Source organism: Taurulus bubalis (assembly GCF_910589615.1).
Source record: "Taurulus bubalis genome assembly, chromosome: 17".
Taxonomy (NCBI): Eukaryota; Metazoa; Chordata; class Actinopteri; order Perciformes; family Cottidae; genus Taurulus; species Taurulus bubalis.
Genome location: NC_136605.1, coordinates 17,803,767 through 17,939,184, shown reverse-complemented (window position 1 = coordinate 17,939,184; position 135,418 = coordinate 17,803,767). Strand labels below are relative to the sequence as shown.

At 41.0% G+C, this 135,418-nt stretch overlaps 29 protein-coding genes across 30 annotated transcripts; 14 read left to right on the top strand and 15 right to left on the bottom strand.

Moving 5' to 3' along the window:
- Positions 1 to 4,351: 4,351 nt before the first annotated feature.
- On the top strand, positions 4,352 to 5,155 carry LOC306749408 (hemoglobin subunit beta-2-like). Its single transcript, XM_079232701.1, has 3 exons — positions 4,352 to 4,509; positions 4,625 to 4,847; positions 4,953 to 5,155. Exons 1-3 carry the CDS (start codon positions 4,418 to 4,420, stop codon positions 5,079 to 5,081), a joined length of 444 nt encoding a protein of 147 aa, XP_079088827.1. The 5' UTR covers positions 4,352 to 4,417; the 3' UTR covers positions 5,082 to 5,155.
- A 912-nt stretch (positions 5,156 to 6,067) lies between these two features.
- Positions 6,068 to 6,944, bottom strand: LOC306750400 (hemoglobin subunit alpha-1-like). Its single transcript, XM_079233815.1, has 3 exons — positions 6,822 to 6,944; positions 6,503 to 6,710; positions 6,068 to 6,291 (listed from the first exon to the last, which is right to left on the bottom strand). The coding sequence occupies exons 1-3, from the start codon at positions 6,914 to 6,916 to the stop codon at positions 6,163 to 6,165; spliced, it is 432 nt and encodes a 143-aa protein (XP_079089941.1). The 5' UTR covers positions 6,917 to 6,944; the 3' UTR covers positions 6,068 to 6,162.
- An 804-nt stretch (positions 6,945 to 7,748) lies between these two features.
- Positions 7,749 to 8,533, top strand: LOC306750252 (hemoglobin subunit beta-2-like). The gene is made up of 3 exons (XM_079233652.1): positions 7,749 to 7,883; positions 7,999 to 8,221; positions 8,327 to 8,533. The coding sequence occupies exons 1-3, from the start codon at positions 7,792 to 7,794 to the stop codon at positions 8,453 to 8,455; spliced, it is 444 nt and encodes a 147-aa protein (XP_079089778.1). The 5' UTR covers positions 7,749 to 7,791; the 3' UTR covers positions 8,456 to 8,533.
- An 891-nt stretch (positions 8,534 to 9,424) lies between these two features.
- On the bottom strand, positions 9,425 to 10,280 carry LOC306750338 (hemoglobin subunit alpha-1-like). Its single transcript, XM_079233749.1, has 3 exons — positions 10,171 to 10,280; positions 9,852 to 10,059; positions 9,425 to 9,640 (listed from the first exon to the last, which is right to left on the bottom strand). Exons 1-3 carry the CDS (start codon positions 10,263 to 10,265, stop codon positions 9,512 to 9,514), a joined length of 432 nt encoding a protein of 143 aa, XP_079089875.1. The 5' UTR covers positions 10,266 to 10,280; the 3' UTR covers positions 9,425 to 9,511.
- An 843-nt stretch (positions 10,281 to 11,123) lies between these two features.
- On the top strand, positions 11,124 to 11,869 carry LOC306749858 (hemoglobin subunit beta-2-like). The gene is made up of 3 exons (XM_079233196.1): positions 11,124 to 11,232; positions 11,348 to 11,570; positions 11,676 to 11,869. The coding sequence occupies exons 1-3, from the start codon at positions 11,141 to 11,143 to the stop codon at positions 11,802 to 11,804; spliced, it is 444 nt and encodes a 147-aa protein (XP_079089322.1). The 5' UTR covers positions 11,124 to 11,140; the 3' UTR covers positions 11,805 to 11,869.
- Positions 11,870 to 20,250: 8,381 nt separating this feature from the next.
- Positions 20,251 to 20,981, bottom strand: LOC306749869 (hemoglobin subunit alpha-1-like; the record flags this gene model as incomplete). The annotated part of the gene is made up of 3 exons (XM_079233208.1): positions 20,251 to 20,379; positions 20,560 to 20,767; positions 20,887 to 20,981. The coding sequence occupies 3 exons, from the start codon at positions 20,979 to 20,981 to the stop codon at positions 20,251 to 20,253; spliced, it is 432 nt and encodes a 143-aa protein (XP_079089334.1).
- Positions 20,982 to 22,122: 1,141 nt separating this feature from the next.
- On the top strand, positions 22,123 to 22,802 carry LOC306749860 (hemoglobin subunit beta-2-like). The gene is made up of 3 exons (XM_079233198.1): positions 22,123 to 22,223; positions 22,332 to 22,554; positions 22,660 to 22,802. Exons 1-3 carry the CDS (start codon positions 22,132 to 22,134, stop codon positions 22,786 to 22,788), a joined length of 444 nt encoding a protein of 147 aa, XP_079089324.1. The 5' UTR covers positions 22,123 to 22,131; the 3' UTR covers positions 22,789 to 22,802.
- A 1,708-nt stretch (positions 22,803 to 24,510) lies between these two features.
- LOC306749865 (hemoglobin subunit alpha-1-like) lies at positions 24,511 to 25,367 on the bottom strand. Its single transcript, XM_079233204.1, has 3 exons — positions 25,272 to 25,367; positions 24,945 to 25,152; positions 24,511 to 24,721 (listed from the first exon to the last, which is right to left on the bottom strand). Exons 1-3 carry the CDS (start codon positions 25,364 to 25,366, stop codon positions 24,593 to 24,595), a joined length of 432 nt encoding a protein of 143 aa, XP_079089330.1. The 5' UTR covers position 25,367; the 3' UTR covers positions 24,511 to 24,592.
- Positions 25,368 to 26,502: 1,135 nt separating this feature from the next.
- LOC306749870 (hemoglobin subunit beta-2-like) lies at positions 26,503 to 27,166 on the top strand (the record flags this gene model as incomplete). Its single annotated transcript, XM_079233209.1, has 3 exons — positions 26,503 to 26,594; positions 26,710 to 26,932; positions 27,038 to 27,166. The coding sequence occupies 3 exons, from the start codon at positions 26,503 to 26,505 to the stop codon at positions 27,164 to 27,166; spliced, it is 444 nt and encodes a 147-aa protein (XP_079089335.1).
- Positions 27,167 to 28,713: 1,547 nt separating this feature from the next.
- LOC306749866 (hemoglobin subunit alpha-1-like) lies at positions 28,714 to 29,496 on the bottom strand (the record flags this gene model as incomplete). The annotated part of the gene is made up of 3 exons (XM_079233205.1): positions 29,393 to 29,496; positions 29,066 to 29,273; positions 28,714 to 28,842 (listed from the first exon to the last, which is right to left on the bottom strand). Exons 1-3 carry the CDS (start codon positions 29,485 to 29,487, stop codon positions 28,714 to 28,716), a joined length of 432 nt encoding a protein of 143 aa, XP_079089331.1. The 5' UTR covers positions 29,488 to 29,496.
- Positions 29,497 to 30,621: 1,125 nt separating this feature from the next.
- On the top strand, positions 30,622 to 31,301 carry LOC306749868 (hemoglobin subunit beta-2-like; the record flags this gene model as incomplete). The annotated part of the gene is made up of 3 exons (XM_079233207.1): positions 30,622 to 30,713; positions 30,829 to 31,051; positions 31,157 to 31,301. The coding sequence occupies 3 exons, from the start codon at positions 30,622 to 30,624 to the stop codon at positions 31,283 to 31,285; spliced, it is 444 nt and encodes a 147-aa protein (XP_079089333.1). The 3' UTR covers positions 31,286 to 31,301.
- Positions 31,302 to 32,866: 1,565 nt separating this feature from the next.
- Positions 32,867 to 33,640, bottom strand: LOC306749864 (hemoglobin subunit alpha-1-like; the record flags this gene model as incomplete). Its single annotated transcript, XM_079233203.1, has 3 exons — positions 32,867 to 32,995; positions 33,219 to 33,426; positions 33,546 to 33,640. The coding sequence occupies 3 exons, from the start codon at positions 33,638 to 33,640 to the stop codon at positions 32,867 to 32,869; spliced, it is 432 nt and encodes a 143-aa protein (XP_079089329.1).
- Positions 33,641 to 34,944: 1,304 nt separating this feature from the next.
- LOC306749867 (hemoglobin subunit beta-2-like) lies at positions 34,945 to 35,624 on the top strand (the record flags this gene model as incomplete). Its single annotated transcript, XM_079233206.1, has 3 exons — positions 34,945 to 35,036; positions 35,152 to 35,374; positions 35,480 to 35,624. 3 exons carry the CDS (start codon positions 34,945 to 34,947, stop codon positions 35,606 to 35,608), a joined length of 444 nt encoding a protein of 147 aa, XP_079089332.1. The 3' UTR covers positions 35,609 to 35,624.
- Positions 35,625 to 37,142: 1,518 nt separating this feature from the next.
- On the bottom strand, positions 37,143 to 46,568 carry LOC306749863 (hemoglobin subunit alpha-1; the record flags this gene model as incomplete). 2 transcript variants are annotated; one of them, XM_079233202.1, is made up of 3 exons in its annotated part: positions 46,458 to 46,568; positions 46,142 to 46,349; positions 37,143 to 37,271 (listed from the first exon to the last, which is right to left on the bottom strand). In XM_079233202.1, exons 1-3 carry the CDS (start codon positions 46,550 to 46,552, stop codon positions 37,143 to 37,145), a joined length of 432 nt encoding a protein of 143 aa, XP_079089328.1. In that variant the 5' UTR covers positions 46,553 to 46,568. The 2 variants fall into 2 exon arrangements, with proteins under 2 accessions (XP_079089328.1, XP_079089327.1); XM_079233201.1 differs by lacking the exon at positions 37,143 to 37,271 and adding an exon at positions 45,707 to 45,930.
- Positions 44,065 to 44,837, top strand: LOC306749857 (hemoglobin subunit beta-2-like). Its single transcript, XM_079233195.1, has 3 exons — positions 44,065 to 44,174; positions 44,286 to 44,508; positions 44,614 to 44,837. Exons 1-3 carry the CDS (start codon positions 44,083 to 44,085, stop codon positions 44,740 to 44,742), a joined length of 444 nt encoding a protein of 147 aa, XP_079089321.1. The 5' UTR covers positions 44,065 to 44,082; the 3' UTR covers positions 44,743 to 44,837.
- A 910-nt stretch (positions 46,569 to 47,478) lies between the features above and the next one.
- Positions 47,479 to 48,261, top strand: LOC306749856 (hemoglobin subunit beta-2-like). Its single transcript, XM_079233194.1, has 3 exons — positions 47,479 to 47,591; positions 47,703 to 47,925; positions 48,031 to 48,261. The coding sequence occupies exons 1-3, from the start codon at positions 47,500 to 47,502 to the stop codon at positions 48,157 to 48,159; spliced, it is 444 nt and encodes a 147-aa protein (XP_079089320.1). The 5' UTR covers positions 47,479 to 47,499; the 3' UTR covers positions 48,160 to 48,261.
- An 859-nt stretch (positions 48,262 to 49,120) lies between these two features.
- LOC306749862 (hemoglobin subunit alpha-1-like) lies at positions 49,121 to 49,989 on the bottom strand. The gene is made up of 3 exons (XM_079233200.1): positions 49,872 to 49,989; positions 49,556 to 49,763; positions 49,121 to 49,344 (listed from the first exon to the last, which is right to left on the bottom strand). Exons 1-3 carry the CDS (start codon positions 49,964 to 49,966, stop codon positions 49,216 to 49,218), a joined length of 432 nt encoding a protein of 143 aa, XP_079089326.1. The 5' UTR covers positions 49,967 to 49,989; the 3' UTR covers positions 49,121 to 49,215.
- An 886-nt stretch (positions 49,990 to 50,875) lies between these two features.
- Positions 50,876 to 51,685, top strand: LOC306749855 (hemoglobin subunit beta-2). Its single transcript, XM_079233193.1, has 3 exons — positions 50,876 to 51,013; positions 51,125 to 51,347; positions 51,453 to 51,685. Exons 1-3 carry the CDS (start codon positions 50,922 to 50,924, stop codon positions 51,579 to 51,581), a joined length of 444 nt encoding a protein of 147 aa, XP_079089319.1. The 5' UTR covers positions 50,876 to 50,921; the 3' UTR covers positions 51,582 to 51,685.
- A 9,117-nt stretch (positions 51,686 to 60,802) lies between these two features.
- LOC306749859 (hemoglobin subunit beta-2-like) lies at positions 60,803 to 61,613 on the top strand. Its single transcript, XM_079233197.1, has 3 exons — positions 60,803 to 60,914; positions 61,079 to 61,301; positions 61,407 to 61,613. The coding sequence occupies exons 1-3, from the start codon at positions 60,823 to 60,825 to the stop codon at positions 61,533 to 61,535; spliced, it is 444 nt and encodes a 147-aa protein (XP_079089323.1). The 5' UTR covers positions 60,803 to 60,822; the 3' UTR covers positions 61,536 to 61,613.
- A 1,063-nt stretch (positions 61,614 to 62,676) lies between these two features.
- On the bottom strand, positions 62,677 to 63,426 carry LOC306749861 (hemoglobin embryonic subunit alpha-like). The gene is made up of 3 exons (XM_079233199.1): positions 63,312 to 63,426; positions 63,014 to 63,221; positions 62,677 to 62,821 (listed from the first exon to the last, which is right to left on the bottom strand). Exons 1-3 carry the CDS (start codon positions 63,407 to 63,409, stop codon positions 62,693 to 62,695), a joined length of 435 nt encoding a protein of 144 aa, XP_079089325.1. The 5' UTR covers positions 63,410 to 63,426; the 3' UTR covers positions 62,677 to 62,692.
- Positions 63,427 to 64,756: 1,330 nt separating this feature from the next.
- On the top strand, positions 64,757 to 65,608 carry hbbe1.2 (hemoglobin beta embryonic-1.2). The gene is made up of 3 exons (XM_079232992.1): positions 64,757 to 64,868; positions 65,035 to 65,257; positions 65,363 to 65,608. Exons 1-3 carry the CDS (start codon positions 64,777 to 64,779, stop codon positions 65,489 to 65,491), a joined length of 444 nt encoding a protein of 147 aa, XP_079089118.1. The 5' UTR covers positions 64,757 to 64,776; the 3' UTR covers positions 65,492 to 65,608.
- Positions 65,609 to 67,606: 1,998 nt separating this feature from the next.
- LOC306749570 (serum amyloid P-component-like) lies at positions 67,607 to 68,231 on the bottom strand (the record flags this gene model as incomplete). Its single annotated transcript, XM_079232882.1, has 2 exons — positions 67,607 to 67,834; positions 67,980 to 68,231. The coding sequence occupies 2 exons, from the start codon at positions 68,229 to 68,231 to the stop codon at positions 67,607 to 67,609; spliced, it is 480 nt and encodes a 159-aa protein (XP_079089008.1).
- Positions 68,232 to 70,199: 1,968 nt separating this feature from the next.
- On the bottom strand, positions 70,200 to 70,923 carry LOC306749268 (hemoglobin subunit beta-2-like; the record flags this gene model as incomplete). The annotated part of the gene is made up of 3 exons (XM_079232534.1): positions 70,200 to 70,340; positions 70,446 to 70,668; positions 70,832 to 70,923. 3 exons carry the CDS (start codon positions 70,921 to 70,923, stop codon positions 70,212 to 70,214), a joined length of 444 nt encoding a protein of 147 aa, XP_079088660.1. The 3' UTR covers positions 70,200 to 70,211.
- Positions 70,924 to 72,286: 1,363 nt separating this feature from the next.
- Positions 72,287 to 73,038, top strand: LOC306749246 (hemoglobin embryonic subunit alpha-like; the record flags this gene model as incomplete). Its single annotated transcript, XM_079232510.1, has 3 exons — positions 72,287 to 72,384; positions 72,475 to 72,682; positions 72,875 to 73,038. The coding sequence occupies 3 exons, from the start codon at positions 72,287 to 72,289 to the stop codon at positions 73,001 to 73,003; spliced, it is 435 nt and encodes a 144-aa protein (XP_079088636.1). The 3' UTR covers positions 73,004 to 73,038.
- Positions 73,039 to 74,591: 1,553 nt separating this feature from the next.
- LOC306749263 (hemoglobin embryonic subunit alpha-like) lies at positions 74,592 to 75,684 on the bottom strand. The gene is made up of 3 exons (XM_079232528.1): positions 75,570 to 75,684; positions 74,948 to 75,155; positions 74,592 to 74,755 (listed from the first exon to the last, which is right to left on the bottom strand). Exons 1-3 carry the CDS (start codon positions 75,665 to 75,667, stop codon positions 74,627 to 74,629), a joined length of 435 nt encoding a protein of 144 aa, XP_079088654.1. The 5' UTR covers positions 75,668 to 75,684; the 3' UTR covers positions 74,592 to 74,626.
- A 1,605-nt stretch (positions 75,685 to 77,289) lies between these two features.
- On the top strand, positions 77,290 to 78,062 carry LOC306749889 (hemoglobin subunit beta-2-like). Its single transcript, XM_079233238.1, has 3 exons — positions 77,290 to 77,408; positions 77,575 to 77,797; positions 77,903 to 78,062. The coding sequence occupies exons 1-3, from the start codon at positions 77,317 to 77,319 to the stop codon at positions 78,029 to 78,031; spliced, it is 444 nt and encodes a 147-aa protein (XP_079089364.1). The 5' UTR covers positions 77,290 to 77,316; the 3' UTR covers positions 78,032 to 78,062.
- Positions 78,063 to 79,535: 1,473 nt separating this feature from the next.
- LOC306749670 (hemoglobin embryonic subunit alpha-like) lies at positions 79,536 to 80,274 on the bottom strand. The gene is made up of 3 exons (XM_079232987.1): positions 80,169 to 80,274; positions 79,871 to 80,078; positions 79,536 to 79,678 (listed from the first exon to the last, which is right to left on the bottom strand). The coding sequence occupies exons 1-3, from the start codon at positions 80,264 to 80,266 to the stop codon at positions 79,550 to 79,552; spliced, it is 435 nt and encodes a 144-aa protein (XP_079089113.1). The 5' UTR covers positions 80,267 to 80,274; the 3' UTR covers positions 79,536 to 79,549.
- Positions 80,275 to 84,678: 4,404 nt separating this feature from the next.
- Positions 84,679 to 89,799, bottom strand: kank2 (KN motif and ankyrin repeat domains 2; the record flags this gene model as incomplete). Its single annotated transcript, XM_079233258.1, has 11 exons — positions 84,679 to 84,763; positions 85,208 to 85,306; positions 85,400 to 85,600; positions 85,791 to 85,933; positions 86,206 to 86,425; positions 86,708 to 86,795; positions 86,883 to 87,479; positions 87,591 to 87,699; positions 87,779 to 87,988; positions 88,147 to 89,493; positions 89,763 to 89,799. The coding sequence occupies 11 exons, from the start codon at positions 89,797 to 89,799 to the stop codon at positions 84,707 to 84,709; spliced, it is 3,108 nt and encodes a 1,035-aa protein (XP_079089384.1). The 3' UTR covers positions 84,679 to 84,706.
- Positions 89,800 to 100,980: 11,181 nt separating this feature from the next.
- Positions 100,981 to 129,413, bottom strand: dock6 (dedicator of cytokinesis 6; the record flags this gene model as incomplete). The annotated part of the gene is made up of 50 exons (XM_079233740.1): positions 100,981 to 102,215; positions 103,336 to 103,509; positions 103,596 to 103,702; positions 103,872 to 104,015; positions 104,100 to 104,336; positions 105,022 to 105,111; positions 105,202 to 105,327; positions 105,946 to 105,960; positions 106,074 to 106,205; positions 106,353 to 106,496; positions 106,658 to 106,850; positions 106,935 to 107,035; positions 107,117 to 107,275; positions 107,386 to 107,538; positions 108,177 to 108,311; positions 108,395 to 108,491; positions 108,626 to 108,710; positions 108,803 to 108,929; positions 109,469 to 109,651; positions 109,952 to 110,103; positions 110,241 to 110,410; positions 110,580 to 110,719; positions 110,820 to 110,990; positions 111,111 to 111,224; positions 111,496 to 111,636; positions 112,431 to 112,526; positions 113,083 to 113,169; positions 113,555 to 113,656; positions 114,595 to 114,767; positions 114,919 to 115,080; positions 115,681 to 115,912; positions 116,562 to 116,648; positions 116,743 to 116,844; positions 116,973 to 117,111; positions 117,204 to 117,274; positions 118,047 to 118,164; positions 120,852 to 121,014; positions 121,111 to 121,204; positions 122,359 to 122,489; positions 122,620 to 122,776; positions 123,003 to 123,083; positions 123,283 to 123,432; positions 123,692 to 123,758; positions 123,877 to 123,962; positions 124,955 to 125,167; positions 125,601 to 125,727; positions 125,872 to 125,940; positions 126,157 to 126,335; positions 127,273 to 127,360; positions 129,364 to 129,413. The coding sequence occupies 50 exons, from the start codon at positions 129,411 to 129,413 to the stop codon at positions 102,173 to 102,175; spliced, it is 6,357 nt and encodes a 2,118-aa protein (XP_079089866.1). The 3' UTR covers positions 100,981 to 102,172.
- Between the last annotated feature and the right edge of the window lie 6,005 nt (positions 129,414 to 135,418).

Genomic DNA, 135,418 nt, shown 5'->3' with positions numbered 1-135,418 from the left:
AAGAAAAACCGTATGAGCGTAAGTGGATCATGGGGATCTTAGAAGGGTCTTTGTCTATTTCCCTACTATGAATTTATATTATATATTACGTAAAGACCTAAAAAATACCTTGAATCACCATCCTGATCTTCAAGACCATCTCCGGTTGTGTTCTGAGCATATGGACTTCGTTGTTTTGCTTGTGGACAGAAATAATAGCTTTAGTTAGTTCACATGTTTATGTATGCTCTTGTTTTGAGCCACAAAAAGATGTTCAAATAACAACCTTAATGTCAAATGTGTCAGATAACTTGTGTTGGGTGTTATGTAAACTTTGTTTTATGTGTGTGAAGTTGTTGCTCTTTGGCAAAGCAGTTTTCCGGTCAATATTTAGCCTATTTTGTTTTTGTTTTAACATAACAGGAGTCCAAGTTTCTCTATGTTGCTAAGAAAACTAACCTGTATGTCAGATATATTTAAGGCAGAATGTTTGTAGTTTATATTCAGCAAATTGAACATTCCTTTTAAGGATGTGGACAAAATAACAAGCACACAAAATAAGGACGCAACATGAAGCAACGAGCCAAATCACAGTTAACAGTAAGCTCAAACAACCACAACAACATAATGCAAAACAGGAAACCTGTTTTCTCAGAAAGGGGAACCGTGCAAACAAGTGGGCCTCGTCAACACATACTGAAAGAAACATAATGTTTGCTTTTAACCTAAAACTGTAGCCTTTCCAATTACAGTCACAATCTGATTATTGCAAACCTTATAGAAATGACAGATACGGCTTGTGTTTTCTTGTGTTATATTGGGGCAATTCGGGGAGTGTTTGAAACTGTTGCACTGTCTCTGTAAATGAGCAATTATGTTAAAAAGTGATATCTTGAAGGCACATTGTTTATTCCCTGATTAAACAGTCACTACATTTAGCGTTTAGGGGTTGAACTGTGATTTTCTGCCTAGTTCTTAGTGAGTCAACAGTTGTGACTACTCCTACCTGTAAGAGATGACGGACATTCAGCCACTCTTTGGAAAGGGTATCGAAAGAGTAGTTTGTTTCCTCGGCTGCCAGAGCTAACCAGTATGACGCTAATAGGACTGGTTTTGTCGCCAGTTTTGTACACGCTGTTTTGTGACTGGCTGTACATGGATCTTCGGTCATCCGGTTGCCCGGCTAATGGGTTGAACATCTTGTTAGCATTCTAGCTAACTGTACGTTAGCTGCGACGCAATGAAGTCGGTCGCCAGCTGCCCTTCGACCAAACAGTGACCGTTAGCGTGGAGCCGGCGTGTTAATGTGTGTCCGTCATGAACGCCGACTGTGAATAAATTACAGTCTTACTGGAAATAGCTTGGAGGCCTGACTGAAGTCCTACCGCACATCCACATCTCACTGCTGCGGTTGTTTTGTGTCACTTTGAAAAGTGTTCGGCTGAAACAGAGACGGCTTGAGGATCCCCCTCATTCAACAATGGCCAATAGCTTCCTCCATTCATCTTGTGGTCTTAATAACGTTGTATTTAATGATGGTCTGTCATATACAACACTACTAAAATTGTAAAAACAAAACAAGTGTTGCCTACTTAAAGGAAATACGGTCCCATAAATCGCCATGTAGTCTACCAATAGGCCTAAAGCAATATATCCAGGGTCGAAACATGCTGTAATATGATTTTAAGATATCATTATATCTGACAATAGATCCCAGAGAGTTTTTCTTATATAGTTTTCCACTTGTGTATTCGGCAGTTTGGGCATAAAAAAGACCCTTCATTATTTAAGGTTTCTGATCAATATTTTCCATGTTGCATCACATCCGCTAGATGGCACTTTTGGCTGAGACTATGCTGCGTCTATAACGATAGAAATATCTGTCTTTCTGTCCTTCGCTTATCTTGACAACCGTTCATCCGATTATCTTCACGCTCGGCCACTGTATTGCTGCAACCCAAGTTAGTGTTTGAATGAGCGGTGCACAAGAAATCTGTTAGCAGCAACACTAAGGCCAAGCATTCGGGATCAACATCAACCAGATCAAGTTCTTAAATTTGTAATAACACGTGTTAACCCTATCTTCAAGAAACCTTTTTGGAACACTTGCTATACATTATTATACATGTGAACTGCCACTCTAGACCAGAGGTATGGGGTTAGTTCAGTCTCATTAATGACAAATGCACACAGACCAATTCACAAATATATTCGATCTACAAATGCACACAGAAGGGTATACAAATACATTCCAATGATTTATATAATGTAAATATGTATATTTCTGCATTTATGTGTACTTGTGCATTGATTTTTCTATTTCTTTGTGGATTTGTATGGATTTCTTTGTGAATTGCTTCACATTTACGAGTGGCTTTTTTGAGACTTGTGCTTTGGATTTGCAAATGATTTTTTTAAATATGGACCATCCGTAGCCAATTAGATGTTGCCCTCATTTTCAATCAGCTGCACTCATGTGATTGGTTGAAAATGTCTGTGGTGAGGTCTTTCTGTGAGACAGTGGCCCCCAAGTAAGCTTTATTTTATCTTATTATCCTTTGACATTGTCTGTACATGCTCTCTATTGTTTTGTTATTATGGCCATGTAGCCTTCTCAGAGGTCAAAATCTCCGTTGACAAGTTCCTGGTTTTGGCTCTTGGCCTAACTTCCCCTTTTCTTCATCGTCCCCAACCTATAACCTTTTTTTCTTCTTCTTAGTGAAGTAGTGGTAGTAGTAGTAGTAGTAGTAGTAGTAGTAGTAGTAGTAGTAGTAGTAGTAGTAGTACCAGTATAATTGTATCAACTCAACACATCAGTCTAACGTTTATGTCTTTGTTTTCTTTCTGATTTTTTTCTAACATTTTTCATTATTTACACCTGAGGGCAGCTGTGTTACTAAATCCGATTCGTTCAGATTACTTAAGATACTAATTAAATTGTTGCTTTCACGTTGTGGAGATATTAGCAACATATTAATAAATAAATACAAAATAAAGGAAGTGTGTTAAGTTTAATTTAGTAAGATGATAGGTTCATAAATATGCCGGTTGGACATCAAACTGCGGCGCTGGTAGTGTGGCTTCCGAGGGGAGGGAGCTGTCCGAGGTGCTGGTTGACCGGGATGAGTTGGCGTGAGGCGAAGGCACTGTACAAAGGACGCCCAATAAACACACCAGTTTCTGTTGTCCTTCATGCTTTGTATTATGTCAGTTCAGAAAGTAACATGTACAAAAGTATAAAAGTCACCTACTCATTCTGCAATTGCATTAATGTAATTTAAATGTAGAAGCAGGCCAATCAGTAAGTAACTAAAAGTATGGAATACATTATGTCGTTTAAAAAGTATAATATTTGTCTCTGAAATGTAGTGGAATGGAAGTATAATGTCAGGCCTACCTCAAACGTGCACTGAAGTAGTACTTGATGAAATGCACTTTGTTACTTTCCACCACTGTTCATAATGCGGATCACTTCATTTACCCTGACGTTATTGTGGCAAATCTATCACGAAGATCAACATCGAAAGTGAGCTATAAGGGAAGAAATGCATTTATAGGATTACGCTATAGCAAAATAGAACCATAATGATAGTAGAGATGCATTTTATGTATCCATTCTATTAATACAAGCAGAAAGGGTAGCTGGAAGAAGGGCATATATCACTTGTGATTTTCCAGACATGATTTTACAATGACTTATAATGTTCAATGAAAGACAGATACACTGTCCTCATCATCATCACATTATTACATCAAGTCCAATCATGCAGCAGTCAAAGTTTCCTAACAGACAGCACCCTCCATTGGATGAGTTACTTACTCATGTGAACATGGTGGTATGCATATAATAAGTAAACCACATGACTTTTTTATATATATTTTGCATTGGAAACAGATTAATTTAACACAATAACCATAAACACCTCATGTTAGGCTTGAATTTACTGTATAACATATACAGTGATGGAAATATTGTCAAAACGCTAATGTAATAAAACTAAATCAGAATAATACAGCTATATAGCTATATATAATATATATGATTTATTATAATATAGATTAAAAGAGTAGTATACGTAAGTATTTAGTTAAATTGGTTGTTTTCAGCCTAATTGTTTTTTAGTGCCTTCTTCTTTTGACAGCCTGCCACATTGACTTGCCGAAATGTCTTATCATGGCAGACACGTTGCTTGGTGTAATTACAGAGTACAGCCAGTGATATGTATTTCCTCCGCTTCGGACACAATCTAACCATTGCAGGTTAGCCCTTTCTTTATCAATTTTGCAAAACCGTAATACTCGGCCAACCCACATAACCAACCCATCCTATGATTGGATAGGAATCCAATCGCATATTATTGGGAGGAGTGAAAAGGTCTTTAATAAGTTGCATCTGGTACTGGGCCACACAAGACGGAACAAATCTACAGCCGACAAAATGGTCCATTGGACAGACTTCGAGCGCGCCACCATCAAGGACATCTTCTCCAAGTTAGACTATGAGTCCGCGGGCCCTGCAACTCTTTCCAGGTGAGGCATTGATTCTTTCTTTGTATGTTTTCCTTCACATGAATGTATAAAAAGAAGTGCATTAACAAATACATTTTTAATTGCGAGTTATGCATGTATTTCCGTGTTTCCTCAGGTGTCTGATCGTCTACCCCTGGACTCAGAGGTATTTCGGTAACTTTGGAAACCTCAACAACGCCGCTGCAATCATTGGGAATGAAAATGTTGCAAAACACGGAGTAATTATCCTCCACGGTCTGGACCGGGGTGTGAAGAACATGGACAACCTGAGGGAAACCTACGCCGAGCTGAGCGTGCTGCACTCTGAGAAGTTGCATGTGGACCCCGACAATTTCAGGGTAAAGTTGTGGAGCTAATAAAAGATGATAATCATGTTCAACAATTACTCAAAAGACGACCAACCTTTCATGTTGCTGATGTTTCTGATGCTTGTTGTGTTGCAGCTCATTTCCGACTGCCTGACCATTGTGGTTGCTGCTCGGATGGGCAAAGCCTTCACTGGTGAAGTCCAGGCCGCTTTCCAGAAGTTCCTGGCCGTGGTGGTGTCCGCCCTGGGAAAACAGTACCATTAGAGAGCTGGAACAGAAGACTTCACATGCTGATCATGAAACGCTCTGTGTTTTTTTTTTACACGTCTCAAAGGCGTAAATAAATAAAACAATCAGCATTTGAACAAGTGTTATGTCTTTTTTCTTTCTGCTTTTATTGTCAAATCAAGACAATGTGAGAATGATATTATGAAAGCCTTTTTCACAAAATATAATTATGCTCAGGGGTGGAAAAAGGTATACTAAAGGTTAGTCATCATGTAGGATGACCACTTTCAAAGTTTTACATTAGGATTTCATCCCTGTTGCTTCTTTATATATTTGATCTTTTATCTTGTGTGTTTGTATCTTCAAATTGTAAGGCGCTACGGATGACGACAAAAAATTAATAAATACATTTAATAAATAAATAAATTTAGTATATAAGTATATATTCATTCATTCATGTATGATATGAATCCCAATGTATGTTTCGTATTATTATTATTATTATTATTATTATGCACTTGATAATAATAATATGCTGTAGTATATGTATTATTAGTAGATTATTAAAAGAGTTATCTTTGAAATATAATAGGGGAGAAGAGGATACATTGAAAACAAAAAAGGAAGCTGTGGGGCAACTAGTATAAAGATGTATTTGCACACATTTATAAGAGCTAAATCTATATGACATATGACTCATAGTGCTCTCTCTCTCTCTCTCTCTCTCTCTCTCTCTCTCTTTGTGTGTTTTGTTATAGATATCGTGCTTCTGTTTTATGTTAAATAAAAATCGTGTAAAATTGAAATATGTTTTTTTTGTTTGTTTCATAAACAGCTATTCTGTCTCTTCAGAGGTGGGAAAAGGCCTCTGCTATTTGTGTTTTTTTGTACAACTTTGTAGGTCTTAATATTGTTTTTCCAATATAAATTCCACTGAACTGACGCTTTGCATGCTGTTGACTTGAATTGAACCCGTTTTAATCTGTAGGTCTGTTCGAAAGAAATGAACACCACACAAACAGTTTCATTGCATTTGATCTTTTATTCATATTCTGACTGACAGAGAGTTTCTATACTAAGACCATGCTGCTGTCCGTCAGCGGCTCCTGTTTACAGTTTATCTGTATTTCTCAGAGAGGGCACGAGCCACAGCAGCCAGGAACTTGTCCATGGCCACGTGGACCTCAGCGGTGAAGTCGCCGGGGAACATGATGGCCATGACCACGAGGATGTTGTGATTGAGAATCTGTGAAATTAGAATAATGCAATTTAAAACATAACCAAGCATTATTAAACCTACTGAGTGTAATATATTAAAAGGCTCCAAGATCCACAAGATGCTTTTCAATTAGATCTCGACACGAAAGCCAAAGAACAACAAACTCTTCCCGTTCCTCCTCTTCCTCCACCGCTCTATGCTCTACACTGATGTGTAAATCATCATCTTTCACATCTACCTTGAAGTTAGCAGGGTCCACTCGCAGAGTGAAGGCATGCAGCTCACTGAGGTTCAGGAGACCCGCATTCAGGTCGTCAATTTTGGCCACAGCTTCTGCAACTCCACCCATCACGCTCTTTCCGTGCTTCTTCACCGGCTCAGATCCAGGGCTCAAGTCCTTCCAGTGGGAAAAGTAGGTCTTGGTCTGCGGGTAGACCACCAGCATCCTGAGAAACACATGAGAGTGGGTGAATGAGCGATTAGCAGTATGCTGAATAGATTTTGGTTAACAAACAGGTATTTTAGGAGCATCTCGTGCAGTTTGTGGTAATATTTACCTGGACAGAGCATCACTGCCGATTTCCCCAGCCTTGCTAGACACCTTAGCCCAGAAGGCTTTGACTGCTGCCTTGTCCTTAGCGCTGAGACTCATCTTCCTTGATGCTTGTTAGGTTGAATGCCTATCAGCTAAAACTTTGGTTATTTTATACAGCGCATGGGCGCACCCGGCCCACCTCCAAGATAGGCTGATATGGACAGCTTCCAAGGGATATGATGCAGCTAGCATGAGATAAACTTCTCATGAAAAATAGTTTGAAAGAAAACATGGCCACTTTATGCTGATCATATGAAGCGTTTTGCATGCAGTATGAATACGTTATTTTTGCCTATTTTAAAATGGTGTATTCTGCATACTGGTCCTTAAATATGTGGTATTTCTGATCATTTAATAAATTCTCGAGTGGTGAAAACATGTTAAATCTTTTTTACAAAAATATGTGTAACAAATGCTATCAACCCAAAAATATCTGAAAGTTATGAGACATAAGAATGAGAATGGATGAATACCCATTATATTATAATGTTCTAAACCCTTTGACAAATCTATTTACATACTTAAATACATTGTTTTTTAATAATGATTTAGGATTTGGACAGGTTCATCTCCAGGCTCAGCTTTCATCTGATGTATGACATGTGTTGGTTGACCTGCTGTCACCCCTGTCCCCCAAACTTACACTCTTAAGAAAGGCGGTATAAGTGTTAAACTGTTATCTTAATGTTTCTTAATCCAACACACCCAGCAATATTTCCTCTGCTTCGGACACAATCTAAGCGTTGCAGATTATCCCTTTCTTTATCAATTTTCCAAAACCATAATCCTCGGCCAAACCACTTCCCCACTACTTCTCCATCCTATGATTGGACGAGGTTTCATGAATATATTTGTGGGAGGAGTTAAATGGTCCTTTTATAAGTGACATCAGGCACTGACCCACACAGTGAATCCAATCTACAGCCGACAAAATGGTCCATTGGACAGACTTCGAGCGCGCCACCATCAAGGACATCTTCTCCAAGTTGGACTATGAGTCCGCGGGCCCTGCAACTCTTTCCAGGTGAGGCATTGATTTTTTTTTTTTATGTTTTCCTTCACATGAATGTATAAAAAGAAGTGCATTAACAAATTCATTTTTAATTGAGAGTTATGCATGTATTTCCGTGTTTCCTCAGGTGTCTGATCGTCTACCCCTGGACTCAGAGGTATTTCGGTAACTTTGGAAACCTCAACAACGCCGCTGCAATCATTGGGAATGAAAATGTTGCAAAACACGGAGTAATTATCCTCCACGGTCTGGACCGGGGTGTGAAGAACATGGACAGCCTGAGGGAAACCTACGCCGAGCTGAGCGTGCTGCACTCTGAGAAGTTGCATGTGGACCCCGACAATTTCAGGGTAAAGTTGTGGAGCTAATAAAAGATGATAATCATGTTCAACAATTACTCAAAAGACGACCAACCTTTCATGTTGCTGATGTTTCTGATGCTTGTTGTGTTGCAGCTCATTTCCGACTGCCTGACCATTGTGGTTGCTGCTCGGATGGGCAAAGCCTTCACTGGTGAAGTCCAGGCCGCTTTCCAGAAGTTCCTGGCCGTGGTGGTGTCCGCCCTGGGAAAACAGTACCATTAGAGAGCTGGAATAGAAGACCTCACATGCTGATCATGAAACGCTCTGTGTTTTTTTTTTACACGTCTCAAAGGCGTAAATAAATAAAACAATCAGCATTTGAACAAGTGTTATGTCTTTTTTCTTTCTGCTTTTATTGTCAAAACAAGACAATGCGAGAATGATATTATGAAAGCCTTTTTCACAAAATATAATTATGCTCAGGGGTGGAAAAAGGTATACTAAAGGTTAGTCATCATGTAGGATGACCACTTTCAAAGTTTTACATTAGGATTTCATCCCTGTTGCTTCTTTATATATTTGATCTTTTATCTTGTGTGTTTGTATCTTCAAATTGTAAGGCGCTACGGATGACGACAAAAAATTAATAAATACATTTAATAAATAAATAAATGTAGTATATAAGTATATATTCATGCATTCATGTATGATATGAATCCCAATGTATGTTTCGTATTATTATTATTATTATGCACTTGATAATAATAATATGCTGTAGTATATGTATTATTAGTAGATTATTAAAAGAGTTATCTTTGAAATATAATAGGGGAGAAGAGGATACATTGAAAACAAAAAAGGAAGCTGTGGGGCAACTAGTATAAAGATGTATTTGCACACATTTATAAGAGCTAAATCTATATGACATATGACTCATAGTGCTCTCTCTCTCTCTCTCTCTCTTTGTGTGTTTTGTTATAGATATCGTGCTTCTGTTTTATGTTAAATAAAAATCGTGTAAAATTGAAATATGTTTTTTTTGTTTGTTTCATAAACAGCTATTCTGTCTCTTCAGAGGTGGGAAAAGCCCTCTGCTATTTGTGTTTTTTTTTACAACTTTGTAGGTCTTAATATTGTTTTTCCAATATAAATTCCACTGAACTGACGCTTTGCATGCTGTTGACTTGAATTGAACCCGTTTTAATCTGTAGGTCTGCTCGAAAGAAATGAACACCACACAATCAGTTTCATTGCATTTGATCTTTTATTCATATTCTGACTGACAGAGTTTCTATACTAAGACCATGCTGCTGTCCGTCAGCGGCTCCTGTTTACAGTTTATCTGTATTTCTCAGAGAGGGCACGAGCCACAGCAGCCAGGAACTTGTCCATGGCCACGTGGACCTCAGCGGTGAAGTCGCAGGGGAACATGATGGCCATGACCACGAGGATGTTGTGATTGAGAATCTGTGAAATTAGAATAATGCAATTTAAAACATAATCAAGCATTATTAAACCTACTGAGTGTAACATATTAAAAGGCTCCAAGATCCACAAGATGCTTTTCAATTATATCTCGACACGAAAGCCAAAGAACAACAAACTCTTCCCGTTCCTCCTCTTCCTCCACCGCTCTATGCTCTACACTGATGTGTAAATCATCATCTTTCACATCTACCTTGAAGTTAGCAGGGTCCACTCGCAGAGTGAAGGCATGCAGCTCACTGAGGTTCAGGAGACCCGCATTCAGGTCGTCAATTTTGGCCACAGCTTCTGCAACTCCACCCATCACGCTCTTTCCGTGCTTCTTCACCGGCTCAGATCCAGGGCTCAAGTCCTTCCAGTGGGAAAAGTAGGTCTTGGTCTGCGGGTAGACCACCAGCATCCTGAGTAACACATGAGAGTGGGTGAATGAGCGAGTAGCAGTAGGCTGAATAGATTTTGGTTAACAAACAGGTATTTTAGGAGCATCTCGTGCAGTTTGTGGTAATATTTACCTGGACAGAGCATCACTGCCGATTTCCCCAGCCTTGCCAGACACCTTAGCCCAGAAGGCTTTGACTGCTGCCTTGTCCTTAGCGCTGAGACTCATCTTCCTTGATGCTTGTTAAGTTGAATGCCGATCAGCTAAAACTTTGGTTATTTTATACAGCGCATGGGCGCACCCGGCCCACCTCCAAGATAGGCTGATATGGACAGCTTCCAAGGGATATGATGCAGCTAGCATGAGATAAACTTCTCATGAAAAATAGTTTGAAAGAAAACATGGCCACTTTATGCTGATCATATGAAGCGTTTTGCATGCAGTATGAATACGTTATTTTTGCCTATTTTAAAATGGTGTATTCTGCATACTGGTCCTTAAATATGTGGTATTTCTGATCATTTAATAAATTCTCGAGTGGTGAAAACATGTTAAATCTTTTTTACAAAAATATGTGTAACAAATGCTATCAACCCAAAAATATCTGAAAGTTATGAGACATAAGAATGAGAATGGATGAATACCCATTATATTATAATGTTCTAAACCCTTTGACAAATCTATTTCCATAATTAAATACATTGTTTTTTAATAATGATTTAGGATTTGGACAGGTTCATCTCCAGGCTCAGCTTTCATCTGATGTATGACATGTGTTGGTTGACCTGCTGTCACCCCTGTCCCCCAAACTTACACTCTTAAGAAAGGCGGTATAAGTGTTAAACTGTTATCTTAATGTTTCTTAATCCAACACACCCAGCAATATTTCCTCTGCTCCGGACACAATCTAAGCGTTGCAGATTATCCCTTTCTTTATCAATTTTCCAAAACCATAATCCTCGGCCAAACCACTTCCCCACCACTTCTCCATCCTATGATTGGACGAGGTTTCATGAATATATTTGTGGGAGGAGTTAAATGGTCCTTTTATAAGTGACATCAGGCACTGACCCACACAGTGAATCCAATCTACAGCCGACAAAATGGTCAATTGGACAGACTTCGAGCGCGCCACCATCAAGGACATCTTCTCCAAGTTGGACTATGAGTCCGCGGGCCCTGCAGCTCTTTCCAGGTGAGGCATTGATTATTTTTTCGTATGTTTTCCTTCATATGAATGTATAAAAAGAAGTGCATTAACAAATTCATTTTTAATTGGGAGTTATGCATGTATTTCCGTGTTTCCTCAGGTGTCTGATCGTCTACCCCTGGACTCAGAGGTATTTCGGTAACTTTGGAAACCTCTACAACGCCGCTGCAATCATTGGAAATGCAAATGTTGCAAAACACGGAGTAATTATCCTCCACGATCTGGAACGGGGTGTGAAGAACATGGACCATCTGATGGAAACCTACGCCGAGCTGAGCAAGCTGCACTCTGAGAAGCTGCACGTGGACCCCGACAATTTCAGGGTAAAGTTGTGGAACTAATAAAAGCTGATAATCGTGTTCAACAATTACTCAAAAGACGACCAACCTTTTATGTTGCTGATATTTCTGATGCTTGTTGTGTTGCAGCTCATTTCCGACTGCCTGACCATTGTGGTTGCTGCTCAGATGGGCAAAGCCTTCACTGGTGAAGTCCAGGCAGCTTTCCAGAAGTTCCTGGCCGTGGTGGTGTCCGCCCTGGGAAAACAGTACCATTAGTGAGCTGTAACAGAAGACCTCACATGCTGATCATTGAAAACTCTGTGTTTTTTTTTTTATGTCTCTAAGGCGTAAATAAATAAAACAATAAGCATTTCAACAAGTTGTATGTCTTTTTTCTTCCTGCTTTTATGGTCAAATCAAGACATTGTGAAAATTATATTATGAACGCGTCTTTCACAAAATATAGGTGCTCAGGAGTGAAAAAATGTATACTTAAAAGTATCTAATAGTCATCATGATAACCACTTTCAAAGTTTTACATTAGGATGTATTACAGTAATCACAATCTATGTTTTGTATTATTATAATGCACTTCATAATAATAATAATAATGTTATGGTGTAGTATATGTATTATTATTAGATCATTAAAATATTTATCTTTGAAATATAATGGGGGAGAAGGGATATGTTGAAAATATTCTAGTAAAGCAAAAAGATGTATTTGCACAAATGTATAAAAGCTAATGTGGCATATATTACACTCTCTCTCTCTCTCTCTCTTTTCTTCCTGTTTTTATCAAGACGATATGAAAATTATAATATGTAAGTTGTTTTCACAATATAGTTACATATGCTCACTTGTGGAAAAGGTATACTTAAATGTACATGTCTCCTCTGATCCTGGTAAACTTCTACCGCTGCACCATTGAGATCATCCTTACAAACTGCATTACATTCTGATATGGCAACTGCTCTGTCTCAGACCGGAAAGCACTGCAGAGGGTGGTAAAAACCGCCCAACGCATTAGCGGTACTCCACTCCCTGCCATCGAGACTATCCACCTCAAGCGCTGTCTGCGGAGGGCGTACAGCATCGTCAGGGACACCACACGCCTCAGCCATGACTGTTTGCCCTCTTCCCCTCTGGGAGGCGCTATAGGAATCTCCGTTCCAGCACCAGCAGGCTCAGGAACAGTTTCTTCCACTCAGCTGTCAAAGTCTGCATTTCATATCCACTGTGTATACTATACTGTTTATACTATCTACATCAGGGGTCTCAAACTCAATTTGGCTTGGGGCCACCGCTGGTATTGTGATCTCACCGGAGGGCCACACAGAAAGCGCTTCTTTTTTTTACATTCATAACATATTTTCGTCATTAAAAAAAGGCAACCAGCAGTTTCTATACATTTTTATAATAGTTTTTAACAGTGCAAATATATTAAATTTTTTTAAATAACTTGAAATAATTGAAACTGCACCGAACCAACAAATGCAAAACCTGAATACATTTGTACTTTATTCTATTTCTTGCCAGACACCTGGCAGCGCTTCTGCTCACACAGCTGAGCCACATAGACACTGATCCAGGTCACATAACCAAACTAACCAAACACATAACTAAACCAGGTCACAGTATAGAAACCCTGATCCAGGTCACAGTGAAACCCTCATCCAGGTCACAGTGAAACCCTGATCCAGGTCACAGTGAAACCCTGATCTAGGTCACAGTGAAGCCCTGATCCAGGTCACAGTGAAACCCTGATCCAGGTCACAGTGAAACCCTAAGTACAGCTCCAAGATGGGCATCACTAAGCCTGGACCTGTACTTGCATTTATTAAAGTTCATAGTGGAGAAAGGTTTCCAAAAAGGTACATGACCCGACTGATCACTTTTGTCAGCTCAGGGAAGGATGGAGGCAATTCTCTCAGAAATGGTCCATCATGTCTGGTTTTCCTTGTGCCTCTGAATTTAGCTTTTAGATCACTGTTGCACTGCAAGTCAATAAGATCCATTTGCAACAGACTCGGGACTGAGAAATGACTTCATACTACAGATCAAGCTTCATGGGGTGTGTGCACATGAAACATTAATATTACAACAGTTTTTGTTTTCAAACAAAATATTTACTATATATTTGAGTCAAAATATGTTCTATAGAAAAACAAACTATTTACAATGTTTACACAATATGCATGTTTCAGTTTCGTTTTTTCAGTTTTCAGAACAAGAACAACATATGTAATCTGTAGGTATGTGTGTACTATGTACTCTGTATGTGTGTATGTGTGTATGTGTGTACTGTGTACTCTTAACCAGCGCATGGTCGTGTGTCTAGCATACACAAAGTAAAACTGAACAGCTGAGCGGAGCAGAGCTGCCGTCTCTCTGGACAGTGTTGATCTTTTAGTACACTGCAAGTTTTTTTTTCTCAAGTGGTAGTGTGTTGTCTGTCTGAATACAAACCAGTGTATCTTTGCAGCGTATGTGGGTGGGTAGGTCCTTAGGGATTTCCTGAGTGTTCATTGGGTAGTTTCACACAAAATGTCGACTGACACCTGAATCAACAAATCAGATGAAAGGTGGAGCTCGACACAGACGCCTTTGGCTGTGTGCTCCTATGAGAGGCACGTATGATCACACAGAGAAGTGGGGCGGAACCTCCAGACTTTGGCGCATCCAGCAGCATCTGAATCTTTTTTCTACTCCGTTTTTTCGGAGTTATTAATAGAAACGTCCAGTAAAAGTTATCTTACGGGGCAGCGCGCGCGGACCTCAGAAAAACGCGCGGGCCGCACTAACACTAAACTTTGATGTCAAGTAGGGGGCCACAAAATATCGGCTCGTGGGCCGCAATTGGCCCGCGGGCCGCGAGTTTGAGACGCCTGGTCCACATTGTATTCATCCAGCAGACTGCACTGCACTTTTACTGCTTTCTTTTGCACTCTGGTCTGATGCTAAACTGCATTTCTTTAGTCATCATGTAAGATGATCACTTTCAAAGTTTTACATGAGGATTTATTATACTAATCACAATGTGATTTATATAATTATAATACACCTTATGACAATATGGTTCAATATATGTATTATTAGTAGATTATTAAAAAAGTTCTCTTTGAAATATAATACTAATATTATTAGTATGCAATTCATAAATATAGTTATAAATGTTTCATTCTTGATTAATAAACTTGACTATTATCAGAATCAGCTTTATTGGCCATGTAATTTGCCTCCGGTTACATGTTGCTCTTACATACACAATATACAATAAACAAGATAAATATAAAAAAGACAATAAATATAACAGTAGTCAAAAATAGTGCTAAGTAGTACAGATGTAGGTGTCTGATTAATTGTTCATCAGAGTGACGGCCAGTGGAAAGAAGCTGTTCCTGTGTCTGGTGGTTTTGGCATACAGTGCTCTCTAGCGCCTACCAGAGGGGAGGAGTTGAAACAGCTTGTGTCCAGGGTGTGAGGGGTCTGCAGTGATCTTTCCAGCCCGCTTCTTGACTCTGGAGGTGTACAAGTCCAGGATGGAGGGCAGGCTGGAACCAATAGTTCTCTCTGCAGACCTGACGATCCGCTGTAGTCTGTCTCTGTCCTGTCTGGTGGCCGATCCAAAACACACACTGATGGAAGAGCAGAGAACAGACTGGCTGATGGTGGAGTAGAGCAGGATCAGCAGCTCCTGAGGCAGGTTGAACTTCCTGAGCTGGCGCAGAAGGTACAGCCTCTGCTGGGCCTTTTTGCGGATGGTGTTGATGTTGGAGGACCACTTCAGGTCCAGGGAGATTGTGGATCCCAGAAACCTGAAGGTCTCCACCGCAGACACAGGGCTGTTGTGTATGGTGGTGTTGTGGGGGGGGGGAGACAGACGGGTCCTCTGAGGTGCAGACGTTGGTGTATGTATATATCATGTTGCATACCCAACCGAAAGATAGTCCTGCACTTGACTGATGATTTCAAATGTATTGATAAATTCCCCAAAAAACGCAAGAGCTGTGTACAGAGGCACACAAACAATAAGTATGTTTGCTTCCTCCTCGTTTGCATTAATAACACACATACACACACACACACACACACACACACACACACACACACACACACACACACACACACACGCCAATTTCTTGAAAAATAAACACAGTTATTACAACTTTAACTGACCTTGTGCCTCTTCCGCAGAGTGCTAATACTGTTACTATTTCTAATTTGTATACAAACATGACCATATTTTCTGTAGCTTTTGACATACAATGAGACTTCCTTTTTAACGTCGTGAGTCACCTTAAAAATAAAAGCATCTCATTTTAACGCAGGTAAAACAAATGCAACGAATACAACAACATTGATTGACAAACAGTTTCTAAAGCCAGAACACAAATTGGGTTACTTACATATCATATAATAACCGACAGCATGCCTCCCAACAGCTCGTTTTGTGCCGTGTTTGACCTGCCTCTTCACCGCAGTTCGGCGTCCGTGTGTATAGCGAGGTTGACTTAACTGTTAGCTTGATATGTTTTCTTAATTTTTCCGACAAGTGCTTTATGTCCCTTACTCCCCTAGCTGTCCATGCTGGATCGGTCAACGTTGATTTAAAAAGCAAGCATGGAAAGTAAAATATGGTGTTAGCATGCCTGCATTCAGCAGCTAGCTTAGCCAAACCGTCCTGTTGTAGCTTAGCCAAGCTGCTCCCTTTCACGTCAGTCTGTTGTCTTATGGTGAGGTCCGGTTGATCTGGGACTAGGTGTTTTACCTGTAGTTTCTTAGCCAAAGTTCCTCTTTGGTCTCCTTTGAAGAGCAGTGCTCGCACTCGCCATTGTCATGTTGGTAAAATGGGTGGCGCCTCGAGAGACTAGTCCTGACGAGCACGAAACACGTAGACGTGCACCTGTAGGCCAAATTAGAGTGTCCCCTCCGTGGGTTGTTTTTTAGGCCGCAGATTGGATACTTTGTATGTCACTCATTTATATTAGTGATTGGCTAAACTTCTTCTTAGACCCGTCTTTCTTGGGCTGAATCGATTCGGCTTAGTTTGCTGGTACAAATGATTGATCACCTGGATTGGTCTACTTTTAACTGAGGTGACGGGGTGGCGCGTGCCTATCTCAGGACCTCCTGTTTGTAACTGCCAGTATGCTAGCTAGCCAGCTAGCAAGCTGGTATACTAGATCAATAACGTGTACATCCAAACTATTAAACATACTCACCACTCGTGCCATTGACAGGCATCGCCCCCCATCACTATCATATTCATGTTCTTTATCACTTTGTGTTGTGTCTATTTCCTTTTTCTGTTGAGAAGATAACTGAGACTTGTGTTAGCTTACAAAGCAAAGATTAGTCCTCACTTTAGAAGAGGTCACAGAACATACTTAACTACAGAGCTACCAACTCTCACGGTTTCGCCGTGTGACATACGCTTTTGCATGTTTTCACACGCACTCACGCCACACAACCAATTTCTCACGGCAAAAAAGAAAATTCAGATTTTGGGCAGAGGCGCGTTCTTTCCTTTTCAAACTCCCCGACGATAGATGGCGCTAAGGAGCGCATCTGTAAACCTATTCGCTGCATAGACATCCTATTTACCCCAAAGAGTCCCGAAGATCGCAACAGAAGAAGATTTTCAAACAGACACAACCGCGGGAGAAACTCAGGAGGAGCAGAGACTAAGGCAGACCTGGGCATCTTACGGCCCGCGGCTCTCCCAGTCTGGCCCGCGTGAGGTCAATCAAAAATGAAAAATAAATAAAATAAATAAGGTGCACGCCATGAATGCAATACAAAGGCATTGCTTTTACTTTGAAGGCGATTTATTTATGTGTGGGCACACGCACGCGCGCGCTTATGCAGCCGCACTACAGGCAGTGTTGCCGACTTGGAGACTGAAGTGAAAGCGTATTGTTCTGCAGTTTCTGTCGCGAGACCCCCGCCTCCCAAGGAGCCTCGTGCTGCAGTCTCCGCCTCCTGCGGTCTGATCCACTATGGCAGAGCACTTTAAGTCAGGATCTTCACTCTTCTCTCAAAGAGGAGAACGTTCCTCACATGAGGAAAGATGCCAGAAGATGTTGGTTCTCTTTGGATCTACCTACATGAGAACAAACATTCTAGTGATGAAGTTCAACAGATCAGATCCAGATCAGAAGTTAATAAATTGCTGGTCTTTAACATACATATTTAATGTACGGTTTACATTTTTGTTAACTTATTTTCATAGCCTTATTGTAACATGTATTCTTACCAGCAGCAGCTCAAAACAATATAATTTACAGTTTTTTAATAAAGTAATAACATTCATATTGAGTTAATTGAATTAAATTCAGACTATTGGTTCGGCCCTCCACAACAGTCCAAATTTCTCATGTGGCCCCTTGGGAAAATTAATTGCCCACCCCTGGACTAAGGTATGTTAATGACATGTGGTTCCCAAGCGCTCTTTGGTGACGTGGTTGATTACGTCACTGTCATCTGTCCATCATCGTATAAAGACCGCCCTGACAATTTGATTGGTCCGAACAATTTTTGATTTTGGATCATTTCTCCCCAACAGAGCAGTGCCAGACCGAACTTCCAGACCTCAAATATTGTGGGCGGGGCTAAGTTTAGCTGGTACCAGGCTACATCTTTAACATACCACCCAAAAATCCACTAGAATGCATGAAATAACATCTACTTCAACCAAAATGTCCTGGGGTGGACCATCAGCTACGTCTTTGCTTCACAGAATGTAACCAATGTTGTCCATCTCCAGTAGGCCGCCCCTATCAACGACTTTAGGCCCCACAAACCACCAAAATGCAGGGTACAACATGGGTACAACGCCAAATTAATTCAAATTTCCTGATATTTGAGCCACCAACGTGTGTGGCTGCGTGCGCGGCTAAATTTTGGTCACCCCCGACAAAATCTCAATCCAAGGTTTTTTGAAAAGTTGACAGCTCTGTAACTAATACTTAACTAACGAGTAGTAACTACCTGAATTAATCATGAATTGCATTATTAAAACACGTTTATAAAGTGCATATACAAATCATTATACAGTATGTATAAATAAATGCATGAATAAATTACATTTAAATCTTTTTTTATAATTTACTAACACTTTAAAAATTATCTTATTAATCATCTATAAGTCCTTAATACTTCATTTTCAAATGGGGAATCCATTTATGAAAACCCAATCATGACACGTATAATAGTCAAGCTTATTATACAAGAATGAAACATTTATGTTTATGAATTGCATACAAATGAGTTACCAATGAGTGTTCATGTTGGAACAATGCTTTATAAATTATGAATTAAGTGTTTATTCATGCTTTACTAATGCTAAATAGTGTGTAGTTATTATAAAGTGCTTTGGTTTTTTTCTACAGAATTGTAGGTCTTAATGTAATTATTCCAAAATAGATTCAACTTATCTGACGCTTTGCATGCTGTTGAGCTGAATTGAACCTGTTTTAGCTGATACTTTTATCCAAAGCGACTTACAATAAGTGCATTCAACCATTAGTACAAACTCAGAACAACAAGATTCAAGGAAGTACAATTTCTTCAAGAAAGCCAAACTACAAAGTGCTATAAGTAAGTGCGATTTAAGTGCCACTAAAGTGCTACTTTCTTTATTCAAGGTATAGTCAGAAAAGATGTGTTTTTAGTTTGTAGATGTAGTGACTTTCTTGAGTATTTAGCTCGCAGTGACAGAGCTACAAGCCGATTGGCAGAAGCCAAGTAGAGTGAACGGGCTGGAGTGCATGGTTTTGCCATGTTCTGGATGCAGACACGGTACGCAAATTCCAGTGTTTTGAAGCGTATGCGGGCAGCCACTGGTAACCAGTGAAGGGCGTGGAGGAGCGGAGAATTTAGGGTGGTTAAATACCAGTCAAACTGCTGCATTCTGGGTGAGCTGTAGAGGTTGGATGGCACTAGCAGGTAGACCTGCCAGGAGGGAGTTACATTAGTCAAAGCGTGAGATGATCAGAGCCTGGACGAGAACGTGTACCACCTTCTGAGTGATTGTAGTATTCTACTGATGTTGTGCAGCATGTTCCTACGGGAGGAAATAAGGATCTGGTGGTTCACTGTGTCAAATGCAGCAGAAAGGTCTAGAAGGATAAGGACAGAGGAGAGAGGCTGCTCTAGCAGTGTGAAGTTTCTCAGAGACATTATGAAAGCCATTTTAGCAATATTATGCTTAGTGGTGGAAAAGGTATACTTAGCATAGTCATCATGGGTGAACACTTTCAAAGTTTCACATTAGGATTATAATAATCACAATGTATGATTTGTGTTATCATAATGCACTTGATAGTAATAATATGGTGTATATGTATTATTACAAGATTATTAAAAGAGTTGTCTTTAAAATATAATGGGGGAGAAGGGGATAAATTAAAAATATTCTAGTAAAACAAAAAACGAGAGCTGTGGGGCAACTATATAATATAAATATGAATTAGCACAAATGTATAAGAGCTAAACATACATGGAATATGACTCATATTACTCTTTAGATGTGGGAAAAAATTATGCTTTGAATGCTGTTGACCTGCATTTAATCTGTTTTAATCTGTAGGTCTGCTCGAAAGACATTAAACCATACAAACAGTTTCATTGCATTTAATCTTTTATTAATATTCTGACTAACAGAGCGTTTCTATATCTAAGACCATGCTGCTGTCCGTCAGCGGCTCCTGTTTACAGTTTATCTGTATTTCTCAGAGAGGGCACGAGACAGAGCAGCCAGGAACTTGTCCATGGCCACGTGGACCTCAGCGGTGAAGTCGTCGGGGAACATGATGGCCATGACCACGAGGATGTTGTGATTGATAATCTGTGAAAATAGAATAATGCAATTTAATTAAAACATAATAAGTGTTATTAAACCTACTGAGTGTAGAATATTAAAAGGCTTGAAGATCGACAAGATGCGGTCTTTTCAATTACATCTCGACAATAAAGACAAAGAACAACAAACTACACTGATGTGTAAATCATCATCTATGACATCTACCTTGAAGTTGGCAGGGTCCACTCGCAGAGTGAAGGCATGCAGCTCACTGAGGTTCAGGAGACCCGCATTCAGGTCGTCCATTTTGCCTACAGCTTCTGCAACTCCACTCATCACGCTCATTCCGTGCTTCTTCACCGGCTCAGATCCAGGGCTCAAGTCCTTCCAGTGGGAAAAGTAGCTCCTGGTCTGCGGGTAGACCACCAGCATCCTGAGTAACACACGAGAGTGGGAAAATAAGCGAGGAGAAAAAGGCTGAATAGATAGATAGATTATTTTAAACAAACAGGTATTTTATGAGCATCTTGTGCAGTTTGTGGTTATATTTACCTGGACACAGCATCAGAGCCGATTTCCCCAGCCTTGCCAGACACCTTAGCCCAGAAGGCTTTGACTGCTGCCTTGTCCTTAGCGCTGAGACTCATTTTCTTTGAAGCTTGTTAGGTTGAATGCCGGTCAGCTAAAACTTTGGTTATTTTATACAGGAAGCAGCGCATGGGCGCACCCGGCCCACCTCCAAGATAGGCTGATGTGGACAGCTTCAAAGTGATATGATGCAGCTTGCATGAGATAAACTTCTCATAAAGACCATAGTTGGAAAGAAAACATGGCCACTTTATGCTGATCACATGAAGGTTTTTGCATGCAGTATAAATACGTTATTTTCCCCTATTTTTGCATACTGGTCCTTAAATAGTCCTTTAATTGCAAACATTGTTTATGTAACTGGAAAGCTGAGACGCTTGTGGTTTCAATAAACCCACAAAAAGTGGTTTCATGTACGATGATGTCAGTCCCCATAAATAATAACAATTTCACATAGTGAGGCATGTTTCGGCATTTGCCTTAAATTACCTTGTGACCCAACACAGTTTTATGTCACTTCGTGAAATAGTCAAGAAATCTATTGGTTTCGTATACAGAGACACAAACTGTCTGTTTTTTTCGTTTCCATGATGTCTTAATGTGGTATTTTTTATAAATTTTTAAAATCCTCGAGTGGTGAAAACATGTTGCATTTTCGTACAAAAATATAAATGCTATCAATCCAAAAATATCTGAAAGTTATGAAACATAAGTGAGAAGGAGACTGTATGTATATCGATTAAAATGTTGTAAACCCTTTGATAATCTATTTCCATGAAAAAAAAAAAATATATATATATATATATATATTTTTTTTTAAATAATGATGTATGACTTGGACAGGTTAATCTTCAAGTCCCAGCTTTCAGATGATGTAGGACATCTATTGGTTGACCTGCTGTCCACCACCCTTACACTCTTAAGAAAGGCGGTATAGGTGTTAAACTGTTATCTTCATGTTTCTTAATGTAACTACACAACACACCCAGCTATAACTATTTCCTCTGCTTCGGACACAATCTAAGCATTGCAGATTAGACCTTTCTTTATCAATTTTCCCAAACCGTAATACTTTGCCAACCCATTTCCCCACTCCATCCTATGATTGGACAGAATTCTATAAGCATATTTGGGGGAGGAGTTAAATGGTCCTTTTAAAAGAGGCATCAGGTACTGACCACACAGTGAATCCAATCTACAGCCGACAAAATGGTCAAATGGACAGACTTCGAGCGCGACACCATCCAGGACATCTTCTTCAAGATGGACTATGAGTCCGTGGGCCCTGCAGCTCTTTCCAGGTGAGGCATAGTTTCTCTTTTTTTTATGTTTTCCTTCACATGAATGTATGAAAAGAAGGGCATTAACACATTCATTTTTAAAGTTATGCATGTATGTTTGTGTTTCAGGTGTCTGATCGTCTACCCCTGGACTCAGAGGTATTTTGGTAACTTTGGAAACCTCTTCAACGCCGCTGCAATCATTGGAAATCCACTGGTTGCAAAACACGGAATAATCATCCTTCGCGATCTGGAGCGGGGTGTGAAGAACATGGACAACCTGAAGGAAACCTACGCCGAGCTGAGCGTGCTGCACTCTGAGAAGCTGCGAGTGGACCCCGACAATTTCAGGGTAAAGTTGTAGAACTAATAAAAGATGATAATCATGTTCAACAATTACTCAAAAGACGACCAACCTCTCATGTTGCTGATGTTTCTGATGCTTGTTGTGTTGCAGCTCATTTCCGACTGCCTGACCATTGTGGTTGCTGCTCGGATGGGCAAAGCCTTCACTGGTGAAGTCCAGGCAGCTTTCCAGAAGTTCCTGGCCGTGGTGATGTCCTCTCTGGGAAAACAGTACCATTAGAGAGCTGCAACAGAAGACCTTATGCTGCATTTTAACATGTCTCAAAGGCGTAAATAAATAAAACAATTAGCATTTGAACAAGTTTGATGTCTTTTTTCTTTCTGCTTTTATTGTCAAAGCAAGATGATGTGAACATTATAATATGGAAGCCTTTTTTCATAGCATATAATTATGCTCAGGGGTGGAAAAAGGTCTACTTAAAAGAAGCATAATATTCATCATGTAGAAAGACCACTTTCAAGGTTTTACTTTAAGATGTATTATAATAAAAAGGTCTTCTCCTCAACTGTCAACATCTTTAACTCTGAACCACGGTGATAGCCCCCATCACTGCCAACCCCTCCACTCCTACACACACACACACACACACACACACACACACACACACACACACACACACACACACACACACACACACCAGACACCTTCCTCCAATGACTATAAACACATGCACTTTGCTGTTTATATTACATATATGATATATGATATATATATATATATATATAAATATATATATATATATTACATAAATATATATATATACAAATATATATAGACTGAAATTATCGGCATTCAAAATCCACAGTTTTTACTGTCCAAAACTGTTTGTACTGTCGACATTGTATGCAGCACACTGCACTTTTACTGCTTTCTTTTGCACTCTGGACAGATGCTAAACTGCATTTCGTTGTCTTGTACTCTGCAATGACAATAAAGTTTAATCTGAATCATCACAATGTATGTTTTGTATTATTATAATGCACTTTATATAATAATAATAATAATATGGTGTAGTATATGTATTATTATTAGATTATTAAAAGATTTCTCTTTGAGATACAATGGGGGATGAATTTCAAATATTCTAGTAAAACAAAAAAACGGAAGCTGTGAGGTAACTATACTATAAAGATGTATTTACACAAATGTATAAGAGCTAACCATATTGAATATTACTAATATTACTCTCTCTCTCTCTCTCTTCATGCTTTTATGGTCAAATCAAGACGATGTGAAAATTGTATTATAAAAGCCTTTTTCACAATATATAGTTATATGCTCATTTGTGGAAAAGGTATTTCAAAGTAGCTCATCATGTTGGATGACCACTTTCAAAGTTTTACATCATGTATTATAATCACAATGTATGATTTGTATTATTTAATGCACTTCATAATAATATGGTGTAGTATATGTATTATTATTAGACTATTAAAAGAGTTATCTTTGAAATATAATGGGGAGAAGAGGATACATTGAAAATATTCTAGTAAAACAAAAAACGAAAGCTGTGGGGCAACTATATAATATAAAGATGTATTTGCATAAATGTATAAGAGCTAAACTGGTATATGGCCTATTACTCATATTACTCTCTCTCTCTCTCTCTCTCTCTCTGTATGTTTGTGTGTGTGCGTGTGTGTGTGTGTGTGTGTGTGTTTATCTTGTGCTTCTGTTTTATGTTAAATACCTTTCTATAAATCCTGTCAAATTTAAATTATTTTTTGTTTGTGTTTCATGAACAGCTATACTGCCTCTTTATATGTAGGAAAAACCCTCTGCTATTTGTTGTTTTCTACAGCATTTTTGGTCTTAATATCGTTATTCCAATATAAATTCCACTGAACTGACGCTTTGCATGCTGTTGAACTGACTTTAACCCGTTTTAATCTGTAGGTCTGCTTGAAAGAAATGAACACCACACAAACAGTTTCATTGCATTTGATCTTTTATTCATATTCTGACTGACAGAGTTTCTATACTAAGACCATGCTGCTGTCCGTCAGCGGCTCCTGTTTACAGTTTATCTGTATTTCTCAGAGAGGGCACGAGACAGAGCAGCCAGGAACTTGTCCATGGCCACGTGGACCTCAGCGGTGAAGTCTTCGGGGAACATGATGGCCATGACCACGAGGATGTTGTGATTGATAATCTGTGAAAATAGAATAATGCAATTTAATTAAAACATAATAAGTGTTATTAAACCTACTGAGTGTAAAATATCAAAAGGCTCCAAGATCCACAAGATGCGGTCTTTACAATTAGAACTCAACACGAAAGCCAAAGAGCAACAAACTAACATCTTCCTGTTCCTCCTCTTCCTTCACCGCTCTATGCTCTACACTGATGTGTAAATCATCATCTTTGACATCTACCTTGAAGTTAGCAGGGTCCACTCGCAGAGTGAAGGCATGCAGCTCACTGAGGTTCAGGAGACCCGCATTCAGGTCGTCCATTTTGCCTACAGCTTCTGCAACTCCACTCATCACGCTCATTCCGTGCTTCTTCACCGGCTCAGATCCAGGGCTCAAGTCCTTCCAGTGGGAAAAGTAGCTCCTGGTCTGCGGGTAGACCACCAGCATCCTGAGTAACACACGAGAGTGGGAAAATAAGCGAGGAGCAAAGGGCTGAATAGATAGATTGGTTATTTTAAACAAACAGGTATTTTAGGAGCCTCTCGTGCAGTTTGTGGTTATATTTACCTGGACACAGCATCAGAGCCGATTTCCCCAGCCTTGCCAGACACCTTAGCCCAGAAGGCTTTGACTGCTGCCTTGTCCTTAGCGCTGAGACTCATCTTCCTTGATGCTTGTTAGGTTGAATGCCGGTCAGCTAAAACTTTGGTTATTTTATACAGGAAGCAGCGCATGGGCGCACCCGGCCCACCTCCAAGATAGGCTGATGTGGACAGCTTCAAAGTGATATGATGCAGCTTGCATGAGATAAACTTCTCATAAAGACCATAGTTGGAAAGAAAACATGGCCACTTAATGCTGATCACATGAAGGTTTTTGCATGCAGTATAAATACGTTATTTTCCCCTATTTTTGCATACTGGTCCTTAAATAGTCCTTTAATTGCAAACATTGTTTATGTAACTGGAAAGCTGAGACGCTTGTGGTTTCAATAAACCCACAAAAAGTGGTTTCATGTACGATGATGTCAGTCCCCATAAATAACAACAATTTCACATAGTGAGGCATGTTTCGGCATTTGCCTTAAATTACCTTGTGACCCAACACAGTTTTATGCCACTTCGTGAAATAGTCAAGAAATCTATTGGTTTTGTATATAGAGACACAAACTGTCTGTTTTTTTCGTTTCCATGATGTCTTAATGTGGTATTTTTTATGAATTTTAAAAATCATCGAGTGGTGAAAACATGTTACATTTTCGTACAAAAATATAAATGCTATAAATCCAAAAATATCTGAAAGTTATGAAACATAAGTGAGAAGGAGACTGTATGTATATCGATTAAAATGTTGTAAACCCTTTGATTATCTATTTCCATAAATATATATATATATATATATATTTTTAAATAATGATGTATGACTTGGACAGGTTAATCTTCAAGTCCCAGCTTTCAGATGATGTAAGACATCTATTGGTTGACCTGCTGTCCACCACCCTTACACTCTTAAGAAAGGCGGTATAGGTGTTAAACTGTTATCTTCATATTTCTTAATGTAACTACACAACACACCCAGCTATATCTATTTCCTCTGCTTCGGACACAATCTAAGCATTGCAGATTAGACCTTTCTTTATCAATTTTCCCAAACCGTAATACTTTGCCAACCCATTTCCCCACTCCATCCTATGATTGGACAGAATTTTATAAGCATATTTGGGGGAGGAGTTAAATGGTCCTTTTAAAAGAGGCATCAGGTACTGACCACACAGTGAATCCAATCTACAGCCGACAAAATGGTCAAATGGACAGACTTCGAGCGCGACACCATCCAGGACATCTTCTCCAAGATGGACTATGAGTCTGTGGGCCCTGCAGTTCTTTCCAGGTGAGGCATTGTTTCTGTTTTTATATGTTTTCCTTTACATGGATGTATAAAAAGAACTGCATTAACAAATTCATTTTTAATTATGAGTTATGCATGTATTTTCTTGTCTCCTCAGGTGTCTGATCGTCTACCCCTGGACTCAGAGGTATTTCGGTAACTTTGGAAACCTCTTCAACGCCGCTGCAATCATTGGAAATCCACTGGTTGCAAAACACGGAATAATTATCCTTCGCGATCTGGAGCGGGGTGTGAAGAACATGGACAACCTGAAGGAAACCTACGCCGAGCTGAGCGTGCTGCACTCTGAGAAGCTGCGAGTGGACCCCGACAATTTCAGGGTAAAGTTGTAGAACTAATAAAAGATGATAATCGTGTTCAACAATTACTCAAAAGACGACCAACCTTTCATGTTTCTGATGTTTCTGATGCTTGTTGTGTTGCAGCTCATTTCCGACTGCCTGACCATTGTGGTTGCTGCTCGGATGGGCAAAGCCTTCACTGGTGAAGTCCAGGCAGCTTTCCAGAAGTTCCTGGCCGTGGTGGTGTCCTCTCTGGGAAAACAGTACCATTAGAGAGCTGCAACAGAAGACCTCATGCTGCATTTTAACATGTCTCAAAGGCGTAAATAAATAAAACAATTAGAATTTGAACAAGTTTTATGTCTTTTTTCTTTCTGCTTTTATTGTCAAAGCAAGGCGATGTGAACATTATAATATGGAAGCCCTTTTCATAGCATATAATTATGCTCAGGGGTGGAAAAAGGTATACTTAAAAAAAGCATAATATTCATCATGTAGGAAAACCACTTTCAAGGTTTTACTTTAAGATGTATTATAATAAAAAGGTCTTCTCCTCAACTGTCAACATCCTTAACTCTGAACCACGGTGATAGCCCCCATCACTGCCAACCCCTCCACTCCTACACACACACACACACACAAACACACACACACACACACACACACACACACACACACACACACACACACACACACACACGCACACACACCAGACACCTTCCTCCAATGACTAAACACACATGCAATTTGCTGTTTATATTCCATATGTAATATATATATATATATATATATATATATATATATATATATATATATATATATATATATATTGCATAAATATATATTTATATATTACATACATGTATATATATATTGAAACTGAAATGATCTGCATTTAAAATCCACAGTTTTTACTGTCCAATACTGTTCATACTGTCAACATTTTATGCAGCACACTGCACTTTTACTGCTTTCTTTTCCACTCTGGACAGATGCTAATCTGCATTTCGTTGTCCCAGTAGTTATACTCTTCAATGACAATAAAGTTGAATCTGAATTAATCACAATGTATGTTTTGTATTATTATAATACACTTTATAATAGTAATAATATGGTGTAGTATATGTATTATTATTATTAGGTTATTAAATGATTTCTCTCTTTCAAATATAATCGGGGGGAAGAGGATGAATTTAAAATATTCTAGTAAAACAAAAAAACGGAAGCTGCGGGGGAACTATAAAATAAAGATGTTACACAAATGTATAAGAGATAACCATATGGCATATTACTCATATCTCTCTCTCTTTTCTTCCTGCTTTCATGGTCAAATCAAGACGATGTGAAAATGTAATTATAAAAGCCTTTTTCACAATATATGGTTACATTCTCCGTGGTGGAAAATGTATTTAAAAGTAGCTCATCATGTTGGGTGACCACTTTCGAAGTTTTACATGTTGTATTATAATAATCCCAATGTATTATTTATATTATTATAATGCACTTGATGAAAATAATATGGTGTAGTATATGTATTATGAATAGATTATTAAAAGAGTTATCTTTGAAATATAATGGGGGAGAAGAGGGTACATTGAAAATATTCTAGTAAAACAAAAAAACGAAAGCTGTGGGGCAACTATATAATATAAAGACTCATTTGCATAAATGTATAAGAGGTATTTTTGGTTGTCTGCTTGAAACAAAAATGAACACCACACAAACAGTTTCATTGCATTTGATCTTTTATTCATATTCTGACTGACAGAGTTTCTATACTAAGACCATGCTGCTGTCCGTCAGCGGCTCCTGTTTACAGTTTATCTGTATTTCTCAGAGAGGGCACGAGACAGAGCAGCCAGGAACTTGTCCATGGCCACATGGACCTCAGCGGTGAAGTCGTCGGGGAACATGATGGCCATGACCACGAGGATGTTGTGATTGATAATCTGTGAAAATAGAATAATGCAATTTAATTAAAACATAATAAGTGTTATTAAACCTACTGAGTGTAAAATATCAAAAGGCTCCAAGATCCACAAGATGCGGTCTTTACAATTAGAACTCAACACGAAAGCCAAAGAGCAACAAACTAACATCTTCCCGTTCCTCCTCTTCCTTCACCGCTCTATGCTCTACACTGATGTGTAAATCATCATCTTTGACATCTACCTTGAAGTTAGCAGGGTCCACTCGCAGAGTGAAGGCATGCAGCTCACTGAGGTTCAGGAGACCCGCATTCAGGTCGTCCATTTTGGCCACAGCTTCTGCAACTCCACCCATCACGCTCATTCCGTGCTTCTTCACCGGCTCAGATCCAGGGCTCAAGTCCTTCCAGTGGGAAAAGTAGCTCCTGGTCTGCGGGTAGACCACCAGCATCCTGAGTAACACACGAGAGTGGGAAAATAAGTGAGGAGCAAAAGGCTGAATAGATAGATAGATTGTTTTAAACAAACAGGTATTTTAGGAGCCTCTCGTGCAGTTTGTGGTTATATTTACCTGGACACAGCATCAGAGCCGATTTCCCCAGCCTTGCCAGACACCTTAGCCCAGAAGGCTTTGACTGCTGCCTTGTCCTTAGCGCTGAGACTCATCTTCCTTGATGCTTGTTAGGTTGAATGCCGGTCAGCTAAAACTTTGGTTATTTTATACAGGAAGCAGCGCATGGGCGCACCCGGCCCACCTCCAAGATAGGCTGATGTGGACAGCTTCAAAGTGATATGATGCAGCTTGCATGAGATAAACTTCTCATAAAGACCATAGTTGGAAAGAAAACATGGCCACTTTATGCTGATCACATGAAGGTTTTTGCATGCAGTATAAATACGTTATTTTCCCCTATTTTTGCATACTGGTCCTTAAATAGTCCTTTAATTGCAAACATTGTTTATGTAACTGGAAAGCTGAGACACTTGTGGTTTCAATAAACCCACAAAAAGTGGTTTCATGTACGATGATGTCAGTCCCCATAAATAACAACAATTTTACATAGTGAGGCATGTTTCGGCATTTGCCTTAAATTACCTTGTGACCCAACACAGTTTTATGCCACTTCGTGAAATAGTCAAGAAATCTATTGGTTTTGTATATAGAGACACAAACTGTCTGTTTTTTTCGTTTCCATGATGTCTTAATGTGGTATTTTTTATGAATTTTAAAAATCATCGAGTGGTGAGAACATGTTACATTTTCGTACAAAAATATAAATGCTATCAATCCAAAAATATCTGAAAGTTATGAAACATAAGTGAGAAGGAGACTGTATGTATATCGATTAAAATGTTGTAAACCCTTTGATTATCTATTTCCATAAATATATATATATATATATATTTTTAAATAATGATGTATGACTTGGACAGGTTAATCTTCAAGTCCCAGCTTTCAGATGATGTAAGACATCTGTTGGTTGACCTGCTGTCCACCACCCTTACACTCTTAAGAAAGGCGGTATAGGTGTTAAACTGTTATCTTCATGTTTCTTAATGTAACTACACAACACACCCAGCTATATCTATTTCCTCTGCTTCGGACACAATCTAAGCATTGCAGATTAGACCTTTCTTTATCAATTTTCCCAAACCGTAATACTCTGCCAACCCATTTCCCCACTCCATCCTATGATTGGACAGAATTTTATAAGCATATTTGGGGGAGGAGTTAAATGGTCCTTTTAAAAGAGGCATCAGGTACTGACCACACAGTGAATCCAATCTACAGCCGACAAAATGGTCAAATGGACAGACTTCGAGCGCGACACCATCCAGGACATCTTCTCCAAGATGGACTATGAGTCTGTGGGCCCTGCAGTTCTTTCCAGGTGAGGCATTGTTTCTGTTTTTATATGTTTTCCTTTACATGGATATATAAAAAGAACTGCATTAACAAATTCATTTTTAATTATGAGTTATGCATGTATTTTCTTGTCTCCTCAGGTGTCTGATCGTCTACCCCTGGACTCAGAGGTATTTCGGTAACTTTGGAAACCTCTTCAACGCCGCTGCAATCATTGGAAATCCACTGGTTGCAAAACACGGAATAATTATCCTTCGCGATCTGGAGCGGGGTGTGAAGAACATGGACAACCTGAAGGAAACCTACGCCGAGCTGAGCGTGCTGCACTCTGAGAAGCTGCGAGTGGACCCCGACAATTTCAGGGTAAAGTTGTAGAACTAATAAAAGATAATAATCGTGTTCAACAATTACTCAAAAGACGACCAACCTCTCATGTTTCTGATGTTTCTGATGCTTGTTGTGTTGCAGCTCATTTCCGACTGCCTGACCATTGTGGTTGCTGCTCGGATGGGCAAAGCCTTCACTGGTGAAGTCCAGGCAGCTTTCCAGAAGTTCCTGGCCGTGGTGGTGTCCTCCCTGGGAAAACAGTACCATTAGAGAGCTGCAACAGAAGACCTCATGCTGCATTTTAACATGTCTCAAAGGCGTAAATAAATAAAACAATTAGAATTTGAACAAGTTTTATGTCTTTTTTCTTTCTGCTTTTATTGTCAAAGCAAGGCGATGTGAACATTATAATCTGGAAGCCCTTTTCATAGCATATAATTATGCTCAGGGGTGGAAAAAGGTATACTTAAAAGAAGCATAATATTCATCATGTAGGAAGACCACTTTCAAGGTTTTACTTTAAGATGTATTATAATAAAAAGGTCTTCTCCTCTACTATCAACATCCTTAACTCTGAACCACGGTGATAGCCCCCATCACTGCCAACCCCTCCACTCCTACACACACACACACACACACACACACACACACACACACACACACACACACACACGCACACACACACACACACCAGACACCTTCCTCCAATGACTAAACACACATGCAATTTGCTGTTTATATTCCATATGTAAATATATATATATATATATATATATATATATATATATATATATATATATATATATATTACATAAATATATATTTATATATTACATACATGTATATATATATATATATATATATATATATATATATATATATATATATATATATATATATATATTGAAACTGAAATGATCTGCATTTAAAATCCACAGTTTTTACTGTCCAATACTGTTCATACTGTCAACATTTTATGCAGCACACTGCACTTTTACTGCTTTCTTTTCCACTCTGGACAGATGCTAATCTGCATTTCGTTGTCCCAGTAGTTATACTCTTCAATGACAATAAAGTTGAATCTGAATTAATCACAATGTATGTTTTGTATTATTATAATACACTTTATAATAGTAATAATATGGTGTAGTATATGTATTATTATTATTAGGTTATTAAATGATTTCTCTCTTTCAAATATAATCGGGGAGAAGAGGATGAATTTAAAATATTCTAGTAAAACAAAAAAACGGAAGCTGTGGGGGAACTATAAAATAAAGATGTTACACAAATGTATAAGAGATAACCATATGGCATATTACTCATATTATTCTCTCTCTTTTCTCCCTGCTTTTATGGTCAAATCAAGACGATGTGAAAATGTAATTATAAAAGCCTTTTTCACAATATATGGTTACATTCTCCGTGGTGGAAAATGTATTTAAAAGTAGCTCATCATGTTGGGTGACCACTTTCGAAGTTTTACATGTTGTATTATAATAATCCCAATGTATTATGTATATTATTATAATGCACTTGATGAAAATAATATGGTGTAGTATATGTATTATGAATAGATTATTAAAAGAGTTATCTTTGAAATATAATGGGGGAGAAGAGGGTACATTGAAAATATTCTAGTAAAACAAAAAACGAAAGCTGTGGGGCAACTATATAATATAAAGACTCATTTGCATACATGTATAAGAGGTATTTTTGGTTGTCTGCTCGAAACAAAAATGAACACCACACAAACAGTTTCATTGCATTTGATCTTTTATTCATATTCTGACTGACAGAGTTTCTATACTAAGACCATGCTGCTGTCCGTCAGCGGCTCCTGTTTACAGTTTATCTGTATTTCTCAGAGAGGGCACGAGACAGAGCAGCCAGGAACTTGTCCATGGCCACGTGGACCTCAGCGGTGAAGTCTTCGGGGAACATGATGGCCATGACCACGAGGATGTTGTGATTGATAATCTGTGAAAATAGAATAATGCAATTTAATTAAAACATAATAAGTGTTATTAAACCTACTGAGTGTAAAATATCAAAAGGCTCCAAGATCCACAAGATGCGGTCTTTACAATTAGAACTCAACACGAAAGCCAAAGAGCAACAAACTAACATCTTCCTGTTCCTCCTCTTCCTTCACCGCTCTATGCTCTACACTGATGTGTAAATCATCATCTATGACATCTACCTTGAAGTTAGCAGGGTCCACTCGCAGAGTGAAGGCATGCAGCTCACTGAGGTTCAGGAGACCCGCATTCAGGTCGTCCATTTTGGCCACAGCTTCTGCAACTCCACTCATCACGCTCATTCCGTGCTTCTTCACCGGCTCAGATCCAGGGCTCAAGTCCTTCCAGTGGGAAAAGTAGCTCCTGGTCTGCGGGTAGACCACCAGCATCCTGAGTAACACACGAGAGTGGGAAAATAAGCGAGGAGGAAAGGGCTGAATAGATAGATAGATTGTTTTAAACAAACAGGTATTTTAGGAGCCTCTCGTGCAGTTTGTGGTTATATTTACCTGGACACAGCATCAGAGCCGATTTCCCCAGCCTTGCCAGACACCTTAGCCCAGAAGGCTTTGACTGCTGCCTTGTCCTTAGCGCTGAGACTCATCTTCCTTGATGCTTGTTAGGTTGAATGCCGGTCAGCTAAAACTTTGGTTATTTTATACAGGAAGCAGCGCATGGGCGCACCCGGCCCACCTCCAAGATAGGCTGATGTGGACAGCTTCAAAGTGATATGATGCAGCTTGCATGAGATAAACTTCTCATAAAGACCATAGTTAGAAAGAAAACATGGCCACTTTATGCTGATCACATGAAGGTTTTTGCATCAGATACGTTATTTTCGACTATTCTGAAATGGTGTATTCTGCATACTGGTCCTTTAGTCCTTTACTTGCAAACATTGTTCATGACTGGAAAGCTGAGCCTCTTGTGGTTTCAATAAACCCACAAAAAGTGTATTTATGTGTGATGATGTCAGTCCCCATAATAGTAATAACCATTTGACATAGTGAGACATGTTTTGGCACTTGCCTTAAATTACCTGTTGTGACTCAACACAGTTTTATGGCCGATTGTGAAATAGCCATCTATTGGTTTCATATACAGGGACACAAACTGCCCGTTTTTTTCGTTTCCTTGATATCTTAATATTGTATTTTGGTGGGATTTTTGATCATTTTATCAATCCTCGAATGTTGAAAACGTATTACATTCGTATACAAAAATATGTGTCATAAATGCTATCAACACAACAATATCTGAAAGTTATGAGACATACGTGGGAATGAGAATGGATGTAAATCGATTATAGTGTTCTAAACCCTTTGACAATCTATTTCATTAAATAAATGAAACATTTTTAAATAATGATGTATGACTTGGACAGGTTTATCTTCAGGTACCAGCTTTCAGATGATGTAAGACGTCTGTTGGTTGACCTGCTGTCCACCACCCTTACACTATTAAGAAAGGCGGTATAGGTGTTAAACTGCTATCTTCATGTATCTTAATGTAACTGCAACCCACCCAGCTATATCTATTTCCTCTGCTTCGGACACAATCTAAGCATCTGGTGTGTGTGTGTGTGTGTGTGTGTGTGTGTGTGTGTGTGTGTGTGTGTGTGTGTGTGTGTGTGTGTGTGTGTGTGTGTGTGTGTGTGGGAGTGGTGGTGATGGGGGCTATCACCATGGTGCAGAGTTAAGGAGGTTGACAGCTGAAGGGAAGAAATTATTATTAGCCTTTTTTCTTTATCAATTTTCCCAAACCGTAATAGTCCGCCAACCCACTTCCCCACTCCATCCTATGATTGGACAGGATTCGAAAAGCATATTTGGGGGAGGAGTTAAATGGTCCTTTTAAAAGAGGCACCAGGTACTGACCACACAGTGAATCCAATCTACAGCCGACAAAATGGTCAAATGGACAGACTTCGAGCGCGCCACCATCCAGGACATCTTCTCCAAGATGGACTATGAGTCTGTGGGCCCTGCAGTTCTTTCCAGGTGAGGCATTGTTTCTGTTTTTATATGTTTTCCTTTACATGGATATATAAAAAGAACTGCATTAACAAATTCATTTTTAATTATGAGTTATGCATGTATTTTCTTGTCTCCTCAGGTGTCTGATCGTCTACCCCTGGACTCAGAGGTATTTCGGTAACTTTGGAAACCTCTTCAACGCCGCTGCAATCATTGGAAATCCACTGGTTGCAAAACACGGAATAATTATCCTTCGCGATCTGGAGCGGGGTGTGAAGAACATGGACAACCTGAAGGAAACCTACGCCGAGCTGAGCGTGCTGCACTCTGAGAAGCTGCGAGTGGACCCCGACAATTTCAGGGTAAAGTTGTAGAACTAATAAAAGATAATAATCGTGTTCAACAATTACTCAAAAGACGACCAACCTCTCATGTTTCTGATGTTTCTGATGCTTGTTGTGTTGCAGCTCATTTCCGACTGCCTGACCATTGTGGTTGCTGCTCGGATGGGCAAAGCCTTCACTGGTGAAGTCCAGGCAGCTTTCCAGAAGTTCCTGGCCGTGGTGGTGTCCTCCCTGGGAAAACAGTACCATTAGAGAGCTGCAACAGAAGACCTCATGCTGCATTTTAACATGTCTCAAAGGCGTAAATAAATAAAACAATTAGAATTTGAACAAGTTTTATGTCTTTTTTCTTTCTGCTTTTATTGTCAAAGCAAGGCGATGTGAACATTATAATATGGAAGCCCTTTTCATAGCATATAATTATGCTCAGGGGTGGAAAAAGGTATACTTAAAAGAAGCATAATATTCATCATGTAGGAAGACCACTTTCAAGGTTTTACTTTAAGATGTATTATAATAAAAAGGTCTTCTCCTCTACTATCAACATCCTTAACTCTGAACCACGGTGATAGCCCCCATCACTGCCAACCCCTCCACTCCTACACACACACACACACACAAACACACACACACACACACACACACACACACACGCACACACACACACACACCAGACACCTTCCTCCAATGACTAAACACACATGCAATTTGCTGTTTATATTCCATATGTAATATATATATATATATATATATATATATATATATATATATATATATATATATTACATAAATATATATTTATATATTACATACATGTATATATATATATATATATATATTGAAACTGAAATGATCTGCATTTAAAATCCACAGTTTTTACTGTCCAATACTGTTCATACTGTCAACATTTTATGCAGCACACTGCACTTTTACTGCTTTCTTTTCCACTCTGGACAGATGCTAATCTGCATTTCGTTGTCCCAGTAGTTATACTCTTCAATGACAATAAAGTTGAATCTGAATTAATCACAATGTATGTTTTGTATTATTATAATACACTTTATAATAGTAATAATATGGTGTAGTATATGTATTATTATTATTAGGTTATTAAATGATTTCTCTCTTTCAAATATAATCGGGGAGAAGAGGATGAATTTAAAATATTCTAGTAAAACAAAAAAACGGAAGCTGTGGGGGAACTATAAAATAAAGATGTTACACAAATGTATAAGAGATAACCATATGGCATATTACTCATATTATTCTCTCTCTTTTCTCCCTGCTTTTATGGTCAAATCAAGACGATGTGAAAATGTAATTATAAAAGCCTTTTTCACAATATATGGTTACATTCTCCGTGGTGGAAAATGTATTTAAAAGTAGCTCATCATGTTGGGTGACCACTTTCGAAGTTTTACATGTTGTATTATAATAATCCCAATGTATTATGTATATTATTATAATGCACTTGATGAAAATAATATGGTGTAGTATATGTATTATGAATAGATTATTAAAAGAGTTATCTTTGAAATATAATGGGGGAGAAGAGGGTACATTGAAAATATTCTAGTAAAACAAAAAACGAAAGCTGTGGGGCAACTATATAATATAAAGACTCATTTGCATACATGTATAAGAGGTATTTTTGGTTGTCTGCTCGAAACAAAAATGAACACCACACAAACAGTTTCATTGCATTTGATCTTTTATTCATATTCTGACTGACAGAGTTTCTATACTAAGACCATGCTGCTGTCCGTCAGCGGCTCCTGTTTACAGTTTATCTGTATTTCTCAGAGAGGGCACGAGACAGAGCAGCCAGGAACTTGTCCATGGCCACGTGGACCTCAGCGGTGAAGTCTTCGGGGAACATGATGGCCATGACCACGAGGATGTTGTGATTGATAATCTGTGAAAATAGAATAATGCAATTTAATTAAAACATAATAAGTGTTATTAAACCTACTGAGTGTAAAATATCAAAAGGCTCCAAGATCCACAAGATGCGGTCTTTACAATTAGAACTCAACACGAAAGCCAAAGAGCAACAAACTAACATCTTCCTGTTCCTCCTCTTCCTTCACCGCTCTATGCTCTACACTGATGTGTAAATCATCATCTATGACATCTACCTTGAAGTTAGCAGGGTCCTGACCATTGTGGTTGCTGCTCGGATGGGCAAAGCCTTCACTGGTGAAGTCCAGGCAGCTCTCCAGAAGTTCCTGGCCGTGGTGGTGTCCTCTCTGGGAAAACAGTACCATTAGAGAGCTGCAACAGAAGACCTCACATGCTGATCATGAAAAGCTCTGTGTTTTTTTTTACATGTCTCAAAGACGTAAATAAATAAAACAATCAGCATTTTAACAACTTTTCTCTGTCTGTCTTTATGGTCAAATCAGACATATTGTGTATATATATATATATATATATATATATATATATATATATATATATATATATATATATATATATATATCTACATTGTGAAATAAGTGTCATGTCTTTTTTCTTTCTGCTTTTATTGTGAAAGCAAGCTGATATTATGAAAGCCTTTTTCATAGCATATAATTATGCTCAGAGGTGGAAAATGGTCTACTTAAAAGTAGCATTATATTCATCATGTGACCACTTTCAAAGTTTTACTTTAGGATGTATTATAAAAGTAGTTTATTCTCCTCAGCTGTCAACATCCTTAACGCTGAACCACGGTGATAGCCCCCATCCCCTCCCGCACATACCAGACACCTTCCTCCAATGACCACACTTGCATGTTGTTTATATTACATAATTAAATATTACATATATATATATATATATATAGACTGTTATTATCTGCATTTTATATCCATTGTCTATACTGTCTGTATTTATTCAGCAAATTTCACTGCACTTTAGCAATGCATGCTAAACTGCATTTTGTTGTCCCAGTACTTGTACTCTGCAATGACAATAAGGTTGAATCTGAATAATCACAATGTATGTGTTGTTTTATTATAATGCACTTTATAATAATGATGATAAAAATATGGTGTAGTATATGTATTATTATTAGATTCTTCACATATTTCAATTTGAAATATAATGGTAGAGAAAAGGACCAATTGAACATATAAAAACAAAAATACGGAAGCTGTGGGGCTTCCGTGTACTATAGACTACTATATACTAAAGATGTTGTAAGAGCCACAAGTGTATTATTGGTAAAATAGAATTTTAGGAATACCTTCTGAATTATGCTCATGAACTAAAATACGTAAAATATATTGAAAGATATTTATGTTAATGACTGACGCTCCCTCTAGGTGATTTAATGACGTCATGACGGTAGCAGGTGCAAAGCAAAGAGCTGCATTAGGCATAGGAATTCATAGTTTTTCTATCGTATGACCGTGATGTAGTTTACTATTTGTGTATTTAGTGGAACATTTTGCTGCATTAAATAAAGACCAAAGGAAAAGAAGTAAACAACTCTATAGAAGCCCGTTTCCACCACACAAAAAAAGAAAGTCATAATTATGAGATAATAAAGTCCAAATTATGAGATAGTATGTGTGAATGCGCTTCAGTGATGCTGGTGTATCTCTGCAACCAGGGCTATTTGAATAATGTTTGTGTTATAATAAAAGAGTATAATAATAATAATAATAATTTTTATTTATAAAGCACATTTCACAGACAAAAGAGGTCACAAAGTGCTGTAAAGTTTAAAAAACATAGTAAAAACACAGTAAAAAAAACATTAAAAGATGGAGGAATAAAAAACACAATAAAACAAAATAAACATAGTGAAAAATAAATAAATACAAAGCAGGTCATATTAGGTATTTAAAACAAAATGCCAGCGTAAATAGGTGAGTCTTGAGTTGTTTTCTAAAAGACATAATCGAATCAGCAAACAGTAGGGGTGCAGGCAGAGCGTTACAAAGTTTAGGAGCTACTGCCTCAAAAGCTCGGTCACAGGTCTTTAGGCGAGTGTGTGGGACGGACAGAAGGTTTAGCTGGTTGGACCTGAGGTTGCAGGCTGTTGAATAAGGGCTAAGTAGTTCAGCTACATATGAAGGAGTCTGACCGTGTAGTGCTCTGTATGTGAGGGTGAGGATTTTAAAATGGATCTTATGCTCTACGGGGAGCCAGTAAAGAGACCCGAGAATGGGGGTGATATGAGACCGTCTATTTGTCCTCGTCAGTAATCTGGCAGCAGCATTTTGAATTACCTGCAACCAGTTAATAGCAGATTTACTGAGTTCGGAAAAAAGTGCGTTTCTGTAATCAATACCAGAAGATTTAAAAGCGTGTATCATCTAATTCAACCGTAGATGAAGCAGATCTCAGTTTGGAAATGTTTCGTAGATGGAAGAAACAGGGTCTGGAATGATGCTCATTGTGTAGGAACTAAAATACGTCAAATATATTGAAAGATATTTATTAGGGCTTGGCACGTTAACGCGCTATAAATACGCTAACGTGGGGGCAGAATTCTTCATCAGGAGCTCTTCCTCATTCTCCAAGTCCTCGTACTCCCATGAATCAAAACCAAAGCCACTGATGTGACATAGCAAAACAAAACTGCAAAGCCTGGCCTTACAAGAGCTTCAGAAGTCCAAGAAGTCCATTTTACACAATTCAACCATACATTTTAACATAAACCTTAAATATGACTCGAAGGACTCGAAAGTGACTCGAGAGAGCTCCCCAAGTTATGAAAATATACATTTTTATATCCATTGATTGATGCCACACATGATTGGCACACCTTTCTGGAAAGCTTACGACCTACGGAATCCGGCAATTGCGCCAAAACCAGATAAAGCCTCAGCAAGATATCAACCACATTGCATTTTTTTTGGGCCAAAAAACTGAAATATGACTTACTTATCGATGAAACGATACTTGATTGGTATGTATTGGTGCATCTGCTTGAGCAGAGCCCCTCTGTTGTGTAGCCACAGGCGTCCAAGTGTCCAGGAAGAAAGTTAGGGCATTTTTGCTTTCAGCTGACCTAAACCTACAGTTCACGAAATCTGCTATATGAACCTCTTAACTGGCCTCACACGTGTTTTCTGTATATTATAGCTTTTTGAAATTCTTCAAATATCCCTTGTGGTTGAGGAGATATTCTGTATTTAGTATGGGTATGCGAACCATTCTGAATTTTTGAGAAAAATGGCTGGGGCTCAACTGGGGCTAAATGAGTTAAAAAGAGGTTTAATACAGCTACTTTGAAAGACTGTGGCACGTGACCTGTTAGTAAAGATCCATTGATAATATCTAGTAGAGAGGTGCTAATTAAAGGCAAAACTTCTTTAAGCAGCCTCGTCGGGATGGGGTCTAGGAGACAGGTAGAAGGTTTAGAAGTAGAAACCGTTGAAGACAATTGGTCAAGGTTGATGGGAGAAAAGCCATCCAAACACACATCAGGGCCCACAGACGCCTCCAAGGCCACTCCACCTGAGGATAGACCGGCAGTGGCCGGGGGCAGGAGATCACCAATCCTGCCTCTAATAGTCAGATTATTATCATTGAAGAAGTTCATGAAGTCATTACTACTGAGGTCTATAGGAATACATGGCTTCACATAGCTGTGACTCTCTGTCAGCCTGGCCACAGTACTAAAGAAAAACCTGGGGTCGTTCTTATTTTTCTCTATTATTGATTAGTAATAGGCTACTCTGGCATTACGGAGGGCCTTCTTATATGTTCTCAGACTATCCCGCCAAACTAACTGAGATTCTTCTGAATGGTTGGAACGCCATATGCTTTCAAACGTCCGTGATGTTTGATTTAATTTGCGGGACTGAGGGTTATACCATGAACAGGTCTCCTTTTGTTTAGTGATCTTCTTTTGTAGAGGGGCTATCGATTCCAGTGTCATTTTCAGTGAGCCAGTAGCACCATTGACAACATGATTAATCTGGGACAGACTAAAGTTAGCATAGGAGTCCTGTGTTATATTGAGACATGGTATTGAATCAAATGCAGAAGGAATCACTGCTTTAAATTTAGCTACAGTACTGTCAGTTAGACATCTGGTGTAGAAACGTTTGCCTAACGGTGTACACTCCGGTAGTATCAACCCAAAAGTTATAAGTCTGATAAAAGAGGGTTCTGTGGAAAGACTATTAAATGTTAATGCCATGTGCAAGAACAAGGTCAAGCTCGATTTGTGAAAAATAAGAAGTATATTTTCAAATAAATCACTTTTATAACATATTTTGATCATAACTATGAATATCCAGCATTATCTAAGCAAGATTTCCCAAAAATATCTTTTGGAGCAGTCACTGACTTGTTCAAACTGTATGGTTCAAGCCCTTACCAACATCCCACGTACTAATAAGACACCTTTTTGGAAAGGTTTGGACCTAAAAAAATCACAATAAAACAAAGCATAGGGGTATTGCCAACGATTTTCAGTCAAGAAACTGTGTCCTTCGGTTCAAAAATGGAAAAACTACTTTTTTTATGGCAAAACATTGTCTCACTGAAGCATGCTGGGACAATTTGCATAAGCCTCCGCCCAGGGGGCTGAGCATAAACGGCTGAGCATTAACGGTTAAAGCAATGAGTGAGTTTCTGCACTCTCTGACAGAAGCCAATCAAATCCAACAATGAGATAAATGTAGCATGAAGGCTATCATTGCTGACATCCACATGAAATGGTGCATTCTACTTAAATAATCCTTCGACCCTCTGGGGTCTGTGGTCATTTTCTTGATTTTACATCATTTTTAAATTCCCCTTTTTAAAGTCACTTGCATATGATACATACTCATGTGTTGTATATCAAAAAATACAGAACAATCTCAGCTATCTATATAATGAGGCACCATTGCCCGAAGCCCCAAGTGTAAAGAGAATATATGACTAAAGCTGAAAAATTGAATCTAGATTTTGGAAATTCTTCATATCTCTTGTGAAAACATAACTTTACTCAGGTGGTATATCGGTTTTGTTGATGGAAATTGGCTTACCAAAGGTCTTAGATTCACAAAAGCAGAGAAATACATGAATAAAATGGAAGATGCATGTAAATAAATGTCTAGAACCAAATATATTATTATATGGTGGGGATGTGCTCTGTGGCTGGCGTTGTGGCCGGCCAGTGGTGGAGAGCTGTTGGCAGCTGTGAATCCTGTCTGTAAAATAAATTCACTATTAGTAAGTATATAGTGACAAAAGTTGATTATGCATCGTTCAGTTGTAGACACGTAAGACGACATCCAACACTGCAGGAGCTAGCCGGGTGCAAACGTTGCTAAGCTATCGTCAACAAACTAACGCTAGTTACGGTCTTACAAACACATAATGGAGGTCCAACACTACTACTCATACTATGTTCACTGAAATAAAGTTAACGGTGATAGTGACAAAAGTTGATTATGCATAGTTCAGTCGTAGACACGTAAGGGGACATCTAACACTGCACTATCTAGTGACATGCTAACACTGCTAAGCCATCGTCAACAAACTAACGCTAGTTACAGTCTTACAAACACATAATGGAGGTCCAACACTACTAGTCATACTATGTTCACTGAAAGAAAGTTAACGGTGATAGTGACAAAAGTTGATTATGCATCATTCAGTTGTAGACATGTAAGAGGACATCCAACACTGCACTATCTAGTGACGTTCTAACGCTGCTAAGCTTTCGGCAACAAACTAACGCTAGATACGGTCTTACAAACACATAATGGAGGTCCAACACTACTAGTCATACTATGTTCACTGAAAGAAAGTTAACCGTGATAGTGACAACAGTTGATAACGCACAGTTCAGTCTCACAGAAACTCTGTAGCCAGCTATCTGTCCCGTTAGCTCCGGCTAGCTCCATGTTAGTGAATCCTTCAGGCACTGAAGCTGACCTGTTGTGAGCCAACACAGTCTTATAGCAGTTCGGGAAATAGTCACAAAATCTATTGGTTTCGTATACAGGGACACACACTGTCCGTTTTTTCTTTTCTTGATGTCTTAATGTGTAATTTTGAGGGATGTTTGATACTTATATCAATTCTCTAGAAAGCATATTAAATTGTTGTACAAAAATATGTGTAATAAATGCTAACCCAAAAATATCTGAAAGTTATGAGATATAAGTGAGAATGAGAATGGACGTAAATCGATTATAATGTTCTAAACCCTTTGACTATCTACTACATTACATAAATACATTGTTTTTAAATAATGATTTATGACTTGGACAGGTTAATCTTCAGGTACTAGCTTTCAGATGATGTAAGACATCTGTTGGTTGACCTGCTCTCCCTCACCATTACACAGTTAAGAAAGGCGGTATGTGTGTTTAACTGTTATCTTAATGTTTCTTATGAATGTAACTCCACAACACACCCAGTAATATTTCCTCTGCTTCGGACTGTAACAAGCTTCTGTCACTTCCCTGAGTTCCCCCCCCCCAGCACCAATGACAAAAGCACACTCGAGGTATCGTTTGTAAATACTTTTATTGTGTCCTGCACACGCTGGCAGACTATGTCGCTTAACCACAACCCTGAGACCACAGGACACAATCTAAGCATTGCAGATTAGTCCTTTCTTTATCAATTTTCCAAAACCTTAATACTCGGCCAACCCACTTCCCCACTCCATTCTATGATTGGACAGGATTCTATAAGCATATTTGGGGGAGGAGTTAAATGGTCCTTTAAAAAGTGGCATCAGGCACTGACCCACACAGTGAATCCAATCTACAGCCGACAAAATGGTTGAATGGACAGACTTCGAGCGCGCCACCATCAATGACATCTTCTCCAAGATGGACTATGAGTCTGTGGGCCCTGCAGCTCTTTCCAGGTGAGGCATTGTTTCTGCTTTTGTACGTTTTCCTTCACATGAATGTATAAAAATTGCATTCACACATTTTCTTTTATTGAGAGTTATGCATGAATTTCCGTGTTTCCTCAGGTGTCTGATCGTCTACCCCTGGACTCAGAGGTATTTCGGTAACTTTGGAAACCTCTTCAACGCCGCTGCAATCATTGGAAATCCAAATGTTGCGAAACACGGAACAATTATCCTCCACGGTCTGGACCGGGGTGTGAAGAACATGGACAACCTGAAGGAAACCTACGCCGAGCTGAGCGTGCTGCACTCTGAGAAGCTGCACGTGGACCCCGACAATTTCAGGGTAAAGTTGTGGAACTAATAAAAGCGGATAATCATGTTCAACAATTACTCAAAAGACGACCAACCTCTCATGTTGCTGATGTTTCTGATGCTTGTTGTGTTGCAGCTCATTTCCGACTGCCTGACCATTGTGGTTGCTGCTCGGATGGGCAAAGCCTTCACTGGTGAAGTCCAGGCAGCTTTCCAGAAGTTCCTGTCCGTGGTGGTGTCCGCCCTGGGAAGACAGTACCATTAGAGAGCTGCAACAGAAGACCTCACATGCTAATCATGAAAAGTGTTTGTTTTTTTGCATGTCTCTAAGGCGTAAATAAATAAAACAATCAACATTTTAACAAGTTTTATTTTGTTTTTCTTGATACTTTCATGGTAAAATCAAGACAATGTGGAAATTATATTATGAAAGCCTTTTTCATAAAATATAATTACACTCAGGGGTGGAAAAATGTATACTTAAAAGTAGCATGTAGGATGACCACTTTCAAAGTTTTACATTAAGATGTATAATAATCACAATGTATGTTTTGTATTATTATAATGCACTTTAATATAATAATAATAATAATAATATGGTGTAGTATGTATTAATATTAGATTATTAAAAGAGTTGTCTTTGAAATATAATGGGGGAGAAGAGGATACATTTAAATATTCTAGTAAAACAAAAAACAGAAGCTGTGGGACAACTATATACTATAAAGATGTATTTGTACAAATGTATAAGAGCTAAACCTATATGGCACATTACTCTCTCTATCTCCTTTATTTCTGCTTTTATGGTCAAATCAATATACATTGTACATATTCTAGTAAAACATAAAAACGGAAGCTGGGGGGCAAATATAATATAAAGATGTATTTGTTCAAATTTATAAGAGCTGATATGGCATTACTTATATTAATATCTGTCTCTCTCTATCTGTGCTTTGTTTGATCATGTTCTTCTGTTTTATGTTAAATACCTTTACATAAATCCTGTAAAATTAAATATGTTTTTGATTGTGTTCCATAAACAGCTATACTGTCTCTTTAGATGTGGAAAAACCCTCTGCTATGTGTTGTTTCCTACAGCATTCTAGGTATTAATATTGTTTTTCCAATATAAATTCCACTGAATTGACGCTTTGCATGCTGTTGACCTGACTTTAACCCGTTTTAATCTGCAGGTCTGTTCTGAAGAAAAATGAACACCACACAAACAGTTTCATTGCATTTGATCTTTTATTCATATTCTGACTGACAGAGAGTTTCTATACTAAGACCATGCTGCTGTCCGTCAGCGGCTCCTGTTTACAGTTTATCTGTATTTCTCAGAGAGGGCACGAGCCACAGCAGCCAGGAACTTGTCCATGGCCACGTGGACCTCAGCGGTGAAGTCGCCGGGGAACATGATGGCCATGACCACGAGGATGTTGTGATTGAGAATCTGTGAAAATAGAATAATGCAATTTAAAACATGATCAAGCATTATTAAACCTACTGAGTGTAACATACTAAAAGGCTCCAAGATCCACAAGATGCTTTTCAATTAGATCTCGACACGAAAGCCAAAGAACAACAAACTCTTCCCGTTCCTCCTCTTCCTCCACCGCTCTATGCTCTACACTGATGTGTAAATCATCATCTTTCACATCTACCTTGAAGTTGGCAGGGTCCACTCGCAGAGTGAAGGCATGCAGCTCACTGAGGTTCAGGAGACCCGCATTCAGGTCGTCAATTTTGGCCACAGCTTCTGCAACTCCACCCATCACACTCTTTCCGTGCTTCTTCACCGACTCAGATCCAGGGCTCAAGTCCTTCCAGTGGGAAAAGTAGGTCTTGGTCTGCGGGTAGACCACCAGCATCCTGAGTAACACATGAGAGTGGGTGAATGAGCGAGTAGCAGTAGGTTGAATCTTTTTTTTTAAACAAACAGATATTTTAGGAGCATCTTGTGCAGTTGGTTATATTTACCTGGACAGAGCATCAGTGCCAATTTCCCCAGCCTTGCCAGACACCTTAGCCCAGAAGGCTTTGACTGCTGCCTTGTCCTTCGCGGTGAGACTCATCTTCCTTGATGCTTGTTCAACTGAATGCCGATCAGCCCAAACTTTGGTTATTTTATACAGCGCATGGGCGCACCCGGCCCACCTCCAAGATAGGCTGATGTGGACAGCTTCCAAGTGATATGATGCAGCTTGCATGAGATAAACTTCTCATGAAGACTATAGTTTGAAAGAGAACATTGCCACTTCATGCTGATCACATGAAGGTTTTTTTCCATGCAGTATAAATACGTTATTTTCGCCTATTTTGAAATGGTGTATTCTACTGTTCATTAAATACTCCTTTAATTGCAAACATTGTTTATTACTGGAAAGCAGAGACTCTTGTGGTTTCAATAAACCCACAATAAATGTATTCATGTGTGATTTTTTGGTTGATTATTTTTTAAATTCTCGGATGATGAAAAACTATGTTATATTTTACACAAAAATATGTGTAAGAAATGCAATCAACTCCAACATATCTGAAAGTTAGAATGAGAATGTATGTATAGCCATTATAATGTTTTAAACCCTTTCACAATGTATTTCCATTAATAACTACATTGTGTATTAATAATGATTAATGACTTGGACAGGTTAATCTTCAGGCTCCCAACTTTCAGATGATGTAAGACATGTGTTGGTTGACCTGCTATCACCCCTGTCCCCCACCCTTGCACTCTTAAGAAAGGCGGTATAGGTGTTAAACTGCTATCTTAATGTTTCTTAATGTAACTACACAACACACCCAGCAATATTTCCTCTGCTTCGGACACAATCTAAGCATTGCAGATTAGTCCTTTCTTTATCAATTTCCAAAACCGTAATACTCAGCCAACCCACTTCCCCACTCCATGCTATGATTGGACAGGATTCTATAAGCATATTTGGGGGAGGAGTTAAATGGTCCTTTAAAAAGTGGCATCAGGCACTGACCCACACAGTAAATCCAATCTACAGCCGACAAAATGGTTGAATGGACAGACTTCGAGCGCGCCACCATCAAGGACATCTTCTCCAAGATGGACTATGAGTCTGTGGGCCCTGCAGCTCTTTCCAGGTGAGGCATTGTTTCTGCTTTTGTACGTTTTCCTTCACATGAATGTATAAAAATTGCATTCACACATTTTCTTTTATTGAGAGTTATGCATGTATTTCTGTGTTTCCTCAGGTGTCTGATCGTCTACCCCTGGACTCAGAGGTATTTCGGTAACTTTGGAAACCTCTTCAACGCCGCTGCAATCATTGGAAATCCAAATGTTGCAAAACACGGAACAATTATCCTCCACGGTCTGGACCGGGGTGTGCAGAACATGGACAACCTGAAGGAAACCTACGCCGAGCTGAGCGTGCTGCACTCTGAGAAGTTGCACGTGGACCCCGACAATTTCAGGGTAAAGTTGTGGAACTAATAAAAGATGATAATCATGTTCAACAATTACTCAAAAGACGACCAACCTTTCATGTTGCTGATGTTTCTGATGCTTGTTGTGTTGCAGCTCATTTCTGACTGCCTGACCATTGTGGTTGCTGCTCGGATGGGCAAAGCCTTCACTGGTGAAGTCCAGGCAGCTTTCCAGAAGTTCCTGTCCGTGGTGGTGTCCGCCCTGGGAAGACAGTACCATTAGAGAGCTGCAACAGAAGACCTCACATGCTGATCATGAAAAGTGTTTGTTTTTTTGCATGTCTCTAAGGCGTAAATAAATAAAACAATCAACATTTTAACAAGTTTTATTTTGTTTTTCTTGATACTTTCATGGTAAAATCAAGACAATGTGGAAATTATATTATGAAAACCTTTTTCATAAAATATAATTACACTCAGGGGTGGAAAAATGTATACTTAAAAGTAGCATGTAGGATGACCACTTTCAAAGTTTTACATTAAGATGTATAATAATCACAATGTATGTTTTGTATTATTATAATGCACTTTAATATAATAATAATAATAATATGGTGTAGTATGTATTAGTATTAGATTATTAAAAGAGTTGTCTTTGAAATATAATGGGGGAGAAGAGGATACATTTAAATATTCTAGTAAAACAAAAAACAGAAGCTGTGGGACAACTATATACTATAAAGATGTATTTGTACAAATGTATAAGAGCTAAACCTATATGGCACATTACTCTCTCTATCTCCTTTATTTCTGCTTTTATGGTCAAATCAATATACATTGTACATATTCTAGTAAAACATAAAAACGGAAGCTGGGGGGCAAATATAATATAAAGATGTATTTGTTCAAATTTATAAGAGCTGATATGGCATTACTTATATTAATATCTGTCTCTCTCTATCTGTGCTTTGTTTGATCATGTTCTTCTGTTTTATGTTAAATACCTTTACATAAATCCTGTAAAATTAAATATGTTTTTGATTGTGTTCCATAAACAGCTATACTGTCTCTTTAGATGTGGAAAAACCCTCTGCTATTTGTTGTTTCCTACAGCATTCTAGGTATTAATATTGTTTTTCCAATATAAATTCCACTGAACTGACGCTTTGCATGCTGTTGACCTGACTTTAACCCGTTTTAATCTGCAGGTCTGTTCTGAAGAAAAATGAACACCACACAAACAGTTTCATTGCATTTGATCTTTTATTCATATTCTGACTGACAGAGAGTTTCTATACTAAGACCATGCTGCTGTCCGTCAGCGGCTCCTGTTTACAGTTTATCTGTATTTCTCAGAGAGGGCACGAGCCACAGCAGCCAGGAACTTGTCCATGGCCACGTGGACCTCAGCGGTGAAGTCGCCGGGGAACATGATGGCCATGACCACGAGGATGTTGTGATTGAGAATCTGTGAAAATAGAATAATGCAATTTAAAACATGATCAAGCATTATTAAACCTACTGAGTGTAACATATTAAAAGGCTACAAGATCCACAAGATGCTTTTCAATTAGATCTCGACACGAAAGCCAAAGAACAACAAACTCTTCCCGTTCCTCCTCTTCCTCCACCGCTCTATGCTCTACACTGATGTGTAAATCATCATCTTTCACATCTACCTTGAAGTTAGCAGGGTCCACTCGCAGAGTGAAGGCATGCAGCTCACTGAGGTTCAGGAGACCCGCATTCAGGTCGTCAATTTTGGCCACAGCTTCTGCAACTCCACCCATCACACTCTTTCCGTGCTTCTTCACCGACTCAGATCCAGGGCTCAAGTCCTTCCAGTGGGAAAAGTAGGTCTTGGTCTGCGGGTAGACCACCAGCATCCTGAGTAACACATGAGAGTGGGTGAATGAGCGAGTAGCAGTAGGCTGAATCTTTTTTTTAAAACAAACAGATATTTTAGGAGCATCTTGTGCAGTTGGTTATATTTACCTGGACAGAGCATCAGAGCCGATTTCCCCAGCCTTGCCAGACACCTTAGCCCAGAAGGCTTTGACTGCTGCCTTGTCCTTCGCGGTGAGACTCATCTTCCTTGATGCTTGTTAGGTTGAATGCCGATCAGCCCAAACTTTGGTTATTTTATACAGTAAAACCGCGCATGGTCACACCCGGCCCACGTCCAAGATAGGCTGATGTGGACAGCTTCCAAGTGATATGATGCAGCTTGCATGAGATAAACTTCTCATGAAGACTATAGTTTGAAAGAGAACATTGCCACTTCATGCTGATTACATGAAGGTTTTTTCCATGCAGTATAAGTATGTTATTTTCGCCTATTTTGAAATGGTGTATTCTACTGTTCATTAAATACTCCTTTAATTGCAAACATTGTTTATTACTGGAAAGCGGAGACTCTTGTGGTTTCAATAAACCCACAATAAATGTATTCATGTGTGATTTTTTGGTTGATTATTTTTTAAATTCTCGGATGATGAAAAACTATGTTATATTTTACACAAAAATATGTGTAAGAAATGCAATCAACTCCAAAATATCTGAAAGTTAGAATGAGAATGTATGTATAGCCATTATAATGTTTTAAACCCTTTCACAATGTATTTCCACTAATAACTACATTGTTTATTAATAATGATTTATGACTTGGACAGGTTAATCTTCAGGCTCCCAACTTTCAGATGATGTAAGACATGTGTTGGTTGACCTGCTATCACCCCTGTCCCCCACCCTTACACTCTTAAGAAAGGCGGTATAGGTGTTAAACTGCTATCTTAATGTTTCTTAATGTAACTACACAACACACCCAGCAATATTTCCTCTGCTTCGGACACAATCTAAGAATTGCAGATTAGTCCTTTTTTTTATCAATTTCCAAAACCGTAATACTCAGCCAACCCACTTCCCCACTCCATGCTATGATTGGACAGGATTCTACAAGCATATTTGGGGGAGGAGTTAAATGGTCCTTTAAAAAGTGGCATCAGGCACTGACCCACACAGTAAATCCAATCAACAGCCGACAAAATGGTTGAATGGACAGACTTCGAGCGCGCCACCATCAAGGACATCTTCTCCAAGATGGACTATGAGTCTGTGGGCCCTGCAGCTCTTTCCAGGTGAGGCATTGATTCTGCTTTTGTACATTTTCCTTCCCATGAATGTATAAAGATTGCATTCACACATTTTCTTTTATTGAGAGTTATGCATGAATTTCCGTGTTTCCTCAGGTGTCTGATCGTCTACCCCTGGACTCAGAGGTATTTCGGTAACTTTGGAAACCTCTACAACGCCGCTGCAATCATTGGAAATCCAAATGTTGCAAAACACGGAACAATTATCCTCCACGGTCTGGACCGGGGTGTGAAGAACATGGACAACCTGAAGGAAACCTACGCCGAGCTGAGCGTGCTGCACTCTGAGAAGCTGCACGTGGACCCCGACAATTTCAGGGTAAAGTTGTGGAACTAATAAAAGATGATAATCATGTTCAACAATTACTCAAAAGACGACCAACCTTTCATGTTGCTGATGTTTCTGATGCTTGTTGTGTTGCAGCTCATTTCCGACTGCCTGACCATTGTGGTTGCTGCTCAGATGGGCAAAGCCTTCACTGGTGAAGTCCAGGCAGCTTTCCAGAAGTTCCTGTCCGTGGTGGTGTCCGCCCTGGGAAGACAGTACCATTAGAGAGCTGCAACAGAAGACCTCACATGCTGATCATGAAAAGTGTTTGTTTTTTTGCATGTCTCTAAGGCGTAAATAAATAAAACAATAAGCATTTCAACAACTTTTCTCTGTCTGTCTTTATGGTCAAATCAGACATATTGTTACTGTTTCACAATATGCTCAGGGGAGGAAGAGATATTTAAATATATTTAAAAACATTTAAAGTTACGATATGTATATAAAAGTAAGTTCTGCAATAATTTTTTTTTAATTTTTTCAGTATTATCATCGTCATGCACTATATGTATCAGAAGTAAAATAACTCATCAAGCAGAATGACCATTTTGTGTTCAATTATTATGCATTATAGTGTATTATATATATTATTATAACACGGATATGGAGTAGTAGGTGTTGTTGGTATTATTATAAATCATGTTAATAATTTCTCCCTGCGGTAAAAAAATGAATTCAAGTAAAGCCGAACAAACCATGAATTATTTTCAAATTATCTTCTGTTAACGGAATTCAAGACAATGTAATGTGCATATACTTTAATTATCCAAAACGACATATTCCAGGGACTGGACAAACCATAAGCAAGTTCTACTATGTATGTATTGGTCTGCATGTATATCACCAGCATCGTTAATTATACACAAGAGTGCGTAGTGAGTGGATACAAATGGATACAATACTTTTATATAAAATATTGTATATAAATAAAATATTGTAAGTATTTTCGAAGTAGCTCGTGCAGTGGGTCATATACGTCCTTGTCTTTAACACGGGCGCGAGCTTGATGTTTGAATGCCAATTCATTCCACTGTTGGATTAGTCTGCAGAAACAGACACACCCGGGCCTCTTAAAGCGCATAGGATTTGGACAGCTTCCAAATGATATGCTGCAGCTTGCGTGAGATAAACTTCTCACCATTGCTCTGAAAACGACTTTGGAATACATCACAAAAGCACAGGTTAATCAAGTTATTTTCAAAATGTCTTCTGTTAACGAAATTCAAGACTTCACAATGTAATGTGGGTATACTTTAATTATCCAAAACGACATATTCCAGGGACTCAGCCTAACAAAGACAGACTTCCGTAAAACTGTGTTGGGTCACAACACGTCATTTAAGGTCAAGTGCCCAAAAAAATTTGCACTATGTGAAATGGCTATTACTATTATGGGGACTGACATCATCACACATGAATACTTATAGTTTATTGAAAAGATAAGAGTCTCAGCTTTCCATCCATACCCGATGTATGTAATTTACGACTGTTTAAGGAGCATAGAATACAGAAATATGAAACAAAATAAAACAAAATTCATAGTGTTCTGTGAGTTTGTGAAACAAGTTCGTAAATAACCCCCAACATCTCTCACAACTGATCTTTCTTCTTTTCTCATGCAAGTGGCTCATGGAAGTTACTCACCTTATTTGTGTGTGCTTACGCCAAAACAATGGCGGACTCCGTAGTTTTCTCTGGCCCGCTCCCAAACACGGTGACTGATGAGATGTATAGCCGCATGTCAACTTTCCACCCCTGGTTGTCACGGTGGTGTCCAGCAAACAATGTGGGCTTCGTAGATAACTGGCGGTCTTTCCGGGGAAACCCAGGTCTGATTAGGGGTGACGGCATCCATCCCACTTCGGATGGAGCGGATCTCCTTTCTGCAAATATGACCAAGTTTATTGGTCGACCTCGTACATGACAGACCAGGAAGCAGAAGCAGAGTTGTAGTCTTACACCCTTCTCTGCATTCCCTGCATTTTCTTTAGGGCAGATGCCCACCTTTAACTCTATAGAGACTGTGTCTGTCCCACGGCCACTTAAATTAATTAAATTAAAAGTAATCAAAAGAGGAGTTATAGAAAATAACCTCATAAAGGTTAACACCACTATTGCAAAAGTGCAACATGATAGGAGAGTTAAGTGTGGACTCCTAAATATTAGATCTTTGTCTTCAAAAGCTGTATTAGTAAATGAATTAATATCAGATAATGATATTGATGTGTTGTGTCTTACTGAAACCTGGCTGAGACATGAGGAATATGTCAGCCTAAATGAATCTACTCCTCCAAGTCATGTTAATATGCACATTCCTCGAGGCACCGGCCGAGGAGGTGGAGTAGCTGCCATCTTTGACTCGGGTCTGTTAATGGGTCCTAAACCTGGATTGAACTGCAACTCATTTGAAAGCCTTGTTCTTAGTCTTTCACATCCAACCTGGAAAACAGTACAGCCCATTCTGTTTGTTGTGGTATATCGAGCACCAGGTACGTACTCAGAATTTATTTCAGAATTTTCTAAATTTTTTTGTCAAGTTTGGTCCTTAAGACTGATAAGGTTATTATTGTAGGGGATTTTAATATTCATGTGGATGTCAGCAATGATAGCCTTAGTGTTGCATTTAGCTCATTGTTGGATTCGAATGGCTTCTGTCAGAGAATACAGGAACCGACTCACTGTTTTAACCACACCCTCGGCCTTGTTCTTACATATGGCATTGACGTGGAGCATTTAGTAGTGTTTCCACAGAATCCTCTTTTATCAGACCATTGCCTTATAACTTTTGAGTTTATACTACCGGATTGTACAGCATTAGGCAAGAGTTTTTACACCAGATGTCTAACTGACGGTGCTGTTGCTAGATTTAAGGAAGCGATTCCTTCTGTATTTGATTCATTACCATGTCTCAATATAACAGAGGACTCCTGTGCTAACTTTACTCCCTCCCAGATTGATCAGCTCGTCGATGCTGCTACTGGCTCATTGAGAGTGACACTGGACTCGATAGCCCCTCTAAAAAAGAGGATCATTAAGCAAAGGAGGCTCGCTCCATGGTATAACCCTAAGACCCGTATATTAAAGCAAGCATCCCGGAAGCTTGAGGGCATATGGCGTTCCAACGGTCTGGAGGAGTCCCGGTTGGTTTGGTGGGATAGTCTGAGAACATATAAGAAGGCCCTCCGTAATGCCAGAGGAGCCTGCTACTCATCACTAATAGAGAAAAACAAGAGCAACCCTAGGTTTCTCTTTAGCACTGTGGCCAGGCTGGCTGAGAGTCATAGCTCGGTGGATCCGTGTATTCCTATAGACCTCAGTAGTAATGACTTCATGAACTTCTTCAATGGTAAGATTCTGGCTATTAGAGACAGGATCGGTAATCTCCTGCCCTCGACTACTGCCGGTCCATCCTCAGGTGGGATGGCCATGGAGGACGCTGTGGGCCCTGCTGTGTGTCTGGATGGATTTTTTACCATCAACCTCGATCAACTGTCATTAATGGTTTCTACTTCTAAATCGTCTACCTGTCTCCTGGACCCTGTTCCGACTAAGCTGTTTAAGGAAGTTTTACCTTTAGTTAGTGCCTCTCTACTAGAAATTATCAATGGATCTTTACTAACTGGTCATGTACCACAGTCTTTTAAAGTAGCTGTAATTAAACCTCTTCTTAAGAAGCCCACTCTGGATCCAGATGTATTGGCTAACTACAGACCTATCTCTAACCTTCCCTTCCTCTCTAAGATACTGGAGAAGGTAGTCGCAAACAAGTTGTGTGACTTTTTACATAACAATAGTTTACTTGAGAAGTTTCAGTCAGGATTTAGAAAACATCATAGCACAGAGACAGCACTGGTGACAATTACTAATGACCTTCTAGTTGCATCAGATAGGGGACTTGTCTCTGTACTGGTCTTGTTAGACCTTAGTGCAGCATTTGACACCATTGACCATGACATCTTATTACAGAGACTAGACCAGTTGATTGGTATTAAAGGTACAGCACTAAGCTGGTTTAAGTCGTATTTATCAGATCGATCTCAGTTTGTATTTGTAAACGATGAGGCCTCGGTTACCACTGCCGTTCGCCATGGAGTTCCACAGGGTTCTGTGCTTGGACCAATTTTATTCACCTTATATATGCTTCCTTTAGGCAATATTATCAGAAAACACGCCATAAACTTTCACTGTTATGCCGATGATACTCAACTATATCTGTCGATCAAGCCAGATGAAATCCACCAGGTCGCCAAACTTCAAGCATGTCTTAAAGCCATCAAAACCTGGATGACCTGCAACTTCCTGCTGCTGAACTCGGACAAGACTGAAGTTATTTTACTCGGACCAGAACACCTCAGAAATCAAGTATCTGATGATATGGTTTCTCTGGATGGCATCGCTCTGGCATCTACCACCACCGTAAGGAATCTCGGAATTATTTTTGACCAGGACCTGTCCTTTGGCTCCCACGTGAAACAGATCTCAAGGACCGCCTTTTTTCACCGGCACATCCTGTCTCATCCTGAGACATCCTGTCTCAACGCGATGCAGAAACATTGATCCACGCATTTGTTACCTCAAGACTGGATTACTGTAACTCCGTCTTATCAGGCTGCCCTGGTAAATCCCTTGGATCTCTCCAACTGATCCAGAATGCTGCAGCTCGTGTACTAACGAGGACGCGGAAGAGAGATCACATTACTCCTGTACTAGCTGCTCTCCACTGGCTTCCTGTAAGATCGAGAATCATATTTAAAATCCTTCTCCTTACCTACAAAGCCTTAATTGGTGATGCACCATCATATCTTAAGGACCTTTTAGCGCCATATTACCCCACGAGAGCATTACGCTCACTGAATCAACCACAGCAGGATTATACCAACGAGTTTAGCTCCCCGTAAACTACACCAAGGCGTTTAGCAAACTGCAAACTATACCAAGGAGTTTAGCTCAAAGTAAACTACACCAAGGAGTTTAGCTCAAAGTAAACTACACCAAGGAGTTTAGCTCACTGTAAACTACACCAAGGAGTTTAGCTCAAAGTAAACTACACCAAGGAGTTTAGCTCAAAGTAAACTACACCAAGGAGTTTAGCTCACTGTAAACTACACCAACGAGTTTAGCTCAAAGTAAACTACACCAACGAGTTTAGCTCAAAGTAAACTACACCAAGGAGTTTAGCTCACTGTAAACTACACCAACGAGTTTAGCTCAAAGTAAACTACACCAAGGAGTTTAGCTCAAAGTAAACTACACCAAGGAGTTTAGCTCACTGTAAACTACACCAACGAGTTTAGCTCAAAGTAAACTACACCAAGGAGTTTAGCTCAAAGTAAACTTCACCAACGAGTTTTGCTCATAGTAAACTACACCAACAAGTTTAGCTCAAAGTAAACTACACCAAGGAGTTTAGCTCAAAGTAAACTACACCAATGAGTTTAGCTCACAGTAAACTACACCAACGAGTTTAGCTCAAAGTAAACTACACCAAGGAGTTTAGCTCATAGTAAACTACACCAACAAGTTTAGCTCAAAGTAAACTACACCAAGGAGTTTAGCTCAAAGTAAACTACACCAACGAGTTTAGCTCACAGTAAACTACACCAACGAGTTTAGCTCAAAGTAAACTATACCAAGGAGTACCATCATACCATATTTATCATTTGATAACTAAGATGTACTTGAAATGTTTTTGTTTTTTTGTTATTCATGTTTTTTTCTTCTATTGAATGGTATATTTGAAACTGAACTAGTTCATCTTTATCTCAGTGATAGTGTCCAAATGAGCACAAAATATCACTGGTTTGTAAAAACTACACAGACAAGAAAATAGATGTAAATGTTGATCAAAATCGTATTCCCTTTTGCTTATAATAAAACAATTAAACAACTCAAACGTTGACACTGTCAAAAGTATTTCTCTCTCATTATTTGAGAAAAGTTCATATTTGTGTTCACTATGACCCTGAAATTCTGTCTCTTCTGTTATCATATACTGAATGAATGCAAGCAAAACTACAGAGCAAAATCACACTCTTTCTGATTGAACCAATCTATAAACTGTCTGAAACAATGGATTTCCGCGGCCCCAAATGGGCCCCAAAAAAAATTGCCACACACATACCCTAGGGGTTAAGCCCCCCCTTTCATTAAATCCTAGAAACACCCCTGAGATAGACCAGCGGTCCCCAACCCCTGGGCCGCGGCCCGGTACTGGTCCATGGGTCCCTTGGTACCGTGCCGCAGAGAAAGAATTTATGAAAAATCTGAAAAATGTTTTATTTTGAAAAATGACCGCATACATCCGTCTGTGCGTAGCCTCAAACGTAACATCTTGACACATGTCAAGAGGTTACGTGATACGTTTCCCCAAAAATGAAACTTAAAAGTCTGTTTCAACTCGGTGTTCTGGATTAAAATCAAGGCAGAGTTACTGAGATCGCAAAAAAGCTCTGAAACCCTGCCTCCATTTCAACATCCTGTCTTTGTAAAGTGGGTTTTAATTAAGTTACAGAGTGCACATAAAGGTTTAAGTTACAGAGTAGAGTCAGTAGACTGGACATAAAGACGCGTCGGGGGTCGACCTTCTTCTCCTGTCACCCCGAGATGGGACCGGCTCCTAGCAGAGAAACAAGCTCAGGGCTCCCACTAATTCGGCGTAATGTTGAGTTGTGTCTTTATGCACTTTATAATTGTCTTTTTGCCGGTCGAATCATTTACGTCATATTTATTACGTCATATTTTTCGCCCACACCGTGAAGGCCGGTCCATGAAAATATTGTCTGACACAAAACCAGTCCGTAGCTCAAAAAGGTTGGTGACCGCTGAGATAGACAAAATTCAGATCCATTAATAATGACGACACCAGGTGCCACCAAAAATGGGGGAAAATCCTGGCCTTACAAGAGCATTTAAGTCCATTTTACATGTTTATAATATAATTCAACCATAAGTACGAACATAAATCATAAATATGACTCCAAGTACTCGAAAGTGACTCGAGAGAGCTCCCCAAGTTATGGAAATATCAATTTGTATATCCTTAGCTTGATGCCACACATGAATGCCGCACCTTTCTGGAAAGCTTACGCCAATTGCGCCAAAACTAGTCAGACAAAGCTTCAGCAAGATATCAACCACATTGCATTTTTTTTTCAGCCAAAAAATTGAAATATGACTTACTTATGGGTGAAACGATACTTACTTGATATGCATTGGTGCATCTGCTTGAGCAGATCCTCTGTGTTGTGGAACCAGAGGCGTCCAATGTCCAGGAAGAAAGTTGGGGCATTTTTGCTTTCAGCGGACTTAAAACTACGGTTCACAAAATCTGCACTAAATTAATTACTAAAAATCTTTAACTTCACTTAATCAAAGTCAAACTTTGGAGAGAAGTTTTTTCTTTACTGTGTTCTATCATCAAACAATGAATGCATTGCCTTGGCTTCAAGGGTGTGAAAATACAATGCTATTGCTATACAATGATTACTTTGTTATAGAACAATAATAGAGTACGGTTACAGTGAAGGACCTTTGCGTCGCACCAAGTCCTCACTGCTGTTCACTGGATCACTGAGCCTGAACTACATCATGATGATCCTGTGAGTCTGTAAATTCTGGCAGTTCTAAAACAAGTATATAAAAAGGGGTCCAGGTGTCAATACAAAATTGAGACACAAAATTGCACACATATAAATTAGAATAAATTAGATTAGACGACAGCAAAATAAATAGTTTGGGAGGGTTTAGGCTCCAGAGCTAATCCAGTGATTGTATTTGATTACAATATTTAATTAAATATTTGATCTTGGCATTAACTTGGTAATTTAAATGTATGTATCATAAGTAGGCTGGACACGAATGTTTGACTGTTTGGCTTTTGCTTAAATGAGTATGAATTTTGGTATTTGGATATTTGTTGTCTCTTTTATTAAACCATCGGGAATACAAAAATGCACAAAGCGTGTCTCCAAAAAAACATTTAACAAAATAACATTTGAACACATCATAATAACGTTATAATTTACTTTATTCAATACATATTTTTACTGAGTAGAGGTGGAGCACATCATAATGTAGCAAATGTAACTCAACCCAACCTCACTGAAGCAAACGTCCTACAGCTGGATAGCAAGCAAATCCACAGCCTTAATTGTGTTGTAGCGCCACCTAGTGGATTGATCATCATTGAACATCATTGTGGCCTATACATTATGCAGATTCGTGTCCATAACTGGTATGAGTATAATGATTACGATATACAAAAAGTGCATACATCTGAACATGAATCCCTGCAGTAAGGTTGCCAAGCATTTCCTTGATACTATTGGTCTGAAATTGGCATAGCTCTTTGTTTAATCTCTCAATTCATCTCAACTTATTTTTGTTCTTTTTCACTGTTTTAAAGCACTGAGCTGTTATTCTAAACAGAGTTTTTAAATGCAGAAAATGTATGCCGAGTTCAAAGATAAAATCAAGTATGTGCTGATATTTAGACAGGAAGTGTCCTAAAGTGTTACGAGGTAAATACGACGTTTGGTTAAACCGATGAGCTACCGAGTAATGCATCCCTTTTCATTTCAGCTTAAGTCGCTATTAAATGTATGAACTCCACACTGTAAAGCCAAAACGCCCCTGAATGTGCTGATAAAGTCATTGGATTGTATAAATTACATTGTGGTTAAATTATTCAGCAGAGTTCAATTGCATTACCTCCTTTCCCAGACCAGGTGAGTAACATTATCACACTGTCCTGTCTAAACAGCTCAGTCCTGTCAAGTGTCTGAAAAGGAACGTAATAGTGCAATATTCGGTGAAACTGATTTCATGTGACGCCTGGCTGTTAGCTCAGTCAGCACTTGTTGCTGTATATTGAACTGTTAGCTCTGTTAGCATCGTTAGCTGAGAGCAGAAAAGAAAAAACTCTCAACTGAATGCTGCATTAGGGCTCATATAAAGAAGAATGTGTTTCAAAGACAGTTGTCTTTATCGCAGCTACAGTACTTTAGGTCCAGATCCTCGACTGAAGCGCCCTCTGCTGGTCATTTACATGAAGGTTGTTTGGAAGTAGAGGGCTCCAGTCCACATTTGAGTTGTATTGCTTGATTCTCGGACAAAGCACTATTGTGTAATGCTGATAAACGCATCTTGCAACATATTCCATATGCGTGCACTTTCATTTTAAACTGCAGAAGAAAAGACAGAAAAATATACAAATTGTATTGTGAAAGTGGACAAACAAAAAATTGTACTGAACCACAACCAATGAACCCGTTTCTATTTATGTCTGCAATATTCAAGTTGTCATTCTACTGTTATCAATGTTAACACAGTAGCCTATACTTGGCCGGCCCACCGGCCATCTAATCACATGCTTTTGGGAGGGGAGCTGGGAGGCTTTAAAAGATGCTTCTGTTGTCTGAGAGCACATGATCTACTGAGCAGCACAGGACAATCTAGAGCCGGCACAATGGTTGAATGGACAGACTTTGAGCGCGCCACCATCCAGGACATCTTCTCCAAGATGGACTATGAGACAGTGGGCCCTGCAGCTCTTTCCAGGTGAGTCTTAACTCTGCATTAACAAGATGTGCTTGAGACGAAATCCTCAACTATATTTCAGGATCAGGATTTCGTTCTGTCATTGTGCAAAATGTGTTTCAGATCATCACAAATGTTCATTTCCTCCCCATCTAACCCTGTAACATGTATTTTTTTCCCCTCAGGTGTCTGGTCGTCTACCCCTGGACTCAGAGGTATTTCGGTAACTTTGGAAACCTCTACAACGCCGCTGCAATCATGGGAAATCCACTGGTTGCAAAACACGGAACGACTATCCTCCGCGGTCTGGACCGGGGTGTGAAGAACATGGACAACCTGAAGGAAACCTACGCCGAGCTGAGCGTGCTGCACTCTGAGAAGCTGCACGTGGACCCCGACAATTTCAAGGTAAAGTTGTGGAACTAATAAAAGCGGACAATCGTGTTCAACAATTACTCAAAAGACGACCAACCTTTCATGTTGCTGATGTTTCTGATGCTTGTTGTGTTGCAGCTCATTTCCGACTGCCTGACCATTGTGGTTGCTGCTCAGATGGGCAAAGCCTTCACTGGTGAAATCCAGGCAGCTTTCCAGAAGTTCCTGGCCGTGGTGGTGTCCTCTCTGGGAAGACAGTACCATTAGAGAGCTGCAACAGAAGACCTCACATGCTGATCACGAAATGTTTTGTTTCTTTTGTCTCAAAAGCAAATAAAACAAAAAGCAAATCCACCAAGTTTTTTGTCAATAATTTGTATCACAAATAGATGTCAAGATGAATAATAGTATTTTGGACAACAAATGACCTTCAGTGAAGATGGTGAACAATGGCACTGAAAAAAAAGATGAATGAAAGAAAATGAAACAAATTAGAAAATGAAACAGTATCTTATGTCATTACAATACATTAACAAAACAATATTTTGATTGTACTACTGTTGCTGTTATTATAATGGAAACAAATGTAGGTTGCCTTAAATTAAATAATTAGCTCCACAGAATATATTGTTCCCATTAAATTCACATGCAAAGTAGAAATCTTCTGCTTTATTAACAACATTGTTAATCAAAAGTTAAATAAAACAACAAAAATATAATAATAACACTAACTACTTTGTCATGTCTCACAGTTCTCACAGATTTTTTAACAACGCCACATAAAGAGTTAATCTATTTAAATATTCGAAAAAACGTTGATTGTACCAACATAATATTGTTGTTTTAAGGATATGAGCTGTTTAAAGTTGTTTACTTGCTCTTGTTTTCTAATGTCTAGGAATTATGAAAATATAGTAAGTTTAACATCATGAATATGGCTGCAACTAACGATTGTTTTCATTGATTACTCTGCCGATTGCTTTGTAAGTTAATAAATTAATCGTTGACATCTTGAAGAAAGAAAAAATCATCACACTGACAGATATTTCATTTCACATATAAATTGAGAAAGATAACACATTCTGGCATTTGACAGAATCTGGAAACAACAAATTTGCGGGTTTACATCGTAACAATATTGATTGATGATCAAAATATGTCTTATTAAATGTTCTCTATATTGATGCACAATGAATCGACTAATGGTTTCGGCTCTAATGTTTGGTTGAGTGTAAAATGTGACTTGCTTGATGATGTAGCTCTGCTTTGTGCTGTAGATGTGACTTTCAATCTCCTCAATGACCCAAACCATCACAAATAAGAAAACAGAAAACAACAATTGCTTTGCTTTTGGCTTGAATGCATTTATTGATCATTATGCACGGTAAGCTCATGCTGCAGTCTCCGTCATCTTCTCCTGCTGCTTATCGGTACTTCTCAGCCAGGGCCAGAGCCAGAGCAGCCAGGAACTTGTCCATGGCCACGTGGATCTCAGGAGTGAATTCGTTGGGGAACATGATGGCCAGGACCACGAGGATGTTGTGAGAGAGAATCTGTGAAAAGAAAGCAATCACACAGATGTTACATATATGGAGCTTTTTGAACTCCCCACACCAATCACACATGGGAGCTTTATGTGCATGAACACAACAGATGGACCTGTTGCAGGTCTGGAACCCCGTCAAAGAGTTTGAGGAACACTTCATATCACAGACTATTATCTTGTAGTGACTGAGGCTCTGCACCTTGAAGTTGGCAGGGTCCACACGCAGAGTAAAGGCATGCAGCTCACTGAGGCCCAGAAGACCTCCTTTCAGGTCGTCGATTTTGCTCACAGCTTCTGCAACTCCAGCCATCACAGTGACTCCGTGCTTCCTCACAGCGGGAGAGGTGGGGCTCTGGTCCTTCCAGTGGGAGAAGTAAGTCTTGGTCTGCGGGTACACCGTCAGCATCCTGGGTCACACAAAATACAAAGTGAGGCGTTTATAAATGAATCAGTAAATGTTGGAGCAGGTTACATCCCTCAGTGTGTGGTATAGTTACCTGGCCACAGCATCAGTGCCGATGTCCTCTGCCTTTCCAGACACTTTACCCCAGAAGGCTCTGACGGCCTCCTTGTCCTTAGCTGTGAGACTGGTCATGTTGGCAGTTGAATGAGTTCTGCTGAATGCTGTGATGAGCCCAAACTCAGAGGGCTTTTATGCTTAAAACAGAGCATGGACACACCCAGATCCTCCTCTACAAGCTGCACAAGGCGTTCCACGTTACGTTGCAGCCCCCATGAGATAAACAAAAACTATCATTGTGGCTCTCGAGCTTCTTTGGAATTGATACAATCTTGTCAAATCATCAGAATTGAAGTGTGTATGCTTTAGATTAGAAGTCCAGTTTAAAAGTTCTTCTGAAACAGTGGTGGAAGAAATATTCAGATATTTTACTGAAATTAAAAAACGTAAGTATTAGCATCGAAATATACTTAAAGTACCAAATGTAAAAGTAGCAGAATAAAAAGCTTTATTTCAGATTCATAATTATTCTATGTTATAATCATTGTGATAAAGTGTTCATCATTGGTAAAGGTGGGCTGAATTGAATTACTTTATAATACTGTGTAGCTAGAACTATTGTATCATAATTGATGAATCTATTTATTTATTTGTCATTATAATCTACATCTCTAGAGTAACTAAACTTGTCGAATGAATGTAGTAAAAATGAGATGACAATACTTCGAGGTAGAAAGTTCCATGAAAGTAGTACCTCAATTAAATACAGTAATTTATGTAGATTATTTAAAGATTTTCTTTTGAAATAAAGTGAACTATAGTGGAGTGGATGTTAAATTAAAATATGAAATAAAGTAAAAAAAACATAAGCACTGTTTAGGCCAACTATATATTCTATTTTGTTATTTGCACAAATATTTAAGAGGAGCTAATCATATATGTCATGTCTCTCTGTGTGTTTGTGCATGTGTGTGTGAGAGTGTGTTTGTGTTCAATTCTAAATGTCCTCTTCAGTTTGTGATCAGCTTCTACTTCATCATTTATTAATAATCTAATGAAGTTAACTTTAAAGATTGCTGTCCAAGGTGCTGATGCTGAGATCAAAAGATACAGACAAAAGAGGAAAACCAGCATCAGTAAAGATGTAAACACTTTTCCAGTAAATGTCTCCAAAAGCACTCTATACACTATCATCTATATATTAATCATTGGGGATCTGAAGTCCTTTGCATATTTGCATTGTTTATGAATCTCCGTGCAGCTGCAGAAATTTTGCTGCCAAACTATTTTGAATTCTTCTGTCTCAGAGATACCTAATCTAGGCAGAGCAGATGCGCCCTTCTCTTATCAATGTTGCAAATCCATAACACAGAACTTGGCCGGCCCACCACCCATCCAGTCACACGCATTTGGGAGGGGAGCTGGGAGGCTTTAAAAGATGCTTCTGTTGTCTGAGAGCGCATGATCTACTGAGCAGCACAGGACAATCTAGAGCCGGCACAATGGTTGAATGGACAGACTTCGAGCGCGCCACCATCCAGGACATCTTCTCCAAGATGGACTATGAGACAGTGGGCCCTGCAGCTCTTTCCAGGTGAGTCTTAACTCTGCATTAACAAGATGTACTTGAGATGAAATCCTCGACTATTTTTCAGGATCAGGATTTCGTTCTGTCATTGTGCAAAATGTGTTTCAGATCATCACAAGTGTTAATTTCCTCCCCATATAACGCTGTTACCTCTATGTTTTTTCCCCCTCAGGTGTCTGGTCGTCTACCCCTGGACTCAGAGGTATTTCGGTAACTTTGGAAACCTCTACAACGCCGCTGCAATCATGGGAAATCCACTGGTTGCAAAACACGGAACGACTATCCTGCGCGGTCTGGACCGGGGTGTGAAGAACATGGACAACCTGAAGGAAACCTACGCCGAGCTGAGCGTGCTGCACTCTGAGAAGCTGCACGTGGACCCCGACAATTTCAAGGTAAAGTTGTGGAACTAATAAAAGCGGACAATCGTGTTCAACAATTACTCAAAAGACGACCAACCTTTCATGTTGCTGATGTTTCTGATGCTTGTTGTGTTGCAGCTCATTTCTGACTGCCTGACCATTGTGGTTGCTGCTCAGATGGGCAAAGCCTTCACTGGTGAAATCCAGGCAGCTTTCCAGAAGTTCCTGGCCGTGGTGGTGTCCTCTCTGGGAAGACAGTACCATTAGAGAGCTGCAACAGAAGACCTCACATGCTGATCATGAAACACGTTGTTTCTTTTGTCTCAAAAGCAAATAAAACAATAAGCAAATCCACCAAGTTGTTTCTCAATAGTTTTTTGAAAAAAAAAAGACTGATCTTCAGTGAAAATGCTGATACAAATGCAATTAGAGTGGATGACTGATCTAAAAAAAGATGAATGAAACAAGATAAAAAACATTGGAAGATGAAACCCCATTGTTTGTAATAAAAATACATTCACAAAACAATGTTTGGTTTGTACTACTGTTGCTGTTATTGTTACAATTATATTGGAAACAAATGCAGGTTGCCTTTAATTAAATGGTTAGCTCCACAGCAATACAAATCAATAAAAACAACAATAACAAAATATTAATAATGACACTAACTCCTTTGTCATGGCTCACAGTTCACATGGATTTTTGAAGAGTTTAATCTATTTTCTAATTCTGAGGAAAAACATTGATGTTGACAAAAATAATGTTTTTGTTTTAAGGAAATAAGCTATTTCAAGTTTTGTATTTTCTCTAGTTTTGTGAAGTCTGTGAAATATGAAAATATAATAAAGTTTAACATCATAAATATGGGTGCAGCTAGCAATTGTTTTCATTGATTAATCTGCCGAATGCTTTGTATGTTAATACATTAATAGTTTCTTCTACAAAAGGCTCTCAGGTGACGTCTTGACATTTTTTGTTTCTTCACACTGACTATTTATTGCACACATAAAATTGAGAATGATAAAGACACACCCGGAACCTCCTGTATATAGTCACATCACAACTCTCTCCCCAATTTGTTTCCCTTTTGACCCCGCCATCATATCATAAAGATAGACACAATATTAATAAGTCAATAAGTGATGTATTGGTGTCACAAACATCATTCATTCAATTCAAAGCTTCGGACACCAACACCATGGTGTCGTTATGATCACTCTGCCTGTTTTACATTTATTGTCCACTTGGTGGCGCAGTAGAGCAAATGAAGCCCCAGGAAGCTTCGGAAATAGTAAATGTTTTCACAGACACTGAGATAAGCCCCGCCCCCTTTCCGCAGCAAATGGTTACAAAAAAGCGAAAAGGTGAATTAACTACATGAAGTCGAGCGAGTGAACTCAGCTTTAGGGTCGGTTTTGACCGAGTTATAAAAATAAGATTTGCTTAACTGGTAATTTTTTAATTGAAATCGAGGGGTATACTGACAAAGAAAAGGCCCAGAGGCCCACACCAAAAATATGAAAACATACAACAATATTTTCATGGATAAGGAAGCTTAACAAGGTAACCAAGAGATGAGAAACAAATTGGATGATAGATAATTGTTTTTAGTGTGTTTTACAGCTGATTTAAGACATGGGTCGGCACAGACCCGTTAACACGAGAGATGGTACTAGAAAGCTAACACAAGAGGAAGGATGAAGTTAATCAGCGTTGTGGTTCCGAAGATCCTTTAGGTAACGTCACTTGACTTATTCGTCTCTTTTCTTGTCCGATAATGGGCGCCGTGGGGCTTCGCTTGCAAAAGGTTTTAAGGAGTGTGAATAGATGGAACTCTCCTTCACATTTTTTTTCACCCAGGCATGGACCTGCGACCCACTGAAAACGGGTCCCACCAGTTGAGAATCACTGTGCTAGAGATTAAAAGAAATGTGTTGCATCAAGGCTTGTTGAGCTGATATCAAGGGGGACACAATTTTGAGGACACCACAGCCTTCCACTGATGTGCTGAATTTTATTAAATGATTAATGTCAAAGGATGGACATGAGAAAGGACTGCAAAATATGCAAATCGTGATGAACTGTCAAGAAGAACATCATCTAAAAAGCAGTAGACAAGGCAGACCCAAAATCTATCTAAAATGCCACATAATTACATGACATATTTGCACAGTTAATAACAAATTCCATTGAAGATGGTGATCAAGATAAGGATTGTAATTTGTAAAACATATTATATTTTAAATAATCAAGCTGATTAAACCCCATGTCCTTCCCAAAGGAACTGTTTAAAGCCACTCTTTAATTATACAGAGCATTTGCATTTCATATTCAAAAGAAAAGACCTTGTATGTAGTTTTACATTTCATCGTTGAGGTTTTCCTATGCGTTGCATCTGGGACATGTTTGTTTGTCTTCGATCAACACTCTTCCGGTGATCTTGTACTCCAGCAACCACCAGTTGATCAAATTCCCTGGGCTGTAGGTTAGATCAGCCATGTAGCGCTCGATCTGACAGGGTGAACGGACGTAGTTCCACATCTGGACGTCAGACATCATGCCGACAAAAGACTGCGGCTTGGAAAACCCCCCGCCATAGGAATCCTGCTCCTGTAGTGATTGCAATGAGTTGAGGTAAAAACATTGAGTTACAGATTTTTCTTTTAAAATCAATATTTGACAGACATAAAATGAACACAAAATGTGTCAATCTTCAGACATTTTTGGATTAACTATGTTTATCAATTAAACTCACTTGTCCGAGGATAGTAATGGGCTTTACGATGTTTGATCCACCAACGTATTTCATAATTGAAGGCTTTCCATTTAACCACAGCTGCACAAGACCAGTTTTAGAGTCCCATGTAGCACAAATAGACTGCCATGCGTTCAGTTTGCAGTCCTGCTCTCCAAATGTTACTGCTTTATCCCCGACATAGAGATTAAACTCATTACTTGGAATAGTCTTAAATATCAGGAAGGCATTATTAACAAAGGATGTGGACATAGAGAATAGTGAATGCGCTCGGCTGAGGTCTGTAATGGATCTGCAGGCATTGAATGAAAAAGATATATTATAATAAAACATGATGCTTTTATAGTCAGAGATAAAGGGAGTTAGTTCAATCATTTTGACCTAAAGTTACCTAAAGGATCTTCGGAACCACAACGCTGATTAACTTCATTTAAAATGCTGAAATACAGTAAAGCCTTGTGGGAAGAGTTCTATCGGCTCAGAATTTTTTTTAACATACCGTTAAGTTTATGTAATTACATAAACCCCGTAGCCTCGCCGTCACTTCTGCGTGGCGGCTGTAACGTTTCACAATTTCACTAGATCATTAATAACTACACTATACATAGTCGGATTTCAATCAAAGACACCTCTCTGGTTGCACCCATATCCCTGGCAGAGGCCAATCATGAAACACATAATAGGTAAGCTTATTAATCAACAATGAAACATTTATAACTGTTTATGAATTGCATGTTATCCATTATCAGCCGCTTATCCGGGGTCGGGTCGCGGTTGCAGCAGGTCCAGCAGTACTGTTGTCTTTAATGTCTTTTTGTTGTCTTTTTTATATTTATCTTGCTATTGTATATTGTGTAAGTACAAAGAGCTAAGTGAAACTGGAGTCAAATTCCTTGTATGTGTAAACTTATATGGCCATTAAAGCTGATTCTGATTCTATTTATGATGTTAGACTTATTATATTTTCCTATTTCACAAACTTTAGAAAACTAGAGAAAGCACAACACTTGAAATAGCTTATATCCTTTAAAAAAACACATTATTTTGGTCAACATCAATGTTTTTCCTGCGAATAAGAAAATGAACTCTTCATAAATCCATGTGAACTGTGAGCCATGACAAAGGAGTTAGTGTTATTATTGTCACTACCCGGCTCCAAGGCTGCAACAAACAGGGAGGCAAACGAACGGCAACAAAAGAGGTTTATTTTTAACAACCCAAGTTAAACTAATCAAAGTGAAGGTATCAGTTATCAGAAGTGAAGTGCATGTTTGGGTGTGTGGCAGTGTGCAAAAAGGTACAAAACAAAAGATAAGGCAGCAAGGGTGTCCACGTCAACGACACACCAGATGTCCTCCCCCAGCGAGAGCGAGCCAAATGCAGAAGGCCTTTTTATGGCCAGGCCAGTCCGGCTAAGGTGTGACTCATCCCTGCTAACGACCTGTAACAGAGGATCGAAACAGTGACACCTAGGGCATGGGAAAAGGGTAGTCACATTATTAATATTATTATTTTGTTATTGTTGTTTTATAAAACTTTTGAGATATAATAATAATGTTGTTAATAAAGCAGAAGATTTCGACTTTTCATGAGCCTTCAATGGCAACAACATATTCTGTGGAGCTAACCATTTAATTATAGGCAAACTGCATTTGTTTTCAATAGAATTATAACAATAACAGCAACAGTAGTACAATCCAAACATTGTTTTGTTAATGTATTTTAATTACAAACGATGGGGTTTCATCTTCTTTCATCTTTTTAGAGTCATCCACTCTATTCCTTTTTATCAGCATCTTCACTGAAGATCAGTCTTTTTTAAATCTTTTATGTCAAACCCACTATTATTCATCTTGACATCTATTTGTGATAATAAAAAAACAAATTATTGTAGCCCCGGTTCTCTTGTTTAATTTGATGTGTAGCATCAATATATTTGCTCATGATTCTTGTAATGTTTTACACAGTTTACCTATCATGTGTAAAATTCAACCTATATAGGGGCCTCGGGGCTTAAAAGGTTTACTCCATTTTATCAGCGCCATTGTTCACCATCTTCACTGAAGGTCAGTTTTTGTTATGTCCAATATACTATTATTCAAATTGATATCTATTTGTGATATAAATTATTGAGAAACAACTTGGTGGATTTGCTTTTTGTTTTATTTGCTTTTGAGACAAAAGAAACACAACATTTCGTGATCAGGATGTGAGGTCTTCTGTTGCAGCTCTCTAATGGTACTGTTTTCCCAGAGAGGACACCACCACGGCCAGGAACTTCTGGAAAGCTGCCTGGATTTCACCAGTGAAGGCTTTGCCCATCTGAGCAGCAACCACAATGGTCAGGCAGTCGGAAATGAGCTGCAACACAACAAGCATCAGAAACATCAGCAACATGAAAGGTTGGTCGTCTTTTGAGTAATTGTTGAACACGATTGTCATCTTTTATTAGTTCTACAACTTTACCTTGAAATTGTCGGGGTCCACTCGCAGCTTCTCAGAGTGCAGCACGCTCAGCTCGGCGTAGGTTTCCTTCAGGTTGTCCATGTTCTTCACACCCCGCTCCAGACCGCGGAGGATAGTCAATCCGTGTTTTGCAACCAGTGGATTTCCCATGATTGCAGCGGCGTTGTAGAGGTTTCCAAAGTTACCAAAATACCTCTGAGTCCAGGGGTAGACGACCAGACACCTGAGGGAAAAAACGTACATGTTACAGGGTTAGATGGGGAGGAAATGAACATTTGTGATGATCTGAAACACATTTACACAATGACAGAAAGAAATCCTGATCCTGAAAAATAGTCGATGATTTCATCTCAAGCACATCTTGTTAATGCAGAGTTAAGACTCACCTGGAAAGAGCTGCAGGGCCCACTGTCTCATAGTCCATCTTGGAGAAGATGTCCTGGATGGTGGCGCGCTCGAAGTCTGTCCATTCAACCATTGTGCCGGCTCTAGATTGTCCTGTGCTGCTCAGTAGATCATGCGCTCTCAGACAACAGAAGCATCTTTTAAAGCCTCCCAGCTCCCCTCCCAAATGCACGTGATTGGATGGGTGGTGGGCCGGCCAAGTTCTGTGTTATGGATTTGCAACATTGATAAGAGAAGGGCGCATCTGCTCTGCCTAGATTAGGTATCTCTGAGACAGAAGAATTCAAAGAATTCCTCTGCAGCTGCACAGAGATCCATAAACAATGCAAATATGCAAAGGGCTTCAGATTCACAATGATGAATGTATAATGATAGTCTATAGAGTTTACATCTTTACTGATGCTGCTTTTCCTCTTTTGTCTGTATCTTTTGAACACACGGATGGAGGTCTCAGCATCAGCACCTTGGACAGCGATCTTTAAAGTTAACTTTATTAGATTATTATTAAATGATAAAGTAGAAGCTCATCACAAACTGAAGAGGACATTTAGAATTGAACACAAACACACTCTCTCACACACACACACACACACACACACACACATACACAAACACACACAGAGAGACATGACATATATGATTAGCACCTCTTATATATTTGTGCAAATAACAAAATAGAATATATAGTTGGCCTAAACAGTGCATATAGTTTTTCTACTTTATTATAGTTCACTTTATTTTAATAGAAAATCTTTAAATAATCTATATAAATGATTGTATTTAATTACAGATTAGAGGTACTACTTTCATGGAACTTTCTACCTCTACTCCATTACATTTTAAAGGCAAGTATTGTCGGCTTATTTTTACTAGATTCATTTGACAAGTTTAGTTACTCTAGAGATGTAGATTACAATGAAAACAAATTGAAATAGATTTATCAATTATGATACAATAGATCTAGCTACACAGCATTATAAAGTCATTACATTCAGCCCACCTTTACCAATGATGAACACTTTATCACAATGATTATAACATAGAATAGTTTTGAATCGGAAATGGGGCTTTTTTCTGCTACTTTTACATTTGGTACTTTAAGTATATTTCGATGCTAATACTTACGTATTTTTATTTCAGTAAAATATCTGAATATTTCTTCCACCACTGTTTCAGAGGAACTTTTAAACTGGACTTCTAATCTAAAGCATACACACTTCAATTCTGATGATTTGACAAGATTGTATCAATTCCAAAGAAGCTCGAGAGCCACAATGATAGTTTTTGTTTATCTCATGGGGGCTGCAACGTAACGTGGAACGCCTTGTGCAGCTTGTAGAGGTGGATCTGGGTGTGTCCATGCTCTGTTTTAAGCATAAAAGCCCTCTGAGTTTGGGCTCATCACAGCATTCAGCAGAACTCATTCAACTGCCAACATGACCAGTCTCACAGCTAAGGACAAGGAGGCCGTCAGAGCCTTCTGGGGTAAAGTGTCTGGAAAGGCAGAGGACATCGGCACTGACGCTGTGGCCAGGTAACTATACCACACACTGAGGGATGTAACCTGCTCCAACATTTACTGATTCATTTATAAACGCCTCACTTTGTATTTTGTGTGACCCAGGATGCTGACGGTGTACCCGCAGACCAAGACTTACTTCTCCCACTGGAAGGACCAGAGCCCCACCTCTCCCGCTGTGAGGAAGCACGGAGTCACTGTGATGGCTGGAGTTGCAGAAGCTGTGAGCAAAATCGACGACCTGAAAGGAGGTCTTCTGGGCCTCAGTGAGCTGCATGCCTTCACTCTGCGTGTGGACCCTGCCAACTTCAAGGTGCAGAGCCTCAGTCACTACAAGATAATAGTCTGTGATATGAAGTGTTCCTCAAACTCTTTGACGGGGTTCCAGACCTGCAACAGGTCCATCTGTTGTGTTCATGCACATAAAGCTCCCATGTGTGATTGGTGTGGGGAGTTCAAAAAGCTCCATATATGTAACATCTGTGTGATTGCTTTCTTTTCACAGATTCTCTCTCACAACATCCTCGTGGTCCTGGCCATCATGTTCCCCAACGAATTCACTCCTGAGATCCACGTGGCCATGGACAAGTTCCTGGCTGCTCTGGCTCTGGCCCTGGCTGAGAAGTACCGATAAGCAGCAGGAGAAGATGACGGAGACTGCAGCATGAGCTTACCGTGCATAATGATCAATAAATGCATTCAAGCCAAAAGCAAAGCAATTGTTGTTTTCTGTTTTCTTATTTGTGATGGTTTGTGTCATGGAGGAGATTGAAAGTCACATCAACAGCACAAAGCAGAGCTACATCATCAAGCAAGTCACATTTTACACTCAGCCAAACATTAGAGAAACAATTAGTCGATTCATTGTGCATCAATTTAGAGAAAATGTCATGGGACATATTGTGATCATCGATCAATACTGTTAAGTAAAAAACTTGAAAAAGTATTGTTTCCAGTTTCTGTCAAATGCCAGAATGTGTGATCTTTCTCAAATTCATAATGATAATGTTAAAATTGCAGAAAGAAAAAAAGAAGAGGAAAAAAAAAAATACTACACGAGCTGGGACTCAAACCATTGATCCTCTGATTGTAAGACAGGCGTAATAACCACTGAGCCAAAGTCACAATTGATTGCAGAAAAGACTTTACTAAAAGATATTGCCCCACTGCAAGGGAATCTGCAGAGGAGAGCTGAATTTTTGGTCTTTATGTTTCTAGTTTATTAAAGAAATACCTTAAAATAGGGTTTATCATCCAAAAACCTTCACCAATGATTTAAACATAGAGAAATATTGTAATTATGTATGCGTTATTATGCTATGATTTTACTGGTCCAGCCCACTTGAGATCAAAATGGGACCCCTTAACTAAAATGAGTTTGACACCCCTGGTATAGACATTGTACATACTCACTTGATAAGGGTTGAGACGAGTTACAGCCTATCGTGGGGGCCGACAGCATAAGCTGAAAAACACCCTAGAAAACCCATAATTTCAACGATCAAACTACGGGGTGAGATAAAAGGCCGAAGGCATTATACCCAAATCGGTGAGTATTATTATTTACTCCGGGATCACTGGGATAACAGCTGAGGAGTGGAACCCGCCCCCCCTTCTCCTCCTCTCCCTGCAGGACCTCTGCACACGTTACACTACGTACAAAAGTGTTTCTTTAATGTTGTTATACACCTCATTTCAGCAACTTAAGTCACATGGCCGGCACAGGGTAAAGGTATGGGGGTTTCTGTGTCATTGAGGCATCAGAGGTCCAGTTTAAAACTTCCTCTGAAAGAGTGGTGGAATAAGTATTCAGATATTTTACATGAATAGTGGATAAGTATTAGCATTGAAATATACTTAAAGTACCAAAAGTAGCAGAAAAAGGCCCCATTTCAGATTCATAATTATTATGTGTTAAAATCATCAACAAATCATCTTGAAATGTTATTTTTGTCTCATTGACAGATATTTATTTCATATATAAATTTGAGAAAGATCACACATTTTCTCTAAATTGATGCACAATGAATCAACTAATTGTTTCTCTAATGTTTGGCTGAGTGTAAAATGTGACTTGCTTGATGATGTAGCTCTGCTTTGTGCTGTAGATGTGACTTTCAATCTCCTCCATGACACAAACAAATAAACAAATAAGGAAACAGAAAACAACAATTGCTTTGCTTTTGGCTTGAATGCATTTATTGATCATTATGCACGGTAAGCTCATGCTGCAGTCTCCGTCATCTTCTCCTGCTGCTTATCGGTACTTCTCAGCCAGGGCCAGAGCCAGAGCAGCCAGGAACTTGTCCATGGCCACGTGGATCTCAGGAGTGAATTCGTTGGGGAACATGATGGCCAGGACCACGAGGATGTTGTGAGAGAGAATCTGTGAAAAGAAAGCAATCACACAGATGTTACATAGATGGAGCTTTTTTAACTCCCCACACCAATCACACATGGGAGCTTTATGTGCATGAACACAACAGATGGACCTGTTGCAGGTCTGGAACTCCGTCAACGAGTTTGAGAAACACTTCATATCACAGACTATTATCTTGTAATGACTGAGGCTCTGCACCTTGAAGTTGGCAGGGTCCACACGCAGAGTGAAGGCATGCAGCTCACTGAGGCCCAGAAGACCTCCTTTCAGGTCGTCGATTTTGCTCACAGCTTCTGCAACTCCAGCCATCACAGTGACTCCGTGCTTCCTCACAGCGGGAGAGGTGGGGCTCTGGTCCTTCCAGTGGGAGAAGTAAGTCTTGGTCTGCGGGTACACCGTCAGCATCCTGGGTCACACAAAATACAAAGTGAGGCGTTTATAAATGAATCAGTAAATGTTGGAGCAGGTTACATCCCTCAGTTTGTGAATCAGAATCAGAATCAGAATCAGAAACCGTTTATTGCCAGGAATGTTTGCACAAACGAGGAATTTAGTTAGGCGGAAGGTGCATACATTAGACATTAGACATTAGACGAGACAAACAACAATCAACGACAGCAACAGTGCAATGATGTCTAAATCAGATAAGGATAAAGTGCTCAGACAACAGATAACATTAATATAAGTGTATGTTAAAGTGACGTGTGTGTCTAAGTTAAAGTTAAAGTTAAGTGTATGTGGCATGAGTGTTTAAATATGAATTGTGCAGTGGAGTGACCAATAAGAGGAGAGAAAGGAATAAAAATAGTGGTATAGTTACCTGGCCACAGCATCAGTGCCGATGTCCTCTGCCTTTCCAGACACTTTACCCCAGAAGGCTCTGACGGCCTCCTTGTCCTTAGCTGTGAGACTGGTCATGTTGGCAGTTGAATGAGTTCTGCTGAATGCTGTGATGAGCCCAAACTCAGAGGGCTTTTATGCTTAAAACAGAGCATGGACACACCCAGATCCTCCTCTACAAGCTGCACAAGGCGTTCCACGTTACGTTGCAGCCCCCATGAGATAAACAAAAACTATCATTGTGGCTCTCGAGCTTCTTTGGAATTGATACAATCTTGTCAAATCATCAGAATTGAAGTGTGTATGCTTTAGATTAGAAGTCCAGTTTAAAAGTTCCTCTGAAACAGTGGTGGAAGAAGTATTCAGATATTTTACTGAAATTAAAAATACGTAAGTATTAGCATCGAAATATACTTAAAGTACCAAACATAAAAGCAGGAGGAAAAATGCCCCATTTCAAATTCATAATTATTCTATGTTGTAATCATTGATGTGATAAAGTGTTCATCATTGGTAAAGGTGGGCTGAATGTAATGACTTTATAATGCTGTGTAGCTAGATCTATTGTATCATAATTGATCAATATATTTAATTATTATCTGCATCCCTAAACTTGTCAAATGAATGTCGTAGAAATAAGCCGACAATACTTGCCTTTAAAATGTAATGGAGTAGAGGTAGAAAGTTCCATGAAAGTAGTACCTCAAAACTTTGATTAAATACAATCATTTAAATAGATTATTTAAAGATTTTCTATTGAAATAAAGTGAACTATGGTGGGGTGGATTCTAAATAAAATATGAAATAAAGTAGAAAAACCATGAACAATGTTTAGGCCAACTATATATTCTATTGTGTTATTTGCACAAATATATAAGCAAGAGCTAATCATATATGTCATATTACTCTCTTTGTGTGTTTGTGCATGTGTGTGAGAGTGTGTTTGTGTTCAATTCTAAATGTCCTCTTCAGTTTGTGATGAGCTTCTACTTTGTCATATAATAATTTAATAAAGTAAACTTTAAAGATTGCTGTCCACTTTGCTGATGCTGAGACCTCCAAGGAGGTTTCTCAATAAAATACACTCTCAGAGTTTCCTCCCCTCCCAAACCTTTGGTAAAGTATGGAGACCTTTTCTAGACCACAACCTCTCGACAAAGTCTAATGTGGATCCCCTATCCGTCCCATAGCAACAGTGAGCAGCCCTCCCCTCCCCCTTTTTTAAAATTCTATTTATTTAAATTTAGTTTTCTTTAGCTATTAACTATTTTATTTCTTACATGTAACTTCTCACTTTATTATTTGATTTGATTATTCGATTTAATGCAATTATGTTTGATATCATGTCTACATCTCCGTCACCTGAATGTGCCTGGATTTATCTAAATGTAAACGCTATACACTATCATCTATATATTAATCATTGTGGATCTGATTTCCTTTGCATATTTGCATTGTTTATGAATCTTCGTGCAGCTGCAGAGGAGTAGCTATACTTCGCAGCCAAACAATTTTGAATTCTTCTGTCTCAGAGATACCTAATCTAGGCAGAGCAGATGCGCCCTTCTCTTATCAAAGTTGCAAATCCATAACACATAACTTGGCCGGCCCACCACCCATCCAGTCACGTGCTTTTGGGAGGGGAGCTGGGAGGCTTTAAAAGATGCTTCTGTTGTCTGAGAGCGCATGATCTACTGAGCAGCACAGGACAATCTAGAGCCGGCACAATGGTTGAATGGACAGACTTCGAGCGCGCCACCATCCAGGACATCTTCTCCAAGATGGACTATGAGACAGTGGGCCCTGCAGCTCTTTCCAGGTGAGTCTTAACTCTGCATTAACAAGATGTGCTTGAGACAAAATCCTCGACTATTTTTCAGGATCAGGATTTCGTTCTGTCATTGTGCAAAATGTGTTTCAGATCATCACAAGTGTTAATTTCCTCCCCATCTAACGCTGTTACCTCTATGTTTTTTCCCCCTGAGGTGTCTGGTCGTCTACCCCTGGACTCAGAGGTATTTCGGTAACTTTGGAAACCTCTACAACGCCGCTGCAATCATGGGAAATCCACTGGTTGCAAAACACGGAACGACCATCCTCTACGGTCTGGAGCGGGGTGTGAAGAACATGGACAACCTGAAGGAAACCTACGCCGAGCTGAGCGTGCTGCACTCTGAGAAGCTGCACGTGGACCCCGACAATTTCAAGGTAAAGTTGTGGAACTAATAAAAGCGGACAATCGTGTTCAACAATTACTCAAAAGACAACCAACCTCTCATGTTGCTGATGTTTCTGATGCTTGTTGTGTTGCAGCTCATTTCCGACTGCCTGACCATTGTGGTTGCTGCTCAGATGGGCAAAGCCTTCACTGGTGAAATCCAGGCAGCTTTCCAGAAGTTCCTGGCCGTGGTGGTGTCCTCTCTGGGAAGACAGTACCATTAGAGAGCTGCAACAGAAGACTTCACATGCTGATCACGAAATGTTTTGTTTCTTTTGTCTCAAAAGCAAATAAAACAAAATCAAATCCACCAAGTTGTTTCTCAACAGTTTTTTTTAATCACAAATAGATGTCAAGATGAATAATAGTATATTGGACATTAAAAAAAACTGACCTTCATTGAAGATGGTGAACAATGGCGATGATCAAATGTAGAGTGGATGAATAAAAAAAAGATGAATGAAAGAAAATCAAAAACTTAAGAAAATGAAACAGTATCTCATGTAATTAAAATACATGAAAAAAACAGTGTTTTGATTGTACTTTTGTTGCTGTTATTGTTGCTTTAATTGAAAACAAATGCAGTTTGCCTTTAATTCAATTATTAGCTGCACAGAATATATTGTTGCCATTAAATGCTCATGAAAAGTAGAAATCTTCTGCTATGTAGGATTATTAAACAAATGTTAAAAGTTTTATAAAACAACAACAACATAATACTACTACTACTACTACTATAAATAAATAATAACATTAACTCCTTTGTCATGGCTCACAGTTGTCACATGGCTTTTTTAACAACACCAAATAAACATATTCTGAGAAAAAACATTGATTTCACCAAAATAATGTTTTTGTTTTAGAGTATGAGCTATATAAAGTGTTATACTTCATATTGTTTTCTAAAGTCTGTGAATTATGAAAATATAGTAAGTTTAACATCCGGTGGACTTCCGCCGGGGTAAATGCTTTCCTCCGGTACCAGTGAGCATACAGGACCTGGATATTGTTAAATCATTTCATTGACATAATACTAGACAGACTGAAAGTCTGGGTAGGACTCTCTGGCGCAGCACTTAACTGGTTTGAATCCTACTTGAAGGACCGACAATACTTTGTGTCGGTAGCTAATTACACATCAGAGCTGACTAGGATGACATGTGGTGTTCTCCAAGGTTCAATACTGGGGCCTCTTCTGTTCAACATTTACATGCTTCCACTGGCTCAGATTACGAAAACCAACAAAGTGTGTTATCATAATTATGCAGACAACAGACACATCTACATAACTCAATCACCAGGAGACTATAATCCAATACAAGGGCTGGCTAAACACATTGAAGAAATCAACAACTGGATGTGCCAGAATTTTCTTTAATTAAATAAAGATAACAGAAGTAATGTTGTTTGGTCCCAAGGACGAACGATTGAAAGTCAGCGCTCAACTTCAATCACTGACTTTAAAAACCAGAAACCAAGCCAGAAATCTAGGTGTAGTTATGGATTCAGACCTCAACCTGAACAGCCATATCAAGACAATTACAAACTTGTGTTGTGTGACTTGCTTGATGTTTTAAGTCTGCTTTGTGCTGTTGATGTGACTTTCAATCTCCTACAAGACACAAACCATCCCAAATAAGAAAACAGAAAACAACAATTGCTTTGCTTTTGGCTTGAATGCATTTATTGATCATTATGCACGGTAAGCTCATGCTGCAGTCTCCGTCATCTTCTCCTGCTGCTTATCGGTACTTCTCAGCCAGGGCCAGAGCCAGAGCAGCCAGGAACTTGTCCATGGCCACGTGGATCTCAGGGGTGAATTCGTTGGGGAACATGATGGCCAGGACCACGAGGATGTTGTGAGAGAGAATCTGTGAAAAGAAAGCAATCACACAGATGTTACATATATGGAGCTTTTTGAACTCCCCACACCAATCACACATGGGAGCTTCATGTGCATGAACACAACAGATGGACCTGTTGCAGGTCTGGAACCCCGTCAAAGAGTTTGAGGAACACTTCATATCACAGACTATTATCTTGTAATGACTGAGGCTCTGCACCTTGAAGTTGGCAGGGTCCACACGCAGAGTGAAGGCATGCAGCTGACTGAGGCCCAGAAGACCTCCTTTCAGGTCGTCGATTTTGCTCACAGCATCTGCAACTCCAGCCATCACAGTGACTCCGTGCTTCCTCGCAGCGGGAGAGGTGGGGCTCTGGTCCTTCCAGTGGGAGAAGTAAGTCTTGGTCTGCGGGTACACCGTCAGCATCCTGGGTCACACAAAATACAAAGTGATGCGTTCAAAAATATATCAGTTAATGTTGGAGCAGGTTTCATCACTCTGTTTGTGGTATAGTTACCTGGCCACAGCATCAGTGCCGATGTCCCCCGCCTTTCCGGACACTTTAGCCCAGAAGGCTTTGACGGCCTCCTTGTCCTTCGCTGTGAGACTGGTCATGTTGTCTTCGCTTTGCTATTGTTGACTGCCGCTATCAGCCAAACCGTGAGGGGTTTTATACTTGAAACAGAACATGGACACACCCAGAACCCCCTCTAAGATGTGCTGCGTAAGGTTGGCCACGTGATGGGTCGATGAAAACAATACATTAAAATAAATCTTCCATTGTCGCAACAAATTATCATTCATATAATCATCATAATTAATATGAAATTACAAGTGCATATATATGTAGTATTTTCATAAACAGTTTGATCAAAATGTTAGCAATAACTCCAGAATTAAATGGTTCATAGTGTCTGCCCAAAATGTTTAAATATACAGAGACCAAACATATTTTAAATCAAGGCTCTGCAATCAAGTAATATTAATAGATTTGTTCAGCATTTGGAAACCTTCCAACACAATGACTCAAGTCATTTTCTGTGTTTCCTGCTGTACATGGTGTGTTTCTAAAGCTTATCTATACTGTTCTGCAGCTGTAAGGGTGGATTCACTTCAAAAAATGAACAGATAAGCAAGCTGTATTTCCAGCCTGTAGTTCAGCAGATATCCAAGTACACACAGCTGCTTTACATAACCAGAAATTGGCTGTCAATTATGACCAAATGAGCAGAGTCATTGTTATAGGGCGGAATGCTTTTGGACGTAGGACAGAGCGGTTTCAGGCTACATGTTTCATTTAGTTTGGGTCCATACAGTTTGGCTTAACATGCTCATTGTGGTCATGATCACATTCAGTGCTGTTAGGTTGGTTCGCCTGCTATCTTATGCAGAGAATAAAGTTAATGTAAGAGAAGTGATCTCATTTAACTCTTGGAGACAAACTGTTTGAAAGTCAAAGCTGAAGTGAGTGAACCTCTTTGCTTTGTTTCAATGAAAAATAGCCGTTTTTCTACTAGCTGGTAGGGGTCCTCTAAAATCCTACATTTTCTCAAGCATATACAGTAGTTCATAGCGGCAGTGTTTTGATGTAGAAGATAATATTGCCCGACTCCTCCCAAAGACAAGCAGCTGTCTGAGGAAAACAGCTGATGCTATGACAAGTGTTGTTCTTTGAGATTATGAGAGTAGACTGTTAAAACGATCGCAGGCCTTCCAACAAGACTTTCAAAATGCAACACACAGTCTTTTAAAGGAATGCAAACGACCGTCCGTTGCCTAGTATAAATAAATACAATTTGCACAAATTGAAAAAATGACTATAGAGCACAAATAGAAAACAAACACTCAAAGTTAGCTCACAGTTAAACCTCTTCAAGGCAACTTTAACAATAGAGTCTGCATAAATTCTACTACATAAACAATGATACAAGGAAACCCAAAATCATCTTGATTTCAGTGATGCTTTCAGGTGGGTTATTGATCTCCCAACAGCCTTGATTCAGTTTATCCTTTATGTGCTCAAGCCTCAAACCTGGCATGACCCCAGACGTGAACCAAGGAGGACAATTACTTTCTTGCAGGAGCCGCCAGATAAGAGTCCAACTGGTTCCAAGGTCGGCTTGTTAGCGTCTGTGATCGCGACTGGCAACAACTGGTGAGGAATGAAGAAGCAGAGCAGGATATCTGACACTTCACCTTCTGGTGAGGAATGAAGAAGCAGAGCAGGATATCTGACAGTTCACCTTCTGGTGAGGAATGAAGAAGCAGAGTAGGATATCTGACACTTCACCTTCTGGTGAGGAATGAAGAAGCAGAGTAGGATATCTGATACAACTTCATCTTCTTCCAGAGTAGATGGAGAAAGGGAAAAGTTTGACATGGTAAAACTGCAGCAACACCTTAATGTACAGACTTGTAGCTAACTCGTTTCTGCTGTGGCAGATGACGATGATGAAGGCCACAAGGAGACACGTGTATGTCTAACAATACTGTAGATTACAATTGTTGCTGAAGTTCTACCTCCTCACGATGAATGGCCGAGGCCTCTTGATGCTTGGACGGTTCCATTTAAGATTCGTCTAACGGGTCCCAATTGGACCCGAATATTGAAGGACTAGAAAAGACCTTTCAAGCAGATGGGCCTGAAAGTCATGTCTCTGAAGAGGACAACTTTTCCACTTAACAAGAAAAGGGACTTCTATGCATCGTCAGTGCAGAATTATTGCCTGAACATTAGCATGGAGGCCTGGTAGAACACAGACAGCTTCCTAACAGTGCTGTTCACATGGGCCTTTTTCTCCCAGAAACTCTTTTCCAGGCATGTATCAACATTTCAGACAGGAATTGAGCTGGTGTAAATCACCTTATACATGTATTACAATAAATGAAGAAATGGGCCACATTTTGTGAGAGCTCCATCTACATCAAAGGGTTTGCTTCCTAATGTGTGCTGAATAGCCTGGAGCCCAGTTCATGTCTCCTGCACTTGGTGCTCTGACTTTAGGCATAGTGAAAACCTCCGCCTGGCCTCTTCCTGTCAACCTGCTTTTTGTGAGCATTGTCTGATGTATCCGGGGCCAGTCTCCAGGGAGAAATGGTTTCTGGCACCCCAGTGAGATAAGCCATGTTTATAAGACCAGGATCCATTTAAAATGTTCCCTGTTATTACAGCACTGCAGCTGGCACTGACTTCTGCCAAATGGCTCAACAACTTGTGGAAACCCTCTTTTGCTGCAACCTGTTTCATGATCCAACAACTCTGCTGTTTCAAAACAAATATCTCACAATTTGTAATGCTATCGAGTATGAAATTGAGGAAATTGAGTTAAAGTAAACAATAAAAAAGGGCACAACGGTGAGGACCCTTTAATGAGAGAACAATGTTGTTCGACATCAATGATGTGATGTCAACTGATGGGAGAACTTGCTCAAGTGTGTTAGAGCGCACTCTAGTGGACATTTCATCATATGCACTTCTAATTAATTACCAATTACTTCAAGTCTGTAAAGCAAACTAAACCAACATTGGCTAGTGCAAACTTAATACTGATGGCAACTGACATGCAAACAATATTAATATTGAAAAAATACCATATAGAAACAGTGTGGTCCACATTTATTATTAATTGTTTTTCCAAAATGCACAAATAGGAGAAGAAACACAGTCTAGACTTTTACATAAACCTTCATAAAAGATCCACTAAAGAGCTGTGCGATTACATAAAGTAGGCGTGAGCTTAAACATTCTAAATGTATAAAAAGATAGATACTTAAATAAAAAAAATGAAAGTTTATAAAAATTCAATTGCTCAAAAGTGAATATGAAAATTTTGAAAAAGTCTTTAAAAAGTAATATAAATGTTGACATCAATAGCCTATGCACTTTTGTTCGAGGAATTAGATTTTAGGCATAATAACTAGCAGTTAATATTGACATATATTATTTTGATATTCACATCTTATACGGCACATCCTTTAAAGACCCCAATCAGACACTTTCTGGTTCCCTGACATCTCACCAGCATGACCACAAAGGTAGCTGCACCAGTGCTTTCAGTCTTTTCTCAACAAAGTCTAAATCTTAAAAGCACAGAATATTACAAACACAGATACACTCTAATCTTTCCTTACTACCATCCCAAATACCTTCACGTATAAAAATACAAACAGCACAGTCCCGTAGCCTTCAGAGAATATTGTTGCCCTCTTTCTTCCGCCACGCTGATGCTCGGCCTGCGTTAATATCATCACCACATATACAGTGTCAGAGCTTATAGGAGAGATATGTCTTTGGGTTTATTTTGGGAAATGTATTCGGCGTATAAAATAAATTGTTGTCCTCTGGTTAAAAAGGGGAAATAAGTTTACCATTGCTTGGGAAATAAAAAAAATGTGATCCTTGAAGGTGAATTAAGTCAAAATTTGGAAAAAATTCATATAAAAAAATACTGTAGACTTAGTAAATCTTGTGTATAAATATTGATATACTGTTAAAGTTAGATTTTTGGAGCACCAAAGCTACTTGATGCAAGGACACTTATCCATGAGAGGGGTGGCTTTTGTTATTCCAAATGACTGTGATGTTCATACACATAATGACGCGACTGTGTAAGAGCTATTGTACACATTGCAATGAAAACACATCACTCTATAAAACTAATATGAGATTCACTTGGAGTCAAACTAAAAAGTGTATTATAATGAACTGTATAAAAGAAACTAAGTGAACAGTTTTGACTTGTAAGTGACGCTAAAACCAGTGCTGATAACTGGATCACTGCATGACTGGACTGGTGTCTAAACACCCGCTGGATGTTCAGTTTTTCAGATTGTACCACACAAGAAATCCATGTTTTCAACTAACACAGTTTACAAAAAGAAACGGATAGCAATGGTGCAAGCTGTAGAAATTATCTGCACATTATAATGCACTTAAATTCTGGAGGGTGAAAACAAACGCACACACAAACTCATTGTTTGTTGTAGCTACGTGGATGAAAAAAAAATAATCACACTGTAGAATGAGTAGCTACTGTTGGTTGGCTGCAGGAGGCGTTATTTGGTTTCACCGGCAGGAGGAGAGGAACCCAAGAGAGGAGACTTAGGTAACACCTATAAAACATATCAAAAGAAGAAGAAAAAACATGGTATTATTGATGAACACTTTTATGTCATACTTATGTCCTTAACTGGGACCAAGTATACTACTGATACCCAATTATACAGAGGTGGCGTTGTTATTACATGATGTAGAAAAATCCAGCTGTGTGGTTACACTTACAGCTGGCATAATGTGTGAAATTTTAAGAGTTCAGATATGTTTACACTTGTACAATACAGTTTGGTATCAAATTCTTTTTCCAGGAGTTTTGTCTTCAATCTGCTTCCTCTCCCTATTGTTCAGTTTGTGATTTCCTTCATAACGCTCTGCCTTATCGAGGCAGCTGTAAGTGGACAAATCAGTCAATATCTTCTTCCTCTATGGCCGATTTCTCCCTGTATTATTGTTGAATGTTGGTGTAAAATGGTGTGTTAGAAGTGTACCAAAGGACTCACAGGGGAAGGAGGCTTTGCAAAGTTGAGGTGAGCGTACAGAAGCACTGCAATGTCGTTCTGGCTGGCCTCCAGGGCGATGGACAGAGCAGTGCTGCCGTCCTGAAAGAAACCAGGGGATGATGGTGAGAGGGAAGTTTTGTCACAAAAACAAAACAATAAAAGATAAATAATAACGGAAAAACAAATGCCTACATTGTCAGTGAGAGTCGCATCACAGCCCGGCACAGAAAGTAGCTGACGCACAATGTCCACGTGGCCGTGTTCACACGCACACATGAGTGCAGTGGAGCCGTCGTCGTCACGGATGTTGACTTGTGCGCCACAGGACAGCAGCGCCCGCACCATGTCGCCTCGGCCGTGGCTGACCGCTAGCATCAGCGCCGTCTGCCCAGCCTACAAACACACATTTAAAACCTTTAAACTCATCTTCAACATGTAGATCGAATTTGTTTTCATGCTGCATCTGGTGACTATAAGATTAGTGAGGAGAGTACTGAAAAGCACACGTAAGCGCTCTGTAAGTCACATGGGTTTGGTTGTTTGTGGAGGTGCAGTAAAACATAATGAACAGTAGAGGGCGCACCTGGCTGGCCTTGGCGTTGACGTCCCCTGTGCGCAGCAGCTGCAGGACGGTTTGAAGGTCATTGTCGGAGTGGAAGGCGGCCAGAGCCGTCAGCATGATGGCCGTGTAGCCCGCCTTGTTCTGCTTGTCAGCATTACACAGGCCTGTCAGGTAAATAGGGCAATCAGTAAGACAGGTGGTACAACAGCAGCACAAACAATGACAGGGATGATGACGTGTTGGAGACGGAAATGTTGAGAGCGTAAAGAGTAGAGGAAAACATTTGAACATCTGACATTTTCTTGTATGATTTTACATTTTAATGTTCTTAACCTTACATTTCAAGCCATTATCAGCCACATCTACACATAAAAATCACCCTTGTGTAATCTTTTCTCACTTTTACCCCAAATCACACACACACACATAGACATACCAGTTTCCAGCAGCAGTTTCACCACAGGGAAGTTGGAGTGGGACACGGTGTAGTGAAGCGCTGTGTTCCCGTTGCCGTCTGCCATGTTGATCACAAACTCCAGCAGCTGAGGGGAGACTCCGGCGAAGGTGTTCATGTAGGCCTTGACGACAGCCGTGTCCGCTGCTTTGTGACAGGACACGCGCAGCCACTCTTGCAGCACGGTGGTGTAGGCTGCCCTCTGAGGTCAGACACAATGAGGACGGCTTGAGACACAGGCACGCTGACAGACCACGATGGGCATATCATCATCAAATATAAGAAAAGGGTTTGTAGGAAAGCATCATCAAATCATTTGGAGAAACACACGGGAAATGTGTTCAACCTCTAGTTTAAAAATCCCATGGTAAAAAAAAAAAAAAGGACAGAGTTTAGGAAGTTTTAAAAATGAGGGAACATTTGAAATAAATCAATCGAAAGGACACAACTGGATCTGCAGTATGGATAATGAAGGAACACTCACTGCTTCCTGTTGGCTGAAGGCGTTGGGTTGCCCCAGGGCTTTCTGCAGGGCCTGAAGAGTTGACATCAGGCTGTCACTCAGGTCCAGTCTGAGACAGATGAGGAGACGACATCAGTCACTGATGCTGCCGTCATTACATCACCAGTCTGTCTGTTAACCATGTGTGTGTGTTTACCTGACTTGCTTGGCGGATGCTGTGGCCGTGTCGTTCGTAAGGCTTTCAGCTGCTGGCTTCGGCTCGGGTTGGCCGGAGAGGACGGTTGCCTCTGACTGGACGGTGAATTGCTGCGTGGTGATCTCAGTGGTTTTAGTGGCACACGGCGATGACGGACATGTGACTGAGCTTTGTTCAGGAGTGGATTCAGTGCTTGAGGATGTGGAGGTGATCTCCTGGGTGACCGTGTACTTTACTGATGACCGGTCGACAGTCTTGTTCGCGGCAGCTTCGTTTGCTGGACCTGGAGGACTTGGAGAGGAGACGGAGGCAGTGTCTGTTGCTGGTGACCGGGGGGCTTTGTCTGGCAGTTTTGAGTCTACAGTTGCAGACTGGTTGAGACTCTGCTGTGAGTCTGGAACGACGGCTGGTGGCTTGACGACAATCTGTTGAGGTACACTGTTGCTTTCTGGAGGCTGGGAAGCCTCGCTGTGGGTTGTTTGCTGGTTTTGAGCCGCTGACTCCGGCAGTTTTTCTCTGGCTTCATGATATTCACTGGAGTCACTCCCCTCATCCGAGCTCTCACTGCTGCTGTCGTCTGAAGACGTGGACTCGTAGCTGCAAGTCAAGAATGTCACTGTCAAACAGCTCCACCGCGTTTTTTAAACGAAACCATTATACCTTTGGCTAAGGACACTGGTGCAGTGGGTGAACATGTTTGATACCTACCCTCCATTGACTCCAATGAACTGTAGGTTCTTCTTTGTGGAGGGAGATCCTGGTTCACCTTCTGCTTTCCGCTTCATAATGGACCTCAGTGAAGACTGGGGAGATGAGGCTGGAAAATGGAACATGATGTTGTTAGAACAAAGGTCAAAAGGTCAAGGGGTGTTTTGAGCAGGGTGCAGTCCTGTTACCTGTCTTAGGGCCTTCTTTTGACTGGACAGCCTCTGGGGATGTTTGCACGCCGGTCTCTTCTTCTTTTGAGTGCAACAAACTGATCTGATTACTCGATGTGCCAACAGCAATGGCAGGATTAGCTACCGGCACTGAAGTGGACAACTCGCTCTTCAGGACATCGCGCACCTGCTTGGAGCTGACTGCAATGGGCAACTCAACTGGAGCATCTGTGAGACAGAAATAAGACTTCAACTTTTCAGCCTTAACTAATCAAATATCATGTGGATAAATACAACAAGAAGAAAAATAATACTTTGTTAGTTTACTGGTTACTTGTGTACAATCTAATGCAATAAATCATGTCTTGAATTTTAGTGTCAGTGACCTTCAGCTTGTCCTCTGTGGAGGCCCTCCACGACTCCTCCAGCTGGCTGACGGGAGGGGGAGCTGCAGATCTCCGCTCGGAGCAGTGTGCCCACCTCCACCACAGTGGGCTGCTCGAGTGTGTACACCTGGATTCCCACAGTCCTCTGTTCCCTCTCTCGGGGCCTCTGTGTGAAGCTGACCAGAGTGTGCAGGCTGCAGTCTTGTGGCTCCTGCCAGCCCACGCTGGTAGTCATGACTGGATGCTCTGCTTGAGGTGCCTTCTGGACCGCTGCATGCAGCTGCTGCGCATCCTCGAGCTCCTGCACAGTCCTCTTTAGCTGGCCCTCAAGCTGACCCACTTGATTCCTCAGAGCCACTGTCTCTGGCAGCAGCCCCAGATCATCCTCCCGAACCCCGACTCCCACATGGCGACTGCCCCTCAAGTCCTCTGGTCCCACTCCGATGGTGCGCACTTCCCGCTTTCCATCCGGTCGCACTCCACCAACAATCACTGTGTCCTCAATCTCACACCCTGAATCCTGAAGCTTGGATCCGGTGGGAGACAGCGGCTTGTTGCTGCTCTTCGCTACATTTGTCACCTCTTCTTCAGGGATGTCGATGTAGAGCTCACCCCGGGGACGATTTCGATTGAAACTCAGACTGTGACCCAGGAACTTCTGGCTCTTCAGCTGGACGCTGAGCTGCCGCTTCTCCTCCTGCAGCACAGACATTTTGACCTGCAGCACAGGGATGGTCTTCACCTGCTCCTCTAGCTCCCTTATCTTCCTGAGGGCCGTGGCCATCTGCTCCCTAACGTGCTGCAGGTGGGCTGGAGTCGGGGTGACTGGCGTGGACAGGCCAGAACTCATTGGGGTGAAGGATCCGCTTCCACCATGGGCTCGGTTGTAGCTGTGTGCACTGCTGAGCGAGGTGTTAGAGCCCACTACGCTGCTGTGCATGCTACCCAGGTTGGAGAATCTCCGCGCCTCTTTCTCCTCCTCCAGCTTCCTGCGTGCATCCAACAGGGTCTTCTCCACCCGGGCAGTGCTGAAGCTGGGCCTCTGCGTCGTGTGGTAGCCTGGGGCGCAGTAGGAGAAGGACGAGTGTCGGCTGTCATTGCTGGTGTTGGAGCACAGAGACTCTGTGGAGGTCCACCAGGAGCCGGTGTAGCCATAGCCACGGGGCAGGGAGCCATAGCGTGGCCGGCGATGGATGGGTGCCTTCTTGATCGTGTTTCCCTTCTCTATGTCGTTCACATATTTGAGGAAGTCCAGGTCCAGACGGTAGCCATAGGGGGTCTCCACTGAGTAGGGCGCCTCCTGCTCTTTGCCATGCAGCGAGGGAGGAGCAGGCGGGTTGAGTTTCCCTGAGGGGAAAGGAAATCAACTTTAAACAAACGGAAATCTGCGTCTAATCTTGGGCTCAGACTTTAGATAATAACATTCACTTTGGGATGCTGTGTATTTACATATGTACTCTGAAACAATCAGCAAATTAGGCACAGAGTGGAATGGCACAGTCCCTATAACTTGACCTTATAAGTGTCTACTTTACTAGGAAGTTGTCAGACAGTTTAAATCTTAAATAAATAAGTCATAATCTAAAAATATTAGTAAAAATAAACAGAAGCTGCACCTGGGAAGCCGGGGTCCATATGCAGCACCTGAGCCATAATGAGCCTGTGGCTGCTTTTCAAACAGTCGCCCACCAACTCTCACCTGAAGAGAGAGAGAGAGACAAAGGTGATACAAATGAGTACACAGCATAGAACAACAATACTTCCATTCAGAGATATTTAATAAATATGTTTCAGTTCATAGATCTTCTTCGGGTTATGTTAACAGACAATAGGTGTACATAAATGATGACACAAATATATTATTTATTTGATACTTGTATTTTGGGTTTCTACCAGAACATGTTAACATGCTTTTTAACATGCCCCCCCCACCCCCATGATGAAGCCCAGTCTGCTCTGATTGGCTTGCGAGAACAATAAACTAATCAATCCGCAGGTGACATAAGAAAGGGAGCCATATCTGAATGGCGTGTTGAATCACATGTTTTCTGATCTAGGCCGCCCCCAAAAGACCGACTGGGTCGTCTTATTTCACAGTTTGGGTTGGCAGGAACTCCAGATACTCAATATGCACAAGCAGTGGAAAAGTGAATATTTAATAAGAACAAGAGATGCTTTTCTTGCCGAAATAACAACACAGGAGGTAAAGCAATCGTACATGATTGTGTATGCCCAACAGGACCCTGCAGTGTTTATACTGACATCTTATGAGCAGGCCTTTTCTCACCGCAGACACTTTGACTTGTCATAGCAGGAAAGGCACAGGTGTGAGTAACACTACCGATGGCTCTGTGCTATTCGAGTGCTCCGGTGACAGGGACCATCCTTCCTTTTATTATTTACACCTGTGCTTTTCCTCCTCTGACAAGGGAAAATGTTTACCATAAAAAGGCATATGGACTATATAGAGTTGAGTACTCCACTAAATATGGTTTACATTCTAGCATTAAATTATTGTGCTTTGTTTAAACCGCATTTTTCTTTGTGCGCGATGGTCAGAAGTGTTTCTTTAACTATATCACCCTCCTGCCTCCCTTTCTAATTTTATCCGTTCATTTTTGGGAGCATAGTGGGTCACAGCCGATCGTGTGTTTGTTTCTGTTCTGAGCGTTCAGAGAAGAGGAGTTACAGAGGAAAGTTTCCTGGCAGCTAAAACCAAGACAGAGGTTTGAGACTGCCAGTTACAACCTTATTAGGAATCAGCGGTGCACGCTAACTTCGCCTCTCAATTCAGGGTTTACAGATACTCACTCTCTCTCTCCTTCTTTCTCCCCCTCACTTTCTCCACATCTTCCCCTCCTGTGTCTTCTCTTATTTGACTTCTTTTTGTGTTTTCTGGTGCCCCCCCCCCCCTCTCTCTCTCCACGTCAGCTGACAATCAGGAGGTTTCAGCTGGTCACTGACTCCCATCCACCCGCTCACAGAAAGCATAGAGAATTGCTGAGAACTCAACTACATTTTTCACATCAGGGGTAATGCATTTTGACTTTTTACAAACAAAAGATTATGCTGTGTCCTCCCACGGAGAACAACAAAGTGCAATGCCACAGAGCCCACAGTGCCAATGCCCGTGAGTTTCTGTCTGCTTGGAAAAGATTAACTTTCTAGGTCATCACTTTGTTTGAATTGAGGATGTAATGTTTAAGCCACCCAAAGCATTACCCAGCGGAACATCCTTACACTACTTTAGACTTTAAGGGGCTGGGATCATAGGTTTGGACCGCAAACCTCCACGTCTCTCTCGTGCTACCTTGTGACCCAGTGCTTGCTCGGTTGTGAAAAGTAGTCCGCCTGGAAACACTGACTGAATTGACTTGGTATTTTTGAAGGCCTGCACTCAGTTTAATGTCCTGGTTTAAGTCCCCTTATCGGTGCCCCTTCATCACCCTCTTTTACCAAGATTACGGCACACACTCTGAGGCATGGAAACGCTGTATGCATGCACGGACAGACCCATTTGTATCATTGACAGAATTTAAAGTCCTCGGAAAAGATGACACAGTTAACTTTATAGGGCGCTGAAACTAAGCCTAACTAACCATATGTTTTGCTTATAGAGGAATTCATCAGATGTTCTACATATCAACTTTAAATGTGTAGAGAAAAGAAGAAGATAGGGAGCACTGCATGGAACAAGATACATTATGTTTAAAAATAAAAATTAAAGGCCTCCGAGGCAGTGTGAGCGTCTGGTTATCTCCACATGGCATGAAAGTGTTTGATTGATGATGTGCTGCATATTGTACAGTGCGGTCTAGGTATGCCTACATGTGTGAGAAAGTGAGAACAGGACAGAGAGAAGGGGAGTGGCTGGGAGTAGGCGAGCATGTCTATGTGAGTGTGAGAGAGTGTGTGTGTGTGTGTGCAGGAGGGTGGAGGACGGCGCTGACAGGGGATAGTTGATGAGATATAATTAGGATCTACAGTTAGGCAACCAAACATCAAGGCCCAGCAGACGAGACGGCTGACCGCTGTAGTCACTTTTCTACTCCTTCAAATCATATCCACACACACACAAAAACTGCTTCAAAATGTCTCTCCCCTTGTTGCTTCCCCGTCCCACAGAACGCCCCCAGCACCAGGCCTCCACATCTGCTTCTCCACCAGCGGCTCATTGGGTGTTTCAGATGTGCTAGCATGTGTGGCTGGGGGGGTGGAGGTTGACCTTCCTCCCTCTCTCTCTCTCTCTCTCTCTCTCTCTCTCTCTCGGCTCTCAAACAGAGTTCCTTTGAGATGACATCTGAACAGAAACCAGTGTGCGCCCTTCCCCAGCGTCACAGCGTCACACTCCATTCTTCAGGCGACTCTCCCTGGCCAGCTTCATCCAGGACAAATGTCATTGCCCATCCCCACAAACCACACTAACGGAAGTTCTACTCCCTCCATCCCTGCTATTAAGATTAAGACACCCCTCGGGAGATACGATGCAGGTCACCCAGCACAAATTACACATCTGCGGTATGTCCTGTAAGATGTAATGAGAATAACTGCATTATACTGGAGTGTAGCGTCTTTGACATCTCAGCAGCTACTGTAAAAGGTTTATTTTTGCACTCCCAATCATACATTCTGCTTGATTTACAGCATGTGTATATATTATTGTGCCTTTAGTGTATCAGTGGATTGAGACCACCCTGAAAAGTAATTTAAGATGCCAGGCTTCATTTTGAGGTCAGCTTCACGATTATCAAACTCATTGCTTCCATTTATTGAGTCACCTTATTATTATTGCCAATACAAAGGATTAGACCTCAGTATTGCTAAGTCTGAAATACCACTCTTCCCACCACCCAGAGAAGATCTTTTTTTCCACTGCCTTCATGACTCGGTGAGCCTTTGGTGATTACTATTCTGCTCAAGCTTGGGAATGGTTTGTGAATTAGGAAAAGAAGGAAGAGGGATTTATTTTCCGCTTCATACCAGCTGCTTGCGCTGCAAGGACGGGATCTCTCCTCCCCAGGCTCCTTGCTCTCCCTTCCTTCTCTTACACTCTTACAGTCAGCACCTGTGGGAAACCAGAATAAAAGGAAACTTGAACTTTGGCAGTCGTGGCTTTTGATGGTAGCAGTTTGTAGCCCAGAAGTCGTCACCAGAAGACATCAGTTCATCACGCAACATTTCAAAAGACGTGGTAGCTCTGTTGACACGGGCACAAAAACAGACAGGTTACAAAAGAGTGGCCGCCGCAAGACTATGAACACATTCCAGAGGTTTTGAGTGATGTGAACAATGTACCCCCGTGAAATGCCAATCACTGTCTGACCTCCTTGTTCTGCAGCCTGATCCATGCATAGCCGCTCTCCCAACACTTTCCCAGACCCCATTCCTCTCTCCAATTCAAAACTCGCTCTCTAATCAATTCAAGGCCGGGAGCCTCCCTGCCATGTGATTGGGCAATGTTTTCTGTTTTCTTGCCTCTGTGACTCACACCCCCAAATCCACAGGCACACACACACACACTCCAGTATTTTTGTGGGAACAGATCACCTGAAAAGCCAGACTGATTTCGTAAGCCTTATAATGCGCTCCCTTCGTGGACTACACAGACGTGAAGCTAGCGCTGCAACCTCTGCATGCATGGCGATCAGATAAGCTGCGTGACTGCGTCTGCTGATTCTCATACATTCTGCTCCGGCTGCTCAGAGTCAGGCTGCTGTGGAAGGGTGGTCAACTTTTTGTTGGGAGGGGGGCGGTTCTTGCAGCCTAAAAAACACAGATGGGTGACCATTGCATAATTTCATAACAAGACGTGTTGTTGTTCAGCACGTCGTTTCATATTGTTGTCATGCCAATGCCATCGGGGGTGGAGGGGCAGGGGGGAGAAACAGACCTTTTAGACTGGAACGACAGCCAAATCACAAAGAGCCATTCATTCAGCCCCTAGTTCCACAGCTGGTTCTAATAGAAAGCAAGGAGGGGCAAAGAGAGAGAGAGAGAGAGAGAGAGAGAGAAAGAGAGAGAGAGGAAACTTTCCTCAAAACAAACAAACAGTTGATGAAGTGCTGTTACGGACCCGCACGCTGACAGAGACGGGAAATACACGGACTGAGTGATTGATATCTAGAGGTGCCCCAGGCTCCAAAAAAATGGCCGCCAATCTGTGCAGCTAATTGTGTAAAACACATTATTACAAATGCATCCCTACCCGATTAAAGAATCTTATGCCAAAAGCTGTTTTCAAGGGAAAGGATTAAAGCAAGCGCACTGAGTGGTTGGCAAACACTTGTGTAAGACAAATACCAAACGTTACAGGAGACAACTTGAACTCCCATCGACTCCCACACGACACAGATGAAAACACTGTCCGAGGCCCGAAGACTCCCACAGATGGACAAACACAGCTGTAGCTTTTAAATAGATTTATTAAGGGCAGGCTGATATGAAAGCCAAGTGATTTAGCTGCGTTTAATTTGCCTGTCTTCTTGATGATGAATCTGAGAGTAGCAACTTTTTGACAACAGATAATAAATGCACCTTTTTCTAATGTCGCTTTAGCGCTGAGAAAGGCTCTCAGATGACCACTGCCCCGCCAGTGCACGTGCATGTGGCCAAACTCAGGCGATATCTGGCAATAGTTTGAAGTCTGATGGAGAAAGGGTTACAGGAAAAGGGAGCTCCATCTTTCTATTCCCAAAGGATCCCGAAACAACCCAGTCACTTCCTCCCAGCCCAGGAGAAAGAGTAACAAGGGGAGGAGAGCGTAAACGGGAAAGAATGAAAAAAGGGGTAAGTAAGGAGAGCAGTGCAGTGTGTGAGGGAGGGTGGGAGAGAAAGAATGGGAATGTGAGGAAAGAAAGGCAAAACTGCAGGAGGAGGGGGGAAGAAATGCTGCTGAGAGTTTTGAGATGGAAAGTTCTCGAATGAGAAGACCATGATTGTTCGACACCAGCAGTATGAATCACTGCGGCTGACATCAGGATGAAGTCTGGTAACGCAGGAGCATCAGAACGCTCCCATAGGCGGCAAGAACTCCTCACAATAAGTTTATACAGTTTAAAAGGACCTTTCCTCATAATCTTAAAAGGCTCTGCCTTGAAGATTACCATCATTTGTGCATTCCTCCCCTAAAAATAGACCGACAATAGAGAATCCCTATGAGAAGCTGCACTTTGTCTAACCATATGAAGCTGATTGTTGCTCAGAGGTTTTCCCCCACAGAGCAACAGGCCGCAAAGACCTCAATATAGGCATAGGGAAGAGTTCTAAGTGTTACATAAAGATCACAACAGGAGACATGGTTGTTGATCTATCTACTAAGACTTCTTTGTCCTCCTCTTCACTCTGCAGCACAGATGGCTTCATTCAACCAAACGGTCCTGCATGAATAATATATCAGAAAATATTACAACAAATCTCTCCCCTGAACAGCTACAGAATGCTAAATGTGGAAGCGACAACAGTCGTTTGTCACCAAGCGAAATGTGGCTGAACAGTGTACGTCACCGCTTGACAGACGGGCCTTCACCACGTGTAACGAGGCCAGATGATCTCATATCAACATGGCAACCCAGTGTGTTCCTCTGCCGCTGGCGGACATGTGGTTTTTGACTAATTTGGGTTTAAAACTCAGGCGAGTGAAATCATAATCCAGTGGGACGTCCCCTCCGGGATTCTCTGCCCTTTAGCTAAAAGCCCTGTTTTTTACATTAAGGAGTGGTGGTATGGAGGCGCAGACGCCGCTGGGCTGAGTAGTCTGGCTCGAGTACGGCCAAGAGGAGGGGCCGACCAGCTCCCATTACTCCTGGAACAGGAGCAGAGTAAACACCCGCCAGTCTGCTATTGGTCATTGTGCTGACCTCCAACAGGAAACTGAACACGGGTGGGGCCGAGCGACAAGGAGCGGCACCGGGAAAGAAGACAGAAAAAAGGGAGAAAATTTGGGAGAGAATTCCTGTGCAGTTGTGGAGGTGGGGATTAAGAATGATGCCGAGCAGAGAGGCCAGAGCGCTGCGCTGTTTTGAGGAGAACTGAAGGGTCTGGAGGGGAGTAAGACGAAGTCCAGATGGCAATGAGACGGGCGGTGGGGAGCCGGGGCAGAGCAGAGCTGGGGTTAAAAGCTCAGGTCATCTTGTTGTTGTTGTGGCACCGAGCAGAGCAGAGGAAGTAACCTCACTGCAGCGACGCTGCACTTAAGTGGATCCCTCTCAGGGATCTAATCAATTACTTCCTGATTCAGTGAGAGCTGTTGATCTAAAGACGGCGGACATAAAGACAATAAAACAGGCCAAGAAAACATCCACAACACTGACGACTCCAACACGTGTGTGCAAGCTTTACTGGACAGAAAAGTACATCTTGCTTGTCTGAGTGATTAATGAATTGAAGTGGATCCAGTGAGATTATTTAGGCAGTTAATCACAGTCCCTAGTACCTCAAAAGACAGATTAGACCATATGCTCACTGAAAACGTCTCTACGATGGCTGCTCCAATCAAAGTTAAGTAGGAGCACTAACCCTCTCTGTCTTGACCAATTCAGACTGATGGTACTTCTGCAATACTGGGCCGTATTTTTATCCCTACTTTAAACTAATCAACATCTAATACGACTAAGAACGTTGGGTTTGATCATCACAACAAATGCTGGTGAGAAACAGAAAAAGGTACTGAGTGGTTGAAAACATGAAAAATGGCTGATTTGACTGGGCAATATGGAGAAAATACAATACCCCAGTATGTTAAACCAATTACTTCTACATTGATGCCAACACTTATGTCATTACCATATTATCTAAGATGATGTTTTCAGTCTCCAAAACATCAATATAAGTTATTATAGTTATATATTTCCCAGCCCTGGTTTCTGATATTAATGGTATGTGCAGATACAATAAGAAGTAAAACACAAGTTGCCAGTTGACAGTTAATAACATTATAGATCTTTATATCGCTAACTTGATCCATTTCAGAGATGGAAAGGATCATTAATACTGTGTCTTGTTTACACAGAACAGTTCATCCATCATGCAGTAAACCTGTCCGGAGTTGCTTATCAGTGGTTGAACTCATAGACAGTGACAGACAACCTCACCAGGTTTTCAGGGTGTAATTTCATTATAGGCTCACTAAACCATTTAAATGCCCGGCGTGTGGCCCACTGTGCAAATGGGGTTTATAACCCTGCATTCCTCAACTGCACCCCTGGGTCCAAAAGCTGTAATGAGACAATCACATTCCAGCACGGTGAAGAAAAAGAAAAAAAACTTCTGAAGGAAACTCCAGCTGCACACAAACGTGACCAGAGAATCCCAAAGTGCGATGTGAGGAACTCCCATGGGGTCCCTGATGGGTTTCCAGGGGGACCCCCAAAAAACAAGTCAGTTTTCACTACCATTACAGTCGCACTCACTAGATATCAAAACAATAAGGACATATTCAGTTGCCTGTTTATTAGGTACACCTGGCTACAACTAATCCCTGAGGAAAACTAAATATTAGAATAAATATTGGAGCCCCAGACCGTGTGACGCCGTTAACGACGCCACAGAACCAGCCTGAGTGCCATGCAGCTGCTACAATCTTTGGCTGTCCGCTGGTAGGTGATTTAATACAGCCAGCAGCCCATTACAGCAGCGGGACAGTGGTGTATTGTATGTATGATGCAGTGTAACAGGCTGATGACTACACCCCCACATCCTGCCAACTTTGGCATGTCCCTGATCATCACAACATCTGACGTGTTTACTGGTGACTCAGAGTCGTGTACCATACATATCATGAGACCGTCTGACACATGAAGACATTATTAATCAAAAAATCCTCCAACATATTCAGAGGGACAATCTTCATGTGTGCCTATTGAGGCCCCATTAGCTCATAAAGGGAAATCAATGATCATCCGTTTGGAGCCTCTAGCTTCTGAGAAGCACACATGTGGATAAATAGTTTTGAATTGGTTTATCCTCCTTCTGCCCTGCTGACATACAACCCCGTCAGCCCTAACACATCGTCTGAGGATGGAAACCCCCTCGGTGACCACTGGCCGGTTACAGGCGGCGAGACGAGCAAATTTGAGGGCAAAGAAGCGGCAACGAAAAGCGGAGTAACATCTGGAAGTAATGAAAACTTGCAGAATGCACGGACCCACCCTCTCCCCGGAGTCTGTAGTCTTCTCTGAGCTTTTCATTTAAACAAATAAATATTTAGAGCATGGTTAAATTGTTGCAACAGATCAATGTGTAAGGCATGGGGGGAGGGGGGGGGGGGGGGTAGTTTCATAATGGAGGGCAAACAGAAACACCCAAATGTGTTGCTCGTTCATAAATTAGGGGCGGATTTGGCAATGCAGCCTACAGTATGTACTGTAAGCTCGCTACAGTATATACTGTAAGATCTACAGTAATACTGTAAGCTCGCTACAACATTGAGACTCTTGCATTAATCGATGCACACAAAAGTTGAGGTCTCGTGGCAAAACCCCGTCTATGGCACAGGGGGAGCATGGAGAATGTATAATGCTACTATGGAAAATGCACAGCTTTGATTTACATTGATATCATAATTAGCAAACCTAAATAAATATAAGGCCGCTGTAAACTCCCATTTCTGTTTGACAGATTCACTAATATACGAATAGCATTTGTATGAATATGATATTATAGAGGTTTGGTGTTAACGGCGCGCTGAGCCTCCAATGATGCTCTGAACAAAAAAGACACGCACCGGAGGAGGAGCGACCATGAGACTCAGTTTAACATTCCTGTGAAGGTAAAGAAATACTCGTGGGAAATGATGAAACCTAATTATTCTGCAGAGCAGGTAGTAATATGAGTATTACTGAAGCTACGGGGGGGTTTGGGGGCATAAAGGACCCGTTACTTCGGAGAGAAGGAGGACAAAAGAAGTCCCTCTCTCAAGAAGGCGCCTCGTCTGGAGCGCTTTAAAACAACAGTCCGGCAAAGAGACACCGGGACAGTTTTCTAACAGAGGAATCGCAAGTTATTCGTTGTTCTTACCTGCCCTCTGGATATCCTTTCATCCGCCTCGGCCCAGGAGGAGCGCTCACTGACAGACAGAAACACCGCAGCCAAGATGCTGCGAGCCCACGCCCCGCCCCTCCTCTTAAAGGGCCAGCGACCACGGGGCCAATCAGGGCGCTCACATGCTGCTTCCATCATCGTACAGGGGCCTCCAATCGTCTGTGGGGCCCTCGTTTACCTCCAAGGAAGCATGCGTCTTCATGGACCTGTACGGGACAGGACCTTCAAGGAAATCCAAACACCTTCATCAACACTTCAATGACTTTAAAGGCCTCCGTCCACGGCCCTTTTTGGACACGAAGAACCTTCTTTTACTCAAGTAAAAATATACTCCACTACAAGACCTCCATTACAAATCTCAAGTGTTAACAGCTAAATATACTCATTAAGCATAATCTATAACAGTGCATCATAGTTTATAAATACAAAGTTTGCATGTAATACTCATATTTGACTCTGAACTAGAAACAGAAATATTCAAGTACCTAAAAAACTGAATACAGTACTCTGATAAATGTACTTACTTTCCATCACTATATGACCCTCTAAGCTCTTAGTGTATCAAGGACCTTCACCAAGGTAAGCCCAAGGGCCTCCAAGGCTCTCCATGGACACCACAGCACCTCAGTAGGAGGACCTGCAGATCCCTTGAACACTTTAGGATCTCTGCCAGGACGAGCAGGGAAACTCCTGCGAGTACAACGAGCTTCACAGGGAGAACAAGAAATGTCGAGAACATTTAAGATTCCTTGAGTACCAGTAAGAACCTCCAGGAACATTAAGGACCTACCAACCTCAAAATAAACTCAAGGAGAAAAAGACGTGTGGATGTTCAATATATGTTCAGGTAATAAGATGGAAAAGGCAAACGCCCACAAAACATGTATATCCATTTAGAAAAGATAAGTCTACTATTTAGAAAAAAAGATTTAAAGATTCACATTTTAAAACTTAACATTTATAGTTTGACTTACTTTTATTTTAACTTAATTCATTACAACTAAACTACAGTAGAGTACTGAGTGATTTTAATCTGAGGAAAAATTCAACCCTTCATTCCGGTAAATTAGAGCAACATTGCCGGCTAGAACGTGGCTCTTCGTATCACCACAGGAAATGAAGACTAATGGTGAGGAAGAGGGAGGTCAGGAAGACATCTGGATCACATACATCTTTGCCTCGTCTTTATAACTATGAAACACAAACGTTAGAGGACAGTGTTTGTGTGAATGTAGAAAGCAATGTGATTTAGTAGAGGACCCCGAGTGGTGAAGGTTTCAGGTTGTCTACAGTAGGTGAACTAATCAGTGAATCAGTTAACTGCAGTTCATTTAATCACCACAGAGGTTTATCAGATGTCCTGGTTGAAGTTCTTGATTACAAATCCAGAATGAAAAAAAGAGTTTACGACCCCAGAATTACAAACACTGAGGTAGTCCTATGTTTCTTGTAGTCTGAATCCGGCATATACTTTACGTAGTTTCTTTTTGCTTTGTTCTCTGTTTAGATATAAGAGAAAGAAAGCAAATTCACCAAAATATATTTTTTGCTAAAAGGAACTACTATAATATAAATAATACATTATAAAAGTTAAGTCCCTTATGTATTATTATTATTAGTCAGATTTTATTACAGACACTACTACACTACTGTATCAGTGTGAATGCCATTAGTAGTCACAGAATATTACATATCTTAAATTATTGTCACCACAAAACCCATAATAAATGTATAATACTGAGATGAATCTATTCTTCTGCTCAGTAGCACCACACAAATAAAAACTGACCAAAGGCGTATGAAGAGAAATTTAATAGAAGGCAGTAAAAAAGACAATAAATAAAAAAGTTTTATAGTTGGTAAAAAAACAAACAGTTTCCAGCCTTGTAAAATAACAAAAGCATGGGTTTTTTAGTAGTTACAGTGTTAATGTGCTGTAGTTTGTTTACAATAGTGCAATATAATAGATACAGTAGTTAGAAATAGCTACAAAGAATATACTAAATCTGCCCGAGCATTGGATACATACAACACATTTGGAGTGACAGCAGTTGAAAAGAGGACTTATACCACAGATAATGCAAACATGAATACAGTTATCAGGGTGTACTGCAGGGTGCTGAGGATGGACGACGGCAGCGCTTCTATGATAAACATGATGGGACTACAGTGCTTTACAAGAGAATTTCACAGTTAAAAAAAACAAAAAAGTTTAACATCCCACAGTTCATTCCTGCTGGACTCCGACTGGAGAATGATCCCACCTCCGCTCTTTAATGAACTCTCATAACGAGAGATGGGCAGATAAACGAGACAACTTGAGGAAGAAGGAATGCTAGTTATTTGGTCTGTTTATAACAAAAGAAAACTCCCTGGGACAATTTAATAACTAAGCCTGGCAGTGACTACTACCAGGCATAGTTGAGGAAAAAAAAAACTAACAAATTAAAAAAGGCCTCGACACAAAACAGACAAACTGCAGCCTCTTCAAAAGCAAACACGAGAAGAAAAAGAGATTAAGCTCACGAACAACTCCCCCAACCAAACAATTTGGATCCTAAATGTATTTGGCAGCTCTAGTCCTGCAAAAAGTTAAAACCTGATCAAGCTCAGAGAGATTACTGTAAGGAGACAACTTTTTAAAGCTTGGTTTAAAACGCTGACATGGCAGAGCTTTGCTCCGAATGTCGGTGTTTACAGTGCAGATAACCTTCCAGTATAAACAGCCAAGGTTTTCTCCTACAGAGGTGTGAGAGCGGTGTTGACGGGGGAGAGAGGTGACAAGTGTGTATGTGTGTGTGGTGGCAGTAGTGGTGGGTGGGTGGGGGGGATTATTGGGTGTCTGGGTAAAATAACGAGCTAGAGGAAGAGGACGGTGCGTGTGTGCTTGTGACAGTTGGTGAGCAATCAATAGGGGGAGGGGGACCAGACGGGATGAGATGTGGCTAATTTCTAAAGCTTGTTTTTCTGTGTCGTTGTCCAGTTTGCTTCAACAGTCGACTCTGCGGAGACTGGACCTGCTGAAGGAGTTCCTGCGAGAGAAAAGCAAGACAATACAGAGTGGTTTACTAGTGTTTATTGTGCATAAAACCTGCAGAATTGAGGTCCTAATGAATAATTCGTCTAAATCTAATGGATTAATGAGTTCTGTGACACTTGAATTATTTATTTTAAAGGGAGTGAAAGCTGTGAACATTGTCTTCTTGTGGTGCCCTAATGAATGCCTGTATGACTTTAATTGCTTTCAAAGAGTAAGAATGAGGTAAAACCCCCTCATCATTGTATGTCACCAAGTGACATTTTACCCCCAACATCATGTTTTAACATATTTATGTTTCTCATTGAATAAATCTGGAAGAAACAAATACGTGCTAAATTCTAAATTTAAAGTATTGATATAGCAGCAAATAACCATTTGCTATGTAAATATATAGTTTAGTAATGTCTGCCTGAGCAGGAAAGGAAGTCGCTCTCCTTCTGTGTGTTGTAATCCGACCTTATTGGTGCTTTGTCTATGTAGCCGGTCGGTCCATGCGTGCATACTATGGATGTGAGTCCCAGTGTGTGTGCCACACCGGTTAGCTCACGGCCGCCGCGATGCTCTGCGCTCACACGGCGATTACAGCTGATAACGCCGTCATGGCCAACCTGTCCTTCGGCTGTTGCCGCTGTTTGCACCTTCAGCGCTGTGAGCTGCCGGTACAGCCGTAGCCATGTTGAGAGCCACGTGGAGGCAATAGATATACTCTGAATTTGCACCTTTAAATATACATTTGTCCTCAGAATTAAACGATTACTCTGGCAGGTGCTGTTGACTGTAGCTCTGTCTTTCATTATGAAGCAGCGGTCCTCCGACCCTCAAATGAAACACAGAGCCGATGCCAAAATGATGAAAACTAAAAACATATGGTGATAGTTTCCATAGCCGAGCAGGCTTAAATACTTCAAGAGCTGCACCAACTTTTCCTTCGCAAATAAATCTAGAATCTTTAAGAAATGTTACCGTTTACAAGTCCCCATGAGTCTATGACCTGGAGTATGATCAAATTTGGTTTCAAGTTGCTCTTGTTGGAGAAGTAGCATGAGCTCATTGTGTGTGTTTCTGTGCGCAGGCGTGTGTGTGTATGTGTGTGTGTTATTGTCTCAAGTTACCGTTGTGTTTGCATAGCCTGGGCTGGCAGGGTTCTGTATAGCTGGGGGATCTTGCGGTTGATGAGAGGACCCAGAGCTTCTTTCAGTTTATTGTAGTTCCTCTCCATCTCTCTGTGGTACTCCTTCTGATCTGGTCCAATCAGGGATTTATTCTTCCTCAGGGCATCCTCACACCTGCACGAAAAAGAAGCCGGGAGTTGAGGTTTTGTATTTATTCGTTACACAGCAGCCTGCGTCTGGGCCGTGGGGTGTGTCATCACCTCTTAGTGAAGTCTTTAAAGCAGAGGCGCAGCTTGTTGTGATGGCGAAACAGCTTTGGATCATCAGGAATGTCGGAGAGAAAGACCTGCGCCACCTCGAGGGGGCCCTGTGCGGGGGAGAAACTGTTACGCATCTGCTGAGGAATGTCTGTCACTACTCGTCTGACCCAGACTTTCAACCCACTTTTAATGGGATTAATAAATCAAGGAGGATGTGTGATCTTTTTAAATGCGTTATGGTTCTACATCATCAGTTGCAAGTATCTAAGCAAGAACCTGGTTGACTGTGGTGCCCACAGAGCCCTGCAGCACCATCTGCAGCATCTTGGCGTCTGCAGGGTCTTGGGTTGTCGCGAAGGCGAGCTCCTGAGTCTTCTTCTGCATGTCCTCTATGGCCACCTCCATGGGGACAAGAATGATCTGGAGAACCAAAGAAAAAAGAGAAACAGTTGATTTTCTTTCATAACAACTGACCAAATATCCCCCCCCAGAACAGAAACCCACCTCTTCCTTGTGGATAACATTGATGCGCGTCTTGATGTAAGGGAAAGCGTGCGATGTCGTGAGGATGCTTTTGCGCTTGTACTGCTCGTTCAGGTCGCCGTGGGCTCTGCCGTCCAGAGTGAAGGGAGTACAGTACATGAACGTACGCAGGTTGTAGTTCTTGTCGAAGTAGGTGATTCTTTCCTTGAGCTCGTATGTGTCGAAGAATGGTTCAACGTAGGTGATCTGGAGGTAGGCCTGAAACAAGCACAACCTGTCATCAGTACACTCAGGTTACGTTCAACTTGAATTGCATCTTCAACCAGATCCAATCTTTCTGCCAAAACTGTTCAAAGTCATGTTTTAAAAGGGACGCATAGCTGACATCAGTGGGAAAGGATCTCGGCCCTGAAACGACTCTTCTGTCAACTAAGTTTAATAAACTAAGTCAGACTGTGCCTATCCCGAAACACCACCACTCAGCACTTCCATGCGATTTTAATAACACGTGAAAGTCTGTTTGATAAATTCATTTAAATTGTATATGACTGATGAAGAGGCAAATAAAGTCTTCAACTGCTTTCTGCTTTTGGAGGAAAGCATCCTTTACCATATACTTCTAATAGATGATCTATGATTTCTTTCGACATGATTTAACAAAAGGTCGTATTAATTTTAGCTCCATATAAAGTTAATAAACGTGATGTTTCCCAGATATCAGAAAGATGCTCAGCTGCCTTTTTATAACTACTGAGTGAACGTGATGAAGAAGAACTCATGACTCTGGGAAAAAATGTTTTGTCAGGTAATAAACATCATTATCTGATGACCAACTCTTCTTCTGTGGTTTCAACGGACCCCTCCCACTCTGTATGGTGCGTGATCTGTGCCTGCCCAGGGAAGTATGACGTGGAAAAACATATACACATATGTATCGTGTTACCTTGTTGGGATCCAGTTTGTTTTTGTCGACCGGGCTGGAGTCCTTGATAATTTCCACCATCTCATCCCCATACCTCTCCGAGTAGAACTCCTGTGCACGGAAGAGATTGTCAACTTTAGAAATATGTTTCACGAAAATCACTAATGACACTTTCATTCGCATCCTGACTAGTGAACATGCCTCGAGTCTGTGGGAGATCTCCGCTAGTTTGGTGATCGATGGCTCCTTGTAGACAAACTCTTGTTCATCCAGATCTCCGAACCTGCAGCCATAGAAACCCACACGGAAGTAGGTCCCAAACATTCTCTAAGCACTAAAGACGGGACAAAAATGTAAGACGGTTTAAGAGTGCAGAGGTGGAGTGAATTAAATATTAGCTGACTTTATTTGACAGAGTACATATTGGATTTTCTTAGCAGCCCAGGATCATTACTAGGTAACCTAGACTTGTCGTTTTATTACATCAAACTTGTCTCTCAATTCACAATTAAAAATTTGATTTGTGCAGTATGGGGGCTCATTACGTGATTTAAAAAATATATTTTACACTGTGTGGCTTTTCCAGTCAATGCCCCATTATTTTGCATTCTTAGGAGGTACACAGATAAAATAGCTCTCTTGTTGCTGTTTTAAGAAGACATCAGGCCTAGTAATAGAAGAGAAATGTTATTGGACAAAGACAAAATACATATCTCTGATGAAATGTAGTTTCACCACAGTAGGAGGGTGGAAAAAAGTTTTGTAACAGCGACACAACTATGTCAAAGTGTGAAAGCAAGTTGTGTGTCACTCACCAGTAACATGTTCATACAGGAGGAGGGAAGAGGAAGAAAGAAAGCATTGTCAATACAAATGAAAAGTAACTGCTACATTTGTTTTACTTTAAATGTAATATACTCAATATTAAAAAAAAGTACATGTTACCTCCCATCCTGAACTCTGGAAAAGTTGAGAAGAATAAAAAGATATGACATCAGGAGGAATACAGAATGAAGTTAATTTTAACAGTGCAGTTAATTGCTGGTGATTTCAGGGACAAACTGCCAACTCACTTGGTTGTAGACTTTGTTAAAGGCATCCTGCAGCTTCCCGTGGACAGTGGCCAGCTTTTTGAAGTCTCTGTTGGCTTCATGGATGGGCAGCAGAATCTTGTACACTTCATTTATGGCTTCGTACATGGCGGCCTGGAGTTACAACACAAGCACAACAGAAAGCCAGTTTCACACATGCCACCCGATCACATAACACTCCTTCAGCCATGTTAATTGTGTAACCTCTAGCTGTGCTAGCGTTCAGTCTGTCACCATGTGGTTGGAGAATATGAGTCGTACCATGTTAAAAGAGGCAGCTGCTTGCTCCAGGAGGCCCACCAGACCGGACTCACTGAAGTACTTCCCAGCACAAATCCCTTCTTCCTCTGGAGAAAGGACGTCATCGGATACGGCCGACTCTTCCAATACGTTGGAGGAAATATTCTGAGGGGGAAAAAAAGGGAACAGAACATTTTTAAGGACATGAATCTTTTAACAATCGCAGGTTTTAGTCTTAATGGTCTAGTTTTGGGACAACTTCCAATCTCATTCTGCCACATTGCTGTGAGCCGATTGAGTCACCATATAAAACAGAATGCACTGACCTGAAATGTCACACAACCAATTGGCAGGTAGCGGCAATCCTCCAGCATGTTGAGGTATTCGGCCACCAGCGCTGCGCTGTGGACCAGGCAGTGGGCGGCTTCAGCATGGTTCCCTCTCGCGGAGTGTTTTCCCGCCATGTTCTGGAGCCACGTCAGACGCAGGTCAGGGGAGTTCTGGTAGCCCTTTGCAATCCTGAAAAAATAAATGAAATATCAGAGATTATATTTGTGACACTTTCCGGTTGTAAACAGGCCGCGTCAATGTGCATCACAGTACCTGTACATCAGGTCAATGAGCATCTCTGGATCCTGCTGATGCTCCTTCATCTTAACAGTGTCAGTAAGAATCATGTGCAGGTTGAACACCAGATCCTGGACCTGCAGTTTGTGCAACACAGCACACATTAGCTTCTAGGCACACGTTAGTTTATAAGTCTCATAACAGAGGCGGTTACATACCTGCTCTGGAAAGGGCGTGTCACGCAGCTCCAGGTCCTCTTCAGCGTACGTCAGGATCGTCTTGAGCGAGCGGCGAAGATGCTCTTCATTGAAGTTTTGCGACGTTCCCACCAGTGATGACAGGGACATCGTGACCTGCATCTTCACTCGAGCAAAGTTCTGGTCCAAGGATAAAATAATGACAGATTGTGACTCACAATACTATTAAAGTGAAAGTGAAGAACATTAAAATACAAATCTACATCGCAAAAGACAGAATCCAGCCTTACATTTCCTATCTCAAAGTTCTGCCTCATGAGCAGGTAAAGGGAGGCGGAGGCGTGGCTTCTGACCGAGCCGACGCTACTGCTGCAGTGACGCAGGAGACGCAGGCACAGGTCCGCGCAAAGCTCCGTGTCCTCTTCAAACAGCATCTCTGGGAACTACAGACACAAACACACACTCACTTTGCATACTCCTGGCATAAATATATTAAGTATGATTGACTATTTGTTTCTTTAAAATTCAAGTTCTTTGTACACTGGTGAAACACATACAGGGTCAATATTAAAAAGGAACACTTCCACCACTAAAGGACCAGTTACGGAAACCTGTCATCTTGAATTCTTGTTCTTCACAAACACATGAATCTTCCCTAAAACCCTCCTATTTAAAACATTTCCAAAGTCTCATGCACACGCGCTACTCATCTGAAGCATTTTAAAAAAGGAATGTTTTATAAAGATGTGCTTGGGATGTAGTGGGCATATGACTGGATACATGACACTTCGTGTGAGAGTTGTTTTGATTTAGTTTTGCTGTTCAATTCATCAAGGATTTTCTTCTTCTTCTTCTTTTTCAAGAATTCAAGGTAACAGGGGGAGAGTAATTCATATATAAATGGTCATTTTGTGGGTGAAATATTCCTTTTAGTAGTCATACACATTTTGTTCATTCAGGTTTTTAACCCTGAAAAGCGTTTCAATGAATCAGTAGGTGCGAGACAGCGAGTACAACTCAGGAGAGAAATTACATTGAGTGACTATGACAATATTATAATAGAGACATTTCACTTGTGTACCTTGAAGACCAGAGCTCTTTGTGTAGTGAAGCAGTGCTGCAGGAAGAGGGCGCTCTGGGTCCCTGCCATGCTGTGGAGGAGAACTCTCAGCACTCCTCCCAGAACACTTTCCTTTAGCTCTGATGCCACCACAGTCTGACAGAGACACACAACCAAATTACAGCAAGGTGAGTCTACATTAAATGAAAAGCACTGTGTGATGATGACGATTGCTTTACCTTGACTACAATTTCCAGTGTGTCCAGTACGATCAGAGAGGCCTCAGTGGCTAAGTTTCCATCCACCACAGACTCCTGCTCCATCTCAGCTTTAGTCCTGTAAGAGTTGTTATTTCACACCCGTCAGTATCACATTCAAGCATTTAGATGAAGAGACGGCCCATTAAACCATGTTTATAATTTAGATGATAATCCAGAACTCTATCAGTAGTTTCACTAATGTAAACCTACTTGTCGACTCTGTCTGTATTTTGTCTCCAGTGAGTGACATTCTTCCTCCACCTGACATTCTCCTGGCTGCCGTAAGGACTCCTCTCTGGTTGAGTAAACAAATCACAATTTCCATGAACACAAACTTATAAACACCTCACACACACACACATTACCGGCTGCTCTCATGCTACTTACCTCTGCAGCGGCGGACCATCTCCTGACGAGCCCCGATGGTGCCCAGGATGGCCTCCTCCAGTCGGGCCTTCATGTCCTGAGACTTTTTAAACGTCAGGCTGTTGATCCTCTCCAGAGTCTTCTTCCCCTACAACAACCATCAAACATCACAGGATAGCGACAAAAAACATCAGGGGAAAAATATTACATAAAAAACACATTTAAAAAATAAAATATAAAAAAATACAGAGTTAAGTTAATACAGTAAGTAAAACACAAAAACTGTAGAAGTAGAAGTACACAGGTATGTAGGCTGTGTACATTTGGCAATGCAGGTGAATATAGAAGTGCATGTGTGTAGATGTGTTACACCTGTATATGTGGAAAGGTGCACACAGGGTATATATACAGATGCACACACACAGTATACTCCTCAAAGTGGTACTATGGTGTTTAAATGCTGACGGGGTTCATTTGCATATATATAACTGGAAAAGGGTTTAATGTAAACATATCAAAAAGCTTTAGTACATTCTGCAACATCATGCCTTTTCCAAATAAAATTAAAATTGAAAATAAAATCAAACTACATCACACTGCAGTACTGATAACTCAAGACAGATGTAGCTCTGGCATGTTCAGAGTAGACATCTGGACTCTCATAGGCGTGGCAGTGGTTTATTGTACCTTGTATTCAAAGCAGGAGATACAGAGATGCAGCAGATCCAGCAGGCGGTTGATTTGCAGTACAGATAAATCCGACACCCAACGCTCCAGGAGAGCAGCGTCTGCATTCTTCAGAACCCACAGGAAACTCACCAGCAGAGTCCTGCTGCACTCGGCGGACAGAGAGCTGGACTGGCGCCCGGCCTGATGAAGACAAACATACAAACCCGGTGCCAGCCTTTTAATCGGATGCGTACAAAATGGCTGTTTAGAGATAAACATAAAGGAGAAGGACAGCGAGACACCTACAGGCTAAGAGGAGCAGCTGTACTTCAGAAAAGAACAACAGCAAGGGAAGAATGCAAATTATATTTGAGTGTCTGTCTGAGCTGAGCTCCAGAAAGGCCAGAGAGTGAGCGCCTCCCTCCCACACAGAGGCTGATCTGTGACCCGTCGGTCTGCATCGCCCGGGGGAACAGCCTGACCCCTGCCGCTATCACTCACCACTGTGGGCAGCGCAAACGGGTTGGCTTTGACATGCGGCAAAGGGGAGCCGGCAATCGCCATGGCAACAGACTGACTGATAGTGTTGCCACCGTCTGGGTCAGTATCGTCGACGTGGGCTGAGGCATGGCGGCACCGAGCAGGCGAAGAGTCTACAAAGAAATAAGCAAAGAGCTCTCAGGTCCAATAATACTGGAAATAAAACCATTGTGTAAATGAAAGAGATGTGCGGAGGAGGTGGATAGCCATAAAAAAAAATAGCAGCGGGTTGCATGTATGTTGTGCTGACCTGAGAAGTCGTGGAGCTGATGCAACGTCTCCATGACGATGGGGATGAGCGGTAGGTAGAGCTGAGCGATGTGGGCTCTGACCTGAGGGTCAGTGTAACGAGGGTCTGCATCATGGCTGCACAGCAGGGAGTGAACAGCACTAATGGCCTTTTTATGAAGGAAGAAAACCCTGTGGGTCCAAAATGAAAGTGCATCAGCACATTTGGTGTGTTTCTCACTGCACACATGTACTTAATGGTGCTGTGCTGCAATTCATTTTAAAGTTTAAACTCAGAAGATCCCTACGGGGAAACTGAACGGCACTCCTGACTCTTATATGTACATCAAGTGGGGCCTACCCTTCTCCATCAGGATCAAGGATGAGAGAGAGCTCAGTGAGCAGCAGGCCAGACAGGAAGTGCTGCTGGCGGAAAGGGACGGAGAGCTCAAACATGGTGGCCACACCCTGGTCTTGCACCATACTGGAAAACGCTGAACTCTGTTTACACAAACAAAATGATAGAAGGGAGAAGATGAGATAGAAGAATATGAAATCAAAACATCAGCATTCTAAATCACTTATGTTGTTCCTCCAGTACCTGTGAGGTGGTGGAGGAGGTGGAGGGGGAGGGGGAGGCTGGGGGGCTGAGCGTGGAGCACGGCAGGTTGAGGACGACGTAGTGCTCGTGGCTGCAGACGATACGAGTGAAGTCCACCCTCAGGGCATTCAGAGAGCTGGGGTTCTGCGCCGTGTGAAGCTTGTTGGCTATCTGTTCAAAACACAAGTTTGTTTGAGTCAGTAAAAGCCGTTTTAAAGTCTGCGTGTGTGGGAGCACTGGGATTTAAAGTGTTTAGTATGAAAGGCAAACGGGGAGGGAAGTAAAAGACACCTGTTTGTAGTAGGAGCGGATGAGGTTGAACACAAAGCCTCGGTCCATTAGAGACAGCAGGTCATTCAGGAAGAAGGCCAGACTGCTATTCAGCCTCTCCACAAGCTCCACATCCTGAGGGAAGGAGGGGATGGGAAAGAGTTCATATGATAACATGAAAGGGAAGATATCAGAAGATAAACAGACATATTGGTTTATTTAAATCAAAGATATCAATAACGGATCGAGCATTACGTACGAGATAATGCAACTTTCTTTTGGGCAAAAACTTAAAAAACAGCCTCTGGCCGTCTTTTACTACTCAATACTTATTTCATTGAAAACAAATAGACTTTCAGCCGTTCATTTCCTTAATTACTTGTAGTGTCGATTGTGGGCTTTTTACCTTGTGGTATCGATTGGCGATGTCTGCACTGATGGCGCACACAAGTGCAGCGATGTCGTCCACAAAGCGGTCTGGGAAACGCTGGCGCCTGGCAACATCCAATTTCGAGGTCAGGAATAAGTGATGGGTCATGCTCTTTGTCTAGAGGACAGAGTAAATAAGAAATTCACTTGATGAAAATATGACCTATCCTGCATAAATAATGGTCTCATCGTATGTGTGTTTTGAGGCTTGTTTTTCTCCTAAAGGGATAGTTCAGAAGCTTTAAAGTGGCTTTGTATGAGGTACTCAGTGTATTAGCTACAGTAGATAGCGGCCGGCACGCCCCCCAGTTTCGAGAAACAGACAGGAGAACCAGCACGGGAGCAAAGTAATGTACTGCTGTGGACGAGGGCAGCAGCAAAATGGACCTAAAAATCAATACCAGTTTAAGTGTAATTATTTTCATTTACCTTGACGTCAGACAGCCACTTTCCACCGGACTACGGCTGCCTCGATTGGTTACTTTGTTTGTGCTATTGTGTGACTTAGTGTTTAAAAAGGTTTATTGGAACACAAACTAACTAACCATGCGAAGCAACTCCAGTATTCTGAGAGCTACAACTTCAGTTTCTTTCTGTAGGATTTTGATGGTTTCAGTTCCCCATCAGAAAGGGCTGTCTAAAGGTAAAGTTAAGCAGTGAAAATGTTGTAAATATAGCGTACACTCAAAATGATATTGTTTTATTAAGTGACTGAAATATGTTAGCAGTATATTGTTTTGCTCCCGTGCTGGGACCCGGTTCTCCAAACTGGGGTCGTGCCAACCGCCATCTACTGGAGCCAATACACTGACTCTGGATTAAATACCCCGTACAACCCCACTTCAAAACGTCTGAGCTATAACTGTAATAAAGTGTTGCAACATGAACATAAATGTACACGGACATACTCACCATAAGCTGGAAGAAAAACCAGGCCTGCTGCAGCGCCGCCTCTCTCACCGCGCTGGTGCTGACCACCCACTGCAACGCCAGCTCCTCATGGAGCAGCTACACGTGAACCAACACAGATTATGAGCGAACCATTGCAGAAAGCAGATGAACTATTTATAAAGATTAAACTGGTGTGTGTTTGTTTGTTAATACAAGATGAAACATATGAACGGTTACTGTGATTTGTAAAAGATAATAGTGAAACTGTTTGATAGTTATTCAGTGCTTAATTGAGGTTAAAATAAATAAATGCAATTTTTTTTATTCATTAACATTAAACATAAATACAAAAAGTAGGTTTGTCAGACAATAATAAAGTAAAACATGTTTTTTTAGAATGATTCAAAGTGAGAGTAAAAATGTATTTGACTCATTCATCAGTAAATCTGCCTGAGGTCGAGTCTTGAAATGTTCAGACAAAAGAATATTAAATGTCAGTGTATCAACAAACAAAAATTCACACCAGCTTACAGAAAGACACGACTGTTAAAATGTCAAGGTGATTAGTGTTCATGACACGGAAAGTTGATGAACGTTAGGCGATTAAATGTGTTGTGAAGTTGTTGTGGAGAGCGACACTTTTACAGATGGTTACAGGAGATGTCGGCTTTACCTTCTTGGTAATCTGCCTTGTTGGAACTGAAAACAAGGCCACGCTGTCCAGAAAGGCAGACATGCGATTGGAGCTGCGGTCGTTTGCCTGACATGGAGTGGCGGTGAGGTGAACACAGAGATGAGGACAAAGTGATGTGAAAAGGGATGAATGGAAATGGATGGTTGGCCAGAGATCTCTCTCTCTGAACTCTGCTAAGAAATCTGATGAGCCCCAGGCAGAGATTATGTCTCTCAAACACAGCAGATATGGTCGGTTAGTCGGCGGTGAGAGGATGAATTGTGAAGCGGACGGACAAGTTGCAAAAGGTGTGACAAGACATGGCTAGCAGAGTGAGAGGCAGACGGAAACAGACAAAACCTTTGAGAACTGAGGGAGGAAAAGACCCACGGGAGATGATCAGAGATGGTTCAGGGTGGAGGAGGTGAGGTAGTGAAGGTGAGGAAGAGGAGGAGGAGGAGGGATTTGGCACCTGCTTGAGCTCACAGCTGGAGTTGGGGTTTCGCCGTAGCACAGATCTGGAGCCCCCGGGGGCATAAGCAGAGTTTACCCAGGAGTGGGAGCGGTCAATACCCTGCCGTAAGCCACCAGAGACGCACACAAAAACACACATACACAAACACACAGTGCGGCAAGAGGCAAGGGCACAGTGAGTAAAGGGGAGGCAATTACCACACGAGAAAATTGGAGGGATAAAACTGGGAAGAAACAAAAGTAAGGGAAGTGGAGGGTACAAAAGTGAAGCTTGAATCAGGGGAGAACAAAGGAACTGCATGAAACACAAGGGACGGAGGCACAAAGCATAGTTGCATCTTTGACAGCAGCATCATTAACAGTTGGCCCAAAGTTATTGGTCAACCTGAGTTTATTGAATCTGCTGTGAAGAGCCAAAGACAACAAATAACAGAATAAAAACAAAGCGGGAATTTCACAAGTGGGACCATAAAAACACAGACTTGATTAATCTACCAGGATTATAAATGGAGTATAACAATTGTCTTTTTTTTTTAATTGAACATTAATGCTGGACAACATAAAATATGAGACAATTTGCAAATTAAATGGATGTGCACATTAAACAACAAACTCCTATGAGGAAACAAGTCAGAGCTTATGCTTTATAGATTTGTCACAAAACAAGACAACGGACAGGAAATGCAAATTTAAGAACTGCAAAACTGAATATAAACAATTTAACTGCTTCCTTCAAAACAACTTTAAAAAAGGTATGGCTGTAAAGGTAAGTCTTTTTTTTTTTACATTTGAAACTTCTATTGAGGTTTTCAAATGAAGCTTTAAATGTCTGTCGTATTTTATCACCCTTAAAAAAAAATATAAAAAAATCTCAAACAAAATCCTCAATCTGAATAAAGTGATTCTTCGGATTAAATGATCTTGAATCTTGAATTAACATAATTCGCCAGTGCAGACACACACACACTAATTACTGCAGTACGGTAGTTATATAGTTTTCATGAGAGCAACACATTTACAAAGACAGCTGCAGCTCACCTTGGCCCCGATGATCCTCTGCACCTCTTCGTCAGGAGAAACTGGGCTGCTGGCTAAATCCGGGTTGGAGTTGCTGATGCTCTTGGAGCGGGCCAGGTGGAGGCTGCTTGGCCGGACTGTCGTTCTCGATAAAGTGGCGTATTGCATCGGCATATCGTAGGACTGCGTGCCAGCTTGTCATGGAGACGGACAAATAGGAATGTCACATGGTGAAATAATAGCAAGTAAACATCCATGTGCCCAATCGAATAAAAGCCAGTGGACCAGGGAATGAAGCTCTCTTTCGGCTTCTCACAGACTGCACACTTCAGATTGGGGACTCACCTGTAGGTATTGTAGGTTCGGCGGTTGGCACGCGGAAGCAGTAGTGGATGTAGGACGCCAGCAGGTTGTTGCGGCCGTGTTGGTCCTGGTTCCCCTCCAGGTTCTTGTGGATCTGGTTGACCAATAAAGCCATAGCTTCAAAGGCAGCCCGGCCCAGGTTCACTGTGGATAAACCAAGAGTGAGGGCAGCAAAAGGTACTGAGGAACTTAAAACTATGACGGGGAATCTTTGTTTTAATTAAATATATTATTACATAATATCGTTTCAAATTGCATTGCACGATTATAGGCTGTAAATTTAAACTGGCATGATTTATACTTCACATATTAACCACAAAGCCAAGCAAAACATTCACACAATTTGATGTAATTATAAATAAGTATATTGCCACCTAGCATATCTTATGTCCTGTCTTGTGTGTCACTGAAGTTGAAAACAATAAAGATTGGGATCTACAGTAAGTAAATGAAACAGTTCTGTTGCTGAAACCATCATGAATATTATTATTAATTTAGAAACAGGTAGCTTTCAGCTTGCGGACGGAGGTTGGATTTGTAGCCTTTAATTGTGCAAACAGACAAACGTGTGTGTGAAACGTTTGTCTGTTTCTACATCAACCAGTGTGCTCCAGTCTTTTCTTTCCCCTTGGAAGTAATATTAATCATCATCACGTTATCTCCTCAAATTATCAGAATTAGCATTTCATCCTTTCGAGAAGTGCACTTACAATCCCAAATGGCTGTCCTTCACAACTCACTCACCAATTTGGCCCGCGATGACCGGTGGGTAGACGATGAGCTGAATGAGCTTGTTGAGCAGCTGGTGCAGGAAGCGGACACAGGTATCCAGCAGAGCCCCTCTCACCGCCGCCATGCTGGCCTTCAGCTCCCCCTCCATGTTCGCCTCGGTAATGATGACGTCCTTCAGGCGGTAGGGGAAGGAGTACTCCTCCAGAACATACACTAGAGTGAAGAACTTATCCAGGTGGGGGTCCTAGAGTTAACAACAGAATCAAAATGAAGTGTCACTTGACCTGGGGGAAGTTCAGCTTCATAACAACTTTTGCAATAAAGGTTTTGATACGGTTGAAAAGCCACTTGATTATTTAGACAAAATTGAGGGTTTCTGTGACTTTCTGAATACACACTGTTATTTATATATTGCATGCATACACTGCTGATAGCATATGTAGGTCTACTGTATGTGATGCATTTGTAGCCGGTATCTCAAATTGGTAACAAATCAGTTTCATTCTCTCTCCAGACAAAAGCTACAGTCCTTTTTAATCACAATAGTTGAAGACTATGAATGTCAATCAAACAATCAGGTTTTAGTTATATAGCACCTTTCAAACCAATCAAGTGCAATTTAAGTGATTCACAAATTATTGTGGAAACAAGAGAAAATGGAAATGAGATGAAGAGACTAACCGACCAACCACCGAACTAAATAAATTAAACTGTAGCATAAAAACACATTACACTGTATACAATCTGACTTAATAATAAGGAAGAATAATAAAAAACATACAATTCTAAAACACTCTAGTAACACAAACCTAACTCCAATAAGGCTTTTAAAGGTGGAAGGAAAAAGCACATGTAAAAGCAGAAGGTTCAGTATAAAAATTGCATTTGTGTACCTGAGTATGAACCGAGGAGGCCGCCGTCACCTCGACATTGAACACCGCTTTGTGATTGTCCACCCACTTCATGCCTGGGAGCTGAACCTGCCGCAGAGTGACATCCAACTCATTTAACACAAAAGGAGTAGGTAATGGAAGGCAAACTGATACCAACACAATCCCTTGAAAACAAACTCACGTCAGGGGTGAGCACAGAGTAGCTCGGCGGGGGCTTTTCCACCGAGACGGGCAAACTGAAGGAGCCGGTGCGCAGTCGGCCGTGCTGCATCAGAGGGATCCACTGCAGGCAGAGAGAGAGGGAGACACGCGATCGCTCACCAATGCCAAGACAACAGAAGGAGCTGCAAGACAAGTCGGTGTGTGTGGGTGGAGGCATTCAATGTGGGCCAGCTAAAGGAGACTACTCACGGTGTAGCCCACAGGGGTCTCCAGAGGGGTGTTCTGTTTGGTCTGGCAGCTGATGTGGAAGAAGGTGAACAGCAGATGGTGGTTGTCTGTCAGATTGGCAGGAATCTTCATTTTAATCTCCTCATAGAACTCAGGAGACCTTTTTGAGTAAAGAGTTAAACACGATGTTTAAAAGGATGACACAAAGTTGGACAGACGCCATGGGAAGGGCAACGGGTGATTGAGCCTCACTTGTTGTGGTAGATGATGGGAGTGTACGCGTCTTGCATGAACTCGGCACAACTCGACTTCCCAAAGATGACCTGGTCAAACAGCAGAGTATTAATATAGTTACATATAGTACAGGAGGAAGTCCTTTGAATGAAATTATTATAGTCTCTTATCAGCTATGATACAATATATAATGTATAATCTTCATTATACACAAACGAAGGATACAATTACCTAAATTATAGCATTACTAATTATCACTAAACATCACGGTCAAACGTCCAAGCATGGGAGCATAAAATAAACATTTGAGTGGAGGGAAGTCAGCAATTATTATTGATTGATTCATATTGAATGAAAATCTGATAAACAATATTCATAATTGTAACTTCTTATTTTATCTGCATAGTTAAAATAATTTTAAATGAATAGACTTAGATTTTAGAGTCGGGTTCGACTTGAAGGTTATTAAGTGTATTCATCAGTGTTCTGAATAAATGTGGACAAAAGAGGAGAAATGGATTATGTTGGAGAAGTTTCTTTCGATGTTTTGACACATTTTCTGCCTTGATGTATGACCACTACCTTGTTATCCACAAATAACACAAACTACAAGAATATCCTTCACCATTTGGTATTCAATGAATAAAAATGGTTCCAGTTAAAACATGAGACCATTAAATGTAACAAGATGTTCTTTCCCTCTGCGCTAAAAAAAACCCCTCCCCTTTAAAGAAGTTCCTCTTCCAAGAAGACGTCATATACTATTTCACTGCCTCAAGCTGTGTTTTGTGACTTTTCTTTTCATTTCATTTTCTTTCTCCACGACGTCGCAGTCACTTATCATCCTCGTCGGTGACTCACCGGCAAAGCTTGGCTGGGATCCTCTGCCGCCATGAACTGAACCTTCACAGCGATGTTCCTCACTGAGCCCTGACGGCTGCTGAAGTTCAGGCTTTGTGGGTAAACATAGAGCAAGTTTCTGAAAAGGCAAAAGGATGCAAGGCAGAGAATGAGAGAAAGAAAAAGATGGCAAAGACATAATTTAGTCATTAAGGAATCAAAGGATTATTGTGTGTTGGATAATTGTTAAATGACAATCAGAATCACAATTCTCATGGAAGGGAAACTCTTTCTCACTTTCAGATTGTAAGGCGCCTGACAGCCTAAAAAAGCATTTACCGGTAATAGTCTTATTCTAAGAAAGAGATAAAAAGTGTCATGTTTGCGCATGGGGAAAAGTGTGACACAGTATTTGGATTGGCAAATGTCACCTCAACTCCAGCTAAGATAAACACTTGAGGTAACATTTGTTCATATTTTGTAACAGCTTAGTTTATCTGCTTGCCAAGAGGCCATGACGGACCACAAAATCACATCTCTTTAAAATAAAATTAAATAAAAAACAGATGATACCGCTCATACATTATATGTCTGTATCTAACGAAGAGTTGTATATGTATTGTTATGCATGTCATATGTGTTTGTGTCCTAAGAGACAAAATTAGTCTCTCAAGGGTTAAACTTCAAGGTAGGGTCACTGAGGCGAAGGTCACGGACAAGACCTGTGATTGAACCACAGCTGAGCTAATGTTTTACCATGGTATTGCATGTACGCATCCAATATAAGGCACACAGACCAGCCTCCTAATTCACCATCCTGCTAATATCTGTGATAGACAAATACAGATTTTTTTCTCCACGCTCTCATTTTTTTGATTTTACATCAAGCTGGTATGATGAAGACGATCTGGGGTTTGTGCCTGCTTTGTTTGGCCGGGAGTTTAAGAGCGGTCCATGCAGGTCCGGTCAGGAAGAGCGGCAAGATGGAAGACGAGACTGCGCCACAGGAAGACGTCGACGTGCTCATGTTTGGTGTCATACAGTTAAGCGAATCCCTTAAATATGTTTATGAAACCACTGAGGCCAAGATCGACAAAATCAGCCGGATTTTAAGGCGCCATGAGGGGACTCTCCAAAAGCTGGGGAGGGAGACTGAGCAGGCTGCGGAAGTGAAGACGCAAATTAAAGAAGTGATACAGCTGCTACTGGTAAGAAAACACAGAAGTATGTAAACAACGGATTCCCCACGTGCTGTTCAATGGTTGCGTTATTACGAGAGAGATATCCACTGAGAATCACAATCAAACTAACAGATCTAAGAAGGGAGAGACGGTATGCCAAGTATGTAAAATCAGATTAAACTTCTGCTTCTCAGCTCTCAAGAGAAAAAACAGCTGAAGAGACATAACAAAGCAGCTCTTTGCTCATTTGAAAACTATACTACACAATTGAAACCCACATGTAACGATTCTTGCTTTGGCGTCTCACTCTTCTTCTTTTGTTAGACCTATAATCATCATATGATTCTTTAATGTTTTTCCCTGATGTATATGGATGAATGTTATTCTTTCATCTGAGATAAGAGAGTGAGATTGTCATTAGAAAGCTTCGTGCCACACTGTGGAGCAGGCAGCTGCCAGCTGCAGTGGGACCGTTGTTGGGGGAAGAGGATAATATGGACAGATGCTCTTTTTGACAGGCCCAGATGGCCAAGCAACAGGCTCAGACCAAGATGACTAAAGACTGGCTGGGTCGCATGGAGCAGGAAGCGGTGGAGATGAAAACCAAAGTGACGAAGTTGGAGATGTATCTCAACACCAAAATGAGCATCAGAGATCTGCAGGTAACAGAAAGCCGAATGTCCCTGTACAGTTCAAACAGCCTCACTGTCACACCAGCCTCCCAATATTTGCTTTGGGTTAATGCAAAAGCACACAAGGCCGTCACATACTTGAACACCAGTCACTGATTTGTTGACATACAGTTACTTTAACTATATTCCTGTTTTTAGGAGCGAGCAAAGCTGCAATCCGACATCTTGAAAGATATACAGTATTTCACAGAGTTCCAAAAAGATAATATTGAGACACTGAACGAGAAGCTCTCCGAACTCCAGAAGATGGTGAGACACTTATCAAGAAAAACAATATCATGTACGGTTTAAAACTTTTTTATGTTTTCATGTAATTCAATCTACTGTTTTATTCCTCTCTTCCAGGGTGAAGCTATGACATAGTTGTACGATTCACCCCTGAGGTCTCAGAGTCGAGTCCACCCAGACTTCAACTGTGTCACTGGAATAATAATAATACATTTGATTTATATAGAGCTTTTCATAATACTCAAAGACACTTTACAAATGTTTAAAAGCATCATAAAAGAGCTACTGCACTCCCTTCCAACCCGGCGATGAATGCTAAGGAGCTACTACATGGCCAGAAAAGATATTTGTGGTAGTCTTATGATTATGTCCTTGTTGTTGTGGCTCTCATCTATCTTTTATGTGTTTTTATTTATGTCTTTTGGTTGTCTTGACTTTGATACAACTTTGTTTTTCAAGAGAGCCATTTAAATAAAACTGTTAAATTATTAAATATTGTAAAGATGTGTAATAGGTAAATATATATACCGAAAAATATTCTTGTTTTTGGCTTGTTTTGTTGTATTTATACCTTTCATTATTTGCTTAAAACTGCAGACTAAAGTGAGGGCAGAACAACAAATCAATGTGCAAAAAATAAATATATAAAGACATTTGTTCTATGTATCAACATCCATAGTATGTCCATACATGTGTGTGTGATACGCGATCATGGGATCACTCACCTGTAGGTGGTGTGCGGCGTGTAGACGTAGCGAGCCGGGAACTCCAGCACGTCTTTGGTTGGGCGAACACGCAGGTCGGGGTAAGGCTTCACGTGAAGCAGCTCTGGTGACAAACAGTAATGAGGCGAGTCCGGAGCTGGAGAGATGTCAATCTTTAACTGGGCTGAGGGACAAAAATCACAAATCATCCATTAAAATGTCTACATGAATACAGACAATGTCCCATACATATGTGACTATGTGAGCGTAATGCGTTTACCTGTGACGGGCCTCAGTCGTCGCAGAACAGAGGACGGCCTGCGCATATCTGCCAGGTACTTGTAGAGGTCCTCATCACTCAGTCGGTCCCCCTCCTTCATGGACACACACAGAAGAGCAGAGCTCGTTTTGGGTATTACAGTCTTATTGTGATATAGCTGTTACTTCTAAAATACATAGTGCTTTACTAAAATGGTTGTGTTTTCATTCAGGCGAATTTGACATGAACCTGAGAAATAAAATCCATCATAATCCATTTAGAGCAACAACTCTATTTTTACAACGGCAAACCTCAAGTTAGCAGGAATACTTTTCAGCGCAAGAGAGAACGTTGTATAGAATTTTGCGGTTTCAATAGAGCTTTTCTTATTAAATCGGCCATACTTAAAAAAAATATGTGAATGGAAACACGACTTGTGTTATCTATATATTATGTTAGCCATCTGTTTGGTTGCTCCTCTTTTTGCCTTTGGAGTGGGAATACTCAGCTTTATGAGTAAAATGACTTGTCCACATTACATCACACATCTCAGACAGGATAAGTGTTAGAGATTTCCAGTCTGTTAAATAATTAACACACATAGTTATGAACTGATATAGTCCATGGTTGGAGCTTTATATTATTGTTTAGTTTACATAATAAATTATGTAAAAAGGGGGATTGATAATATAAATCCTTATATTCTGCAGATATTCTCCTTTACTCTTCATGCCTATTAAAGTTCAGGTCAGCGAGGTCAGTATAACACAGCTATGCAGCTGGAGTTGGTTGTGTCTATGAAAGGTCCAGTTCTCAAGGGAAGTCAGTCACACGCCTGCGCACTTCAACACTCACAACTGTTTATCAGTATGTTGACATTAGTGAAGCAGACGGGTCGTTGCACGGTCCAGTCTTGTGAGAAAAGATGAGAACATGGGATTCTCCTCCTCTTGACAGGATAGAGCCAATCAGATGTTAGGACGAGGCGAGACGAACCTGTGACGATAACCTGTGTATGAAAGGCCCCACTTCCGTTTGGGGGGCAGTGGTTCTTGACCCAACCTGCGTGTTGGCTGTACCACTCACTGCTTTTGCAATTGCAGCGCTGAGTACTTTGCTTGTGATCATTTAGTAAATAAATATAGAGAACGAGAGAAGTTGTTGAACTGAGTTCTTCTGGAGGCTACACCAGGCATCCAATAATTAGCACGCATTAACATAAGTGTAACAACATTGACGATGACATGAGTCATAAAGACAGAGTCTGACCTGTTTAAAGAAGTTGGTGACGGTCAGTGTTGCTGGACGGAAAGTGGCAAAGTTACACATCTCATCCCCAACACTCATCCGCTCAAAGCCCTTCTTCTTCTTCTCATTCCAAGTTCCATGACCTTTTCGCTCTGGTGGGAAGATAATTCATATCATATATTAGCAAGGCTGTTACTTTTGCTATATTTTTTGCCACTGTAACCAGTGAAATGCATGCGTGACACTGTGTACATTCAAAGAGGTGTTAGAAGTCAGCAGTACCAGAGTCAGAGTCGGGGTCCGACCGATCCAGACCTCCCACACTGCTGACGATGTTGAGAAGGTGAATGGCCGTCCAGGCAAAAGGCATGCGGAAATTGCCAAGACGATTGCATGACTGCTCCGCCTGCAGACGCAGCTTCTCCAGCTTCTCCTTGTGCTGAGGCAGGACGGAGAACAGGCGAGATAAAAAAAAATGAAATGGAAAATATAAAATATGTGCAGTGGCCTCCAGAGTTGACCTGTTACAGACGATGGTCAATATTGCAGCTGCCCAGACAGAATTGAGTAATGCTTGTGACGAGACAGTAAAAATGTCCGATGTGCATGCAGGTCGCCGGCCCCGAGCGTTGCAACAGTTTCAAACACATTTTTGGCTTCATTACCTTGGAAGAATCGGACTCTTTCATGACCATGTAGGGTTCACAGCATTCTCCAATGTCTCCTTGTTGAAGGACTTTCTCAAGCTGAAATGCATGGAAACTATTGTCAATACATTGAAGCACATCTTTTATTACATACTAATAATTTAACTGGATTCATTTTAATCTGTTAAGTAGAGCTTAAAATGACATAAAAAGGGGAAGTGAACTTCTTTATGAGCAAACATAATTTCATTCCATTAACATTGTCAATCTTCTGAGTAAAAGTGGATTCTCTCAGTACCTTAATGACCAAGAAGATATCAGCAGAAGGGTATGTGATGGAGAAAATGGCAGAACGTGCCAATGTGGAAATGGCCATGTGGGGTGTGTGGGGTTTAAGCATCCCCTTCATCTGATCCGAGTTCAGGTCAAAGTAGAAATTCTCAGAGATCTGTTGGAGGGAAGATTGAGATAAGCGGGAAACAGCAGGAGGAGGGGAAGGAAAGATGATCATGGAAATGCAGCTCAAGGGATTTTAATTCAGTTTTAACTCAGTGATCTAAACCGCAAGACCACTTAGGCCTTTTTGAGACAAGGGAAATCCAATTAGTTAAGCATGAGCTCAGCATTACGTAAACGCTTTCACGGAGCGGTCATTGGAAGAATACTAATTCAAATAAAATAACTATCTGTTGGAACAAAAAAAATACCTTTTTCTTCTCCTTGACATCATACAAGGCAAGTGTTCCAAATATTGGTTCAATTTCTATTTCAAACCTGAAAAACACAAAAAAAAAAATGAATGGTAATTATGGAGATCATCACGGCTATTTATAATAATAAATCACAGCCGTAAGAGATAAATGTCAGTTATTATATTCCACATGATACTCACTTCAGAGAAAGACACTTGACCATGATTCTCTGGCCACAGTGTTCCTTGGGCACTTCAGGGACAGTGCATCTCTCCACTGCTTCATCCTGACACACACACACACACACACACACACACACACACACACACACACACACACACACACACACACACACACACACACACACACACACACACAGCATAACATTTACACAGATGTCATGACAACGTAGCGGCAGAGAGAGAGACAGTGTGTACTAAGGTTATATAGGAAGAAGGATGGAGCAAGAAAAGGAGAACATGGAGAAAAGCAAACCGTTGTGTAGATGTCCAAAGGTTTGCAGACATTTACTTTAAGGCAATATTCAATAATGTTTCCCTGAGCTGAACAAATGGCAACTACATCTACCGCTCTTAAGTAGTTATCTCTGAGATTAAGTTACAATTACTCTGTGTTGTTAAACACATTCCAGTGAGTAGTAATTAGTTACTAGATGAAGGTTGAGACTCATTACACATGTGGCCTGTGCTATGTAATAGCATTACTGCTCATTTTGCCCATAAGATGACTAAGCCTGATATTATACTTCATAACATGTAATCATTTCTACAGAGCGACAAGAAAGCTTGCATAGCTTGGTAAAGCTTAAGAAATGGTATTATTTAATACCAACCAGTGATCAAGGATACTTCATTATATGATGAAGTCAACGTTTTTTTTTAAACTTTAAAAAGGATAGTTACTCATCTGCAGATATCCTTATATCCCTAACTAACCCTTCACAACACCAAAGTCACACAGGAACTAAAACAAACTAATTGATCAAGGAACTCCAGAAGATGGTAAGTAATTTGAAATACAGCGTTTCTAAAATACATTTTGCTGTTGCCCCCGTCCACAGCGGGACATTGCTTTGTTCCCGTCCTGTACCCCTGTTGTTTCTCCATACTGGGGGGCGGGTCGACCGTCATCTACTGCAGCTAATACATGGACTATGGATAAGTACCTCGTAAAACCCCATTAAAAAGAATCTCAAACTACCCCTTTAACGAGGTCTGTTCCACAACCGAGGCAGCTCCAGGCTGGGTTACTACAAACCTCATCGGGGGTCGGGTACAGGCCCAGCAGGTCACTGTGGCGCCCCTGCAGGCGTGCCTCAGTATTACGGCGGTCCATGTCCTCTGCGGCTGCACGCTCCAGCACAGATGGAAGGAGAGCGTCCGGGGAGGAATTCTTCAGGTCAAAGATACTGGAGGCCCAGCTGCCCCGAGGGGTCTCATCGAGGCTGACCGACCGCCGCTTTGCGTCATCCTGAAGCACAGAGGAGTGAGGCGGAGAATGAGATCATGTGTTGTTTTCTTTTCCTTCCAGAGAAAGATGTCACCTTTAAGTGCTCACTGCAGATGTTATAGAAACACAAGGAGAATATACTACAGATCCCATTACCTGATTACTCATTGAATATGACTCATAAAAGAGACTGCGTAATGGACAATGGGCAGAGTATATACTTTTATCCATTACTCACTCTCCATATGATCGACTCGCTGAGCAGAACACTACTCATACGGACTTCCTCATCATAATGAGACACATGCTTCATTTGCTGGCTATTTTCCACATCTCTTTGTCCACGTATTATATGATGCGGATGAGGATGAAGCCTCGAAGCTTTCACTCGTGGCAACACTGTTTGTACAGTAGATAAGTTTAATGAACCCTGAGTCCTTGGAACAACCGCTACCTGGTCGTCCTGGCGCTCAGCAGCAGCAGCCTCATCCAGCTCAAAGGTCTGTTTGACCAGACCTCGCTGCCTCTCCCTCTGCCGCTCGGAGTTGTGAGGGGCATGTGTGGTGCTGTAGCGCTGATATCTACAGAAAATCAGAGAAAGAGAGTTGGCCCAGTAATGATGTAACTGTGAACAGTGAACAGGGAAAAGTGGTGCACATTATTAAAAAGAGACGGAACATGTACTGTAGGTTAATTCAGCTGGTACCACGACTGACACCACTTACTTTCTTTGAATGACGAGCCAGTCATCTGTGTAGACTGCCAAGGCATCTCTCACTCTGGGATCCAGAGAGCTACATAGAGAAACGCATGAATAATTGAGCAAAGCATGCTTTTAATATTTATGTTTGTTTCCGCGTCGCAGGGAGAAAGGCTTTGTTCCCATCTGAAGTGATGTTTGTCCTCCATTACAGTATTATTAATCCTCTGTGTGTGTAGTAGTGTAAAGACCACAGAGGGACGTGTGTTACAGTGTGAGGGTTGTGTTGGCCATTAGCAGTCGGACTCACTCGTCCTCCTCAGGCAGGGGGGGCTCCAGTGTAGTGCACTCTTTGTCCAGCGGGAGGAGCTCCAGGTCGTCCTGGGGGAACTCCACGAGCTGCCTGAGCGGGCCGGGCTCCACCCCAGGAGCGTGACTGCTCACATACTCCTCAAAGTCCACCGGCTCAGCCACCTCCGTCAGGGGCAACTGTCAATCAACATTAGACTATTATGTACCAATAACTATGACATGGCCAGAGTGACACAACCTCATCTGATCAGGAGGATCAGAAGGACTTATAAAAAGGTGCAGCGAAAGGACGCAGGACGGCATGAGGATGGACGGATACAGAATATTAGACATTTATACATGATACAAAACAAAGAAATTAGAATTATCAATGAGGGTGAATACAGGTATATTTAAACAGAGTATGATAACTATTATGTGTTAATACATTAAAGCATGCAAACAAGTTCTAGTAAATTCTTTGGGCCAGACAATCTTGTAAATCTGTTGAATGGTGCTCCGGGTTTTTGGTTCTCAATTCTTCCAATCTTGATGCACTTTTATCTATGTTACAGTCGACAAATCTGCTAGCAGTCAATTACAGAATGTCAAACCAATTAGTGTTGACATAAATTATAGTTTAATACATTATCTGTGCAATATTAGCCTAAAACCCATTTTCCCTCATCTCTCTTATGATGAATATCTAGACTGCACTCCAGACAGTCTCTATTGTCTGGTTTCTTGTTCACCGTGGAGTCCAACAGTATTCTTTCATTTCTGCTGGACTACTTCAGAACTCCTCGGTCATCCTTGTGGGACAACAGAGATTTTCCAAAACACAGCGTCTTATATAACTACCCCTTTACTCTATTTTGGATGAGCATCCATGCAGAAACCTTGCCCGGCTGTTAAACAACACAGGTGAGCAGCAAGAGCAGGTATATCATGTTTCAAAACCTCCTCCCTTTACCTCTGCCGTCAACACTAATTAAAAGTACACTCATCTGCACTTTTAGTATTTAAACTTAAATTCACAAAGTTACACCCATCAACTTCTGACCTTGCAAACCGGAGCTTTAAACCTTCTGGCTTGGAACTCTGGCAGGTTAAAGTTAAACACAAGGTGACTCACAGGCTGGTGTGCGCCTCCTCGTTTCTTGGTCAGCTGAGGAGAGCCATAGTCTCTGGACACTTGTTTTCTGACCTCGGCAGCTACCGTCCTGAGCAAGAGAAGGATATCAAAAGGTTTGTCAGCTCGCTCACAGAGAACAAAAGGCACAAGTTTACAGACATGAAAACTGCCTGTAAACATCCTGTTAACGGTCAAGATGCGTGTTCCTCAAGATAAAAAAAAAATATGAAGAAACTGATTTCGGTGGATCCAAAAATCTCATGATCGTGCCAATGTTTGCATACAGTTAAGAATCAACAAACTAAATTAGGCCTCTTTGATTTACAATACTGGAGAAATCTGCATAAATACAATTATTTAAAAAATGTATGCTGCTCGTTTAAATTTTTCAGGTGTGTAAATTGCAGAACGGACATTTTCAGCTTCTGGTTCTAGTAGCAAGGCTGAAGACCAGCAGCTGTTCTGAATAGAGACCCAAGCGGATCTCACAGAGAGGTGGCGAGCTGGCTGCAGGGAGCAGGCACAGAGCCAGAGCGCTCGCCATGGCCTTCATGGACTAACGGCAAATGGGAGGCTTAGAGAGAGACAAAGCAGGAAAAACAATCGCGTCACAGATACAGCAAGCAGCTGCTCCTCCAGAACCGCAAAATGCCCGTTTCTCTCATATACACAGCTGCAAAGGCTTCAACATTCCCCACCATGGTCCTCATGATTGCATTGCTCGGGTTCCTGCCATGAAGCCGTCAGTACACATGGACGGTGAGGCAGCAAAGAGGACCTATGACCTCTACTCCCATCTCTGAGGAATAGACTCCCTGATGATAACCACACGGCATTTCTTTGCATGTTTCAATTTTACTGATCGCTACATCCACAAAAGATGTGGAAACAATTGCCGCAGCCTTCAATCTAAAACAGGAAAAAGGAAAGCTATCGACCGCGAGGGCAATAACCAGAACACCCCTTCCCTCCCTTTCCTGCATCCGGCACTAAACAATGGTCCGGGTCCCACGAAGGAGAGGATGGCCGGGACTTGGGGAATGCAGTGGGAGACTGTTTGATGGCGCTAACATCTCTAAAGGACATGTTAGTGACGGGTTACCAATCGTGTAATACACAAATCAAAACCAACTTGTGACGCAGCCCAAAGTTTATGTTAACCGCTGTACTGACATGATGTCAGCAAGGGTTTCACTGGGGTGGGACAAAATTCCCTTGCAGGATAATGATAATAATCTGTCATCCCGTTTGTTTAGAAACTGTCTGATTACTGCAAGACTGAGCTGCTCCTGGATGACTTTAACTTAGTGGCAATGCACAAACAGGCACAACACTGGAAGAAGGTTTGGAGGATCCCCATTGATAAATACAACATATACATATATATATATATATATATATATATATATATATATATATATATATATATATAGCAAACACTTCCATACACACCAGTGTTGTTGAGGCATGCTAGTCAAAGAGACCGTTGGCAGATGTGACATGCCTGTTAGATTTGTCCTGAAATGTGATCAATATTTATTTAGTATATCAAGACATACTAGATTAAAGTTCATGCTGTGTCAGGCTACCTACGTTATATATTTGCATGAAGAGGGAAAACCAGTTTACAACGTGTAGAAACAGGTTGCTACAATAATACTGCGAGGCGTTCACACGACTCAAGAACAAAACATCACATTTAATGTCACTTTTGAACATTTTGTCGGTGTTATTTTACTCTGTACTTCCCAACTGGCGAATCTGGGTCATTGGATTAGCACTCAGATGGACAATTATACCCCTAAGTAGCTCAATCAATGTTGATGACAAAGCTCCTACGATGCTACGTGGACGGACATAAAAACCGGCTGATTGAACTCTTCAAAGAGTCGGAGAGCACTACCGACCGGTCGCGCGCACTGCTTCACTAAACACACGCAGGTTCACTCGTGATTATACTGACCGGTCCCAGGTCAGTGGTACCTTTCTAATCCTAGCATGCTGGCTATGTGAGCCGTGTGTCCAGCAGGTCACTCTCACGCACAGCGAGCGGCACAACTGGAGAAACAACAACTTCTGTCACGGTCTCACCGGTTGATTTTATGAGCAAACGCCCTCCTTTCGCTCGCAGTAGAGGCCATTTCTTGTCCCCATGTAGAGAAGCTCTTCAAAGTTAAACTGAAAGATCTCTCCTCCTTCTGAGCGTTGGCTATGTCCCGTCTTGTGCGGGGATGCCGTCTCTCTTTTCAGACTGCTTCCTTCTCCACGCTGGGACTGGGCACGGATCCCTCCTTGTTCCTCCTAGCGGATAGGAGCTGAACCGCGGCGTCAACCGCCACGACATATGTACTATATCCGGTGACACTTCAAAATAAAATACAAAATACAAAGCCAATTTGCTAGTTTTATAGCATTTTTTTTAGCCTCTTTTAATAGAAATTTAGCGATTTCAAATGAGCGTATTTATTTAATTAAATGTTAGTGATCAGTGGAAGATGTTACTTTACTTCCGGTCTTACTATTCGTCCCCACTATTTGAACAGCTTGTACTATTTGTCTATATCAACCATCTGTCCATGAAGTAAACTCACCCGACCAGTTCACAGCGACGTGTTGATGGTGCATAGCCGCCTCAGTTTAGGGTTTCACTGGTTTCATTTCTGTATACAATTTAGGAAGAAGGACAAAGAAGTTTCAAGCCCCTCATTACTTTCTCATTGCCCTGCTTTAGAGGTTATTTCTTTACTTTGGCAAGATGACTTTGAAACTCATAGAACCAACTGGCATGAAATGTCCTATTTGCGTATTTTAGTGTTCTATATTTCACACGGACGCTCATGAATGTAATCTCACCAGAAAACCAATGCACAATAGCAACATCTAGGGGTCTGCCTGCACTACGTGATGTCTGTACGAGAGCTCACCAACAGGTGGGGCTGTTTACCGTGATTGGAGAAGAAAGAAAGCCTTGCCTCACATTGTTTAAGATTCAGTCCTCAAATTTGACCTCTAGAAGGAGATGAGAAATAGCTACAGCTTTGTTTACTGGCCTACTGCCTAACATTAGCTGTGGGTGTGATGTGTAATCAGTGAGACGAATGATATGACAGCTCTAAAACAAGTAGCCATAAAAAGGATTCTGGATTATTTATTATAGGTAAAATAAATGTCAGAAACTGTATATTTGACGGGCATTTTCTCTTTCTGCTTGTGCAAATGAGGAATGACATTGTGAGTGAGTCGTCCCCCTAATGGAGGACTTGTCAGTCTATTGTAATGACAGGTTTACGTCTACACATCCATCCTCTCTGCCTGCAATCACCATACCCCCATTCCTACTATGAGGAATTCATATAGCAATACTCGCTGCAGCAGCCCTCCCCCCACTGCTTACTCCTTCTACCCCACACTCGTCCTATTCAGCACCCTGGAGAGCTGCTGCAGGTACTCAGGCCGTCCTCTGTGAGATGGCTGATGAATGGCATGAATTGTACAGGAGGGATGTGAAAAATGGAAAGGGGGGGAGACGGAGGTAAAATTATTCTTGCGTGACAGAGGCTTGGCTGTAGCCGAGCAAGGACAGACATCTTGGGGTTATATGTTTATGCATGGAGCAGCAGTCAGAGCAGCATCAGAGTTCGCAGCAGGCATGAGTCTGGTCCACAGGCACAGCTAATGAAAATAAATGAAGCTCACGCTCTCCATCTTTCAGACCGGTTTCCATCACAATTACAAAACTCAGCTTTTTTTCCACTCTGCTGCTCCGAGGTTCAGCAAATTCTAATTTACTGTGCAATGGTGCAGTCCATGATTTGTTTATTAATGAAATAAAATATAATTCTTCTCCAGGCATTCATATGTACATACATCTCACATATGTCCACCTGAACTAGCATGAAGAAATATCATTCTAAAGATTCCCTGTAAACATTTCAGTGTGAATTCATTGAGCAGATATAATCTGTGTTTGTGTGACATTGCAGTGTCCTTGAATGGTTGGTAAACCCATCTCCTTTAAGTGGGCTGATCCCATGCTCGCTTTATCCTTCTGTCTGCTCTGCACCTTCCCTGCCTGCTTCCTTGCTTTTCTGTTCATCGAAGGCTTTCAATTCCTAGATCGGCACTATTGTTTGAGCGCCCAGCCCCCACAGCAGCGAGAGCCCCCACCACCACCACCACCACCATCACTGCTGTGTTACCAAAGAACAAAAGGGAGAGTGTCAGACACCACCCACTAGATCTCTTTCACACAAGAGCCCCCACCTCAGTTCCAGATGGGGTTGCCTTTTTTCAGGGTTTCTCTCAACCCCAAGAGTCCTCCAAAATGGAGGCCCCTCCCTCCCCCCGGAGCCCACTACTCAGCTGCTCGTCATCCACCTGCTCGGCCGCCACACGCCCGTGGCCAGGGCACATCCCCCTTCTATCCCACCCCACCAGGGAGTCCTATTAAAATCATTAACCACTTTCTGACTGGGGTTTGCTTCCAGGACATTACTCTGCCAGCAGTAAAAACGTGAACAACATTAACTCATGAAAAGGAGGAAAGACCCACAATCTATCTTTGGGATAAAAAGTAAAAAACTGCATAACTAACAATGAATAACTTTAAATAAATAAAAAGACAAATAGTGATGTTTTTGCAACACGAAAAGATTACGCAAGTTGTTCCAGCTTTTCCTAGTTCAGCTGCTCTTCAAGCAGGATGGAGGAATTACACAAGACTGATTATTGCAATCAATAATGCTGATTCTAATTTGTGTCATGTGGTGGTGGTGTCCCATACAACGGGCAGGCAGATGCTCATTTGTTTGTTTCTCTCAAAGCATCAACATGTAGGATCTTCGGGAGAATTTCTGCTTCGACCTCCACCCCTGTCTTGACCTTTCCCCTCCGGGGACAGAGAGTGAGGTATAGCAACAGGATACATCTGCTGCGAGACAGACAGCTGCTTCGTCTCCTCGTGGTGATCCTACAGTCAGGGTTTTGGGGCCAAAGGGGTGGGGCTAAAGATAATCATTGCTGAATCACTTAAAACCTGCATAATTTTGACAAAACACACAAACCTACACTTCTTGGTATTAACCTCTCTGGACGCAAAACAGTATATTGAGCTATTAAGACAGAAGAAAAATCTGTTGCAGTTATTTGCTTATTAACTGATAAACTGTAGAGAATCAGCTGAATGTATTTTGTACAGCAACACATAAGGCTGAGCCACCACTATGCACTGCCACACTTTCTCTTCTGCCTACATTACATGCATGGTTGCATACGCTGTCACTCACCAACCAAGATTTATGGAAATATTCCCTTCCAGCTCCTCTCAGTGCACTGCACAGAGCGCACTGCTATTAATGTGCTCCATGTTGGAGTATATGCAGATATATGCATACTGTATGTTCATGAGTTCTTCACAGCACTTGCTTTAGACTTTTTACAGGTTCTGTGCTGCAGGAAACGACAAAACCCCCATCCCCATTTCCACCACCATCCTCCAGTCCCTAAGGGTTCAAGCACCCAAATCAATTGAAAGAAAGAGGAGTGCACTGTGGTCCTCCCCCTACATCTGTCAGGGAGGGAAAGCAGGAGGGGCCGCACTCACGGGCCGTATAGGGGAACAATATCACTCCATCTGTCACAAACCGTTTCATCTCTGATGGGATAAAATATAGCTCACAAATACATCTACCTCTAAATCATCTGTGTGTATTAGCTTACTGGTGCCCAAGCCTCCAGCAATTCCCAGAAGCAAACGCAGTTGCTTTTTGTCTCATATTACTTTCCTCCCACCAGCCAGCACTCTCCAACCACCTTGCAAATTATGGTTTTAAGCCAAACAGCACGTTAAAAGAAATTATTCCACTTTACACAGTGAACCAGTTAATGAAAATGGAACACTACCAAGTAACGAAATTTGCATGAAAAAAGTTCCAGAATGAATGTGCAGAGCAGCGAAGCTGAAAGCGTAATGAAAGAGACAGCACACGTATTTGGAGGAAATACTGAAAAAAAACAAAAAAGTAAGATGCAATCTGCTAATAACCAGAGCGCTCTTTCATATTTAAATGGTGCTGCTGCTGTGTTTGGAGGATGGGTGTGGCCCGCTGATTCTTCTTGCCTCCTGAGCTGTCGCGGCTTTGTGACGTCCACAATCCCATTTGCTCTATCAAATTATGCTATCGGACTGGCCACCGTTCAGTGCAGAGGACAAAATGACAACCCTTGACAATACCTATCAAAGTCGACAGCCCTCTGCACCGATCTCCGACACAACGAGGTACTGTAGTGATCCGGCAGGCTGGAAGAACAGCACAAAATGGCCTGGCTGTCTAGAGGAGGGAGGAACAAAAAACTAAAACCCATATCCCCAAGAGCCATCATGCATCTCTCTCAGCAGCAGGTAGAGCTGCAATCTCTGTCATTCATATTTAATTCCACAAGAGTTTCCGGCCAGACTAATGTGCTATTGATTTCAAATCTCCTGTTACCAAAACAGGGGAGGGCCATGATGGGGAGAGAGCTGGACTACAGAGAGTGAGAGCAAGAGATTGAAAGAGGAGAAGAGGATGAAGATGGAGAGAGAAGGGGGTGAGGGGGATAGAGTGCCATGGCTAAACCAGTGAGTTTCTCTCAGAAATATTCTCATATTCCATTCGGACAGCAAGCATTATCCATCGTATAATTATACTCTTTCTCCGTCAAGTAAATACAAAACAAATGCGACATGAAAGCATAAGATGCACACGTCAGGTTGAGGCAGGAACTGTGCTGTATATTATTTATTGGCGGGGCATAAACACCTCGTGAAGCTGAACACTGCTCAGCCTAACAGAAGCTGGCATTCTTGTATCTCGTCTATCCGTTGTCTGTCACTTGTGTGTTTTGTTCAGCAGGAAAAGGAGCGAGAAAAAAACAAAGAGAATGTCTAAGAGCTTTGTGTATTTAAAGTCGCTCCCTAGATACCAACTCAGACAGGACAAAATTAAAGATTAATAACCATGGCTTTAGATTGAACAATGTTTTCCGTTAAACGTGGTCCCCAACCTCAAAGCCACATTCACACACACACACACAGGTAATGTTATGATTACCACCTATTAGTATATACCAGCACCTCGGTTTTTTCTTTCGCCAATTAATAAGAATGTTACGAGCATTGCCCGAAGAGGTCAAACATATCACACTGCACCGAATTCACACAAACAAAAGACTGATAACGGGTTCGCCGAGAATTAAACAGACACATGGAAAGCAGAATATAATCCATAAATAAAAAGATGACAAGAGCGTCTACTTCAGAGACTTCCTCCCACCAGCCTGTCTACTCTAATAATAGCCCAGAGACAACACATCCAGACACACGGAGGGAGAGAAAGATATAAGAGAAGAGAGAGACGGAGAGAAAGTGCAAGAGTGAACCCAAGAGGGAGACCACATGAAAATTGCCAAATAATACATAAAAGGGTTGAATTAGGCCAGTTGCCATTATCAACAAATGTCCTTTTAAAAAGAGGCTAATTTAATTTTGGATCCTTTCCTGAAAGCAATAACTGCTCCACTGCTGCTGCCACAAAACCCTGAAATGCCAAGAGCCAAGCCTGTTGGAGAGACTGCTGAATTAAGCAGACCTGAGGCTGAATCATCCTCCCATCCCCCAGACACACTGTCATAGTGTCACTCGCTCTCCCCCTCTCTCCTTCACACACATACACAAGGCCACTACCTTACCGCAGGGCAATGGCAACAGGCATTCATTTTGACGTAATACTACACAGGAATAATAGAGATGAGAAACTGAAGGGGCTCAGCTAGGGAATTCAGACCTAAAGGCTTTTTTTTTTGTGATTTACAAAGTTAAGTATTTACTGTGTAGAGTTCAACACACATAATTAATTTGTAATTCACATGCTGTACTACTGGCATATTTTTGCAGTTCTGAGTATTGCTGATTAGGTAAAAACACAATTTAAAATGCTACATATATGCAAGTCTCTGCTCCGTTTATTTGCTGCTTCGTCTGTGTGCTGATGAACTTCAAAATCAGCAAACTAATTTTGAAAATGCTTTGAGTTAATCCCTCTGGCACCAAGGAGCATTCCATGATATGCTAAGAGAAAAGGAACGCTGCAACAAGACGCCTAATGAC

Bases quoted from the DNA above. Each gene is read 5' to 3' on its own strand.
- LOC306749862 (XM_079233200.1), bottom strand. From the start codon at position 49,966: ATGAGTCTCACCGCGAAGGACAAGGCAGCAGTCAAAGCCTTCTGGGCT. The intron at 49,764-49,871 runs GTAAATATAACC...TGTGTTACTCAG, and splicing joins GGCTCTGATGCTCTGTCCAG to GATGCTGGTGGTCTACCCGC. The intron at 49,345-49,555 runs GTAGATGTGAAA...CTATTTTCACAG, and splicing joins TGGACCCTGCTAACTTCAAG to ATTCTCAATCACAACATCCT.
- LOC306749857 (XM_079233195.1), top strand. From the start codon at position 44,083: ATGGTTGAATGGACAGACTTCGAGCGCGCCACCATCAATGACATCTTC. The intron at 44,175-44,285 runs GTGAGGCATTGT...GTGTTTCCTCAG, and splicing joins GGCCCTGCAGCTCTTTCCAG to GTGTCTGATCGTCTACCCCT. The intron at 44,509-44,613 runs GTAAAGTTGTGG...GTTGTGTTGCAG, and splicing joins TGGACCCCGACAATTTCAGG to CTCATTTCCGACTGCCTGAC.
- LOC306750252 (XM_079233652.1), top strand. From the start codon at position 7,792: ATGGTCCATTGGACAGACTTCGAGCGCGCCACCATCAAGGACATCTTC. The intron at 7,884-7,998 runs GTGAGGCATTGA...GTGTTTCCTCAG, and splicing joins GGCCCTGCAACTCTTTCCAG to GTGTCTGATCGTCTACCCCT. The intron at 8,222-8,326 runs GTAAAGTTGTGG...GTTGTGTTGCAG, and splicing joins TGGACCCCGACAATTTCAGG to CTCATTTCCGACTGCCTGAC.
- LOC306749889 (XM_079233238.1), top strand. From the start codon at position 77,317: ATGGTTGAATGGACAGACTTCGAGCGCGCCACCATCCAGGACATCTTC. The intron at 77,409-77,574 runs GTGAGTCTTAAC...TTTCCCCCTGAG, and splicing joins GGCCCTGCAGCTCTTTCCAG to GTGTCTGGTCGTCTACCCCT. The intron at 77,798-77,902 runs GTAAAGTTGTGG...GTTGTGTTGCAG, and splicing joins TGGACCCCGACAATTTCAAG to CTCATTTCCGACTGCCTGAC.
- LOC306749856 (XM_079233194.1), top strand. From the start codon at position 47,500: ATGGTTGAATGGACAGACTTCGAGCGCGCCACCATCAAGGACATCTTC. The intron at 47,592-47,702 runs GTGAGGCATTGT...GTGTTTCCTCAG, and splicing joins GGCCCTGCAGCTCTTTCCAG to GTGTCTGATCGTCTACCCCT. The intron at 47,926-48,030 runs GTAAAGTTGTGG...GTTGTGTTGCAG, and splicing joins TGGACCCCGACAATTTCAGG to CTCATTTCTGACTGCCTGAC.
- LOC306750338 (XM_079233749.1), bottom strand. From the start codon at position 10,265: ATGAGTCTCAGCGCTAAGGACAAGGCAGCAGTCAAAGCCTTCTGGGCT. The intron at 10,060-10,170 runs GTAAATATTACC...TGTGTTACTCAG, and splicing joins GGCAGTGATGCTCTGTCCAG to GATGCTGGTGGTCTACCCGC. The intron at 9,641-9,851 runs GTAGATGTGAAA...CTAATTTCACAG, and splicing joins TGGACCCTGCTAACTTCAAG to ATTCTCAATCACAACATCCT.
- LOC306749861 (XM_079233199.1), bottom strand. From the start codon at position 63,409: ATGACCAGTCTCACAGCTAAGGACAAGGAGGCCGTCAGAGCCTTCTGG. The intron at 63,222-63,311 runs GTAACTATACCA...TGTGTGACCCAG, and splicing joins GGCACTGATGCTGTGGCCAG to GATGCTGACGGTGTACCCGC. The intron at 62,822-63,013 runs GTGCAGAGCCTC...TTCTTTTCACAG, and splicing joins TGGACCCTGCCAACTTCAAG to ATTCTCTCTCACAACATCCT.
- LOC306749670 (XM_079232987.1), bottom strand. From the start codon at position 80,266: ATGACCAGTCTCACAGCGAAGGACAAGGAGGCCGTCAAAGCCTTCTGG. The intron at 80,079-80,168 runs GTAACTATACCA...TGTGTGACCCAG, and splicing joins GGCACTGATGCTGTGGCCAG to GATGCTGACGGTGTACCCGC. The intron at 79,679-79,870 runs GTGCAGAGCCTC...TTCTTTTCACAG, and splicing joins TGGACCCTGCCAACTTCAAG to ATTCTCTCTCACAACATCCT.
- hbbe1.2 (XM_079232992.1), top strand. From the start codon at position 64,777: ATGGTTGAATGGACAGACTTCGAGCGCGCCACCATCCAGGACATCTTC. The intron at 64,869-65,034 runs GTGAGTCTTAAC...TTTCCCCCTCAG, and splicing joins GGCCCTGCAGCTCTTTCCAG to GTGTCTGGTCGTCTACCCCT. The intron at 65,258-65,362 runs GTAAAGTTGTGG...GTTGTGTTGCAG, and splicing joins TGGACCCCGACAATTTCAAG to CTCATTTCTGACTGCCTGAC.
- LOC306749859 (XM_079233197.1), top strand. From the start codon at position 60,823: ATGGTTGAATGGACAGACTTTGAGCGCGCCACCATCCAGGACATCTTC. The intron at 60,915-61,078 runs GTGAGTCTTAAC...TTTTCCCCTCAG, and splicing joins GGCCCTGCAGCTCTTTCCAG to GTGTCTGGTCGTCTACCCCT. The intron at 61,302-61,406 runs GTAAAGTTGTGG...GTTGTGTTGCAG, and splicing joins TGGACCCCGACAATTTCAAG to CTCATTTCCGACTGCCTGAC.
- LOC306749858 (XM_079233196.1), top strand. From the start codon at position 11,141: ATGGTCAATTGGACAGACTTCGAGCGCGCCACCATCAAGGACATCTTC. The intron at 11,233-11,347 runs GTGAGGCATTGA...GTGTTTCCTCAG, and splicing joins GGCCCTGCAGCTCTTTCCAG to GTGTCTGATCGTCTACCCCT. The intron at 11,571-11,675 runs GTAAAGTTGTGG...GTTGTGTTGCAG, and splicing joins TGGACCCCGACAATTTCAGG to CTCATTTCCGACTGCCTGAC.
- LOC306749860 (XM_079233198.1), top strand. From the start codon at position 22,132: ATGGTCAAATGGACAGACTTCGAGCGCGACACCATCCAGGACATCTTC. The intron at 22,224-22,331 runs GTGAGGCATAGT...TTTGTGTTTCAG, and splicing joins GGCCCTGCAGCTCTTTCCAG to GTGTCTGATCGTCTACCCCT. The intron at 22,555-22,659 runs GTAAAGTTGTAG...GTTGTGTTGCAG, and splicing joins TGGACCCCGACAATTTCAGG to CTCATTTCCGACTGCCTGAC.
- LOC306749865 (XM_079233204.1), bottom strand. From the start codon at position 25,366: ATGAGTCTCAGCGCTAAGGACAAGGCAGCAGTCAAAGCCTTCTGGGCT. The intron at 25,153-25,271 runs GTAAATATAACC...TGTGTTACTCAG, and splicing joins GGCTCTGATGCTGTGTCCAG to GATGCTGGTGGTCTACCCGC. The intron at 24,722-24,944 runs GTAGATGTCAAA...CTATTTTCACAG, and splicing joins TGGACCCTGCTAACTTCAAG to ATTATCAATCACAACATCCT.
- LOC306749855 (XM_079233193.1), top strand. From the start codon at position 50,922: ATGGTTGAATGGACAGACTTCGAGCGCGCCACCATCAAGGACATCTTC. The intron at 51,014-51,124 runs GTGAGGCATTGA...GTGTTTCCTCAG, and splicing joins GGCCCTGCAGCTCTTTCCAG to GTGTCTGATCGTCTACCCCT. The intron at 51,348-51,452 runs GTAAAGTTGTGG...GTTGTGTTGCAG, and splicing joins TGGACCCCGACAATTTCAGG to CTCATTTCCGACTGCCTGAC.
- LOC306749408 (XM_079232701.1), top strand. From the start codon at position 4,418: ATGGTCCATTGGACAGACTTCGAGCGCGCCACCATCAAGGACATCTTC. The intron at 4,510-4,624 runs GTGAGGCATTGA...GTGTTTCCTCAG, and splicing joins GGCCCTGCAACTCTTTCCAG to GTGTCTGATCGTCTACCCCT. The intron at 4,848-4,952 runs GTAAAGTTGTGG...GTTGTGTTGCAG, and splicing joins TGGACCCCGACAATTTCAGG to CTCATTTCCGACTGCCTGAC.
- LOC306749263 (XM_079232528.1), bottom strand. From the start codon at position 75,667: ATGACCAGTCTCACAGCTAAGGACAAGGAGGCCGTCAGAGCCTTCTGG. The intron at 75,156-75,569 runs GTAACTATACCA...TGTGTGACCCAG, and splicing joins GGCACTGATGCTGTGGCCAG to GATGCTGACGGTGTACCCGC. The intron at 74,756-74,947 runs GTGCAGAGCCTC...TTCTTTTCACAG, and splicing joins TGGACCCTGCCAACTTCAAG to ATTCTCTCTCACAACATCCT.
- LOC306750400 (XM_079233815.1), bottom strand. From the start codon at position 6,916: ATGAGTCTCAGCGCTAAGGACAAGGCAGCAGTCAAAGCCTTCTGGGCT. The intron at 6,711-6,821 runs GTAAATATTACC...TGTGTTTCTCAG, and splicing joins GGCAGTGATGCTCTGTCCAG to GATGCTGGTGGTCTACCCGC. The intron at 6,292-6,502 runs GTAGATGTGAAA...CTAATTTCACAG, and splicing joins TGGACCCTGCTAACTTCAAG to ATTCTCAATCACAACATCCT.